Source organism: Acipenser ruthenus, chromosome 10 (genome assembly GCF_902713425.1).
Source record: "Acipenser ruthenus chromosome 10, fAciRut3.2 maternal haplotype, whole genome shotgun sequence".
Classification (NCBI taxonomy): Eukaryota; Metazoa; Chordata; class Actinopteri; order Acipenseriformes; family Acipenseridae; genus Acipenser; species Acipenser ruthenus.
Window position 1 is genome coordinate 49,931,590 of NC_081198.1, and position 144,179 is coordinate 50,075,768.

At 38.3% G+C, this 144,179-nt stretch overlaps 3 protein-coding genes across 6 annotated transcripts; 1 reads left to right on the forward strand and 2 right to left on the reverse strand.

The window, feature by feature from the left end:
* The first annotated feature begins 2,590 nt into the window (after positions 1-2,590).
* LOC117412744 (collagen alpha-3(VI) chain-like) lies at positions 2,591-62,499 on the forward strand. Of its 3 annotated transcripts, XM_034021303.3 has the most exons (49): positions 2,591-2,832; positions 13,406-13,519; positions 15,304-15,924; positions 18,708-19,310; positions 21,847-22,446; positions 24,015-24,635; positions 24,925-25,485; positions 25,719-26,324; positions 29,521-30,114; positions 30,512-31,111; positions 31,601-32,191; positions 33,097-33,696; positions 34,039-34,650; positions 35,127-35,735; positions 35,889-36,488; positions 37,289-37,897; positions 38,613-38,962; positions 39,350-39,428; positions 40,047-40,192; positions 40,821-40,913; positions 41,163-41,216; positions 41,492-41,563; positions 42,200-42,226; positions 42,331-42,375; positions 43,052-43,105; positions 43,438-43,500; positions 43,739-43,804; positions 43,928-43,981; positions 45,818-45,853; positions 46,414-46,476; positions 47,616-47,678; positions 47,947-48,009; positions 48,474-48,536; positions 48,718-48,768; positions 49,094-49,129; positions 49,263-49,325; positions 49,584-49,646; positions 49,978-50,010; positions 50,313-50,349; positions 51,198-51,209; positions 51,566-52,059; positions 52,516-52,615; positions 52,758-53,453; positions 53,591-53,693; positions 54,087-54,130; positions 54,246-54,509; positions 55,038-55,103; positions 60,877-61,047; positions 61,713-62,499. In XM_034021303.3, exons 2-49 carry the CDS (start codon positions 13,435-13,437, stop codon positions 61,751-61,753), a joined length of 12,177 nt encoding a protein of 4,058 aa, XP_033877194.3. In that variant the 5' UTR covers positions 2,591-2,832; positions 13,406-13,434; the 3' UTR covers positions 61,754-62,499. The 3 variants fall into 3 exon arrangements, with proteins under 3 accessions (XP_033877194.3, XP_058888496.1, XP_033877227.3); XM_059032513.1 differs by lacking the exons at positions 25,719-26,324; positions 29,521-30,114 and having other exon boundaries at positions 2,595-2,832; XM_034021336.3 differs by lacking the exons at positions 25,719-26,324; positions 29,521-30,114; positions 30,512-31,111 and having other exon boundaries at positions 2,597-2,832.
* A 31,897-nt stretch (positions 62,500-94,396) lies between these two features.
* On the reverse strand, positions 94,397-106,299 carry LOC117412642 (COP9 signalosome complex subunit 8). 2 transcript variants are annotated; one of them, XM_059032515.1, is made up of 7 exons: positions 106,031-106,299; positions 104,194-104,264; positions 102,287-102,335; positions 101,900-102,032; positions 96,398-96,505; positions 96,005-96,067; positions 94,397-95,425 (listed from the first exon to the last, which is right to left on the reverse strand). In XM_059032515.1, exons 1-7 carry the CDS (start codon positions 106,175-106,177, stop codon positions 95,346-95,348), a joined length of 651 nt encoding a protein of 216 aa, XP_058888498.1. In that variant the 5' UTR covers positions 106,178-106,299; the 3' UTR covers positions 94,397-95,345. The 2 variants fall into 2 exon arrangements, with proteins under 2 accessions (XP_058888498.1, XP_033877071.1); XM_034021180.2 differs by having other exon boundaries at positions 106,106-106,261.
* Positions 97,682-101,124, reverse strand: LOC117412633 (E3 ubiquitin-protein ligase TRIM63-like). The gene has a single exon (XM_034021158.3). It carries the CDS (start codon positions 99,135-99,137, stop codon positions 98,079-98,081), a length of 1,059 nt encoding a protein of 352 aa, XP_033877049.3. The 5' UTR covers positions 99,138-101,124; the 3' UTR covers positions 97,682-98,078.
* Positions 106,300-144,179: the final 37,880 nt, after the last annotated feature.

A 144,179-nucleotide genomic window follows, 5' to 3' on the forward strand; every position in this document is an offset into this window, starting at 1 on the left:
TTTCTGATTAATACTGTGTTTATTTAGGTTGACATGAGCTGCCTAACTCACGTTGTAATAATGTTATTCCTTTATTTTATTTTTTTTAGCAAAATCACAGAATTGAATTGTATTGGTATTTTTTAGTTGTTGCTGTTCCATTTCATTTTCAACCCAAACCCATTCAGCACAGAAGTGCAGCTGCTTAAAAAAAAGAAGAATTTAACCATATCATCGATATATTTAATAGGATGTGGAAGTTTCCTCTTAAAAGTAGCAAGGCCCATTATCCCAAATATAACTCCTGTACTGCACTATATCCGGAATGTATTAATAAAGAATGAACACGTTGCAAATGCACATGACTCCAGCTAAGCATGTCCCTTTTTAAAAAGCACTATGCAACAGAAATGCCCACGACTGCACCGATACCTAGATTATATTCAGATTCTGGAACAAATTAAACTTTTTTTCCCTTCTTTCTAGGACTGTACTTATAGGCACACTAGTATGTATCAAGGGTTTAGTATGTGCACCTGAGAAGAGTCATTTTGGCCGGGCCCTCAGCTTCATAAGATCTCGGTATTCATTATGTATAACATAGTTTAAAAAGGGAGTGCCTGTTTTATGCCTATGAGTTAACACCTTTTTGAAGCTGCTGTGAAGGTATCTCAAAGCTGCAATAGGTCTTTTATCAAAACTTGCTTCTTTATGGCTGAAGGAAAGATTTACAATCTTGACAAATATATTTTGAATATATATACTGTATTTTTATTTCCAATGCAGAACAAACAGTTAATTAAAGGGTTAATTTTAAACTGTTGTGTTTTAAATGGACTTTAAATAAAAAAGATAGTGGCAAGTACTGCTTTCAGTTCCTACACAAATCTGTCAGCCACAGTGTCTTATGTATTGATTTATTTATTTTATTTATTCACCTTTATATAGCACATCACATGGACCCCAAGGTGCGTTAGACAAAGTTAAAAATCAATTAATTGTAATAAGACAGTTAAATACAAACTTTGCTAACAGAAAGAAAGCCAGTTCATATAAAAAGAACAATAAAAACAACATAGTAGGAACATTACTAAAATGTGAAATTAGGAAGGACAACAAAAAAAGCAGTTCTATCGCATAATAAAAAACTATGCTAGAAGGCTGGTTTGTAAAAATACATTTTCAGTCTTGATTTAAAGGCATTTAGAGCCCTAGCTTCTCTGACAGAATGAGGCAGAGAGTTCCATAGTGTTGGAGCCTTAAGAAAACACACATGGGACACTTACCAACTGCTGGCCATGACAAGCTTGGATTTTTCACATTCTCAACAATGCTTTGAGTTGTTTATTATCTGTATACCACATTCTTAATTCTGCTGTTGCCCATTTGTTAAAATGTTTGCCAATCCTATGCAATTAAACCATGCTCATTAAACAATTAAGTGCTTAAGCTCTATTTAATTAAAGTGGTTAGTTATTTAAACTAAGCATATTCATAATGTGGTGTTTGTGTATTTTTTCCTGTTGTTATTTATTTTAATTAATTAATGAAGTCAATTGATTATGTACCAGCTGTATAAAGCGAATAATTGGTGTTTTTTTGTAGAGGTGCCACAAGGGATACAAAGGGGGTGATGCTGGGCCCAAGCTATTTGTGATTTGTAACTACAGATTTGGTTGTTGACTATTTTGGAATTTAGAAGTTTATTTTTTTTCTCAGGTAAAAAACCTGAGTTAACCCTTTAAATTGTAATTGAGTTGGATTAGAAACACACACTAGTCCTGCATCCAGACCTTGGTTTCAGAACTCCCCCTGTTTAACTATATTACAGGAATTTGAGCAATCTGCACTGTAGTAAATACAGTACAGTACAATGCAATGCAATATAATACATCCTTAACTTTGCTTGCCTAACCCACACCATAAATGAACCCTGATTTTGCATTGCCAACTAAAGGTAATGGATTTGGCTGATTTGGCTGCTGGATCCACAGGGAATATCAAGGCATACTCCTATTCAAAACCTACTTAAATTGAAAGAAACACGTGACCCCCCCATTTTAGAAGCAGTCCCTCCTCATGCATTGACCTTTTGCATAAAGTACAGTAGAAGTAATGGGTAAAGTGGATATGTGTTTTGGTAAAATTTCATTTGCAATTATATCATACCTTCCCCATGCCTAAATCATGCATTTTCTGCAATGGTAAAGTAAATGACCTGGGAAAAAGCAATACAAAATGTAGTAGGCTATAAAGATAAAAAAAAAAAAATAAAAAAAAAACTAAAAAACTTATCGGTGTATTTAAGAGGAAATCGTGTGTTAAAAGCATAATGCACATGGATTCGTGATTTGCTTTTAAACACAGCCTATGATATTTAAAGGGGAGATAAATAAAAAGTTCCAAACTAATATAAGCTCAGAAGAGTCGGTTTAAGAGAAGGGTGCCGTTCCATTCCAAATGATGACATCATCTTCAAACAGCTTCCAGACCAAACAGAGCTGTGCGCGTCTGGTTTTTATTTAGTGTTTGTCCGTATTTTTCGTTCTTTCTACAAAAAGTGGGAGGAGGATGTAAAGTGGGCGAAGTCCAGAGCTCGCAGAGCTGGTCCAGTGTCTCTACCCCTTGCTGCTGCTGTCACAGCTCCTTGCATGGGCTAGCGGGAAGGGTTATCATCTATATAGTCCTTTCTTCTTGCGCTTGTTTTATTTCAACCACTTCAGTTAGGCTATCAGTTATCACCAGGGGAGCTGCACCACAGAAAAGGACATCATTGGGAGAACAATGACCCAAAGGCATTTGTAAAATAAAACAGTTGCAATTTATTACTGGATTGCTGCAATTTAGCTCAGGGTAAGTCATTTATTTATTGAAATTACATATGGACGCCGATGTAAAAGAGCTAATTAAAGATCATTGAAAGAATTGTCCAAATTCAACTGACTGGTTATTTAACAACAAATAATTTATTAACTAATTGTCAATCAGATTTTAGAACCGCTCATTTGACAACGACATCATTGCTGAAATTAACAAATGATATGCGTTAGGCTATAGAGAAAGAAAATAACTGGTGCGGTCTTTATCGACTTCTCTAGGCCTTTGATTTAGTTAATCATAAAACTTTTTAATAAGTTAATAAATCTTGCAGTTACGGGTACTACACTGTTGTGGTTTTAATCGTATTTATCAGAACGTTCCCAAGCTGTTGTCTTTGACAGAAAGAAATCTGATTTTATGTCTATGACCTCTTGTATGTTTTTTATTTTTATTAATTGAATACCTACTGTCTGCAGAAAAAGTTCTGTACATATACATATCATGTATGCGGATGACACTGTGGTTTATTACAGCTCTGACAATGTCTATGATTTAACTAAAGACACTACAGAATTACTTTTTTGAACTTGAAGATCGGTTTGATAAAAATAGTTGTGTTATTTGGTTCAGAGAAAGTGATACAAAACAATAATTCCAATTGTATTATTGTTACTTGTAACAATACACCTTTTGAGAGCGTTGATACTTTTAAATACTTAGGTGTCAATATCGACACCAACTCTTAAATTTGAAAAACACATAAAATAAATATGTAGTAAAACTGGGAGAAAACGTGGATTGTTGTATGGCCAGCGTCATTGCTTGAAATGTGCTGTCGGACGCAGTTGTAAACGAGCTAATTATAGCTCATATAAAAGAATTAAAAGAAATAAATTAAGAAATATGCTGAGGAGCAGTACGTTTTTTTTCTTTTTTTTTTTTTTTTTTAAGTTTCGCATGCATGCAACTTGAATGCATTGCACCGACAAGGTATTTGTTTATCGCATAAATGTAATTCTAGAATAATATTGTATTCGTTTTTGGATTTTTTTCTTGTGCACTTTGCAGATGTTGCAGGGATTAGTTCTTGAGCGCGCGCTCTTCTGCTGCAGCTTAAACGCAGACGCGAAACAGGTGTGTGAGAAAAACCATAGGCTGTGTCGGGTCTTCTGGGCGCAGTTTCAAGCTGCAAGCACAGCAGAGTACTGCTTAGTACAGTACGGTAAATTGCTGAATACAGTGTCCAAATTGCTGCGCAAAGGTGTAGTCTACCGTATCAAGTCTGTTGAGTCTAAAGGACGGGGGGCCGGTTTACTAAGCTTTTGTTGAAGTAAATAAATCTTTGGCAATAAAACATACAGAAGTAAACACATAGTTTATTGCTAACTTAAAAACAGGAAGCTTTGCGCTGGAGGAAAAAAAAAAAGTGAATTGAATCTGGCTCCTTTTCCATTGCTCCCACATGTCTTGTGATCTGGCAGAAAATTAGAACCTGCAATGTGCTAAAATTGTACTTCTGGTTGAAATCCATTATGTACAGACGAGATATGTTTTTGACGAGTATAAATTATACAGTGCTAGTACCATACGTTTTGCCTTTCTTTGTAATCCGCTGTGAATGAAATATATATATATATATATATATATATATATATATATATATATATATATATATATATATGACCATTCTATTATGTTTATCCAACCCCTATGCACAGTATCTGAAGCGTGAGATACAAGCTGGGTCATTTCAATCAACTCAGTAAAAGGCAAATGTAACAATATGTAACTAGTAGTCTTTCTATGTAATATTTAAAAACACATATTTTACACATAGTGTATCTATGACATAATGATAACATTAAGTACATGATTTTTTTTTTTTTTTTTTTAAAAAGAGACAAAGACAATTGCCAAGCGAAGAGTAGATAATCTTAAACTTTGTTGGGCTCCGACAGTACTTTATTATGCTGTACTATTTTATTTTTGCCGGTTTGCATGACAATATGTTTGCAGAATGCATATTATGTTTGCTGAATGTGTTTTTCAATATGAGGATAAGGTTTTATTTGGTGCTGAAACCCTAAAGTACCAGTGCTGAACCCTGAATTCTGCAATGCGTCTAGAAGGTTGTATTTTGGCATTTCCAGGTTGCTGTTTGGTTTTTGATTTCTTCATTTTGCTATAAAAGATATTTTTATAATTTTTTCAGGTGGAATGTTGAGGGCCCAATCAAGAAAATACTTTTTGTAGTAAAGGGTTAACAGATGGCAATACTTCAGTGCTTGCTGTTTTCTATTTACTACAGAGCAATCTAAACTGAAATGTTATGAATAAACCAGGCTTTTTAAAAGATTTGCACAACATGTACATCAGCTGCCTATAGTGATACACTTGGTAAGATGACTCATTTTGTTTTCAGGAAAGGAAAAGGACAACACTGATTACTGCATGGTTTTATGTGGCTAGTTCTTTCAAAATCCTGCAATGCGGAAATCTTGCATACATATGCTGTAGCTCCTATAGATGTACTGTATATAACATAACTACTAACCCAAGACCTTCAAAAAGCAAGGGTTCAAGAAACTCTTTACATCACTGCTTAGCATTATGTTTGTTCTGCAGTAACATCAGGATTAACATCAGGCTCCACGCCCCACCTTTGATTAAACATTCTTTGCTAGCATCTGGCTAATGTCAGACAGAGCCTTTGAATAAACTTCCCTCTTTTGTTTATCGTTTATCAGTGTTAGACTATATACAGTACTCTCTGTTTTGCTATTTGTCATCCTTCGTACAATGTGAACAGGAGTTGAGAGCTGCACCATAAAAAGGGCAATACTGTTTGGGAGAAAGGTCCCAAAAATGTTAACTATTCCAATTCATTTCTGCATTGCTGCAGTTTCAGGGTAAGCATTCTCCATTGTTCCAAGGCATACGCTGGTAAAACTGCACAGTGTGGGATAGTTTCCTGCAGTTAGATAGTCAATACTAGAAAGGGACAGGAGAGTTTTTGTTTTGTGCATACTGAGTGTTTATTCAAATTCTTTTTGAAAAAAATACTGCACTGAAATGGTATTCTGAAGACATATCTTGCACCGTTATAGAGCGCCTGCCCCATCATTAACATATTCACCGAAGCGATTCTGATGACAGTGCAGTGGGGTCCCAAATAGACAATTGAGCACTGTGTTAAGACCCGCTGAAACCAGGTTTATTTAGTGGTGCAATCAGGAACTTTAACAATTGAACACACTGTAAAAAGCAAAATAGTCCTAAATAACAACTGACTGACACAGAAAGAGGAAATCAAAGAAAGAAAAGTAAAAGAAAAGTATGCCTGTGATGAGTGAGATTTTTCTCTGACGTACTCCATCTCTAAATTCTTGTAGTTCACATGTTGTAGTTCACATTTAGAGGATGCCACAATGATAAATAATTTGTGTTATTTATATATTCATTTAAGATTGAGTAATTTAGTTTGGTATGTAACTATTCACAAACCACCATTTCCAACATCCTTAAATGTACAGTTTGGAGGTACTGTAGAGCTACAACTACGGTACTACAAAAAAAATTCCATAATTAAAAAAATAAATTAAAAACAATTAAAAAATCTATTCAAATAAAGAAAAACAGATTTAAAAAAATGATTTAAATAAAAAAAATCTGATTAAAATCAAATAAATCCGATTTTTAAAAGAAGAAATCAATAAAATTGCCAACCCTGCTTTTATATACTTGTGGTTATGAATGAGATGTGTTCACTTCTTTTAACAATTTGTAACCTTAAGCCTGGAACAGTGACATTGCAATGTGGCATGCATGGATGCATAAAGTACAGTGGCAATGGGGTGAATCAATAGACGAAAAGATTTAAATAAAAAAATCTGATTTATATCAAATAAATCAGATTTTTTTAAAAAAAGAAATCAATAAAATCGCCAACCCTGCTTTTATAAAGTTTATTTTTCACGGAGGCGAGCAAACAGTACCAGAGAAAATGCATGATTAGAGGAATTCACCGAACAATTAATTATAAACAAATTGTGTATTGGGTGGGGAGTTCTATCATAATTTTAAAAGCTTAATAAATGTATAATAAAGTGTTACATACATGGTATACCTGTATAATAACTAACAACTACAAACACATATAACACTTCAGACATATTTATTTATAGCCTACAATCATACATACTAAATTACATACAAAAGTAGATGTCAACATAAGAAAATAAATTCCAACCAATACAGATAGATGGCTATTATACACAAAATAGATATTCCAATTATTGTTTATTTCATTTCCATTTGGCTGCTGCTGGTGAAAGAGACGTCTCGCTGTACGCTAGTAGTTTCCATAAAAGCGAATTATACTTCCATTTTGTTTGAAAACCACTTGCTACTAAAGCTCCCGTTACTATACCATGAGTTTGATACAATAGCACTGCTTTTTTTTTAAATCCTGCCCAGTGTGTCTTGATTAAATTTAGTTTGCTTGTATATTTCCATACTGACCTATAAGAAAATGGGTAACACCTTATATTAAGGTTATTTGTTAATGTTTTATAAATATTTTACAAATATATAATAGATGTTTAATAACTGTGTTATAGAGTGTTAATGAAGCATTATAAATGCAATAGCCATAGACAGAATTACATTTAAACATCCCAAAAAAATGCAGCTTAAAAAAAGTAATGCACTGGTTTATAAAAAAAAAAAAAGCTATTCAGGAGAACATGGTTTAAACTGAATAGCTGGTTTGTTTTGTTATTTTTCTTTGAAGAAAGAACATGCAGTCAAGTCATTTGGTGGTTTGTTGTTTTGTAGTTGTTGAGAGTTTGGTTCCTATTCTAAAGCGTTTGCTGTTTACTTATTATATGAACTTCTGCAGTCTATCTAATTAGGCTAACAGTACTAGTAAGACATGGAAGAATGGCTCAGTTCCTCAAACTGTAAGAATAAGTGTTTTACATTGACACCCTGCTGTCTTTCTAATTAAGTACATGGTAGAACCTGGAGTGGCTTTAACAGCCATAAAAAGTGCCTTTATAGTGATTTGTGTTTGTCGTTTCTTTTGACTCTTGCCTGTGGTAGTGGTAATAGGTAAAGCTGCTGTAATAGAAGAGACCTGCGCAATTGGAGGGACTGCCAGCTGCCATTCTGAAATATCATGTTGATATGAGACATCATTGCTGACAGACTATGACAATACACAGTGACAGCTAAATGCAATGTGCAAGGGATGCAAGAGTCCAGAGCACGTGCAGAATCAGTGAGAAATGCAGTCTTTGAGTTGGTGTCAAGCACTGTATTTAGTGTCCTTTTAATTACAGTAGTGTGTGGTTATTTTTATTGACTAACTTGATATTTACAGGCTTATTCCTATCAACAGGACCATTCTCATCACATACTTTCACCAAGTGACCTATGGGGTCTTAATTACCATGTAAGAAAAGTCTTTCTTCAGTTAGTTTGCACAAAGTTTGTTTTTTCCTGATGTTGCAGCGTGTGTGTGTGTGTGTGTGTGTCTGTGTCTGCTATGGACAAACATCATTTTTATATTATTATATTAATAAAAAAATAACAATACTAAAAAAATCAGGCAATTAGATTACATTTCTGTTAACTTTAAAAAAGAGTTTGTGAAACTGCAACTTCAAATTTGCCTTCATTTTACTGGTATTGTGTTTTATTTTTTAACAGTAATGTGATTTTAATCTAGTTGAGAAAGCACCATTTGCTTGTGCCTGGGAAAGCAATTAAAATGATGGCATCTTTTCCAAATAACATTTTCATGAATCACTTGAGAGAAATCTCTGGTGTCTATCAGTGTTTTTTGATTTGGCCATTGGCTATCTACTGTATGTAAGGTAACTGCCCAGCTCAGCTTATTTTTTGGATACTTCCCATTTCTGAATGTCAGTCTTTTACTGGTATCCTTCTTCTACAGAACAATTCCTGGGAACACACCAGGGCTCAGAGCAGCATACTGTCGAGACTTAACCAAAAGAGATTACAATTTAAGGCTGTGTAAATGATCCATTTGACAGTGTTATAACCTAGATCTGGGGCTGATCCAACAGCTTTTTGAGAGAAGCAATCAGGCAGTGCTCAATGTCATTAGCTCTGTTTAACATCCTCTAGCTCCTGGACTTATAAAGATTCTACTTTTGTAGGTATACTTTTTACTTGTGGGCAACTCAGATTCGTTTTGTGACATACTGTAACTTTCACATGCTCATTAAAATAAAATTAATATGATATTTTCTTTTGAACAAACTGTATTTTTTTCTTTTTCCTGCATACATTGTAGTGGAGTATAATTGTTTGCCTCTGTTGTGAATTTCATAGAACAATGAATTTTGTCTCTTTTATTATATTATTTTGTGAATCAAACAACAGAGGCTTCGGAACCTTGCATAAAGGATTTTTGTTGTTTAAAATGCAAACTTCTAAAAGACCACTAGGTGGAGCTAGATCTCATTAAAGGAAACAACATATATACTGTATATAGAAGACTTGGAAGTTTATTTAAACTTGCCATTTCGGACACCCTTATATGGCAGACCAGAGCAGTCTATTTTTATTTTGCATTCCAGCTATAATGCATATTGTTTTGCATTGCTGCAACACAGCACATTGGTGTATAGTTCAGTGTTTAGACTGTTCAAGTTGACTTGACAGTGTCTGCTTTGTGTTACAATGCACAGAAGGCTAAACCATGGAAGAAAGCAGAAAACAATTAAATTGTGTAAACTGTAATGCAATTCTGAGACACCTCATTTAAGGCATTGCTAACTCCAGACAGCAAGACATTGGTGGTGGGTAGCTGTATCCTAATCAGACTTTCAACCACAGTGCTCCCTGTACATGTAACGATTTGATTGTACACAAATTGACGAAGTCCATGTTGACCGTAAATGGTACAGCACATGTGCTATACTGCACTGTGTAAGGGCTGTTCACTAATTCCCAGTCTTTCAAATGCATGATTTTGTGATGTGTAAGTCAGACACTAAATAAAGTGGGCACTGTACCAGTTAATGCATTTGGTTATCTGATGTGGGCTTCCTTATGGAAAACCTACTGTATTTTTATAGAATTCTGCTCCAATTGAGAAAGGAGGAATTTCACAAATCAAATATTGTCAATAGAAAAAAGGTATATGTGGTGATGCAGTATGTACAAACACAAGCTGTATCCGTGTGCGTGTGTGTGCTTGCTTATTTCATTGAGGTTTATTTCAGGTCACCCTGAAACTGCCTCACATCTATTAACAAGGCTCCATGGAATCAGTGAAGCCTAGTGGGGTAAAGAGTTTATGGACAGTATAAGGATGCCAGAACAGTGTGTAAGGGCTGCTCTGAATTTCCCAAGTGTCATCATTATTTGTGCATGTTAGTTTCATTGTTTTATGGATACCTTCCCAATCTCTGCAGCTTTTACCAATTGGAATTGTGGTTACATTATTGGGTGAAAGGGCATTAGAGGATTGGGTTGGATATTGTGAAGTAACAGAAACACAATGGAATCATGTTCTTATTTAATACATGTCACACAGAGTCATTGGTACAGTAGCTGTTTTGGAAGATGCTTCTTCCCTGCCTGTAGTATTGTACTAGAGTGTGGTGTTTGTATATTTCAAGAGCTTTGTGGTTTTGGCCTACTGTTTTTTTGTTTCATACTACAGTTGTCAGTACTACAGTTCTGTAGTACAGGAGATGGTCAGGTTAAATTACTACAATACAGTAAAACATAATTATCCTTTCTACGCTGCATATTTTCTGAATTTTATGCATTATTACTGCAGTCTCGGCTTATAGGAACACCTCCTAGAGAACACTTCACCTAAGAAAACACCCTTGTGATGAAACAGATTTTTTCCACTGTAAATGCTCCGCCTAAAGGAACAGGAACTTTGCTTAAAAGAACGTCTTTTTAGCACCGATAGCGATTCGTTCATAACTGATACAGTACTGTTTTGTAACCTGATAGCTCATCATCATCAAACTTAAATTCAAATGGTTTATTCAATCTTTTCAAATGTGATTTGTCATTGCGAGAGTGTCTTGAGGCACAGTGTTTGGTTTACTGAATCTTTCCAGAAGCGCCTTCATATCGTCCACTGTCATAGCTTCGTTTTGTATTCCAATTTCCACAAGTGCACCTCATCGCTACAAAATGACATGTAAACAAACAACGAAACGTGCCGCTTCACCATTCTGTTAACTCATTTTGTGCATGTCTTGAATATTGCTCCTGTACAGGGATTCATTATTAATCTAGAACTGCTGCTGCATTTTTTAACATGTGTAGGGGTGCTGTGTTAATTTAGTTTGACAGTTCATTATTATAGTTTGTTTACATACACTTGCCTATTCCTTTCTCTTACTTATTATATTCATTTCATATGTTGATGCACGTGCGTCATGACAAGTAATGAATATTTATTTATTTATTTATTGACTTGATACTGTGTCTGGTGGTCAACTCCGTCTTAAAGAACACTTCGACTAAGAGAACACTTCGCTTGCCCCTGACGGGTGTTCTCTTAGCCGGAGACTACTGTATTATTGATCTATTTTTTTACATTTGCAGTGCAAGCACAAGACACGACAGTGGGTTCTATACAGCTGACATTAACGGTGGGCCCAAATACTGCTGCTGTTTATACAATCACAGTAGTGGGGCCAGCACCAAAGTTATGAACATTAGTAGGTGTGCAGTAGTCGAGAGTACTTAGTGGTTTTTGAGAGCTTTATGAATTTGAGCACCTGCAGTAGCTGGGTCCATCGCTATACTGATAGATTGAATAATCACCAGGCTCTGGGATTACCTGTGCTGCTCCGTTCCGTTGGGTTCTCAGCAAAGCTTTTGGTTTCAGGATGCTTAGTCATCCCATCCAGTAATAAAGAACAGTGTGTTCTGGACAGACAGCTTTATTAAATGGATGTCTGTGCAGCAGATAAGGAACCCTTGAATCTGGAGTCAAAGTCGGCAGCTCAGCAGAATCTGTGACTCATCTGTAGTGGCTAGGGGCACTTTCTTCTTTGATGGGTCATTATGTTGTTGTTTTCTTGCAGACTTTAATGCAAACAGGAAGTCCAGGCACTTCCTTGCCTGCCAGATGCCTGCAATCAATTTAATGCTAAGACAAGCCTAAGCTCAGTGGGTTCTTGACATACTCACTCTTTCAGGGCGGAAGAAATTACTCTGCACACCCCAAGTTCACCCCCAGTTGGTCATTTTTATACAGAAATTCCACCTTAGTTGGTCAAAAAGGTCGAAAAGAGCTAAATAATAGGTAGAGCATGCAAAGTAAAAACCCTTTTAGAGAAATATATTCCTAAAGGGAAAATGGCCTTTAGTAATCAGCTTTGCTCTACTGAAGCAACCCTGCTAATGTTCCCACATTATACTATTTTTTTATATAATATATCATAGAAATACTTCTGTATGTAGATTTTTAACATTAACATCAGACAGACTTTTTAAAACACCACTCTTTACAAAATATTCACTGCAATTGACTGAGCAGTAATAAATAAACAACAGCTTGTGGTTGTTCCTCCCAGTTTGAGGACCCCTGTATTGAATCATTTGTATTTATAGTGTACATTTAAACATGTTTACTGATTGGTTTCCAAGTACTGTATTGGATTTTATGAGACCAGTTTACATTATATAGAGGTGCAGTGCACACAATCAGCTGGGTGTAGTGCAGTAGGTGACTAATGCAACACAAGGAATGCAGAGAACAGTTTTTCCGCTTCAGTCTCTAAAGCTAACACAGGAAAACATGACTACCTTAGCCACCCTGGTATAATCTAGGAATCAAGCAAATCTTTGTATCCAGACAACCCTTAGCGGTAATAAAATAATTAGAAAAAATGGAAAGTGAGAGCACTGCCAAAGGTAAATAATTGCACATGTGGAGTGGTTGTTTTCCCAGGTGGGGTTGCCAGCATGGATGGTGCCAATCCCAGGAAAATACTGTATACTAAATATATTTAATTTAATAATAAAAATAAAAAATAACCTGGCCCTGAGCCACAATGAAAAGGGATTGAGATGCTGCCATGGAATGACTGTAGTCCAATATGTTTACAGGAGAGCTCCCATATCGAAGCTGCCATTGGTATGGATGTGGTACAGAGAATGCAGAAGCAGTAGTATTAGAATGGCATCCGCTTTGACACTGCGTGCATGTTAGGATAGTACAGTGGGTATAAATCTGCTTAGGAATCACACACTAGTTTTATTACGTTCTATAATGTATTTTTCTTATTTAATGACTTATGCATGGGATATATTGCATTTAAATAGAATATAACCATTCATTTTAAAGGCTTTTGTCATGCCCTTTCCTAATCCTGGGGTTTCAATTTCATCACCACGCAGCACTATAATAGACACCACTCATAAACTCGTTTGAACTGGTTTAAAATAGTAGTAATGTAGCTCTGGGATGGTACTACGGTGGTCATTTTAACGCAGTGTTTTCTGTACTTTCTGAATGTAGTATTTGCAGTATCTGTTTTATGACGGAAGTGAACGTACATTTAAATTAACCCTTATTTTCATTTTTTATTCGTAGGTCACTAATACCTGGTGAGTTGATACAAAATGCGGAAACATCGATACTTGCCATTGTGCGCCCTCTTGGGCCTAATACTCTCAGGCTTTCACTCTACCACTGAAGCTCAGACCGGTAAGAGTATTTCATTCTATTTTTGGAGATTATAATCATGGTATCCAGTTTTCTTGAATGGTTGTTTTTTCCTCAGGCACCTTGCGTTAATGTAATTTTTTTTTTTTAAGGGCAAACAGACATCTATCCAGGATAGTGGATATAATCTGTTTTTGTTAGTTCTTAAATGACATAAAACATACTTTTATTCCCCAATTTCAAATATATACAGGATTTTATGTACATATTTTTTTCTGCCATACTGCATTACAAAGGATAACAAAAGCTTGGTTAAGCTGAGGTCTCAAATGTAATGAAGTAGCCTGGCTCTGGTTCAACCTGAAGCAGAGATGTATAGAACAGCTGTCTTACCTCTATTTACAGTACCCTTAGGATAGGTCTTTACTGTATTGTAGGTCTTTCATAGCTATTTGATAAAACAAATAAGTAGAGCTGTTAGCAGGGGTGACGTAGTGTCAAAAGAACAATATTGTGTGTGTGTGTCCGGGTTGGAGGGGAGGAGGGCCAGAGATTCAGGGCAGCTTTTAAAGTGACCATTACAATGGAAGTGGGCTCAGGCAGACAGGAAGTGAAACCAGGTCAGCAATGGAGCTTGACACACAGCAGAGATGGGAGGATCTCTTTTATTCTAAATAGCTTCGGATCTAAATAACGCTCCCAATCTGTTCCACGACGGACCTGTTTTTATTGTATTTAGTGATGTTCTTAAGGGAGTGGCATTGAATATAAAGTTAACCCTTTGTGGTCCATTTATTCAGCGCCTGTCAGGCGTGTCAGGTCCATTTTATTTTCACATGTGCTTTTTATTTTACACGCGCTGTTTAAAAGTAATTTTATTCAAAGTAAAACAGGTTTAAAAGGCGCTGCATATCAACAGGACTGCATTTTCAGCCCCGCCCCACCCCTTGTTCGCTGTATTTATCACATATCTCTTCATAGTCGTGCATAGTGGTAAATCATCTCCTGATCACTCATTTTATCACCAAACTCTAAGTCATTATTTTATTACTATAACATCTCAAAAAGCTCTGCATATGTCTGTGATATTTTTTGAGTGCTAGATGCAGAAGCAGCTATCTTGTTTGTTTATGTCCATGTTATGTCTGTGGTGCAGGGGCTGTGTGTATTGCTCAGATACGTCCCTTTTTTTTTTTTTTGACTTCTCTCGGCTCCTATCGGTCTCACTCGGCCATTGAAAGGTTTTCTCGGCTTTTTCCGGAGAAAAAAACGACTAGAAACCTGTGCTTGACGTCTTTTTGATGATGTCGGGCAGGGGCCAACATCAGACCCGAAAAGGAAAATTGTAATGTCGGACCTGGTCCGACATAGGACCGCAAAGGGTTAAAGAGTGTTTAGATCCGACCGACGCTCTTTAGATTATTAAAATAGACCCCAAGGTCTTTGGTGGAACCAAGGATGTCTTGGGAATCCAGAGTGGTAAAGTATTGAGGGACAGAGCTCAGGGTCTGCAGTGGAACAGAAGGTCTACAGTTGTGTAGATTACAAATCCTGAAATGCAGATATCCCATTAGGAGAGGTACAGTATGTGCCAAATTTGGGGGTCTACTTAGATGATAAAGAATAGGGAATCATGTGGAACATAGCCCAAAGGTGTAGTATAACAGTCTGAACTGACCTGGGAATCACAGACAGTAAATCACTCTGTAATGGTTCCTTTAAAATCCCAAACTGGATTTTTGAGCTCCCTCTAATTCTGAATCTGGAATTGCATTTTTGTTTCGCTTCCTTCGGGGAAAGTCCTCAACTGGTTTTCTCTCTTAAAGATGGCCGACAGGGCGTGGCAGCAGATATAATCTTTCTAGTGGACTCGTCTTGGAGCATTGGAAAGGAAAATTTCCAATACGTGAGGGAATTTCTGTACGATGTGGTAAAGGCTTTAAACAAGGGGGACAATGAATTTAATTTCGCCATCGTCCAGTACAGTGGCTCGCCCAAAACAGAGTTCCAATTAAACACATACGCCAATAAGCAGGACATACTTTTCCACATACGGAGTATGCCATATCGGGGGGGTGGCACAAGAACGGGCCTGGGGCTGGAGTACCTGATTAAGACCCACCTGACTGAGGCGGCTGGCAGCCGGGCCAGCGAAGGTGTCCCGCAGATCATTGTAGTTTTGACGGACGGGCGTTCCCAAGATGATGTTATACCACCGTCGTCAATTCTCAAAATGGCAGACGTTGACATGTTCGCTGTGGGAGTGCAGCATGCTGTGGAATGGGAGCTGAAGGAGATAGCCAGCAAGCCTCTAGAGACTCACATGTACAACGTAGACAATTTTACCGCGCTGCACAGTATAGTAGGGGATTTAGTCACCAGTCTCCATGCAGCCGCAGCTTCCCCTGCACTGGCTGAAGCGCAAGGAGAAATAAAAGATGTTACAGGTAAAGGCTAGCTGTCAGTGCTGTGGCGTTACCATACTAATTTGTTCAAGTCAATTAACTCCAAAACACAATAACTGGAGCAATAATCATCCATTTCCATGTCATTTGTGCTATCATTAACCTCACTGTGTTTTTTGTAATGTTTACCGTCCACATTTATGCATGAGCTTAATTCAAGCTTTAATTTGTGTTCACTTGAAAGGCGATCCTGTGCTAGGCCTCCTACCTACCTTGCTTTTTATTGCAGACCCATTAGTGAGTGAGCATTGAGCCTTGAAGGTATAGTTTATTGATTAGAGAATGGTGCACTTACATTGTGAAAACTTAAAATGTCATTTTTAATATATTTGTTTTATTCATCTGGGCATATCATCAACCTCTTTCCCTTTAAAGGAATTTAGAAAAACTGAACATCTACTCAACTAAATTAAATCACACGCAATTATGTAAAATAACAGCCCGAAATTGTATAGCCCTTTTGTAATTGGGCGATTATTTGCATACAGTTAATATTACAGTAAAATAGGCATCTCACTATATACAGTATATGCATATATCTAGAGAGAGAGAGAGAGAGAGAGAGAGAGAGAGATTTCTATGCCCACCTTCTTATTTATCTAGGCTGCCATTTGCCATCTAAATGCTCCTCTTTTTGCTAGTTCAGCAGTTGTGCAACACTGATCACAAGCAGTTCATCAGGTTCTTTAATATTCTGGGGGGAATTACATTTTCCATTTAAACTGCCCTCACATCACACTAGTTCCAGGGTAACATGGCAGTACTGAAAAAGTGCAAGTCACATTCTCTGTCTCCTTGGTCTGAGGAATAGCAAGGGAAAACAACCCCACCTAATACCTCTTTCTTCTTATATTTCTTCTCATAATATCAAAGCTATTAACAGTCTACTGTTAACCACCGACGGCAGCTCATTTGTGTAAATGTTGTGCATCTTGTGTTTGACCACCAGCTTATTTCATACTGTATTTGTGTATATAAATTGTGCATATTGAATTTTATACAGTGATGAACAATTCAGTCCAACCTTGGTCTGTATCAAAGAGAGAGTAGAGTTTAAAATGCTCTAGTTCTGAATTGTGACTGTGGAGGTTACCCCAAACCCCACTGTCTTATTATTATCATACCCACTCATGTCCTGGATATGTCTTCCTCGAGAATCACAACCAGCATCTTTCTTTATATCTCAGTCGTGCCTCACTTACAGTAGGTTATCACAGTGGCATTGTAGCTCTCAGTTTTAGCATACCATAAAACTTCAATTAAATGCCTCCGTCATTTATTTACATGATTTACCAGCAAACTCTGCGCATATTTGAGACCAGCGATTATTTGAGACCCGTGTTTATATTAGATCACTAGCTTCACATGCTTCATGCGGTCATTGAGAAGCCACTAACACACAACCTTACGGCAACATCGTAACTCAATTTAAACATTCCAGCAACTTTGTTAAAAGGTTGTGTGTCAGTGGGAACTAAGTAACTGTTTTGTTTTATAACAAAATTACATTGTATTGTACAACCTCAAGTATAAAGCGAAAGTATTATTCTAAAGTCTTTTTATATGCACTGGTTAACGAGGATATGGTATGCAAAACGTTGGAAAATGAACAAGCAGAAGTATGTGAATTAGTATTTAAAAACAGAATTAGATCTACCATTATTAATAATAATAATAATAATAATAATAATAATAATAATAATAATAATACAAACTTCTAAAAAGTTTTAAAATGAACAATAAAAGCAATAAGTATCATTATCAAAAATAATTTATTTGGTTTGTATCTGGCCTACTTTCAGCACGCTTAAAATTATCACAATTTTTAATAACGTAATAACTGCATTAAGCGAATATGCATTACATGTAGGTCTACCTCTTCATCTTCCTCGGCTTCAATGGCAATGATAGACCTGGCATTTAATAGAGACCTGGCATTTATTTACAATATTTGCCAGCAGACCCAGCACTTATTGAAGACAGGTGATTATTTGAGACCCGGCAATTATTTGAAGTTTTACTGTACTAGCCCATATTTGTGTTTTCTTGCATTCACAAATACAAACAAAGCCACGTATCCTACGGTGAGCAGCACAGGTATATATTTATTTGGCTAACAAGGTTGGACAGTTGAGTCATGACTGGTAATTTGACCACAATAGTTATTTTTTTAACATGAGTCTGCATTATGTTGAATTTCAGAGGTTGGAAAAAGTTAGTAATATTGGTCCTAACCATACCAACTCCTTAACCTTGGTCAAGTTCATATATACACACACATAGATATATATATATCTCAATTACAAATATTTTTTAAAACATTGTAATTCACACGTGTCACTTTTTGTGTGGTAAACACAATAATTACATTATGTAACTCCAAAAATGATGGGCACCAAGTTGATTCTGCTGTGTGTAGAAGCTGAGCTTGTCAAATCTAAGGCACTAAAGCAGAACATTGTATAAATGTGACTGCTGCGTTTGTTAGGAGCTATGTGGGAATCAAATAAAAAGGGTGTCAGTAACATTGAATGCATTATTCATGCTAAGATCTCTTTTTTTATTACTGGTTTGACCAAAGGATAATGAAGTTGTTGTAATTTTCCACACCTCGAGTCAAACAAAATGCAGAACAAAGAGCTTCATTTAAACATGTTTTATGATTCACTGTGTTTCTTGGTGATTACTTGGCTGCATGGGGTCCTTCATTTTTAACGCTTTCACATATCGCATTTGTTTTTCTGTTTTTTTTTCTCCCCCTAAAGCACAAGAGTCGGCTGACCTTATATTCTTAATTGACGGATCAGATAATGTTGGAGCTGCCAACTTCCCAATCATCCGTGATTTTGTTCTAAATTTCATTGATAACCTCAATGTGGGAGATGATGCAATGAGAGTTGCTGTTGTTCAGTATAGCAATGATCCCAACATTGAGTTCTATTTAAATAGCTACAGCACCAAAACTGAGGTTATGGATGCCGTGAAGGGACTTAGCTTCAAAGGCGGCGCGGAGGCTAATATTGGGGCTGCTCTGGAGGCAGTGGCTCAAAACCTCTTCACAGCAGGCGCAGGCAGCAGAGCAGAGGATGGGGTGCCCCAAACCTTAGTGGTTATCAGCGCTGGGCAATCCAGCGATGATATCAGAGAGGGGCAGTTTGCTCTAAATCAGGCTAGCATTTATACTTTTGGCATTGGGGCTGGGATTGCAGACACCTCGGAGCTTGAGCAGATTGCCACGAACCCCAGCTTTGTGTTTGCAGCTGAAAATTTCGATGACATTGATGACCTGCAAGATCAGTTACTGCCCTTAATTAATGGGGTGGCCCAACGAACCATTGTCATTCAGCCCTCAACCATATTCACAGAAGGTATGTAAATAACAGACTGGGGACTGGTTAAAAGGGCCATTCGTGAAACTTTAACCACCCATCCTGTTTGGAATAACCAAACAGGGTTTCAAATCCAAGCAATCATTCCAGACTGTTTATTTGTTTTCATCTTGTTTCACATGACACTCCAATTTTAGGGGGGGAAGTCTTAGTGCTTTAGTGTACATAGTGTTTGTTAAAGGTTCAAGAATGGTGCCCAGTACTTCTAAAGTCACTCTTTAGGACAGGTGTCATGTAACTGGTTATCTTCTAGCCAAGGATAATCTTTCTGTCTTTATTGAGTCTTTATTGTCAGAAAAAAAATGCTTTGGTTCGTGATCCCTGTTTCCAGTAATCAACAATTATAATTTCCAAAGGCATCACAAAGCTTATTTGTGTTAATGTAGCTCAGGGTTGAAAATTCAGGTTCAGGATCTGTAGAGAAAAAATAACCTGTGCCATTGGTGTTCTTTTGAGAAACACAACAACGCTTATACAAATCACTTTAGGAGTGTTTTTGAGAAGCAATTTGTATTATAGTAGTTTGTACAGTAAACTTGACAAATAATGATCTCAGCTGAAGCAACGAGAATCACACAGCTACAATAGGATGTTAAGCAGAATAGAGAAGCTATTATGGCATATTAAACAGAAAGGCATATCAATATTAGGAAAATGTATAGTGTATAATGTAAAGTATTCTGTTGATGGATAATAGTTGATATATGTTGCACAGTTCATTCATCAGATATATTCTTGGCTAGCCAATGCAATCTCAATACATATAGTCAATTATGAGTTAATTATCTTGGCTATTTAAATCAATATATGAGCCAGGAGATGTTTTGTGGATCAATTCTTTGCCAAGAAGTTTAAAATTGAGACCAGTTGTCATGTCCATGTCAGCCCTTTTCAACTGAAAAAACTACTGCAACACAATAACTAGGAGTATTTATGACTACTTTTTAAAACTTGCTTAAAGCATTACACACCAGTAATTCCACATCTGTTAAGATTTGTGTTCAGTGTCCTCTATGGATTTACGTTGGTGCATAGTACTGACTGTGGGCTTTATCCCAGGGATTATTCACTGGAATTGGTACATTGTAAAGGTAAGTGTTACTAAAACTGACCACAAAACAGAACAGATTACAGCTTTTTGTGTGCACCAGTCTGAAAAAGGTAATGTTTAAAAAAATGTCTTCAGAAAGCCAAATCACTTTTCTTACTAGATATGGGATATGCGTTTATGAGGAAGTCTATGGGTTCCTTATAGTGTCAAAATTAAATGATATACCAGTGTTTGTTAGAATTAAGGATAGCAGTTACCATTAGTATTTCATTTACTTTTCTGAAGCCAAGAAAAACAAGTTTCAAGTTTCTTGAATAGTATTGCATTCAACTTAAATTCTATGCCTACATTACTGACAAAAGTTAAGACTTTCCCAGTCTGCCAGATAAAACACATACTTGCATCAGCGGCTGCAAAGATTATGAGCAGCAACACTTAGTAAGTAGTTTCTTGAAACACAAAAATCATTCTGTGGTTTTCAAAGTTCAAAACTGAGTAGAGGATGTCTGTACAATACAACAAACAATTCTGCACTATACCATAGCCTGAATCACAACCTAAAATGTAAATTTTCAGAAGCAATTTCTTAAGTCCAATACAAATCCAATCCAAGAATCATATTGGCTTCATGATACTTAAAAAAGAGCATATTTTGCAGCCCTCTGATGCAATATCGAAGTGTTTTACAGGAGCAAACTGCTGAAACGGCTAGACCTTAAACAGGCCTCAGGAAGTCAAACTCCCAATGCATCTAGGGATCAGAGCCAAGAAGAGCGCTTGCTGAAATGTTTTGATAATTGTGGTGCTTAGGCTTCACTATTAATAATACCACAAAGTAATATGTTATTATATAGTAGTTATAAATTCCTTTCCACTGGAAAGTCATGAATGTGAATGTGAACAAGAAAGCAATAATATACGACAGGGTGTTCCAGCATGGTCCAATATCCACACCCCTGTGGGTGTTGTTCCACACGAGGCAAAGCCAAGTGCTATTAAGGCGTGCAGATTTTGGACCATAACTAAAAACCCTGACGTCTGATATTGCCCTTTCTAAAATGGAACACCCTCTCTACCCAACCCCTGCCAATGTGAATCAGATAGAGTGGTTCTAAAAGTTCCAGGCTGTTCTGGTATTTATAGCCACTGAGAATGCTCCCTCTAGTCTTGGTCATTTTATAATGGATATTATCCTTGCCCATTACTCATTTTTACATCCTAATAGGTGTCACTATGCTCATCAGAGATTATTAGATTATTAAAAGGCAATTCTAAAAAATGTGGCAGCTAAAATATGAACATTTGGAAAAGCAACCAGTTGCCAGTGCCTCTTTTAACTAAGGTTAGAAGTTATTTAAGTGCTTCTTTACATTAGTGAGCATATTTAAAACCTGATACCATAGCCGCTCTCTGTACAGTATACTGCATGTATTCACATATGCGTATTTATATTTTCCTTTTCAGTTTCTCAAGTCAGCAGGAGGGACATTGTCTTCCTTATAGATGGGTCCCAGATTATGGGTAATACCCTTTTTACTGCCATTCGTAACTTTATAGTGGACTTTATCAACAAACTTCCAATTGGACCTGACCAGGTTCAAGTCGCTGTGGCCCAGTACACCAGTGACGTTAGAATTGAGTTAGATCTGAACAGCCATGCAACAAAAGAATTGGCAGCAGCTGCTGTAAAGAAGCTGAAAATAAAAGGAGGCTCACAAGTAGCAAATACAGGAGCTGCCCTGGACTTTGTCAGAACCAACATGTTCATCCCGTCTAAAGGGAGCAGAATACAGCAGAATGTGCCCCAACTTATGATCCTGTTCACTGCCGGAAAGTCCAGCGATTCTATCATCCAGCCAGCTGAAGAGATGAAACGCAGTGGGATCTTAACTTTGGCTGCTGGGGCCAAGAACGCTGACATTAAAGAGCTTTCACAGATAGCGTTAGACGAGAAGTTGGCCTTCATGGTAAAGGATTTCCGTGGGCTGTTCAGGACTCCACAGACTATTATTGCCCCACTGACTACTCTGTCTGGAGTGATTATCACGGAGGAGCCAACAGAAGGTACAGTGCAGTTTTTATGTACATATGTTTTGCCTTTGTTTAAGGTTAGAGATTATGGACTCAATTCTATTCACTTTTTGTTTTGGAGGTAGTGTTTTAAGAATAGAACACAGCTTTTTTGAACAACACATCATTAGGTGTTCTGATTTAAGGGTAAAACACAATAAAGCTAGATTTCTAAATGGATTTTCTTTTTCAAAAAAATATTTTATTTAAATAGACTACATTTCCCAAAACTCAAAAGATCAATCTAATTGGGCTTTTTTCATATTATAAAATATGAGATATCAAATTCAAGTTGGACAATAAATGTGTTTACACGCATAAATACCCACAATTAATACTCCCATGCACATAAAAAAATAAAAATAATATATACTGTATATATATATATATATATATATATATATATATATATATATATATATATATATATATATATATATATATGTGGGTATCTCCCTTAATACATACAAATTAATGAAATTGCCATATCTATCCACCAGGTGGCAATATTATCAAAGGTCAAGCAAACAACCAATCAGTAAATTAAACAATTTTTGTATTACTATAAAAATCCTTGGCTGTTTAAAGTTCTTGTTTAAATTGATAACCTGCCCGAGAAGATCCAAGCTTCTATCACATCCAAACACTGTTAACTTTATGTATTGTTTTACATAATTTTACAAAAGGGTACTATTTTATAATATACTATTTTGCTCTCACCTATATACAAGGTTTGAGATGCACTGTCTCGTTTGCAAGGGTGTCCTGAGGGACAGCAGCCACACACACAATATTTCATACTATACATGAAAAAACAGTTGCAATCACAATATGAAAGCAAATTGAAAATCAGCATTTACAAACGTATGCCATTTTTAAGAAGTGATAACAATTTAAATGTGCATATGGGAATGGGTAGAAAATCCAGAACCGGAAAAACAAACAAAAAACAAAACACATCTATTAATGTTTTATGTGCATGATACATATTTAAATACTATATAGTACACATACATTTAGTCCCTTCAGATCTGTAATCTGTAGACTTGTGTAACTGGAAACATCAAAATAATAATAATAATAATAATAATAATAATAATAATAATAATAATAATAATAATAATAATAATAGTTAATGTTATTCATGTTAAATGCGCTTCATGCTGCAGGATTCTTTGCACATCTATTGGCCATATTCCGCTGTTGTTGTTGCTGTTAACATGGCATCAAGCAAAGGAGCGTTGTGTGGAATTTCTTTACCAAAGCAGGAGAAAACTGAATTTGCAAATTCTGCCAAGGAAATATTTCATCCAAATGAGGAAGCACTGGCACACTTACTTAATGTGCTCTACAAATGACCGTGCCGACCTCTATTAGTTAGTGACTGCCTTAGAGTAAGCTTCACAAATGTATAATAGAAAACAATTACAAAAGCACAGATTGAGTAGAAAGTCAACATTGAATTTATGTTTGAAGAGAATTGCAGCTAACAGAGCATGGTTGTAATTCAGCTGCTATGATTATGGTTTTACTGATTTCTGCTGTGTAATTTCCCTTCACAGTTATAATAACAACAACACAGAATATTCCAAGAGTGGTGCGGGATATTGTTTTCCTCGTTGATGGATCAAGCAATGTTGGAAACGCTAATTTCCCTTATGTGCGTGACTTCATCACAAATGTCGTGAATAACCTCAATGTTCAACCGGATAAAGTTAGAATTGGCCTGTTGCAGTACAGCGGTGATCAGCGCACAGAGTTTTATTTAAGGACCCACACCACAAAGGATCAAGTGTTAGCCAACATAGCTCAGCTCAGGCTTAAAGGTGGAGCGGTTTTAAACACTGGTGCTGCTCTGGAGTATGCCCTTGCCAACCACTTCACGAGAGAAGCGGGGTCCCGGAGTGCTGATGGTGTAGCACAAGCCTTAGTGCTTATAACAGCAGGAAAGTCTCAGGACGAGGTCAGAAGAATTGCTGATAAAGTAGCCAGAGCAGGTGTTGTGACATTTGCTGTCGGAGTGGGCCGTGCAGACCAAGAGTTTCTGCAGCCAATTGCCTTTGCCCCTTCTCTTGCTTACTACACAAGCGCCTTTACTGATCTGACAGGCATTGTGGAAGAGCTGATGAATCCTTTGCAGACAGTGGTGGGTGAAGTTGAGACGACTGTGGTTATAGACGAAGGTGAGTTTCTTTTGTTCCCTGTGTGAAAAGGAAACTGTTATTTATCATGTCAATGCTGTATGCTTAAGAGAGCACTTTTAAGTGGATTTGCAGCATTTATTATAGTGAGCCCCCTGAATCTTGCTAATGCCAATATATAAAATCACTTCCAAAGCTTTCTGTCTGACTATATATCCGATTTGTTAGCAATCTTTATTCAGTTGAAATGTACTAAATCCCAAATCTAACCCGTTTAGTTTAATAAAGAAGAAAAGCACACAATGTCTTAACTGTCTTTTCTCTTTTGAAGGTGTCAAAAAAGATGTTGTATTCCTGATTGACGGCTCTGACGATGTAGGAGGGGATTTTTCCTATATCCGTGACTTCATTTCACGAGTAATCCAAACTCTTAACGTTGGAATCGACAAGGTGCGCATTTCTGTGGTCCAGTACAGTGACAGTGCATCTCCCAGTTTCTACCTGAACTCCTTCACAACAAAAGAACAGGTCCTAAACGCTGTCAGTGGCCTCTCACTTATAGGCGGAACATCCTTAAACACCGGTGCAGCACTTAGTTTCCTAAAAGACACTATCTTTACACCCACTTACGGAAGCAGAATTTCAGAAAACGTCCCACAGTTCCTCATTGCTGTGTCTGCAAGAAGGTCGGAAGACAGTGTCCAAGAGCCAGCAAGAGCCCTTAAGTCAGCTGGGGTTGTGCCTTTCACCATTGGAGTCAAGAATGCTGACACCAGAGAGATAAGAGAAATTGCACACAATCCTTCTTTCGCATTCACCATCAGTGACTTCAGCCAGCTTAACTCAGTCCAGAAGCAACTTGAAAACTATGTGATCACTCTGACCACGACAGGTAAGCTTCATTTTATTTTACTGGTTGCACACACTTTTTCTTCTCTTCAGAAAAGTGATGGCTGTTTCTTCTTAAACCTTTCATCGAAAGTTAGTTGTAGTCATCAAACTTATGATTGGTTTCAACAGTAGTAACAAAAAGAAAATTAGTAACGTAACTACCGTGTATCTTTACTTTTTTTTATGTTGTAAATGATGTTGCCCTGACCTGCTTTTATTTATTACATATCATAGTTGTTACTGAAGCCATCAAAAGAGATGTTGTGTTTCTGCTTGATGGTTCTGATGACACTAGAAATGGATTCACAGCAATCCGTGAGTTTGTTCAAAGAGTAGTGGAGAACCTTGATGTGGAGGAAAACAGAGATCAAGTCGCTGTGGTCCAGTACAGTAACAAGCCTATAGCTAATTTCTATCTTAATACATACTCAACCAAGGAGGATGTCCTTAATACAATCAGAGGACTGAGACATAAAGGTGGAAGACCCCTCAACACTGGAGCAGCTCTCCAGTTCGTTAAGGACAATGTCTTTACTGCTTCTTCTGGTAGCAGACGTCTTGAGGGTGTGCCCCAGGTTTTAATTCTGCTGACTGGTGGAAGGTCCAAAGATGATGTTGGGGCTTCAGCAACTGCTCTTAAAGGGCTTGGGGTTGTGCCTTTTAGTATTGGAACAAGAAATGCAGATACCAGGGAGTTGCAAACAATTTCTTTCACCCCTGATTTTATTTACCCAATCCCTGGATTTAGTGACCTGCAAACTATCCAGCAACAGCTGCTGTCCTCAGTTAAAAGCATATCTAAAAGTGAAAGTATACAGCCTGAAACTCCAACGCTTATAGGTAAGAAATCTAACATGACTTTTACAGAAGTGAAGTATGTGACACAACATACCAATTTTAAACCTAGATTAATCTCACTGCATAGCTTGGTTTGCTGAGGCTTGATCTTGCAGCTATTGTTGATTTGAGCAATCTTGCTTTTATCCGGAAATCATGCTGCAATGAACAAAAACAGAAATGGATTATTTATTGTGTTCATTACACCTGGTTTTAAGCTTGCATTATTTTGGCTACACACTTTGGCTTTTCACGTGTATCTTCTGTTCTCCAGTACTGAGTCTGTAAATACAATGTGTTCCCATGAAATCTGAGTCAACATATGACTTCCAATCTGTTCTGCTCTTCCTTGAGTCAATGATATCAAATCATTGTTTACTGATGTTGAACGCGGCTCTTGAAACCGTAACCTTACTGTCGGCTTTCATATTATGTTCTTTCATACACTTGCTTTTTTTTGGTCTTCACTTAAAATCAAATGTATGTGGTAAAGTACAGTATATTAAGAGATACAATTATGGCTATGCTTCCTGGCCCCTCTCTAATAGATACTGACCAGTAGAGAGAGGGTCTCTGGATCTTCTCTAATAGAAGTTGTTTCTTAGGTGCACTTTGGCGTTTTTCACTTGAAACGGTATACAAACCTGACGCTTTGCCCTAAAACTTACATTAAATGTTCCATGTCTACAGAATTGTCTTACTTAGTTAATAATAATGCATCTGACTTAATTTATTATTCCCCATGAGATGATATGTACAGTGATCCTGTTGCAGCTCTTTTGGGAATAGGATCTGCTACATTCTTTGCTGTAGCATATTATGTTTCTTATGATTAGATTAAAAAAAAAAAACATTATGATTTAGCACCTGATAACTTTATTAGTTGAAATCTAATAAATCATTGAAAGATGTTGCATATTTCGTCCTCACTTTTGTCTATTAATTATCCTAGTTGAAGGCATCAAAAAGGATGTCGTATTTCTGCTTGATGGTTCGAATGATGCTAGGAATGGATTGCCAGCAATCCGTGAATTTATTCGAAGAACGGTGGAAAACCTTGATGTTGAAGAAGACAAAGTGCGCGTTGCTGTTATTCAGTACAGTAATGACCCAGCTGCGCATTTCTTTCTTAATACATACAAAACCAAGAAAGATGTTGTTAATGCAGTAAGAGGCCTGAGACATAAAGGTGGAAGACCCCTCAACACTGGTGCAGCACTCCAGTTCGTTAAAGACAATGTCTTCAATTCTTCTTCGGGTAGCAGACGCCTTGATGGTGTTCCCCAGATTTTAATTGTTCTCACATGTGGAAGGTCCAGAGATGATGTTAGCAGTCCATCAACTGCAGTAAAGGGACTTGGGGTTATTCCTTTTGGTATTGGAATGAAAAATGCAGAAGAAAATGAACTGCAGACTATTGCTCATGCACCTACGTTGGTTTTTAATCTCCCTATCTATGGTGAACTTTTATCTGTGCAGCCACAGATTTTGTCCTTTCTTAAATCAAAAATGGAAATCAAACCTCCAACTGTTGTGGGTAAGGAAACCTGCATGGTTTTTAAGGCACACACTGACACACCGGCTGTGAAAGTGCAAATGTGTAACCTTGCTGAGATCCACACAACTCTACTAACATGAACAAAAAAATAAATCACATTTATTATTTTGTTCTTCTAAGGAGCTCTTGAGTGTGGATTTGTCTTGCTATGTAGTTTAGACTTTCTTACTTGGTTGGTTCTTCCAGTTATGAGATGTTCTCCACTACTTGGTTCACAAGTCCTCAGGGGAATGCTTGTGACGACCAATCTCTGTTGTTGCTCTTTCTTGAGCCAATGATTTTACATCATTGTACTTCATGTTTTGTTCATATCAACAACTTCTACACTTTTGTCAGCTTCGCAGTTCTTGTCAGCTCCTCTAAATGCTGGTTCTTTTGTTGAGATCTTGTGCTTCCTTCTGGGGCAGTAAGTGTGACTATTATTATTATTATTATTATTATTATTATTATTATTATTTATTTCTTAGCAGACGCCCTTATCCAGGTCGACTTACAATTGTTACAAGATATCACATTATTTTACATACAATTACCCATTTATACAGTTGGGTTTTTACTGGAGCAATCTAGGTAAAGTATCTTGCTCCCAAACTCTTTGTCATTACTTCTTAAGCCTGTGATTTTAGATGATTGTACTTTACGGTCCTCTAATGCTTCATACTTCTGTGTTCTTTGTTGACCTTGTTTGGATGTTTTTATGGTGTCCGATATACCAGAGCTAGAAGTGAGGATGTTTATAGAACTATAGGTGAAGGCCTATATAACACCATGCTTGGCAACATGAGTCGTAGATTTAAATTATAGATTAAAATTAATTCAGTTTATATCATCACAAAAACATTTCATATTTTTTCTCTGATATTCAGATTGAAATGCTTTGCCTTCCTGCTTTGCTTTTCTAGAATGTGAGAACGCTTTCTTTCAGAAATACGCTATCCAGTTGCTAATTGTTTGGGTTTTTCTGAAATAGGCATGACATCTACAATATCGATTAACCAGATAAAAAAATAGGTCCACTACAACGCTTTGTTTCTGCTGCTATTTATAGTTGTGCTGATTCATTCTGCCAAGGTGAATTCCTGTTAAGCGGTTGGCAGCTAATTTACATTTGCCCTGACCTGACTCACACTATTTTGGCGAATTACTGTATTCACCGACAATGTGTGTTTGGCTAACAATCTATCATTGTTTATGATAAAAATCTGAGTTAAACGCACAGACTACTGCCTTTGGCTATTATTCAATGCATTATAGTGTAAGTGTACCTATGATCTTGTATTTTAAGTCTTTACATAGTCTAGTATATAATTGATTTTGGGATTCTTACAGTTTGTACTTGTATTAATGATATAATTGAAAACAGTACTTGTATTATTGATAAAGTCAAAAACAGATACACAGTATATTAAAAAATGTGCACGACAACATGCAACTTATCAACACATTCTGTAGTGGTAGTGCTCTTGTCATACTATGTCCTGTATTGTCGAAAGTGTATATTATTAGGGTGAACCATAGAGTACATTTCTTTAATGTATTATACAGCAAGTGTTTCATCGTCACTCAGCACAATTGCTAAATATGATGTCCCCATCAATGTTATTCAGTTGTATTAACCGGTTTATTTAATATCTATCCTAGTTGAAACTGATGCTGTGAGAAGGGATGTTGTGTTTCTGCTCGATGGTTCTGATGACACTAGAAATGGATTCCCAGCAATCCGATTATTTGTTCAAAGAGTAGTGGAGAACCTTGATGTGGAAGCAAACAAAGATCGAGTTGCTGTGGTGCAGTACAGCAATGATGCAGCAGCAACTTTCTACCTGAACACATATTCAACCAAGGATGATGTCCTGAATACCGTCAGAGGCCTGAGACATAAAGGTGGAAGACCCCTCAACACTGGAGCAGCTCTCCAGTTCGTTAAGGACAATGTCTTCACTGCTTCTTCTGGTAGCAGACGTCTTGAGGGTGTGCCCCAGGTTTTAATTCTGCTGACTGGTGGAAGGTCCAGAGATGATGTAAGGGGTCCAGCAACTGCTGTAAAAGGGTTTGGGGTTGTTCCTTTTGGTATTGGAACAAGAAACGCAGATACTCTTGAATTACAAGCAATCTCTTACGACCCTAGTTACGCTTTGTCTGTCACTGGTTTTGGTGACCTTTTAAACATCCAGCAGCAGCTCTTATTATCTGTGAAAAGAGTTACTCAACCAAGAGAACCACCAACAGTCTTGGGTAAGGATGGGTGGTTTAATGAACTGGGTAGATACTGAAGGTCTACAACTACTTCAAAGTGAAAAAGCAACAATTAAAAAATTCCGAAGAGAATTGGATCCTTTTTCTTTAGTAGAAGTTGCATTTTTCTGTGGTTCTGTACAGCTGTACCAGCATCAAGTTTCATTTCTAGGAAAATTATAGTTTAGTTTTTGAAAGCAAAATTCTACAGTTAGTTGGCGCAACTGTGTTTCATAGCTGTAAACTTTCATACAGACTTAAAATAATTAAAAGTAAGATTATTATTATTATTATTATTATTATTATTATTATTATTATTATTATTATTATTATTATTATACTAGTTATACTTATCTATCTGTCTTCTAAAAAACACCTGTTTTAATATACTTAATAGTTGAATCTGGAGCTGCCCAAAGAGATGTTGTGTTTCTGCTTGATGGTTCTGATGATACTAGAAATGGATTCCCAGCAATCCGTGATTTTGTTCGAAGAGTAGTGGAGAACATGGATGTGCAGGAAAACAAAGATCGAGTTGCTGTGGTGCAGTACAGCAATGATGCAGCAGCAACTTTCTTCCTGAACACATATTCAACCAAGGAAGATGTCCTTAATACCATCAGAGACCTGAGACATAAAGGTGGAAGACCCCTCAACACTGGAGCAGCTCTCCAGTTTGTTAAGAACAATGTCTTTACTGCTTCTTCTGGTAGCAGACGTCTTGAGGGTGTTCCACAGGTCTTAATTCTGCTGACTGGTGGAAGGTCCAGAGATGATGTTGGGACTTCAGCAACTGCTCTAAAAGGGCTTGGGGTTGTGCCTTTTGGTATCGGTGCAAGAAATGCAGATACCAGGGAGTTGCAAACAATTTCATACAACCCTTCTTTTGCTCTTTCTGTTTCTGACTTCTCTGACCTTCCAAATATCCAGCAGCAACTTCTATCCTCTCTGACAAAAGCTGCCAGAGAGAGAACAACAGAGAAACCAACAGTCGTAGGTAAGGAGCAGGTTGTTTAAAGTGAAAACAGGGACTTAATCGTGTAGTGCCATTATATATGTGCTAGTACCTCTTTGATAAGGGTTTCTAGTATCTGATGCATGTTTACATAAAAGTGAAAAATGGATGATAAATAATTCACAATACACTACCATTGCCAAGTAATTCTGAATATTAGTTTTTATTTGTTTTTCAACATAAAACAAACTCTGAACATTTGCGATCTCATTGGGAATTTGGATGATTTAGACAAAGCATTTCTCCAGCACTTTGTTTCTTTCCATTGTCTTCCACTCAGGAAACAATGATAAGTGTCACTCGATGATTATTCTCCAACCGAAGTATTTTTTCTTAATTAACACCTTTATTTAATGTTATTTATAGTTGAAACCGATTCTGGCCAAAGAGATGTTGTGTTTCTGCTTGATGGTTCTGATGAAAATTTTCTTAATTAACACCTTTATTTAATGTTATTTATATTTTAAACAGATTCTGCCCAAAGAGATGTTGTGTTTCTGCTTGATGGTTCTGATGACACTAGAAATGGATTCCCAGCAATCCGTGATTTTGTTCGAAGAGTAGTGGAGAACCTTGATGTGGAGGAAAACAAAGATCGAGTTGCTGTGGTCCAGTACAGCAGTGATGCAGCAGCAACTTTCTACCTGAATACATATTCAACCAAGGATGATGTCCTTAATACCATCAGAGGCCTGACACATAAAGGTGGAAGACCCCTCAACACTGGAGCAGCTCTCCAGTTTGTTATGGACAATGTCTTCACTCCTTCTTCTGGTAGCAGACGTCTTGAGGGTGTTCCACAGGTCTTAATTCTGCTGACTGGTGGACGTTCCAGAGATGACGTTGGGACTTCAGCAACTGCTCTAAAAGGGCATGGGGTTGTGCCTTTTGGTATCGGAACAAGAAATGCAGATACCAGGGAGTTGCAAACAATTTCATACAACCCTTCTTTTGCTCTTTCTGTTTCTGACTTCTCTGACCTTCCAAATATCCAGCAGCAACTTGTATCCTCTGTTACAAGAGTTGCCAGAGAGAGAACAACAGAGACACCAACAGTCGTAGGTAAGGAAACGGCAACTGAAATTGAAAACAGGAATTTCAATGTTTTGGGCCATTAGCATTTATGCAAGTACCTGTTTGATAAGGGTTTCTGGTATCTGATGCATGTTTACATGAAGTGAAGAGTGAATTACAAATAATTCACATTGCACTGCCATGACAAAGCATTGCCGAATATTTTTTCAACATGAAAACATTTCTGTTCTCATTGGGACTTGATTATTTAGACCAAGCTTTTCTCCAGCACTTTGTTTCTTTCCATTGTCTTCCAGTCAGGAAACAATATGGAATGTTAGACCTTACAACCGACTATCATAACTGCTCTCCCAGAGACATCTTTTTGGATTGTTCTCTAAGTTTCCTTAGTGTCTAGTGTTGCATTTTATATTCTGTTCCCAAGTGAACAGACAAGATCCACCTCATTTGATCTTGTCTTCTTTTCCAGACTGTACTAAATCTGCTGTCTTGGCATCTTCTAATTTGACAGTTTAAATAGGGCTTCTTATTCTCAGTATTTTATGCATGGGCGTAGACTGGTCAGGTATTTCTCAGATACATGGCTGTTGGCTTACAAATCAAAATATTAAATGCTTTTTTTTTGTATTCGTTTTTTTTTTCTTCTTGAGTATGTTATATACTATGTGGTAAAGAGGCATCAGACAAAGTATAAGGCAAGTGTATATTTTACTTTATCCTTTTATTTACCATTCTGATATAGTACTGCCTCACTTGTTTGTGAAATAAAAGAACACATTTGCATTTTGATATAAACCTTTAAAAAAGATGTATTTGCATTTCATTGTTGTTAAGGTAATTGCACTAGCTAACTTCACATATAGCATCAATCCTAACTCCACATGGACTTTTTTCCTCTTATGTTAACACCTGTGTTTATTATACCCTCATAGATGACAAAGAAGGTGCCCAAAGAGATGTTGTGTTTCTACTTGATGGTTCTGATGATACTAGAAATGGATTCCAAGCAATCCGTGATTTTGTTCGAAGAGTAGTGGAGAACATGGATGTGAAGGAAAATAAAGATCGCGTTGCTGTGGTGCAGTACAGTAATGACCCAGAAGCAAATTTCTATCTAAATACATATTCAACCAAGGATGATGTCCTTAATACCATCAGAGGCCTGACACATAAAGGTGGAAGACCCCTCAACACTGGAGCAGCTCTCCAGTTCGTTAAGGACAATGTCTTTACTGCTTCTTCTGGTAGCAGACGTCTTGAGGGTGCTCACCAGTTTTTAATTCTGCTGACTGGTGGACGTTCAAGAGATGACGTTGGGGCTTCAGCAACTGCTCTTAAAGGGCTTGGGGTTGTGCCTTTTGGTATCGGAACAAGAAATGCAGACACCAGGGAGTTGCAAACAATTGCATATGATCCTAGTTACGCTTTCTCTGCCCGTGACTTCCGTGACCTTCAAAGTATTGAACAAGAATTTATGTCCTCTGTTACAAGAGTTTCACGGCAGAGACCAGCAGAACCGCCTACAGTCATAGGTAAGGGAGAATGAATTAGGGATTCAGGCAGAAAGTAAACTTCAAAAAAGTAGTTTATGTGGAAATTGTGTACTGTTGTTTATCTTTTATTATGTTCTTAACTGTGCCAGACTTCATAGTTATCCTTAGCTATCCTATATTTTCTTTCTGTACAGAATTTGATCCCCAGTGCTTACAATGACAACACATTCCAAGGTATTTTTGAGCACCACAAATAAACATAATCATTCCATTACAACCCTCTCCCCCCTCCCTTTTTAACGCAATGATTGTGTCTTGAGCAATGCAGGAATGTTTGTGTTACAGTACTGTCGATTTAAAAAAAATGTTTATGTTTTGCAGTTGAAATGGAAGGTGCAAAAAAGGATGTCATCTTCCTGATCGATGGCTCTGATGATGTTGGACGCGACTTCCCCACAATTCAAGAGTTTGTCCGAAGAGTCGTGGAAAATCTTAATGTTGCCGAGAATAAGATCCGTGTAGCTGTGGTCCAGTACAGTGACACTCCCAATGCTGATCTGTACCTGAATTCACATACAACCAAACAAGGGGTTCTTAATGCTGTGAAGGGACTGAGACACAAAGGTGGAAGGCCACTTAATACTGGAGCAGCGCTTACTTTTGTCAAGAATAATGTAATTTCCCCTTCATCTGGTAGCAGAATCCGTGAAGGTGTTCCCCAGTTTTTAATTGTTGTGACAGGAGGACCATCACGTGATGATGTACGCGGTCCAGCAACAACTCTTAAACAAGCTGGGGTTGTACCCTTTGGTATAGGAACAAAAAATGCTGATTCCAATGAGCTGCAAATTATTTCCTATAATTCTCGGTTTGTTTATCCAGTTAATGAATTCCGTGACATCTACAATGTCCAACAACAACTAATATCATCCTTGACAGAATTGTCTAAAGAAGAAATTGATCGTGAAGCTCCGACTTATCCAGTTGTTGAAGGTAAGAGAAAATGTGAATGAAGCTCTGCATCATAGTCAGCTGTCATGATGGAACCCATAACAGTAGCATGCCCTGGGTTCATTTAAATACAGGAAATAGTATACAATATTATACAATGAGAATGATATGACTGACCAAGCAGAATTAAATGTTCGGGACACTGAAGCATAAAGGAGAATATTTTACATATGGTTGTGGATTGTCTGACATGGAAGTACTTTGTCTGAATGGATATACTGTATATATGAGGTTTAACAAAATACAAATACTTTATACAGGATGTTATGACATTCTATGGTCAGTTGTTTTTTTATTGATACATGACACACACACATACACACTAATACTCAGTCATTTTTTTACTTATATAGATAGATAGATAGATAGATAGATAGATAGATAGATAGATAGATAGATAATAATTAGATGTCCTACTTACAGCCTCATGTAATGATTGTTATTGCATTGCATTACAGCTTTCCAAGACAGTGACAAGAGGGACATTGTGTTTTTAGTTGATGGCACATCTGCAGTGAGAAATGATTTAGGTAGCATCCGCGACCTGATTACTAGAGTGGTAAATCAGTTGGATGTTGGTTTGGACAAAGTGCGAATCTCTGTGGTGCAATACAGTGATGATGCCAAGGTGGAGTTCCTACTCAACGAACACTCCACCAAAGAAGAGGTTCTCAGTGCAGTCAAGAGAATCAGAAACAAAGGTGGGAACAAGTTGAACACCGGCAAGGCGCTAGAGTATGTTTCCAGAAACATCTTCCAGAGGTTTGCAGGCAGTAGGATAGAAGAAAGCGTCCCTCAGTTCCTGATTCTCCTCACTGGGGGAAGGTCTGCAGATGATGTTTTCGATCCTGCCGAAAGGTTAAAGAAGAACTACGTGGCACCTTTTACGATTGGAGCGAAGAATGCTGATGAAGAGGAGTTAAAGCTGATATCTCTCTCTCCTGAATACTCTTACACTGTAAACGAGTTCCGTGATCTGACCAACATTGATCAGCAGCTGCTGATATCTGTAAAGACATTAAGTGACACTGATATCAGACAGAAGATCCCTCCGGTTACAACTGAAGGTAAGTGAAATGAAGGTGTAAATGTACTGTGTATCTAGAGGTAATTCACAAGCCCTAAACATGTAGTTGTGGATGATTAAGCAGCATGTATCGATGAAAATGTGGAATTGCTCCTTGAAAGGAAAATCTCCCTCTCTCTTTTCATTTGAACAGTGATTTCTAATCTTGGGAAAAAGGACATCATTTTCCTTATCGATGGATCTGACAGTGTTGGGAGGGACGGCATTGTGCATATTCGAGACTTCATGATCCAGGTCCTCCAGCAGCTTGATATTGGTCCTAACCAGATACAAGTTGCCGTGGTACAGTATAGCCATACCCAGAAAACAGAATTCTCTCTGAACACCCATTCTAACAAGAGAGCTGTGATAAATGCAGTGAGAAGACTTCGCCAAATGGGTGGCTCCGTTGTCAATCTGGCTGAGGCAATAGACTATGTTGTGAGAAAGGAACTGAAGGCAGCAAATGGAGCAAGAATGGATGCCTCACAGCACTTAGTGGTACTCACTGGAGGGAGATCCCAAACTGACGTGAGCAAATATGGTGACCTGTTAAGAAGAACAAATGTCAACTGTATAGGAATTGGCGCCAAGAATGCAGATGGAAGACAACTGGCTGAAATTGCCACCTCCAGTGAAGATGTTCTTCAAGTAAGCGACTTCCTAAACCTTCCTGGAATTCAGGACAAGTTCATTGCAAGACTGAGCGGAACAGCGCTGCCAGGACCTACTGAGCCTACTGACTCTGGATATGGTAAGAAGTTATGCCAAAGTAAATAAGTTAAGACAACCTTGGCATGGCATATTTAATGCAGCAAAAATACAGTATAAGGTATAAAATATATGATAAACTTAAGGTGTACTGTTCCATTCAGCTATACGGGTGTAGTAATTAACTTACAACTCTGTACCCTTAAGTGCTTCAGTGAAATAAAGAATTAGTCGTGTATATATATATATATATATATATATATATATATATATATATATATATATATATATATATATATATATACATATATATATATATATATATATATATATATATATATATATATATATATATATATTCTTTGTCCAAATATGTTTTCTTTCTTTGAAACATCATTGAAAGTACATAATGAGCAGTCCTTTCCCATGTTGGCATATATTTCCCAATGCTCTGTAGACAGTGTGTGTTAAATGTAGTCCAAACTGGAAATTAACTTTCCCTGTCCAGCAAAGAGCGGACCAACATGGACAGGAGGGCAGCTTGTTTTTATAGCGTTGTGCTTTCAGAGATGATAATACATTACGAATTGAAAGTTCAACTGCACAATAATAAGGTAGTGAGGGAAGAAAATTATGTTAAAACCTACGTGGAAGGTCTCCCACCTTTGACGATATTGAGAAGCAACCAATGGAAGTGTTCATTGTACTGAGTCAACAACAGCCACCATCTGCTGTGGGGCTGCTTGGTTTCTGTTGCAGTATAGATTTAATTTCTTTCTTTCTCTCTAAATTCTCTGAAATGTTATACTGAAATGATTTTACTCTTTTTTCCCACCCCTGCAGGTGACCTGAAGCCAAAAGTTGCAGATATTGTGTTTTTAGTGGACGGCTCCAATAATTTCAACAAGGCCGACTTTGATCATATAATGCAATTCATTATTGGCTTGGTTGACATCTTTGACGTCAAGGACTCCATACAGATTGCCTTGGCACAGTACACCAAGGACGTAACCGATGAGTTTTTCTTTAACACTTACACGTCCAAAGATGACATTGTAGCAGCAATCGAGAATACGAATTACAGAGGGGGAGGGAGGGGGATCAACACAGGGGCTGCCATTAAGCACATTCAGGACAGGCATTTCATAAAGGCTGCAGGGAGCAGGGCGCATGAAGGCATCCCACAAATTGCTTTGATTGTGACAGGCGGGAAGTCCCAAGACGATGGGGGTGCGGCAGCACTGGCCCTTAGAGGAACTGGTGTGCGGATTTATGCAGTCGGAGTCGGAGATACTCTCAGTGAAATCAACAAGCTGGCAAGTGAAAAAACAACAGTCTTTAGGGCCTCAACAGCCCAAGGGCTCTCAGAGCTGAGTGAACAGCTCCTGGTGATACTTGCTGATGAAATGAAGGGGATACAAATCTGCACTGGAGCGCCAGAGATTACAAAAGGTGAAATCTGGATATTTGTAATACAGACATACAAAAACAAACTTAAATTGTGTTCTATAGTGTGGTAGTATTCCCTCTGTACATGGCATCACAAAGGGATCATTTACAGGTATAACCCTAACACAAGAAGTTAATGAGAACGATTAACAGCAAAACAATAAGAGACCATTGTTATTCTACTGTGGAATTTTTTGTTGGTTATTACCCTATTGATGTGGTTATATTTAATGTTTTTAGGATAAAATCCTGATACTTGAGGTCTGGGCAAGTTAATGGCCACAGCGATTTGCTCAATAGCATGTCACTGACTCTAAAACATACCAGTCAGTAGAGGAAGCAGTTGGTTAGAGATATTATCTGATATTATCTCAATCCTTTCAATGCATTCTTTCTTGTCATTTACCAACCAGATGCTTCCCTAATGTCTGACATACTTTGCTGCCAGTGATATGCTCTGGCACTCACACTGTTTCTTTAATAATCCCACATACAGTATAAGATCTAAATATCAAATGGAAGTGCATAAGAGGTAGCTATAAACCCATAAGGTTACTGTATTACAGTACATTACCTGATTTTTAATAATATTCAGATTTTTACCATGTAGTGGAAGGGCAGGGGTTTCTGCCTTTTGAACACTGACAGCAGGTATTAATTTTAGCAACCACAAATCCATTCCTCCATCTAAATATTCAAATGATTTTGTTTTTAACAGATTGTAGACTTGAGGTCTTGGTAGGATTTGATGTCTCCAATGTGGGTGCCGGGCAGAACATTTTTGCAGTCCAGAGAGGACTTGAGTCCAAGATGGAGGCAATCTTCCAGAGGATTTCACAGATGAGGGTGACCAGCTGCTCTGGCTCCCAGGTCCCCTCTGTGCGGGTTGGTCTTCTGGCACTAACCTCAGCTGGACAGCAGGTCGGTTTCGATTTCTCCGAGTACAAGCAAGGGCTGTACGAGCAGTTCAGAGCACTGCGTACTCGCGGACCATACATTCTGTCTACAAAGACTGTGGATGCATACAGGGACAAGTTCGTAGCCAGCGGCACACCGGGAGCTGTCAAGGTAAGCTTGAAAAACTTGATGTATAAAATGTATTATCCTTTCCATATTAGATATTACTAACACATCATGTTTTGACAACAATTAAATGTATAAGAGGTATTTTAAACATATAACACTCTAACTGTGGACTCTAAACTATTAACTTATTGAGGCATAATCACCTGGATTGTTTAAGACCCAACTTAACAAAGTTCTGAGATCAATCACCTACTGTACTAGGAACAGGACAAGCTTACTAAATGGGCCTCATTTACTTATGATAGTGCTCCCCAATTTGGTTCATTCATCAACAGTTCTGGAAAGAAGAAGATCCTTTAGCCAGAAGTTAGTAATTAAATATTGTGCAGTTTCAAATTAAGGGTTAATTATTTTCACCCTTTCTGTTAGGTGGTAATCCACCTCACCGATGGCCTGGAGGATGGGTTTGCTGCAATGAAAGCACGTGTGGAAGCGCTTCGTTCAGCAGGTGACTGGCCTTCTCATTTTGTTCATTGTTTAGCCAAGTATGTAAACTGATAAGCAAGCACTAAACATGAGTGTAAAGGATGCACACAAAAAAGGAAACAATGTTGATGTTTATTGGCCTGTTATAGAGGTGCCAAAATGTGAAGTTTATTTAGCAGTTTATTGCTTGGGCCCAGTGTATTCCTTGCATATACACACAGGCTTGTTTCTACCCGCTACTGGGATTGATCCGATGGTGATTTGGAACCATTCCCGTTCATTTCTATCTGCAGCAGAATAATATTGATATGGTTTGAACTGGAACTCTGAAAAACTTTTGCAATATGGACTGAGAGAATTCTATCTGGCCCAGTCACTCTGATGGAGTAAGTAATATAGGAAAGCTCTATAGTCAAATGACTCCCAGTGACATATGACATTCTGAGTTGATATAATGGAGAGCACTGCACTGGCCTTTAGAGGAACTGCCGTCAAGACTATATCCATGTGGCAGATGGAAATGCAGATTAAATTAGTTGCAAGAGACTAATAAAGATACATGTCCTCAGCTGCATGAGGGAGTCATTGTGGGCCATTGCACTTCAAATCGCATGTTATGTGTCTGTGCTTAATTTAAAAGATGTGAGTGCCTTCATCCTGGTCGGCCTGGAGCGGGTGTCTGATTTTGAAAACGCAGTGCTGCTGGAGTTTGGTCGTGGATTCAGATACTCCAGACCTCTCCGGATAAACCTGCTGGATTTAGACTATGAGCTGTCAGAGGAACTGGTGAGCCACCACTGTCTGTTTTCAGAACTGATTGCGTTTGAAGTTCAGTAAAGTTTATAAACACGTCAGATTATTGTTATGCATTTTATTTCCTTTTGTTATCAATAACATCTGTGCAAAAGTTATTTTCATTGTTTGCTTCTTGTTGTTTTTTTGTTAGTTGTTTATTTGTTTTTACTTTAATTAAGGACAGTTTGGTGGCTTCATAGCTTCATGGCACTTTATTACTTCTGAAAGTAGCTTGCCCATTAGAGTAAGACTGCCATACTGCATGAGAAGTGATTGCATACAGTAAAGAGCAACACTGCATTAATGTAAAAAATATGCAGAGAATAAAAAAGATCATTGCTGGTAAGGTTGTTAGCACTAACAGGATTCTAAGTCTTGGTTATCACTCCTTTAGCCACATAGTTTGTATATTGCATTACAGTGTCCTCATTTAACTGAGGTTCCCATAGCTTTTATTTTCCTCACATCTTAGAGATTTTAACCCCACCACCCCTTCATGGTTTTAGGGTTCCTCTTTGAGATGTCCTGTCAGGTCCAAACCTACCTCGTCGAAATTATACGTGACATTTTATGTTGGCCTATAACTATAAACTCCTTTATTTACTCCTGTTCCGAAAAGGACAACGTTGCTGAACGTGAATGCTGCGGAGTGCCGTGTAAGTGCACCGGTCAAAGAGGAGACAGAGGCCCGCCAGGAATCCCTGGAACAAAGGTAGCAAATGAAACATAATGCTCACCATTTTTGCTATTTTAACTTTATTTTTGTTTAAATGTCATGCCCATAATATTACACTACATATGCTCCGGTTGTTTAATAATGCCTTTTACAGTAATTTACTTGGTAGTTGTTTTTGTTGAGTAGCATTAGACATGTTTTGTTGAGTTTTGCTTTACCAATACATTTCTTTAACACATTTGATGAAACCTAACTTCTTCCTCTGTTTTTGTTCTTGGATCACAGGGTATGCCAGGAGGAATAGGATACGCAGGTCACCCAGGTGATGAAGGAGGACCGGTAAGTAGAACCAAGAAGCAATACAACTATGGAACCAGCTGCTTGTTGAAGCTTATTTCCTGCACAAAGTGGCATTTTAGCATTCTGAATGTTTTGTGTCAGTGCTTTATTTCATGCTAATGTTAAAGGCTTTTTCTTTAGCAAATTATATAAAAAATTTTGATAAAGAACAAAATCAATTAATTGATTACTGGTAATGTAAAATGAAAGGACCTGACACATGGTCAGCAGATTGAGATATTTATGTCAATGCATTCTTTCTTCTTGTGTGACAGGGCGAGAGGGGTCCTCCAGGCGTGAATGGAACCCAAGGCTTCCAAGGGTGCCCAGGACAGAGAGGCGTTAAGGTAAGATGAACATTACCTAATTTCTCTGTATAACCATCATGTGCAATCATTTAAATGCACTAAACGGATTGAACAGTTACACGTAACAAAAAGCTGCCGCCATTGATGTGTTTTTTTTATCCAGTATATTCTAAAAGGCACATAACCAGCCTAGCAACTGCTTACTCTCCCGCCGGACTAAAAATTAGACTTTGCAGTCTCTGATTTAATATCTTGTTTCAGCTGTAAAAAAAAAAATATATATATATATATATATATATATATATACATATGATACAAATAACAATGTAGTAAATGTCATCACAAATACATTTATAGATTTAAATAGAAATAAGTGAGTGTAGTTACCATGGCATCAAAAACCTATAAATAACTTTTGGTTTTCAAACAGTTTCTCTTGACAAAGGTATGTTAAACATACCGAAATGCTGGAAAGCTGGCTCTTTTTGGGCAATATATATATATATATATATATATATATATATATTTACATGAAGTAAGCAATTCCGTAAACAGTTTTATGCCAAGTGGAATAAATGAATTAAAAATAAGCCATCTGTTCTGAACAGTCAGTCCAGTTTTGTAACTAACGTTATTTGTATAAACAGCTTGTTTTTGTTTTGCTTTGGATTGTAGGGTTCTCGAGGATACTCAGGAGAGAAGGTCAGTACAAATCCCCATCATAACAACCAGTTTAAATAATATTGCTTTTTTTCATTTGAATAAGCATGTCTATATATGTTTGTAATTGTTTTGTTTTATTTCAGGGTGAAATTGGAGAAATTGGTTTAGATGGAATAGATGGAGAAGAGGTAATGTTTCACTCTGTTGTTATGATTCATCTACCATTTCGCATATACACCTGATTACTATTTCCAAAAAGGGACACTTCCTCAACTCCATTTATCTCTAAAATAAAACTTAGTCGTGATTTTGTTTTTTATTTTTTAATTTTTGCAGGCTGGTGATGGTTTCTTGTAATAATATAGAAAAAAGGTGTCATTGCTTCAGAACTCCACACTTAATCTGCTCTATGCACAGTTCAGTAGATATTAGAGGTTCTTTAAATTGTTTTACCTCATGGCTTTCAGGGATATTTATTTACATGTGCCATTTATATTCTATTACTGTGCTTTGGAATTTGTCTACATTCATTTGTCTCTGTACTTCTGTGCTGCTTCTGCCAACCTGTCATGCCTGTAAGCAAGATGTTACAGTGGTAGCCTAGAAAGCCATTGCATAAGGCACAAGGAGGCTAGATGACCCGAATCACACCGCATTCAAAGGCGGTAAGGTCTGCACTGATTTAAAATGAGAAAGATGAATACAGTGTGACAGACTTCTTCATTCCAAAATACATCAGTGTCTCAGACATAAACCCAGATAGTTCAACTGGGGCACGATTCTGCATTGAGTGCAACCCACGGAAATTCATTTTGTGACTAATTACAAATTCTCTCCGTGATAAGTAATTCTCTTTTGTTTCAGGGGACCCGAGGGGTGGCAGGTCCTCCGGGAGATAGAGGAAACCCTGGAAGACAGGTGAGAAATATATTTCTAATGATTAGCCTCACTGCCTAACCACGCCTTCGTTGGCTGTAAATATTGGAAATGTACACTTGGTAAATCCTTATTTTTTTTGGCACTGCATTACAGACCAGCTTTATCCTTAATTCATGGACTTTAACAAACTTTTTCTTTTATTCAATAAAGCGATACATCTTTAGAGGGACCACCAACCCCTATGCATGATTTTACAGCATGGTGTGTTTAAAAGGTGCAACAAAAGATAACCAGATGGCTTTGGCTCCAATAAAATTTATGCCGCACCATTTTGATCTTTCAAAAAGTCAAATGTGTTTGTTGTTTTATAGGGTCCAAAGGGCATCAAGGGAGAAAGAGGAGACAGAGGGGACACAGGTCTGCGAGGTGACCCTGTAAGTGCATTGAATACAAACTGTTAAAACCATTTGCCATCTTGTTAAAACCAGCAATACCTTTTCTAAAGGGGCTGTATACAGTGTGTGTCAACAAGACTGGAATTTTCAGAGGACTGGAACAACATGTCCAGGAAGTACATACTGTAGCACTCACCCATACCGGATCCAGACATTGAATTGAAAAAAAGTGTGCCCAGACTTACAGGCAGAATCATCTATTGGCTTTGTTTTTTAGGGTACTTCTGGAATAGACAACACTCAGAGAGGACCAAGAGGAGAGAAAGGAGATATGGGACCGATGGTAATGTGTAACTATCTTGATATCCTACTCGGACACTTAAGCACCATGTAATCACACATACAGCGTTGATTCATTTAAAATGATTATAAAAGAATAAAATACTACGGCTTTACTGTTTTTTAGGGAGATCCTGGTGAGGATGGTGGCAAGGGAACACCTGGAGTAGCAGGAAAGAAGGTAAGTTTACCTGTTCACCTGTACGACACAGCTGTGTGCGTTTTGTATATTATGTTCTCAGTCTGACTATACAGTGCTGTACAAAAGTCTTAGACATTTTGCACATTTGGGGAGAACCATTGGGTAAATGCGATGGAGTAGCTACTACAAATGTATACTTCCTCATATGTATAGTTTACTTTGAGTTGTAGTGATCACAAGTTTTTTAAAGATTATGATCAATGTGAATTAAAGATTGCTAAATGACAAGCTTGGTTTCTTCTCACCCAAACTAAGCTGTATTAATAACAGTCAAAGTTATTATAATAGTGGAAATCACTCGTGGAGGCTTTGAGTAAATTGTTGATGCTCATAACATTGATATATATTGTAACTCCTGAATGTGTCTAAGACTTTTGCACAGCACTTTATATTAACCCTTTGCAGTCCATTTATTAAGTGCGTGTCAGGCGCATCAGGTCCAATTTATTTTCACACGCACAGTTAATTTTAGACGCGCTGTTTAAAAGTATTTTTTTTCCACAGTCAAACGGGTTTAAAAGGCCCTGCATATCAACAAAGCACTCACTAGGCATCTCCAGCCCCGCCCCACCCTTTCGTTCGCTATAGCTTTCACATATGCTAAGAAATAAATAATAATAATAATAATAATAATAATAATAATAATAATAGTCGTACTTACCGATCAATCATCTCCTGATCACTCGTTTTATCACCAAACGCCTCAACAATGCGATCCAAGTCATTATTTTATTACTATAACATCTCAAAAAAACTCTGCAAATGTCTGTGATGTTCTCTGAGTGCTGATGCACTAGCAGCCAGCTTGTTTCCTTATGGCCGCCGTTATCTGATGCCAGGGGCAAGTATGACTATTCATGAGATATGCCCTTATTTTTATTTTATTTTTTTCGGCTTGTCTCGGCTCCTGTCGCTCCCACTCAGCCATTGAATGGTTTTCTCGGCATTTTCCGGAGAAAAAACGACTAGAAACCCATTTTTTGTGTCTTTTTGATGATGTCGGACAGGGTCCGACATTGGACCGGATAGGAATAATTGCAATGTCGGACCAGGTCCGACATAGGACCGCAAAGGGTTAAACCCCATTCAACCTACAGTTATATACATGTGGCTTTCAGGAATATTGGAAGCATGCTGTTTCTACTGTTCGTTCCATGGTAGAATATGATTTTTAGAAGGCTAGGCTCTGTTGGTGCCAGCATGCTGAAAGCTTGGATAGATCCCAGCAGCTCTGTACTATTCCTGGACCTGGACCCATTTCCACTGGGCTGCAGATCATAATGACCTGCAATAATCAAGAGAATTAGCAAACAAAAATATGCAAATTCAGAAGGATTAGGTTTGAAATCCCGTCTCATTTATTATTCCCAATGGCATCTAATCAACCATTCCCTTGGAGCACTAGAAAGTCACGGTCATGATTGTAAAAGGTTGTATTTTCAGTCTTCGCTAACCTCAAGCAGCTGTTTAGTTTCTTTTGTTTTCTATAGTACAGTAGTACAGAATATGGGAGAAAAAAGCAGCATATAAAGTATTTGAGCTGCTTCCAATACTTTAATAATTTGAGATGGCTTCATTGGTTTATTAGAACCCACATAGAACTTGAAAAAAAAAAAAATTAAGTTTACTATAAATTAAAAAAAAAAAAATTTCAGAACAAGCAGTACAAACTGACCAATATGACCTGAGCAGTGTAACCTGCTTGATGGCTCTGAGATGTTTAAAACCAGTTTAATATATCAGTAAGTGAAACAGAGTTAAATACAAAGAAGAAATCTGAGTGCATTGTTAAATTTGTTGTTTTATGTTATGCAGGGATCCTTTGGAAGACGAGGACCTCCTGGACCACAAGTAAGCACTGAAGTAGCAAGAGATACATTAAATGGGTTATAGCTATAGAAACCTGTATGTGTATGTACTTTCAAGGTAAGAGATCAATTACATGGGTTATAGTTCTAGAATCCTGTTTTTGTATGTACTTTCAAGGTAAGAGATAGATTACATGGGTTATAGCTATAGAATCCTGTATTTGTATGTACTTTCAAGGTAAGAGATAGATTACATGGGTTATAGCTATAGAATCCTGTATTTGTATGTAACTTGCAAGGTGCCCAACACCTTTATGTTGAATTTGTGGAAAATAATAATATAGTTGCCCTGATCCTGAACTGGAGGAAACATACACTACACTATAAGGCAGCTAAAGTTCAGAGATATCTGTCCAGTGCTATTCTCTCTGTTTATCTTTAAAGCCAGCAGTTTAAGAAATCCTTACTGCTGCTAAAATATTGACAAATGCCAAGGGAAACAAAATTGCTTTATCCTCTGTCTATTGCTTTTCACTGTACTCAAAGGCCCAACAAATGCACACACAGAACTGCACAAGGTCTCACTCATCTCTTCATTTTTAGGGCAGCAAAGGTACCCCAGGACCCCGGGGTTCCGCAGGAGATCAAGGAACGAGAGGCTCACAGGTACGTCTGTGTAAACAATTCTGATTTCCCCCGTGCTACTGGCAAGAAACCTTCTTGACATGCAGTGAACGTGAAGAAGGATGTTGATATGGGTTAAATGTTGTCATTATCTATTATATATATATATATATATATATATATATATATATATATATATATGTATAATATATATATATATATGTATGTAGTAGTCACCAATTGTTTTTATCATCTTCTCCCCAATTTGGAATAGCCAATTATTTTTAGGCTCAGCTCACCGCTACCACTCCCGACTCAGGAGCGGCGAAGATGAACACATGCTGTCCTCCAAAGTGTGTGCCGTCAGCCGACCGCTTCTTTTACACACTGCAGGCCCACCATGCAGCCACCTCAGAGCTACAGCGTTGGAAGACATCGCAGCTCTGGGCAGCTTACAGGCAAGCCCACAGGCGCCCGGCCAGACCACAGGGGTCGCTGGTACGCGTTGAGCCGAGGACACCCTGGCCGACCTAAGCACCCCCCCCCCCCCCTGCCCCCAGCCCCCCCGGGGGGCGCTCAGCCAATTGTGCGCTGCCCTCTGGGAGCTCCCATCCACGGTCGGCAGTGGAATAGCCAGTTTGAGTCCAGGCGCATCATGCACTCCACGTGGAGCGCCTTTACTGGATGCGCCACTCGGGAGCCCTAATGTTGTCATTGTCTTGGAACAGTTTCTTATTTCTGATAAACAAAGGGGAAAAGACATGGAACCTCCCTTTCCTGTTTCAAAATGTACATTAGCTTCCATTGTCATTTAAAAAATTAAATTTGCGAGGACCCCTGTTGAATATGTTGGAGCCTCCATCATGAAAGAATATACTATATAAACAAGCATTTAAAACATTATTGTATCTAATGTGTCAAGTGAAATGCATTGAGCAGTCGGGAGTTTCAGAATACAGCAACTGCACACCTATATAAACACTTTATATTTAAAGAATTTTTAATTCAGACCATTGTGGAATTAATTTTTAGAAGGATCAGGATACATTAAATACACAGTATATGAAATGAAAAGGTATCACTTTTAAAACATTTCTTCACTTTGTAACCAGCATCAAATACAATTCTACGTTCAGGGTGTTGCATTGTATTTTATTGATATATTTTATTTTCCTATTTAGGGCCCAATAGGGCCTACTGGAGCCCCTGGAATCAGAGGAGAGAGTGGCAACCCAGGACCAAGGGTAAGGAGTTACTATCCACTGCATTTCTCATGTACTGTGCCTGTACTGTATCAGATCATAAGAACATTTACGAACGAGGGGAGGCCATGAGGTCCATCACTTATTAGATGAGCCACTATTGGTGTATTTTATCTTTCTATACATATTATACGAATATTCAGTGGAGTTCAGGCTTATTGTGGCAAACTGTTGCTGATGGCTTTATTGCTCACTGGAAGTCACTATTTTAACTTCTTCTAACTTGTTTTGTTTCTGTTTTGTTCATCAGGGACCAGGAGGACCTGTGGGACTGGCTGGAGACCGTGGCAGGCCTGGCCCTGCTGGAAGAAAGGTAATAGAGTGACGGCATGAACAGCATTCACACTTACTACCTGACCCCATTCTAGGAGCCTTTACAAGCCATTGCCCACGTTTGTAAACATTGCAAGCTGCTTTTGGCAGAAAGCAACTAACACCAATGTGTTTCACACAGTGACATACTCCACTGTCAGCATTGTAAATCTGCAGACAAGCAGCTGTCTTTTTATGACCTCCACCAAGTGGTGTTTGTTTTACTGTCTATTATAGAACAACCAGGTACAGTGAGAAGTTCTCAGAGGAGATGCTGGGATTCAGCCCATGGTTCTGGAAATGCAATGTAATAGTTATGCAGTTCTCTGGAAAGACAGCGTGTTTAGTGATATGTTTAGTTCAGTTTCATCCTGAGCTGCTCCCTCTGTTAACATGAATACCACATTTTGCATGGAGTGATTCTCAGGTGGATTGGTTGGATTCTAATCTTGTTATGTGCTGCAGGGTGAGCCAGGTGATCCAGGGGACAAGGGAGTCACCGGGCCTGTGGGTCCTCGCGGAGAATCAGTAAGTATCAGTTTCATAATCTCACTGTGTTTTTGTTTTGTTTTTTCTTTTGTTTTGTAGCACAGTCAATCTCAGTTTGTAAAGATTGGGTATTTTCAAATGCTGCTGATGCACTTTACTAGTCTAAAGGAAGAACCTTCTTGTGTGTTCATATAAATAATAACGAATTTGTATCTAACAGGGTGAAGATGGTCGAGATGGTTTTGGAACGCCTGGTCCCAAAGGAAAAAAAGTAAAAAAAAAAACATATATATATTTTTTAAATTGCCTGCTATTTGCAAGAACATTATTTTTTATTTATCCATATCACACACAGTACTAGTATTGCGTTATTATTTCTCAAGTGGTTATTACAGTGTAATAATACCATGGCTAAGAATTTACCTCACAAACTTGTTTGCAGTCTCAGTTTTTAGGAACTACTTTCTGAATAGTGTTCCATCTATGTACAAAATATCCATATGCAAGCTCCATATATAAATAGATTGTCATCTAGAAGCACAATAAAAGTTCCTCTTCATATAATTTGATGATTTTTTTAATTGATTTCATTCCAGGGTGACCCAGGATTCCCTGGATATCCGGGTCCAAAGGTAGAAATAACACTTTTAATATGTTATATCCATTTGCTGTTCACATAATACGATGTTGAATTACAGCGTTACATTGCATTTGCAGTGCACAACGATAAGCTGTGATTGTTTAACATGAAGCTGTCTTCAACAGGGAGAGGCTGGCGATTCTGGATCCAGAGGGGGACCTGGTCCGAAAGGAAACCGCGGTCAAAGGGTGAGTGCTGTGTGTGATTGATGACCCTGCCACTGTCCCCAGGCAGCTGTCGGAACATATATTTGATACAGAAGTTTAAATAAGCACTGACTGATATTAATGCAGGTCTTGTGTCAGCTCTTACTTCACATGGTTCTGATAATAACCGGAAGCTGTGAGGCCCTCAGCAATGCATGGTATGTAATAGCAAACATAAACCTGTACTGCATTGTACATGCATATGGTTTGCTCACAACCAGCTGTCTTGTTGCATTGCAGGGAAATGCAGGGAACCCTGGTGACCCTGGACAAAAAGGAGAGGGTGGATTCCCAGGACCATACGTAAGCATTTAGGTTACGCTGTTTAACTATGTGTCTACCAACTGTGTCATTTGCTGTTTCTAAAAAAAAAAAAAGGTTTTGCAAAAGCACATTGGTAAAAATGTAAAAAGCAAAAACACAGGTAATGTTTTAGATTAAGGATGTGTAACAGGTCGTTCAAAATGCATCTATAAATAAATGAGTTACAAAGCATAACATACTGAAAATAGCAGGCAGTAGCAATACAGAGTCATACAATATGCAATTAAGGCATTCTAATTAACGTTATAATTACTTTTAAATGGCATGAATCGTTCCACTGTAATGTGTCTGTGAATCTCTACGGTTACAGGGCCAGAAAGGACCAAGAGGGCCAGGTGTTGTGGTATGGAATTGATCTTTGTTTTCTGTTACTACTCATCCCATCTTCTGCAGTATTTTAAAAAAAGGACTGAAAACTGCACAGAGATAGAATAAGTGTAGGTGTATGTTGATAAAACAAAAATAAAATATTAATAGTCCATGTCATTTACCTGTTTCTGTAGGATGTTACACACAAGTGCACAACGTCTTTAGTATACATACAAACACCATTGAAACTGAGTTATCCACTACTGTACATTAAGAATAAGTCACCAGAAAGAGTTACTAATAACTTATTATTTTGTAATTGTCATTCTACTTCAGCAATGTGACCTTGTCAGGAACATTAAAGAAAATTGCCGTAAGTATACTTTAATTATAAATCCATTTCTAACCCATACTTGTAAACAACCACAAGACTACCGTTGTCTTAAAGTTGCTTGATATATCATTCCAGTTGGGTAATAGTTGTGCCCATGAACATTTGGTTCAAACTAGCAAAAACTATGATTTCGGTTTCCAAGTTTATTGGCCTGCCATCACTCTGTGAATATTTTCACAACTGTAATTCATGGCTCCCAGAGAGGTATCAGATTTGTTTATTTTCTTTAACATCATTAGCGAGTATCAAATAAGTATTAAAGTGTAAAGTAATATAAGTAATCACCCAAACAAAAGGAGACTGTTTATAAGAGCAATAATATACCACTTCTGGTCTTTAACAAAGTACAGTTTTAAGCGATCACATTTTTGCTGCAATTTAATAAATATATATATGTTGTAATCCATTCAAAAATGAATATAAATGTTGACTGTGCTGCCAACATTCATTTTTTTCACTTTCAAATGACATATTTTGGAATAATTTAAAGCATATTCAGTTGGCCGCTGCTAGCAATATGGATTTAATTCCTGTACCAGTTAACAATGTCTGTCCCATTCTAGAGCAAGCAAAGGGATTGTCTGGGATTATTGTCTGGTGCTACTGAGTTCCATGCTTTCTTTAAGAGCTCTTCGAGGTTCATGCTGGTTGATATCTCTGCAGTTTAGAAGTGGTCTTATTTTTTGTCATCAATACATGCATTCTCTAGTACATGTTTTAGTATTATTGAAGCAATTTACTGTGGATCCCGTACAACTGTATTGGTCTTTTAACGTTGCCTTTCAAATGACTAAAACTGTTCTTTCCCCTTGTTTTCCTCTTCACAGCTTGCTGCTATGGTAAGTTGTTCCAAATTATGTTTGAATATTTCAGATATATTGTGCATTGAGCAGTAAACCCATGTATGTGTGCTGCCCTTTTGCCTTTCGACTGAGAAACTAGCTGAACAAGCCAAACTGTACTAAAACATTCAGTCTTATGGGTTCCTCCTATGAACCTTGCAACATTTTAGGAAAGGACTCACCATTTTATTTTAACAGGCCACACTACAATAAATATCCTAACTGTGAATCACACCTATAGCCGATTGCCTCCCAGCTAATTATACAGCATTCTGCAGAAAACTTGTTAGTGGTAATGTTTTATATTATTTTCTTTAAAGTGTATTTTGTTAAAAATGTGTGTGTATTTTCAGGTGCACAGGAGTGCCCTTTGTACCCAACCGAGCTGGCATTCGCCATCGATAATTCCCAAGGTGTTACTAGGGAGGTGTTCAACCGTATGAAGCGCAGCATTCTGAACATCGTGCGCAATCTCACCATCGCCGAGAGCAACTGCCCGCGGGGGGCGCGGGTCGCCATAGTGACCTACAACAACGAGGTGATGACGGAGATTCGCTTCTCTGACAATCACAAGAAGAAGACCCTGATCCAGCAGATCGAGGGCCTGCAGCACCTGCAGACCAGCAAGGAGCGCAGCCTGGAGAGCGCCATGAACTTTGTGGCCAGGAACACCTTCAAGAGGGTACGCAGTGGCTTCCTCATGAGGAAAGTGGCCATCTTCTTCAGCAACGGGCCCACCAAGAGCTCTCCCACGCTCAGCGCTGCCACCATGAAGCTCTACGAAGCAGGGATCTCCTCTGTCTTCCTCACCAACCGGGATGATGGGGTGCTGAACCGAGCTGTGCAGGTGGGTGGAGCTCCCCATTCATTCCCCAAACAGCACCGTGCGCTGGATTCTCACAGCTGTTTTCACTGAAACATCATTAGCAGGATTGTTCAGATATTAAAGATGCACCAATACCAGATATTTCATTTAGGGGCCTGTGAGGAGCCCGATTCTTTTTCATTTTTTTTGTATTCCCATTCAGACAAAAATAACGCAAATAAAGAAAAAAATGTCCCTGTACTGTACATTTAAACCACATGTTAAAAAATCTTTAAACATATATATATTTTTCCTTCCATGGGTAAATTATGTCAAATTCCTGCCAAAAGGATACTGAAGTTGCCAACGGCAAAAATATGAATATGTTTATTGGCCTAAATCACAGTTTCTGATTGAATGTCATGCTAAACTACTTACTGGAAGTGTGCCCACGCTTCTTAAATGCTTTTAATGCTGTTATTCATTTCTGTCTCACAGATCAACGGCACTGGACTGGCACAAGTTCTTGTGCTTCCTTCTGGACCAGCACAATTCAACCAAACCATCAAAAAAGTTATTAACTGTCATGTCTGTTTAGGTAAGTCTTTTCTCTTTGCTTACATAACATTATCTGTTTCTGAAATACTGACAGTTATGTGATACTTGAATGGGGTTCGTTCCAAACATTAATATATGTTTTTGGCAAAGCCTTGCGATTTAAAAACAAAATACCCTTCCAGATTTCTGCAGCCCTGATTCCACCTGTGACTTCATACTCCCTCAAACCACGAGAGATAGAAGGTCCCCCACAACAGACGTCGACATCGATATCGCCTTCCTTATGGACAGCTCCGAGAGCACCAGTCCGAGACAGTTTGTGGAGATGAAACGGTATGTCTCCCACATCGTAGAACAGCTGGAAATTGCATCGGACCCCAAAACATCTGAGCACCACGCCCGAGTATCTGTTGTCCAGCATGCCCCCTACGAATATAAACAGAACAGAATCCTGCCGCCAGCCAAGGTGGACATCGGACTGACGGATTACGGATCAAAAGAGGACATCAGGAACTTCCTTCAGAACAAAATGCCCCAGCTGGAAGGGGTGCGGGCCCTGGGCAGTGCCATAAAGTACACCATCGAGCATGTCTTCGAGGCGGTGCCACATCCCCGCAACCTGAAGGTGATTGTGCTGATGGTGACGGGAGAAGTGATGGAGGATGAGGCTGAGAGACTGCAGAAGATCGTGGTCGATGCCAAGTGCAAAGGCTTCTTCATTGTGGTGCTGGGCATCGGCAGCAAAGTGAGCATCCAGGACCTCTCAGTCTTGGCCAGTGAACCCACCGATGTCTTCTTTAAGAGAGTCGAGAGGTCATCTCACTTTTACGAAGAGCGTATGCAGCGATTTGGCCGTCTGCTCCCTAAACTTGTTAGTGGTAAGTATGACAGTCCATAGAGTGAGTCCAGAGCCCTTTGAACATATGCTTTAAATATATAGGATCTTGGAATAGATTGTGGTCCCATTAAGTCTCCTAAAATTTTTATTTTTTGCATTCATTGTTTCTTTATACAGCTGAAAACGCCTTCTACCTGCCTCCAGAGATCAGCAAGAACTGTGACTGGTTCCAAAGTGACCAGCCCTGGATGGGACCTTTCAGACACTCACAGAAGCATGCGTAAGTGTAACCATGCAACTCATTTACAGACGCTAAACAGGGGAAACTACCATAACAGCATGTGTCCTGTGACAGCCTTCTACTATTCTGATGACAAAGAATGATCCAGGTAAATAAGCAAGACAGTGATAATTAAAAAAAAAAAAAAAAAAAAAAAAAACTTTTATTTGATGTCAAAGCATTTTTAGTCTGACATAGGGGCATTTTTTTTTTTATCATTTTAAGGAATTTAAAATATTTTAGGAGCTGCAAAATCATATCATTTTCTCAATTTTTTTTTTTTTTTTAATTCAGCCTTTTTCCTGGCAGGTTATGTTAACAGGTTAATTCATCAAAGTCAAAATATTACTGATTTTTTTTTTTGGTTGTTTTATTTGTTTTGTTTTTTTGTAGAAAGGGCAAGGAAAACCAATCAGTTCCAGTGAATAAACACAAAGGTATGTCAGTATTCAAAATAAATTAGAATAACCTGCCACCACCCATTACCTTAAAGTGCAGTATGTCAATAGATTTATATTTATCGTAACATGTACTGCTTTTTGCTTCATCTAGAAGTGGAGGCTGGCGAAATACAAGCTGTTAACATCAGTTCAACCAGCCTGGTCTTGCACTGGGTCAGCCCAGATAGTAAGCAGGATTACCATTATGAAGTAATCGTAAAGAAACTGGGAGACCACTCCCCCGTGCTGAGAAAGAATGTGACGGGCAGCGAGCTGTTCATCGAAGGACTGGACAGCAGCCAGCGGTATCACGTAGTCATCACTGGATACCTCAGGACCCACGTCAAAGTCACATACAAGGGGATCATCACCACCAGTGAGTTTCATTGCTTTCTATCTGGAAATGCTGGGGTGCCATCCCTAGAATTGCATGGGTAACTTTCATCAGGCTTGTTTTACAGGCTGTTTGACAGAGGATAATTTGTGGATGGAATGGGATGTGATTCTGCATGCAGGGGCCGGCGTTTGGTGCTCTAAAATGACTTGGACATTCCAGAATTCTCACAAGCCCTGAAGCCGTTTGCACCTCTTTTGAAGTGCGAGGTTCTGCAGCAGCCTTGCTTTAATAATAGATCGTTGATAATCAACCCGGTTAGGAACACCCATTTTTAAAACCATGATAAAAACATTGCAAAGTGTAGGAAAGCATAATAAAAGCGCATCAAGAGCACACAGGCAAGCATGGTCATTTGGAACTATGAGTATGTATGTAAATATAAACTTGGTTAACTGCACATATACCTACCCTGGTAAATCTATATTAGGGAAACCATTGACGACCTCAACCTGTTCACATGAAATGTAAGGTGTCCACTCATTTTACATTGTATTTTGTATCTTTCAGAAAAAGCTGAGAAGAAAGCTGCTGAGGCCACTTTAATTGACGACCCGCTGGAGAAGCCAGAAACAGGTCAGTGCCTACAATGCAGCCTATGAACCACGGGCTGAGGCACAGTTAGAGCTGCTTCTTTTTTTAAATGCATTATAACCAGAGAACATTACGCTGACAGCCAAATACAGACTGATAGTATTAAAGACATGAAACTACTGCAAGACGTATCTGTGGGGCTGTATATTATATATTATGGCTAAATTTAAGGTTACTTGATTCTAATGAGATTGATGTTGAGCAAATATTTTAATTATAAATATTTATCAGTAATGTATATGTTTCTCTACAATGGAAACCATATTGGATATCTAATCTCAGTCAATCAATCAATCTTTATTTTATATAACGCCTTTTATAGTGGACCACCATCACAAAGTGCTTTACAAGATACAGTAACAAAAAAATAAAAAATGCAAAATACATGAAATACAGGGCTAGGATGTAAAAAGAATTCTAAAACATGAGAAAAAAAACACAACAGCTAATAACAAATATCAGGCTTAAAGCAAGAGGCAAGGAAAGTAAGACAGAGCAAGTGAGTCTTGAGAGTTTAAAGCGAGCGACGGTGGGAGCATCACGCACCAAAGCTGGGAGAGAGTTCCAAAGAGTTGGAGCCATACAGCTAAACAAGCATTCCAAGTGTTGTGCACTTTTGCTTGGGGATAACAAGCAGGCCAGATTCGGAGGACCTCAGCTTGCGGGCAGGGACATAGCAGGTCAGCAGGTTGAAGAGGTACCCAGGACCTGTGTAATGAAGGGCATTGTAGGTGAGCAGGAGAGTTTTGAAAATAATCCTGAACTTTACAGGTAGCCAGTGCATCTGGGCAAGACGTGGGGTAATGTGTTCACATTTTTTACATCTGGTAAGGATCCTGGCAGCGGCATTCTGAACTAGCTGCAGTCGGTTTATGGTGCATGCCGGGAGACCACCATAGAGAGAGTTGCAGTAGTTGAGTCAAGAGGAGACAAATGCATGACAAAGTATCTCCGCATCCGGGAGGGAAAGGTAGGGACGGACTTTGGAGATGTTTCGAAGATGGTAAAAGGAAGGTTTGACCACGGAGACCATGTGGGCATCAAAGGAGAGGTTGCTGTCAAGAAGTACACCAAGGCTTCGTACTGTGGGGGAAGGCAGCAGCAGACAGTTTCTGAGGTTCAGGGAAGCTATATTGAGATTCTTAAGTTGAGTTTTAGATCCTACTAGAAGGAGTTCAGATTTGCAAGTGTTGAGCTGAAGAAAATTGGCAGACATCCAGGCCTTGATGTCTTGAATGCAAGCCGAGGGCCAGACCATGGCAGAGGGTCTTCCAGTGTTGAGTTTTAAGTAGAGCTGGGTGTCATCAGCATACGAGCGAAATATGAGGCTGTGTTAGTGGATGAGGTGACCCAAGGGAAACATATGGATGTTGAAGAGAAGAGGCCCAAGAACAGACCCTTGAGGGACACCACAAGTGACTGGGTTTGCAACACCACTGCATCCAGCATAGAAAACAGACAGCATGCATCCGAATAGGTAAGAGAACAACCAGGAGAGACAGGTTCCAGAAATCCCAGCATACTTGTAAAGGTGGTCAAGAAGAATGCCATGATCTATGGTGTGAAAAGCAGCTGTTAGGTCAAGGAGGACAAGCACAGGGGGAGCAGCAGCATCAGCATTAAGGCTGGTTCACACTGGGCAAACGATTAACACTATCACTGCGAACAGTACGCAGGTGGTAGTTCACAATGAGTGATCATCTCGCTGCATAGTTCATTCTGATTGGTCAAAAAAAAAACGTTTGCACCTCTTTTGAAGTGCGAGGTTCTGCAACAGCCCTGTTTAAATAATAGATCATAATCAACCCGGTTAGGAACACCCATTTTTAAAACCATGATAAAAACATTGCAAAGTGTAGGAAAGCATAATCATTTGCCCAGTGTGAACCAGCCTTTAAGCAGGAGATCATTTACAATCCGGAGCAGAGCAGTTTCAGTACAGTAATGCGGCCGGAAGCCAGACTGCAGAGATTCCAGGAGATTGTTATCCATGAGATATTTCATCAGCTGACTGGCTACAGCCCTTTCGAGAGTTTTGGAGAGAAAAGGACATTGGAGATGGGATATATACTATATGGTATATATACTATATATTGTATGACCATGACCCCACCCCCACACACAGGGAAAGAAAATGTATTTGTGAAATCTTGAACATATTAAGGCTTATGTCCCTGTGAAATAGTTAAGATCCTCCTTATTTCTCTCAAAAAGAAATGCGGGACTGATTAAGCTGTTTTAGCAGTGTAGTTTTGTTTTTGCTAATACCCCACTTTCTGAAAATTCTGGACTGTACACTAGACTGTGATTGGCAATTACCGCAGCTAAAAAAAACACCACATTTTAACCCTTTCTCTTCTGTCCTCCCAGTGGGACCTGGCAGACTTAATAGTAATTGGTTGCTATAAACTGTATAGAGTAACATACTTAAGTGTAGTATATAGATACAGTTATATGCGGGCTTCTTGTTTAGCACTTACCGGGAAAGGAGACATAACTACGGTTTTAAAATCAATTGTACCTCTTAAAAGCACTGGCAGCAGTATCACAAATTGGTTGCCTGTCTTTCAAAGCTAAAGGTTGTAGGGATGCAGACTTATTTTATTATTAAATATAATTGGTAACACTTTACATTAAGTGTCTCTAATTAATGTGCATTTACATAATAGTTACTTTGTAAATACATGCGAACTCACACAGAATTAGTGTTATTATGCATAGTTACAATGTACTTAGTGTGTAAAGCTTTTTGCACGATATAACCCTAACCCTTTTCTGATACAATTGTGTACATACATGTAGCATGCAAAAAGATTTACACATGAAGTACATTGTAACTGTGCAAAGAGTATCAGGCTAAATGGTTCTTTGACAACAAAACCGGGATCTGCACCCAGTTCTGGTATGGTGGGTGCAGAGGGAATGCCAATAAATTTGAGTCTGAAACCCAGTGCATTACCCAGTGCTTAAAACCATGTAAGTACTAAAAAGTGGCTGTACAACGTCATTGCAACAATATTTTAACCAAATGTACAAGCATGCTGTAGTTTTCAAGTTTTACAGAATTATGCCTGCTTTACAAAACAATAAACATTTTCTTCTATAGCCTCAGAGAGCAGAATGCAACAGCCTCAGCTAGAATAAAAATCATTCCCAGGTAAATACAAGCAGCTGGCTTGAGCAAGATAAACTAAAGGGAGGGGACATATCTTTCTTTCTTATTGCTTTGGAAACATATCAAACTCCTACATGGTTAATGCAACAGCTGCCTACACAATGCTCCCACTATAGTTAAAGTTGCTAGGCGATTCCATGTTTGTTGCGTTGTGAAGTTAATTGGCATGAGTTTTACAGTTTGTAGACTTTAATTGTTTTCATTGAAGGGTTTGGTGTCTCCTTTGAAAGTCTGGCTAAAGCCAAACCCAAGTAGGACAGAGGGACTGGAACCAGATCATTTTCCAAATACACAAACCTGAACTTTAAATTACATGGTTTTGAACACTCATCAATATAGTCACTGATCACCAAAGGTTATTGTTGCCAGACCAAAATCTGGCATTACTGCATTGCTAGCTTTGAAGATGAGAGACATCCTGCTGTGAAAGCTGCTTCTAAAAGACCACCATATCTGGTACCAATCAAGAAAGAATTAAACCCCCCCCCCACACACACACACAATTAATTCCACTCTTCCATTCATACTTTAAACAGAACTGAGATGTATGAAACCCTATTGAGTCATTCTTATTTTTAGAAGCCGTACAATGGGAAGCCAGTTTGAAGCCAGTTTTGCGAATGAAAACGAAGTTGTTAAATCTTCCACATGTCTTTTCCAAGTCATCATCATGCATGGCATAGTGCGCCATATGTGAAACAGTTGTTTGGTAATTTTGTTTTGATTGGTAACAGGTTAAGTTAAACAGTTTAAAGTGGAAAATAAGTAATCTGGTGAGCATATTCTCAGTGTTTCCACATTTTAAAGGAATCAGTGAGTTACTATTTAAAATGTGGATCTTATTTTTTGCATGTAAATCTTATTCTGGAATCTTATTCTGCATGTAAAACTTTCAGTTATGAAGTCATTAGTTCCAATCAGAACATGGAGCATGACGGAGTCTGGCCTGCAGGTATGGTTTGAATAGTGTGTTTGAACTATTTGAGCACATTTAAGGAAGTTTAACAAACCTAGAGAATAATGTTACTTTCATAATAAATAATGTAAAAATATAATGTAAATGAGACAATTCAATATCTATTATCTCTGTCTCTCCCTGTGAAAGAAATAATAAAAACAATTGCTCATTGAATTTACAGCAGCTCGTGGGAGAGTTCCAGCCATTTCCCAAAAGGTTTTCTTCAAACATGGCTGAGAATTCAGAGCACAGAGTAATGTGTTACAGTGCAGGTCCGGTTCCAATTCAAACCAAGAATGATACATTTCAAAGAAAAGTGGGCTAAGGACATTCAATTATATCCCTGCCAAAATAAACCAAGTCTGGCCAAGACAAAAAATATGTTTTTATTTGTGCTTGGGATAAAGCATAGTGCTCTGGACAGTGCACAGCATTTATCCAATGTAGATTTAAGTTTCTGTAAAACTTTCCCTGTAATAATATATGATCAGATTGCGGTGTTATAGGCAGTTTAGGTAAACTAATACTCTGATAGACTTAATGTTAGAGATTATCACTATTAATAGAACAGCATATCTACGTTCACATTCGCCACAGCCTGGAGAGGTATCAGTGTTATACTAACCTGGTTACTACAACACGTCTGGTTGCTCTCAGAAAATCCATGCTGTAAAGCATAAGGTAGGAACCACACTGAAGTATAACTGAACCAGATTAGAGAGGAAACCTTGCTGGCCTCATGTTAACTTTGACTTGCATTTGAAAATAAACCGTGATTGCATGGAAATGCTTTGTGGAATTTGTTTTGTTAAAAAAATAAATAAACTGGACAAAAAAAGAGTGTTAAGCTGGGTAAAACAATCTGTGTGGTTACAGTGCCTGTAAAAGTTATGAACTCGATCATTTCAAGTGTGTTAACGTATCTTATTCTACATATTTTTTTTTTCCCCTTATTTCACAATTTGGCTCCGGCACCATTACATATATGGAAAATATTGCAATAAAGTAATGTGAAGCAGTATTAATTTATAACTGGCCCTTGAAAAGTGTGCCACTGAGATTAACAATCGTGGAACATTTTACACTGTGCTGATTCACTTTATTGAAAGGTGGCTCAAATAACATTTCAGCTACAAAATTGATAATTTATTTGGGTTTTAAAATGTAATTTTTTCTAATTCACCTATTTACTTCCTCTGCAAAAAGAATGAATTAGGAAAAGATAAATGCATATTGGGGGTGAACCATACTGTATCTTGAATACAATAATATTATTGCAATAATATTGATGCTGTTTGTTTTTTTGTTTTTGTTTTTTCTTGTAATGTTTTTTTTTTTCTTAATTAGAAACTCTCAGCATTGAAAATTATGTAATTGTGGGCTTAAATGTATTGATATCCCCTTCGGTCACAACTTTTTAAAATAGATGCATAGATAGGAAACTTAGCATGGTACAATTGTACACACAGTGACTGAAGGGGATAGACAATGCATTTGCTTGCAATGACACATAAAGACAGCTATAGCTGCAGTGAGAGTGAGTGGGATGAGCAGAGTGGGATATTACTCCAGAAAGCTTCTCTATGTGTATAGTAATATGTTTACACTGTGTTATTTTATAGTGGGGTATGTTTGCCAGCTGCAGAAGGAGGAAGGCTCATGTACGAAATTCGTCCTGAAGTGGTACTTTGATGCCCAGACATCGAGCTGCACGCGGTTCTGGTATGGAGGATGCGGAGGAAATGAAAACAGGTTCGAAACCCAGGCAGAGTGTGAGGAGGCCTGTGCTTCCGGTAAGACATCCCTGCATTGTTCAAAGATAAAAGAGAGAAAACATGTGGTTTTAATTAGAAAAACTAAGATAAAAAAAAACTAGATTGAAAAAATAGAACAATGAAAATAGTCTAGAACAGAAGCATTGGAATTTTAAAAAGGGCAAAAAGAAAAAGCAGTTTGGATTGTAAAATAACAACACTAAGATAAAAAAAAAGCTATTTTGTAAAAATGCGTACAATATTGTGCCCAAACTTTAGAAATATAGGGCTTTACTCACACAACTTTAGGAATGTTTTGTTAAAGCTTATTTTGATTAATTAAAATCGGTTCATAAAACCCCTTTTTAGAGAGGGTTCAGTCTCATTTTAAAAAGCACCTAAGAGCACGTTTTTAAAATGCTAGCCAGCTCAGAAGTTCGAATACCGTCGGCACCGCTTTATCTGGACGCCTCGGGGGAAGCAAAGATATCCTGAATAAGCAGGCTGTATCCAATTTAAGCAGCAATTCCTGTATTGCCAAGTTGTCACCATTAAAATGTCAGTACAGAGTTCCAGAGTGTCTGCAACTGGCGGTTAGGGAGTGTGTGTGGAAGAGGGAAGTTCTTTTACAGGTTGGGACTGAGTGTGAAAAAACGGTGGCAGGGCGGGCCATTGCTATAGTAACAGGGTCCTCTTTTTTTCAGTGACGGTTAATCCTGGAGTCATGGCAGCGATTGGAACCTAAGTGAAAAGTAATGAAAACCAACATTTACCTCTGAAGAGAACCCGGAGATAACCACAGCCAACTAGAAGCTAAGGGAATGCTGAACCTTGCACTGTACCTGCAGATGCTTTTGATACGAAGACTCTTGAAGTAGTTTTTTTCTTTTTCTTTTTAAGAAAAAACATTGCTGCATGATTTGGCGTACTGGTGCTAATGTGTTTGATGATCAGGTGCTGAATTTGTCTGGAATGCAATTTACACATTTACACTTCTCTTACGTCTTTTTATTTTCCAATCATGGACGACGTTTTTATGCTTTGAAATCTTTTTTTATGAATATCTTGGTCAAACGGGAATCAAAAAAGCAAAGTTTATTCAATAGGGCAAAGATTCTCTTTCTCATTGCACACATACACAGTCCAATTATTTTTAATGCATAGGATGGTATATATTTGACACATTTTGGGCCAGTACTGGCCCAAAGACATCACAATTAAGATTTTCTTTCTAGCTGTTCATTATATCATACTGTGTTAGTGTTTACAATATTCTGTGTTAACTGAAAAGATAAGTATATGATGACGATAATGACAATCACCCTCAGCTCAGTATTGAGAAATACAAAAATATATATAGATAATGCACTTCCAGGAAACAAAACCTCAAACACAAAAGTTCCAGCTCTTAAATATGGAATGTAATTGTCAACATTGTGTACGGTTTTGATCATTTTTGACAGAAAATAAAAAGTAGACTTTCTTATAAAATTCTGAGTGCTGATGTAATTGTTTTATATATATATATATATATATATATATATATATATATATATATATATATATATATATATATATATATGTATATATATATATATATATATATATATATATATATATATATATATATACTGTATTCCTTACGTTAACTATTTGATAAGCTGCTAATTCACAGAAGCTGCTACTGTATATTGACCTCACAAACTTAAATACCCCAAGCCTGCATTGTTATTGATATACCTATATAGTTCAGTCAGGAAACTCATGTGTTATTTATTAAAGCTTAGACTAGACGACACGACTACATTATATATATATTTTTACACTACATTCATTTGACCTTTGGCCTCACCTTTCAAGGTACCCCTGCCCATAAATTAGCTTGCAGGGTAGCTGCCCTTCCTATTAGACAAAGCCAAAAAGCAGATGGAGGCTGGGGAGGAAGAGGCAAACTCTGGTGCACAGAGGAGACATAATGGATTGAGCTAAGATATACATCCTTTCCTTACCGATCATGGGACGTATTGTTTGTCGAAGGATGAATAAGATACTAGCTATTCGAGTGACGATTTCATCTATTTAATTGATCTTGATCGTTGCATGTCATACGTCTGTGGTGACATAAATAAGAACAAGGATTCAAAGAGAATTCAGGTACTGGACATCTGGACTTGAAGTCAGCTCCAACCACTAAAACGCAGGCTTCCTTTTATATGATGGAATGAATATAAAATTAAAACCTTTTTTATTAACTGTAGCTGGAAATTATTTAAAATTAGGGCTTCTGATTTTTCGGTTTTAACTGAAGAAAACCCGATAAAATACCCCCAATACAAAAAAAAAAATGAATAGGTGGATAGCCAATAAACACCTTTAAAAAAATAAAACCTACTACAAAAATAATAATAAATACATTTCCCAGTGCTACTGGGCAATGTCCCGCCTTCCTGACTGTATCTATCATTGATTCATTCTGAATACTTTAAACCCGCCCCAACTACTGAGTGACAGCACATTCCTACATTTCTATTGGAGACTCCGCTTGCGAGATTTAAAACAAGATTACAATCAGGATGGAGGCTTGTTAGCGGGATTTAAAGCTCTATTACAGTTAAGATACAGAGAATTTAAAACAGACTTGTGGCGAAATGTACAAAAATGCCTACAGACAAAAACCCCAGAAGAATGTTCCTGAGACCAGAGGGATTTCGTTGTGGAAGACAGCAAAGGAAAGAAGTTACAACTTAAGTGTGCAAGTACTGTCCAGTTACTATACATATTTTGACAAAAAAAACGCTCAAGCATTTTGGAACGTAACCGAAAACATTAATTTCATACAGTATATCAAAAACAAAAGCCCCCCCCCCAAAAAAACAATTGACATAAAACTTGAAAATAACTAAAAATAATCACCGAAAAATACAATTAATAAAACATGAAAAACAGAAGCCCTATTTATAATGCACCAGCAATTTATAATCCTAGCAATAATGTGCTACTAAAAAAAAAAAAGATTGTTCATTCTTGGATGTGAACTGTGTTGAAGAAGAGATAAATGTTTTTTTTTTAGATGTCTGATTCATCCAGTAGAGAAAGCTTCAAGTCCTTTTAAGGAAGTGTTATTTTTATCCTGGAAAATGTCAGCAATGACTGTTCCAGGAGCAAGAACACATGGAACCCATCTCAGTTCAGCTGCGTGAAAGAGCTGCTGGCGTGGCAGGAGCAGGAAGGGGGAGAGCGAAAAGCTTTGCATAAAAAGATAGTACAGCTAGACGAGGCAGACGAGAAAACCCCCTTGATAACAGTTTTTTATTTTATTTTTTTTAACTATTGCATAAGTGTTTATGATTTCCAACAGCAGCCTGCAGTAATCAATAGGAACCGATTTTATAGAAGAGCCTTGCCCCACTGGCTCAGAGTGGCCCCCACTGCCCCTGCACAGCTGTTGCTTTATTTATCAGTGCCTGTTCAAACTCTATTATCAGGTCTAGGGAGATGCTGTAGATAAGGCTGGGTTTTATCCAACATGTGACCTTTACCCATGAGAAACTCCATCAGGACTACCAGTAGCCCAGTTTCCGCTGATTTATGAGCTGAGGGGGAGTGTCAGCCCCATTCTGTCAAAGACAGTGCTGGCCGATCCAATGCAGATGTTAATTCGCTATCTCCTGTTTAACAGAATCACTTAGACCTCCAACTCAATGGAAAATAGCAAGGAAAAAACAAAGCCAGCTCATAAAAAATGTTGGGATCTGGCATCCAAGGGAGCCCAAGACTCGACTTGTGTTACATTAGCTACCATGGCAACGAGACCAAAACATAAGAAATCATCATTCAGTGTGACCCCTTCCACATGTGTTCAACAAAAATGAATGAGACTTTTAATTTATCATTGAACAATAGCAATTTGTTTGAACAGATTAATAATATTAATCTAAAGACTACATGCTGGTGTTCTCTAAAAGCAGAGGATTTGGGTAGAACAGTATTCATTTGCTTTTCTGTATATGTCTTCTTGTTTTTCCTCCACATGCAGCAGGGCATTCCAAACACAGCAGTGGTCCTTCATCTCACTTACAGTAAGAAATATTGCCTGACCAGCTCCTCCTCATAGCTATCCTTAGTTTAACTGCACTCAGCAGAGATCCTCATTTGAACCTTATCCTAGCAATTGTACACTATACAGTGGCTCTCAAAAGTATTCCCCCCCCCCCCTTGGACTTTTCCACATTTTATTGTGTGACAACATGGAATCAAAATGGATTTAATTAGGAGTTTTTGCCACTGATCAACACAAAAAAGTCCATAATGTCAAAGCGAAAAATAACATCTACAAATTGTTCTAAATTAATTACAAATACAAAACAGAAAATAATTGATATTAAGCGTATCTAATTGCACCATAACTAAACTGTTACTGCACAGTAATTACCAGTACAGGTACTTGCTTCTGATCATCCTTGGGATGTCTTTACATGATCAGGCACTATATAAAGGTAAGATGTCATGATGTACACAACAGTTTTTCTTTTTTGTTTGACTTTGCAAGCTTACATGCTAGTTTAAAATAGTTTCTACAAGCTTGCATCCCTCCTTTTTCTCTGCAAAAGAACTGCACAGTATTTTATAATGGGATAACATTAACCTCCCAATGCTAAGCATCAATGTGTCCCAGACACAGCAGGCATGCTTGTAAAAGCATTAGCTTGGGTTGCAATCACTTCTGCAAGAATGCATTACCTCATGGAGTAAATCAAACCTGCCAGGTATCCCAGCAGATTTATGAGTAGGACTGCTGAGAGACTGAAAACAATCACCCCCACCGATTATAAACCTTCACTTTTGTAGTGTTAGCGGTAAGCCAAAACTGTTGCATTTCAGCCATGACGCTTTATTAAGCCATCATTAAGAAGTTGACATCTACTGGACATGGCCAGGTTACAAAATAAAGTCGATACTTGAATCCAAGAAGCAAGAGACAGCTAGGTGACAGACAGGTGCTCAGTTAAACATAACTGCATTTGCTGGTACCCTTGTAAGATACAAGGAGAAATAAAATCCTCCAGCTGTACTGCCTGGCACAGTCACATGATAAAAAAAGTAGACTAATGCCAAAAGAACAGGCGGTTTTTCTGCCTCCTGCTCAACCTAAGATATGTGCTTCGACTGTCTTTTCTGTTTGATAGTATCGTCTGCTTCGAGATGTACAGTGCAGGGTCTAGACTAGCGCAGAACTTAGTCTGACACCAGGTAGTGTGCATATGCTGGCCCTTTACTGTGGAATGCATCACTGTACCACTTGAACTATGGCTGGTTTCAAACTTGAACTCACATAACGGAAACTTGCTCAACCATTGCACTGCACCGCTCTGCTCTTTTTTCAACTGCAATTACTTGTAAACTTACAACTATTTTCCGTGCTTGTCTGAAGTAATTAAATGAATGAATTTCAGTAGATAATTACACTCAGTAAATATTAATGATATCTTTCAACCAACAAGTCCTTTGTCTTTTGTTAAAAAATGAAATAAACATATTTTAGTTGTCATGGTTATTTATCATTAGCTTTGCCAGCTCTGAGTTAAATTGACATAGACTAGGAGTTGGAACAGGTCCAATCCTGCTACTAAAGATTTGAGAGGCTTGTAGTCAGATTAGCTGTATTTCATCCACAGGGTCCCATCTGAAGGGTAATGTTTTTTTAGCATCCTAACAACTACACCTTTAACTTTGCTATCCTGTATTAACTTTCTTTTTAGGGGTTTCAAAATAAACAACAGCAGAAGAAAAACAATAATACAGGAACTACATCACTCAATCACAGAGGTCCTGAAATACATTATTTTGTAGTCATTTAAATCTTTTGTATATGCTGAAAAACTGCTACTGAATATAACACTGGGAAACCACTGGGGATGAAACCACCGGTCCTGTGATTGTTTAAATTGTGCGTCAGCAGAACATACACAGTAGATCCACATGATCTATAGTGGGACTCACACCCAACAATGAAGAATGAGTTAGTCTGAAATGTGTTCTGTTTTGTAGACGCCAAGGTGTTTGAAACAAGTGTGTAATGGAATACGCTACTACATGTAATTAAGTGTGTCCCATGTGTGATTATGAGCTGTTATTGTTGGGAAGACATTTGTTTAGCCAGGACTCTCCAGTAGAGGTTACAGCAGTGTAATATTTATATGAATGAACACACTTTGTGAAATTTTGCATACTAGCATGGACAGGTCATTTATATAAAAATTTTACTGGGTTCCATTAATATAATTCTTGGGGTGGGAACCAGGGCTGCAAGAAGAAGGGAGTGTTTTGCAACTTAGGAGGCTCTGCATTTAGAGCAGGGGACAGAGAGAGAAAAGGACGGGCCGGACTCCAATCAAGAGTGCCTTCTATGGAGTCGGGTCTGGTCCTATCGGCCCCCGTGCTTCGAGAGTCCTCTGACTTCTCGGAGAGTCATTATAGGCTCGGCCACATGACTGGGTCCCAGTTAGCATCCCTTTTTTTGATGCTCAAAGGACGGAACGGCTCATGCGAAGCCTTGATGTAAGGAAGAAAAGAGAATCTGAAAGAACACAAATAATCGTTAGTTACGGGACTCGAGCACTAAGAGTATGAAGGCCACGTCCCAGGAGGATGAAGGAGGTTGTAAGACAGAGCCTTCTTTCATGAGGCAAGATAAAGCACATGAGCTGTGAAAGAATAGTGTGGCCGGTGGTCCCTTCTGACTGCATGAAGAACCTGTGGAGTTATGGAAACTCTAGGTCGGGGAAGTGAGAATCACTACACCCCCAAAAAAACGGACCACCAGCTCCCTACTGAACCCGCACCTGTGAAGACAAACAAAGGCAGCGTGCCAATGTATAACATAAAAGCAGAAGAGACCAACAATGACAAACAAAATAACTAAAATAGATGGCTAGTGGAACAAGCTATGTGTCGGCCATCTGCTCGGCGGCGAGGAAAAACCCCTTCTATTAGGGGAAAACCATTGGTGGTCCTGGTGTAGAAGGAGCCCCCACTCCGGGCATGCTAGCTATAGACTGATGTGCTGCAGTGATATCAGATGGCAGCAATCGGATGTAGGAGTTGACTGCTGAAGAGGACCAACCCCCCATGGTCTTGATCAGGTGATGGCTGATGCAGGCTCTGGCTGATGAAAAGGCTGCACCAGTCCTAAAGGAGTGTGTGGTGTGGAATTGGAGAGAAAGACCTGCTCTGATGACAAGAGCAGTGAGGTGAGAAGAGAACCAGTGTCTGGTAATGATGCATTTGGAGCAATTATAGGAAGTCTGGAAATAGTTCTTGGTGATTCCTCAGAGAGTCAGACTGCTGGGATGGCTGCATTATTGTAGATGCTTGGAAGATGGCGAGCTTGAATGATGAAATTGTGGGAAACTAATATCCAGTTGAAGAGAGAGCTGCTGGAACTTCATTCGTTGATTGTTCCAGTGTTGCAGCAAGGTTTACTTTAGGTGTAGGTGTACTTTATGTAACAGCCCTCAGACTGCACCTGTTTGTGTATTACACATGCTAGGAATGCAATGCATGAAAAAGTATCTAATAAACCTTATATCATATGTCATGGGGCATTTGTCCCATCCTTGTGGTTATAGAAGAAAAGGAATATGGACCAAGGCATTTCACAGGTGGTGTATATAATGACTTGGTGTAAGTACACATGCATTTACTAAGTAACTACTATATAAATACACAGTAATTCGAGATACTTAATGTAAAGTGTTACCAATCTCTTTTTAAACATACCTGAATCATATGAATTAAGTCATCCATCTTTCACGTGGATTTCATACTCAGCTGTCGTCATCATATACCAGGTAAAGCTGATGTTCTCAAGGTTTGGGGTCTTGGCCACCAATGCTAGGAACATCAGATAAGGAATTAGTAAGACCTGATTTTAGTTTGCTCTTGCTGCAAGTTGTAGCAGGGGCATGCTGATTTGGAGTTATCTACTGGTAAGCAGGTTTTAAAAGGAGCTGAAGCCTGTGTCACTACCACAACTGAAGCTGTATTTGGGGCACAATAAATGTTAATCAATGAAAGAAAGGCATAAACAGACGCCAAGGAATTCTAGTATATTTTAGTGTAAGTTTGAATATGATAGTAGGACAGCTTCAGGTTTCAATACAGAAAGAGAGAAGACCTTGTCCTGTTGTTGCTTCTCATGAGGCTATAGTTTAATCTGAGTTAAAATGGAAATAAATAAATTTAGGTCAGGCATGTGATTTGTACATGAATTGTCTTGGAAATCATATGTATAATCATTTTTAATAACATTTTCAGGGAAAATTGCCAAAAACAACAAATCATTAACTGGTCAGGGCTAAACTGATTTTGTCCAAGGATTTTAGATACCATGTTGTTATGAAATGCTCTCTAGTATTAAAAATAAATTATACAGATTCGTACATGTTGGAAAATAAGGTTGTGAACCAGTAAAACAGACTACAACAGCTCCACTAAATGAGAAACTGACATAACATATTACAATTTGAATAGGATGTCAATGCATTACACATTATTTACGAGCATTCCAACAGAGTATGATATGGAATGACCAAATTAAGAAAAAGTAAAGTATAAATTATTATTATTTATTTCTTGGCAGACGTCCTTATTCAGGGCAACTTACAATTGTTACAAGATATCACATTATTTTTACATACAATTACCCATTTATACAATTGGGTTTTTGCTGAAGCAATCTAGGTAAAGTACCTTGCTCAAGGGTACAGCAGCAGTGTCCCCCACTGGGGATTGAACCCACGACCCTCCGGTCAAGAGTCCAGAACCCTAACCACTACTCCACACTGCTGCCCTATGTGTCATAGTGTTATATACATTCTTTTCATGAACTGGTCCTTGGTGGTACTGTATGTGAATGTGAGAACAATCTATTAATCACATGGCATACTATAATATTGATGTATAAACACAATAACAGCACATTCCTCTCTTCATACTTTTCGGCATTACAAATGTAACCTACTGTATATGCCACCTTTCTCTCAGCAATCTAAACAATGAGAAACTTACCACTTTGACTCGTAGTACCTTTGTAGCTGTCAATCTGTTCACCACTGGGATCCACAATTGCAGTAATAATATAAGTTCCTGGGTACTTTGACAGCAGTTTAAAAAGCACTGGGAGATCAATTTCACCTGAAAAATAACACAAATGCAATACATTATAATGTATGCTATTTAGTAGAGTCACACAGTCATGTATACCTTGTTAATAAAACATACAGTGTGCAGTGATTCAACATCTAAAGGGTTATGTGGTTTATTGCCCCTTGAGCACTGAATATGTTGTTCCTGAGATTTATTTTTTCTAACACAAAAATATATATATATTTTTTTTTCAACATGGAAAAAAGTTATTCATCTGATAAAATACATTAAAAAACACATCAGATACATTCATCAAAAAAAACTATTGCCACAATATATAATAGGAGGCTGTGTGGTCCAGTGGTTAAAGAAAAGGGCTTGTAACCAGGAGGTCCTCAGTTCAAATCCCACCTCAGTCACTGACTCACTGTGTGACCCTGAGCAAGTCACTTAACCTTGTGCTCCGTCTTTCGGGTGAGACGTAGTTGTAAGTGACTCTGCAGCTGATGCATAGTTCACACACCCTAGTCTCTGTAAGTCGCCTTGGATAAAGGCATCTGCTAAATAAACAAATAATAATAATAATAATATGTCCTGCAGAAACAGCTCATTGGAAACAATCAACCAACACTGAACTCACTTCCACAGCATAACAGCTGTGCGTTGTTTTGAAAATGGAATGGTTCTTTTTTATTAATAGTGTACCAAGAGCACATACATGCCCTGTATTGGACTGAAAAGCAATCAAACATCAGACTGTACTGACATATTACATCAACAGCTAAACCATGTTTAAAGTGAGAAAAATACAGGAGAACAGAAATATTGTCAGATAAATATAGGTTCATGGTTTTCAAAATGGCTAATAGTTCAAATCTAATATTAATGTTCCACAAAAGATAAGGTCTACATCTTATTGTGTTGGCCAATAATCTAGACAATAATAGAATCTGGAATAGAATGTTTAAAGGACAGCAGTACTAAGGTTGTGATCTGAACTTTAAGAGGCGGCAACTGTCTGCCCGCTATACAACTGTGGCAAATGTGAGTTTGTGCATCAAACATTTCTATACAAAACCATACTTTCATAAGGGAGAGAAATTATGCTTTCAAACATATATTTTATATTTTATATTATAAAATATATTATATTTTATATTTTATATTTTCAAATATTTATTTTTCTACCTCAATACAAAAACATAGTGTTTTAAAAGCCGGTTGGAAGCGAATTTTCCTCTCATCCGGGGCCCTGACATTTGTACTGCTGTACCATACTGAAAGATTATGGCCTGAATTTCAGAACTGTAACGGAAATGATCCAGCCAGCTGTGTTGTGTTTGATACTGTGCGGTCACACAGCTCCACAGACAGCCCCCATGTTTCCCACAACACTGTGGTAAGACACACTACCTCACATTTTTAACTCTACTGATGCATACTTTTGGTCCTGCCATGCTCTATTTTCCAACTTTAAATACAAGTTTCAGTATATTGTTTTGTATATTAACTTTCTCCTTTAGTCTTCAAAGTGTGTTGTCTAGACTTACAGAGCGGAAAACTTTTCATAACTGAAAAAAGCCAAAGAAGTCTAATTGTAAAATGTTAATCACCAAACTCTACACATCCATGCACCTTTGTGTTTCAAACCTTTGAATTGGCGGACAGTGAACTTTCTGAAGTGATTGCAGTGCTTGTCCTCTGTGATAAAACAAATGGTCTTGCGCTTATTTCCTCCAATGTGGACGCTGGATTGTGGCAAACAAATTGACCGAGCATGCAATGAAAGAAATGTTTTACTGTAAGAAGAGACTCAGATTTGAAAACTGAGGTGGAATGGAGCTGCTACTGCAATTGTAAAGGGGCTCTATCTTTACCCATGTCTGGGCCACATTTCTACAGTTCATTATATGATATTTCAATGGAATTTCTGTTTGAACTGCAGAGAAACCCTTCCTGTTTCTTGGAAAGAGAAGATGCAACTAAAATCAAATAGAAATGCATTGTCCCCAGTTCCTCAATTACCAGAGAGTTTTTCCAATTGCAAGATTTGAGGGGCCTCCTATCTTTTCTAAATAGTCTTTGAAGGACCAGAAAATGGGACTGCTGTTTCCTGTTACGGGGAAAAATGCCAAACAATGGGTGATACAGTACGAATGACAGATCAGTTCTCATCAAAATTACTGTACAGTAAATAATGTTACTGTTATTAATTCATCTGATCCGATGAAGTCTCAGGAGAAACACTCTCATTTAAAAAAAGCTGTTTTAAAAAAACATAATTTCCTTCTTTATTCACTAAAGGAATTTATATGTAATTCACACTGCACACTAAAGAAGTAACATGTAGCAATACAAATTAAATAACATTTTATTCAACTTGATGAAACGACTCATTACCATCTTATCCAGTATCAAAATAATTTACATTTCTGGTAGGATCACTTTTTGAAAATGTTGGCACGGCAGATTGCTATCCAGAACTGTTTTTTTTTGTTTGTTTGTTTTTTGTTTTTGATTTCCCTGTTTTGTTTATATAAAAACAATAATATCCAGGCACATAGTCATGATTTGTAGTCAGTGTTCACAAGTATAGTACATATAAACAATAGATTCTTTTTATAAATGAAACATGCAGTATGCGTTTTTCTGGCTTAATTTCCAAGGTTATCTTTATTGTCAGTCATCACGTTATGTTCATAAACACATTAAAAGAATAGGCTCTTTCTACAAAATGAAACAAAGTGTTTTTTTTGGCTGTATTTTGCTTTGCGGCTCAGACTGCAATTAATGCTACTTTTGGAGTCAGTGCAACATTTGTTTTATGATTGTGAAAGTTAGAGTATATGAAGGTTAATGAACAATGACAGTGATAACAGCCAAGATTTATGAAAAGTATGGGGCCATGCTTCAGCAGATGCCATTTTAGATTAACTGCCAGCCTGCAAAACCCACTCTTACGCACACTTTCACATTCAACCCTTTCCCACAGTAAAGAAATTACTGTGAACAAATTTACTAATGTACATCCTGGGTTAAATCTTCTTACCCTTTTTTATTCTATAAACCTTAACTACAGTGAGGCACTGCGTTTCTGTATGATATGTGACCATTGATCAGACAGGTTCACCAATGCACAGCAATCCTCCGCACTTTGGTTGATCCCCGGAGCCAGCATCGCAGCCGTTGTGTGTGCTGATGCGCCAGGGAGGCAAAATAAGCTGATCCCTGGAGCCAGCATTACACTTCAGCCATTAACACCAGACAGAAGGATATCTACATCATCATATGGAAGGAAACGTAAATGGATGGAGACACATATGGATCACATTAGTTTACTGTAAAGCTACGTCTTAGTTGGTGCATATCTTGGCGAGAGCCGAGTTCAAATCAGCATGAAGTTTTAACATCTACTCTCGTGTAATGGAAATCAGACAATCGACTGTCCCTCCCATTTAGTCCTAGACTTCCCTGAGCAGAGACCGAATTTACTAAATTAGGGCTTAATCTACAAGTAGAGGTATTGGTTAGCTAAACTACCTCTAAACACACTCAGTAGGCTGGATTTCAGTGGTCTGTTCATCCATCTGTTCAGGTTAGCACAACATCGAGACAGAATGCAATGCTTCCAGAAAACTGTCACGGGTGGTAATCTACAACCAAACATATTGACTTTACTTGTCACCTCCTTAATTGAGTAAAAGAAAACAACTGGTTCTTGTTGAAAATTCACAGAGTTGCTGTCTATGATGAGCATAGGGACTGATTCCCATCACTGTAAATTGCTTTTGAACTTCTAGCAGAATGTTAAAATGAGTTTTAATCAGCTGTGATTGAATACAAATTAAGAAAGGTTAAGAAACCATATATAATATTAGCAAAATAGCACAAAATAGTGGACTAATTTTAGCTTTATATTTACCATATTTACTCGACCAACAAATATTCACCAAACAGTTCATTCTTAAGATATCTTGGATTACTCGACAGCATTGGCAATACGAAAAGAAATACTAGTGAATTACAGTAAGCACACTTATAATAAAATAATATATAACCTGAATTTTATTCCACAAAATACTGGAATTTAGCACCATTGGACAAAAAATTTTTCAGGAATTTCCTTTTCCTGAAAACTCCAATGAAATTTGATTCTACACACATGTTTTTATTTATTTATTGCCTGTAGGAGAAGCAGCCCTAAATCAATGACACATTTATCTGTTTTAAATTAGAAACACTCCACTAGTAAAAGCAAGAAGTCCCAGATCAGCAGATCAGTACAAATTTGATAGTAGTTGAGCTGTAATGCCCTCTACAAATACAGATACATGGCTTCTCAAATTCTTCTGCCATTTTATACCTCTTATCTATGGTATCTAATTTGTCTTCACTTTTTCTAGCATGTCTCAGACTTTTAGCCACCCAAAGATGGAAAAGACAGCATGTAGGACTGTGATACGAAACAAAGACCTACTATACTACACACCCCCTTCCCTAATTCTTATTCACTTCTATCTGAATAACACATGCAGCTGTATGTAAATGATTCATCCTGCATGTTTCCATTATGTTTCCACAGAAACCATGAAATGCCGTCCTAATGGGGTTTACATTGAAGCAGACTGTTGTAATTAAGAGTTCATTTATTTAGCGACTGAGTCTAAATGGAAAATGTGTCCAGATTGATCTTTTTATGTTATACAAATTCCCTGGAAGTGATCCAGTGGAGCAAACCCACTGCCCAATTGAAAAGGAGGAGGAGACTGCATCCCAGAATATTCTGGGTTTTGAAGGGAAACTAGGAACAACACGCAGCATAGTCAAACAGTGTCCCCTAGAGATTTGCTGTGGGAAAATCCTTCACCTATAGACTCCTGTGATTATAGATTTGATGAAAGCCTTTGACTTACAGCCACACACAACATACACATAAAGACATTGATACAGTTTGTCTATCTACTATTGTTCACAGGTTACCAGATAAAAGGTGTCAACTCACTTTGTTGCTAGGATAGTTCCCCAGGGATTCATTGAACAGTTTATTACAACATTTAAAAAAACATGCAGAACATCCAGAACATCTTTGGCTGTAAGATGTATGTGCACTCAACTAACTGTTGACATCTAGGAGCTTCAAAAAGGAACAGAACATTCATTCCAAGTCAGAGCAGCCAATCAGGGTTTGATAGCATTGGCAAACCAGAGGATAAGGGCATGAGGTTCAGTCTGGAGGCTGGTCTAAGATAAGTAATTAGAGGCTGCCTCAGGGAAGATACATTCTTTGGCAAAGGAAAAATCATGTCAGATGGGGAAGTGTTGGTTGATGAGAATCCCAGCATCACTAGCTGAAAATTGGCCATGTTAACTGCGATCCCAAATTGTTCTTTCACCTACATCTTACCTACATCAAATGAGGTCCAGTTAATATATTGTTGCTTTGTTACACCATGTATCTGTACAGTATAACCAAACAGGGAATTCAAGTTAATAAAGGGGTAAAAGCCACTTCTCACTGAGTTATGTAGAAAATACTATATTCTTCATAGATTAACAATTGAAACCAGGTGGGTTTATTGGTAACTCAATAAACCCACCATTTAAGCTAAACCTTTAGTGTACCAAAGTGATGAGTTCCAGCTGGCACAGTGTGGCAATGTGCCCCGTCCCTGTGTGCATTTGTGTATATGCGTGCGTATAATGTTGGTGTATAGATTGGTATACGGGATATAAACGGGTCTGTGTTTCACGTGTGTAAAAAGTGTATATTTGTATTTAGGCACGGGATTGCACATCACGCACGTGCATTTAAAATGTAATATGTGAGCACGGGGTTGCACAGAATTAATTCACGTGCTGGGATTCAAGTGAATAATTAATTAGTAATTGAATCCCAGCACAACAGTATATATAGAGACACGTAGCACTCAGTCAGGGTTGGTGTTCGGTGAGTGGAGAACGAGTGTGGAGAAGGAGAGTTAAAATAAGAACGGAAGAACGTAAATATAAAGTAAATAGTGTTTTCACTCACCGTGTTTGTTCGTCCCTGTTTGTTAGTGTCTGTCCGTTTTGTCTACCTGTTTATTTTGGCGTGAAGTGCCGTGTCCCGTGTTTTGTGCTGTTTTCAACCCTTTTATTTGTTAATAAACGCTGAGTGCAGCCATTGCACTCAGCTCATCATCAACCACTGTCTTTGTTTTGAATTCCTGTCTGGTCTGACGCCACCCACTCTGGCCGTCTTTGTGACACACAGAGAAACCTTTTTATAAATAGGATTTAAACTGGGATTCCATTTGTGTTGAGCCCCTAATGTCTAAATAACATCAGCCACAGTTAATTTGATTGGGTTTGTTTCCCCCTTTCATCCCCCATGCATCAACAGCATTGCCATTAACAGTGATTTTCCTGCAAGGAAAGGATTGATGTTTCTTTGCTTTCTTATGTTTTAATTTAGGATATACAGATGCTTCAAGTACAGAACTGTAGGTAATAAAAAATGAAATAGTTTTAACAGGTATCTAATCACATCCTATACAGTATGCCACTAAGCCATATTGCAGCCAGAACAGTTTTTAAATCTAGGAGACAAAAATGATTTTAACAACTGGATTCGCTCGTTAAAAAAATAAAAATAAAACTCAAGTGTATGAATCTGGCACACCGTCATATTGTTAAATTAAAAAAGCAGATGTGATACTTTGGGTGTATTTCATTTTTCATTTTTTTATGTCCTTTAATCACATCAGACATTTTTGCCCTGTTTTTTCAGGAATTCTCCCAGCATGACCCCACCTCATTCAAGTCACTCTTTCCTCAGCTCAGCTGTGGTCACTAATAGGAGATGTACTATTTTGGATGGATTTTGTGCCCATGTTCATGATCAGAAGCACAAAGAGACATGCAGTACACGGTGTCTCCACAGTTGTGAGTGTGTAGCTCCAATTAAGAGCCCTGCTAGATATTAAAGAGTTCATGTTGCATTTTGATTTGCATTGCTGGAACATATTCTGAAGCTGGAACTTCTGATTCAGAAAGCTGATTAAAACCATGCCATACAAGCTCGAAGCTTTCAAATTGGCTGGTGTTCTGAGGCCAGCTTCAAGACTATCATTCTGTCTACTGTATATGTTTCCTCAGTGTGGGTCTTCAGCATTCCGGGTGGGAATTATGGTATTACGGTTTTCATACTGTACATAAAATGGGCCACAGCTCACAAGGGACCAATCTTAGACCACCAGATTAATTTTACAGTTTAAGAATTTAGATCTTGAATGTAATGGAAATATCCCACCCACTCCATTTCAACCCACGTTTGGCTACAACTTTTTTTTTTAATGGGGTAATTTGAATGAAACACGGAGGGTGTATGGTAAACGCTACAGGACACCCAGGAAATCATGTGTATTTCTCCATTGTCATATTCCAGTCCCATTGTTGGGTGTACAAGTGTCCAAATGCCCCATTGTCGAATGATATTCAATGATAATGCAGGAGCAGTACAACAGCAATGCAGTGGTAACATCTTATTTAATATTTTGAGATACCAATATTATTCAATACACACTGGTACGCCATTGCAGAATCACAGTACCATATTAGCACCAGTGAGCTGTAGTGTCAGGTATTGTGTTGCCATTGCTGGTGATTATGTGGTCAGTGATTTTGCATCGTTTTCCTCTAGGACCAGTCCAAGAATAGCAATTCCTTTAAAGAACAGAATAAGCTGTCCTGCATCTCCTTAACCAACCTCCAAGTGAGCCTACTGTATACTTTATCATCATCATTTACATGCATTCCCCCGTCACATAAGGATGTATTTTTGATGTATCTGCTGTATATTTTACTGAAAACCAATAAAGTGCAAGAGGATCCCTCTGCCGCTCTTTAAGAATGTGGAGGCTTCATTGAAACTACAGTATGTGCAGTATGTATGATCACAAGGTGCTGTTCTGTGCCAGTGGGCCACTTGCACCCGGAACAAAGCTAGCTTTATTTCCCACAGAAAAATCAGGGTTATACATTGTTGTTTTTGCTGTGCAAATCACAAAAGTTATTAGTATTTTCAAACATAAACACTCGCTTTTTTATCTTTTTCTGTTTGTTTGTCAGTGCCACCATTAAATAATGAATTCTAGGAGCCTTCCAGTCTCATTGGGTGTCTCATTTGGCCTGTACTCGTTCCGGTTGTTGCCAACATATTCTTCAGTTATAAGCAAAGTGCCACCTTGTGTTGTATTGTGGTTGATAACTGGGTTATTACTATAGTGTGTTCCATTTATCATTTCTTGTGTCTTCTTGAAAAACTTTTTAGAATTCCAGTACTTCGTGCTGTTAAATAATGTTGATTCAGACATCTTTTTAAGTTCATTGTGCCTTGCTGTCAGCACGTCTTTCATTGCTTATTTCCAGAGCTCCACTCATCTTTGTGATGTTTCTGAATTCCAAGAACCTGCTGCATTGTTCCCTAGGGGTTCAATGCTGTTTTTTTATACTCGATAACAAAGTGAGTAGCATGCTTTTCAACTAATATGTTGAAAGGCAAGGAAGTCTATACCCAGTAAAAAAAAATAGGAAAATAGTTATTTGGATAAAAAAAAAAAATAATCTAATAAAGCATAACCGTTCAAAATTCCTTTGGGACCTAGAAATGGATTTTCCTTGGCTCTGTTTTACATTCCCATTGGATTAGGAGAAGCTGGAAAAGAAGGTATGTCTACTTTAAAAAAAAAAAAAAAAAAAACATCTGTGAAAACAGATAACCCCAGAACACAGGTCATAAAGGACTTGAGAGGTCCCTAGACATGCAATGCACCTTGAGTGAACCAATTTAGGAGACAAGTGGTGAATCAGACAAGCACAATGCACAGCAAACATGCATTCCATAGCATAATGTTTATGGGGCCATAAGGCCGGCTCAGCTTTCAGATTCAGCGTCCATGGTTTAAAAAGTAAACAGATGGTCTAACCCTCAGCTCCACCATACTTCTTATTCTTCTTTGTCAGATGTAAAGGTCTGCATCTTCAAAATAATGAAGAATTCTTAAATTGTTTGTGTCGGAGAAAAAAGGATGCTATAATTAAGACACAATGTTCTTTTTCTTTGACCACAAGGATGCCTAAATTCAAGACATTTTTTATTACTAACAGCTTGGGAGTCAAAACAGACTCTTGGCTGTTCTCATGCAAAATCATGTCATGTCTTGAAGGCTTTTCCAACACACGGAGACAGGCTTGCACAGGCCACAGGCTTCAAAAACCCTTGAAGTTCTAAATTGCCCTGACTCTTTTCAATTACATTTTCACCATTTTCAGCATTACTGTCCATTTTTAAATGCTAATGCATAGTGACAAGCATCAAGCGCTTCCTGTCACATGGATTTAATCAGCGAAGCAGGGGAAGAGGCTTTTACGACAGATGTTTGAAGTTCACGGCGGGCAACAAACCTTTGAAGGCACCTGTTTAAAACTTCAGAGTCACTTCTCCTGTACATTACAATACCTGGCGGTCCTGAGGGACCAGTACGTTCACTAGTTAATGGAAGTTTATCTGATACTAATTTCAGATACTTCAGCCATTCTTCGGTTTTTAACAGTTCAAAGAAGACAGAGGAAGAAAAAGCTTTATGTAAACCATTTCATGTCTGCATTCCAGATCATCACTGCTGGTTTCGATTTTATTGAAATTAGAAACAGCTCTACCACAATATAAATTACATCGCTCTACACTGTGCTGTTTAATTGCAGCTCAGTTCTAACCCCAAAGTGGGCCTAAAACATCACTGGAGGGGGTGACAGAAGGGTTGAGTATTAACCAGGCATGAACTACGTTATGTGGTAGGAAATAATACTACAGCAAATCACTTGAAAACATGTGCTGACATTTCAGAATTAACAGGCTACTCCCTGGGCACTTGCAGGTTTTCACCTGAAGTATTTTGTAGCATTACACCAAGATCTAATCAACTTACTGTCAAAATGATGACAGTAAGTCTTACCTCATATGTATTACCATTAATTTGTAAGTCTTTTTTCCTATTTAAAAAGACAAACACAGGGCTCCCGAGTGGCACATCCGGTAAAAGGCATTGCGTGTGGAGTGCAGGATGCGCCCCATAGCCTGGATGTCACCGGTTCAAGTCCAGGCTATTCCACTGCCCACCGTGGACGGGAGCTCTCAGGGGGCGGCGCACAATTGGCCGAGCGGCACCTGGTGGGGAGAGCTTAGGTTGACCAGGGTGTACTCGGATCACTGCGCACCAGCGACCGCTGTAGACTGATCGGGCGCCTGCAGGCTTGCCTGTAAGCTGCCCAGAGCTGCGTTATCCTCCGACGCTGTGGCTCTGGGTTGGCTGCATGGCGGGCCTGTAGAGTGAAAAGAAGCGGTCGGCTTGCGGCACAAGCTTCAGAGAACAGCGTGTGTTCATCTTCGCCGCTCCCAAGTCAGTGCAGGAGTGGTAGTGGTGAGCTAAGCCTAAATACAATTGGACATTCCAAATTAGGAACAAAACGGGGTAAAATTAATTGGTGACTGCTAAATTGAATAAATAAATAAATAAATAAAAGACAAACACATTATGATTTATGATAGTATTTTTTCCAAGCTACTAATGAACTTAATCTAATGATCAATCTTTTAATGATGCATTCAATTTACAGAGGTCATATTAAGTAACACAGAGTCTGAAAACAAGTGAGTATTTGGAAAAACAACCATTGCAGCACACTGATTTTGAGGGTTCTGGGAGTCTGAGTTCTTTAAAAACTCCACGAGGCTTTTTAATGTCTCTATGTACCTTCTATCATAAGTAGCTTTAAATATATGAATTGACCATAGTGTGCATTTTCTATATAAGAAACAGTGAAACAAGTGACATAATAATTCACATTAGGAAGGATTTACTGAATGATTCTGTTAGCTCTATGTATTTTTTCTATATGGTATAAATGGACAGAACAAGATGTACATGTAATTTTTCTTTATCATTTGTACTACTGGCTTGACACAAAGTTCCACATACTAGCTTATCAATGAACAATATTTGTCCAGGAAGCATGGGGTTGTCTAAGAAAAAAATAGGATGTGTATGAACCCGAAACCTGAATCCTGAGCTTTAAGCTTGAGAACTTTTAAACCTTTTTTTACTTGTTCTGGGTATAATGTCTTCAATGGATTAACATAGAAATACAGCCCCTTCCAGCAGACCCTCACTGTAATATTGAATTGCCTGTTATTATGATTTATTATTGTGATTGTTATTTTACTGGCGATAGAGCCGTGGGTTTATTATGTATTGTACATGCTGTTGATCAAGTGTGTTTGATATATGACGGTGTATTATTGTAATTAGATTAGGGTGCTTCCATTAATGAAGTTACCGTAGTTATACATGTGGAACAAGTGTTTTGTTATTGCTGTATGTTCGGTAATCTTCCACTACAAGGAATAATGCTCATTTTCAGTCTTTACTGGTAATAGTTAATAACAATCGTTTGTAAACCAAAACAGTATGCATGCAGGTTAAACAAATACGTATAAATGAGAAGAGACATGTTTAGCGTAAAAAATACGAATGTTTTATTGTAAAAGTATAAATGTTAAATAAGAGTATTTTTGTATAAAATCATTCAAGGTGCAAATGTTTATTGAATAATTAATCCTGTAAGGAGTAGGCGGGGTTGGGGATTATATAATGCTGTGTCTTTCCTTAGCAGAGGGAGAGATGATTAATAGGTCAGTCATGATCTTGTCTGTTGTATGTCAGTTATTGATGATACAACCTGCTAGTCATTAATCATTGGCAATTTGTGTGCAGTATCCCGTGCAAAAGAACAAAATGAACCTTTATACCTGTGAACGCGACCAGTGACTGTTTTCCTGCGTTTTAAATACCTCCGGGTCCTGGTAAGGTGAAGTGATTGAGGGTGGGGGTAAGCTTGCACCTTTCACCCCGTTACATCTTGATTGTGCAGTCACACATAACGTTTGAAAAATCATATCCTCTATTAAAACTGAAAGGTGTGAACTTGCAGGGCGACACAATGAATACAAAATGATCGATTCTGGGAGGCACTATTATTGCAGTAAAAAAGGCATATATTGCAACTGTACTGCTTGTATGAAGTGGGTTTGATACAACTGCTGCAGCTGCTTGGGTTCTGGCTCCAGTTGTAATGTTTCATTGGTCCCGCAGGGGGTCTATAAAGAAGTAGAAAACAGGATGACAGCAACTAAAAGTTTTAATGTAGGTTTTAACTAACGCCTCCAGGTTTGGAAACAGGAAAGAGAACATCTGAGTAATAATGTTGAAAAATCTCTTGAGTGTGTGTTTCTAGAGTAGGACAAAAAAAACAAACTCTTAACTGCTTCTGCATATTTATCACAAGCTCCTCAGGCAATTTGTAGTTTAATGAGTAGAACAGTATACCAAAATGTTATCTTCCTGATGTTAAGGCACGTTGGGGATTTCCTTTAACTGAAAGAAACCTGTTCAATAATTTCCATAGAGGGCTCCAATAGGCTCTCCAGTCCAAGGTAATCAGCAGATGTGATTTTTAATTGAGCCAGTAGCCCCTGGATATGTATTGTAGTGATTAGTCAGCTCTAGACTAGGAGTTCTGTTCAGCTCTAGACTAGGAGTTCTATATAACCAAGAAAAGAATGCTCTGTTTTGTGACATTAAACAACCCTGTCACTTTAGACCGATAAGTTCCCATGTCATGGCTACAGTAAGAATGATTATGATTATGATTAAACCTGTTTAGACTGTTCCATTAGCATTTCTGAGCTCACCACAGAACTAAATTGGAATTGGTACGTGCTTGTTCAGACCTCATCCTGGACTGCATTTATAGTTGAGGAATGCTTGTTTGTAAACACATTGCAAGAGGGTGGAGAAAACTGGAACTGTGCCAACTGCCTTGCTTTCTGTCTTAGAATGTCTGCAACAATACTCTGGTGACCTGGGATCTTTTTCTTAGTTTTTTGTAAAAGAATTAAAAAAAATAATTTTAATGAAATGTCTCAAGGGGAGGGGAATGAATGTTCATGTGGTGAAAATCTACTAAATTGGCCTAAAACCTGCAAGTTGTCATGAAGGCAGTCACTATTGAATATAAGTGTAGTTCCTGGAATGGTCTCTTTCCACTGTACATTTTATTGTATAAGAAGGGGTCCATTAATCACCCCTGGAGGGGAAATATCAGATTGAAGAATTCTGCAGTGGTCCTTATAAAGACTGAGCCCACTTTTCATAAAATGTTGTGAGATTATTTCTCTTCGCCTCTCCACTTTGCTATCTCCCTTCCAGTGGGTCAATGGTCTTCCATCACCCGGCCTTGGTTGACCATGTCAGAGGATGCACCTCAGCTGAAGGCCGGACCCAAAAGCGAGTTCCTGGGCCAAACTACCTAATCAATGTTCATTTAGATCTGCCACTTTTAGTGTTCCTAGATCATTAACACAGCATGGTATACTTTTACCATGCTGCACCATGTGCTTAGCAAAATGTAATAAAGCATAGTTGACACTTTATAAAACTACAGTACTGAGCAACATTTATTTTGAAGTCTTACTTTGTTTTCTCAAACTGCTACTGCAATAATTATTCATTTGTAGTATTAACACTGCTAAAAGCTAAAATATTAATTACCCCATTCTGTAGAAGGCACCAAACCTTTAATATGGCAGCTCTGAACGTCCGTAGGGAACATTTAATATCCACGAGTGGTTGTTAATGCTAGGACAAAAAGCACCTTTGATTTCATCACTGGAAGAAATAGAGTACAGCAATTTTACACATCATTTTCATATAAAATGGGATAACTGGCACAGAACACAGTAAATCCTTGAGTTTTAAAAGAAAATAATGAAGCAGCATATCAGTCTTGTGCAGAATGCACATTTATTTGAGATATTTAGATAAAGTCAGATGTTCGCATGTGCATAGCACACGTATTGACATTGATGAATCATTTTGGTATATTTATACAGTATGGAAAAGAAAGATTTAAACTTAAATTAAACAGATGAAATTCAGGGAATTGCACAGCTGTATACCAATTTATATCAAGCTCTGTATCTGCTTAGCAATGCAGTGTAATTTTTCATTGGGTTTCAATGAATGCAAGTTAGATTCCAGATTTTTTTTTTTTTAAATCAGTCTGTGGCGTTATATAAATTTTTTTGAAAGGTTTTTGAATGACTTTTAGTTTTTGCTGGAACTACAGTACATTAATTGCCAATGAGAATTTTCAATGATTTTGAAACTGGGCCATAAAAAAAAAAGTGAAAAAGATTAGTGTGCGCACAGGTGTGCTTAACGTCAGTTCGTTTTGCCACTTGGCCAGTGACACATATTATTGTCACTTTTATATTATTGTCACATTTATATTATTGTCACATTTTCCCCAAGTAGCTTTCCAGTGGTGTAATATTAGCCTGGTTTTGGCAAAAGGGCAGCAGTGTGGAGTAGTAGTTAGGGCTCTGGACTCTTGACCGGAGGGTTGTGGGTTCAATCCCCAGTGGGGGACACTGCTGCTGTACCCTTGAGCAAGGTACTTTACCTAGATTGCTCCAGTAAAAACCCAACTGTATAAATGGGTAATTGTATGTAAAAATAATGTGATATCTGTATAATGTGAAATAATGTATAATGTGATATCTTGTAACAATTGTAAATCGCCCTGGATAAGGGCATCTGCTCAGAAATAAATAATAATAATAATAAAAGGAGAGACAGAAAAACGACTTCAACCAAGGGTGACTTGAGCTTTCAAAAAATGTATTAAAACATCCATAAAATCACCATGGTGATTTCTGAAAAGGAGACCTCTTTCTGTCAATTTCTTTGGGATTCTTTATTATTTTGGCTCAGTGCAGTCGGCAGTAAAAAAGAATTATTTCACACCATGATCTTTAAAAAATATTTGAAACTGTGAGCTCACATAGAAGCATAAGCCTTTCATCTCAGATTTTATATTAATAACGACTCGTGTGTTTTTGTTAATTAATTAATGTATTTACTTTAGGTTTTTTTTATGTTTTTATAACCACATTATGGCAACAGATAACAGATATTATATCATATGTTTAACAAGTTCAGTTCAAAGCATTGGACTATATTTTCAAAGTGTTTACTCTAGGCTTTAGTTAACTCATATGTTTTGAAGGAGAGTATTTTATGTATTCCATGACACAAAACTGAGATGCAGACAGCTACCATGCGTATAAAAGGCCTAGTAGTACTTAACTTATTTGGCTCAGCATTTTTTTTGTTTTTTCCTCCAAAAAAATAGGAGTTAATTAACAACTGGAGTAAACACTCTGAAAATATAGCCCAATGCATTTTGTTTTAAAACGTGATGATTTGGTAGACTTTAGAAATTGCACAAATCAACATGACATAGTTAAAACCATTTAAATCTGACAATGACATATACAGGTTTTATACGCTACAATTGGGACAGCACTGGGACACATAAGGTCCCTTTAAAACATATATTTCCAGTATTAGTGGTGTCATTGTGGGAAGCATCCGTTTTACCATGATGTTAAATAAAATATCAAAATGATATATATATATATATACATTAACTTCATTTTGATATTTTATTCAACATCATGGTAAAACGGATGCTTCCCACAACCCAGAGTGAGTGACTCGAGCATCTATATATACAGTTGTGCGGGATTCAATTACTAATTAATTATTCACTTGAATCACAGCACGTGAACTAATTTGTGCAACCCCGTGCTCACATACTATTAAATACTTTAAATGCACGTGAAGTGTTTGTGCAAACCCCGTGTCTAAATGCAACTATATATTTTAAATCACTCATGCTACACAGACCCAATTATATCCTGTGCACCACTATATCTACATAACAGACGACATGAAACACAAAGATACACACAGGGGCGGGCACACTGCAACAAACACATTGCATTGCTATTGTTGATCCTAAAATAATAAACCAGTGCAACTAATATAAACAGCTGAGGAGCTGTGATATGGCGTCTGTTATTAAGATAAATCATAAATTGTGCACTAAACAGCCTCTTCTTGACAGGGAGGGAATTTCCTTCCGCCCACACCACCCCTTTTTGAGTGTCTTTTGACCAGTCAGTGTTTTAGATTACTTTCTTTTCAGCAGTTCCACATAAACAAATCTGAAATTACGTTTCCCATGTGACTATTAAATCTAATTTCACTAAAATTTTCCGCTGATAGATTCGGTTTTTAAAATGATGGTCCCTGGAGCTGATAGCTAGAGTTTGCCAGTATAGCTGCTTCATACACACACTGCTCTCAGGGCTGGCCCGGCACTCTGTAGTGGAGACCAGTCAGCACCAGAATGCCATTCCCGATCCCAGCCTTAGGGAACTCCTTAAACTGGTGTCTGGACTAGGGGATTCAGAGAAGATAGGAAATGGTTCAAAGTGAATCAAAATAACCTAGGATCGGCCACTAGTTAACAATGCACAGTTTAAATCTTTCCATCTTGAAAATCACTACCCATATTTTCAAAGCCAAAGATTTCTGATTGGATGTATCTTATCTGGTTAACTATTCACATATCTTCTATTATGGAGTTATGAAATTATATGTATTATAACAATAAGAATGTTATACAAATTATTTAAAATGAGTCTTGCCATAAAGTGTTATATTATTTCTAATAACAATATATAACCGTTCATAGCATAATTAACAACATGTTTATAGATTGTATATAACAGAGCCATATGTTGACCAATGTCCAATTGAAAAGCACTAGATCCCCACATAGTGGCTGAGTTGAAAGATTTTCTTCTCACACACACACTATGGTAAGAAACCTGGCATGGTTCAAAGGTCTGTGCAATGTGAGTCTTTATTGAAAATGTACTCACAGATTTGAGCGTGCACATGGTCACCCTATGTTTGTACATTCAAAGCAAAGCCCCATAAATCGAGTCCTGGAAATGGTAATTGCATCCATCCCTTCAGCTCCCTCATTATTTCAAAAAATCAATAAGAAATGGCAAAGGTTTGGAAGGCAGTTTCCAATTCGTGAGACGTGATAAAACAAAGAAAAACATGAAATAAATGAGAAAACAATACCCCAAAAACAACTGTAAACATTACAAATAGGCAAAGGCTCTATTTAAATACCCGTTTTTTTCTCTTATAGTTTTTTTCTTATATGTGCGTGCGTGCATGTGTGTGCGTGTGCGTGTGCGTGTGTGTGTGCTTGTGTTTAAACTGGCTCAGTTCCTTTAACCAGACGTCCTCTAAGACAGACCATTACATTTTACCATCTCAAATAAAAAAATAAAAAATAAAACTAGCCTTTTCATCAACCTCCTCCAGCTCCACTGTATTTACAGCTGTGGGAGGAAATCTCATCAACCAAGACCTTTCCCAAACAGATGAGCTCATCCAGGACCTCCATACTGGAATCTCAGGGGCTCAGAGAATATGGTCAGGACGTGAATATATATATATAGAACAGGCATGATGTACTTCTTTGAATAATCTTTGCAGCTGGAATCAAGTGCATTCCAGTGGGGTAGTGTATATTACACATTAATAGTGTTTGGAGATTGTTGAGCACTTTCAATGTAACCAGGCTTTGTGTAGGATCTATGCTCTAATTATCTATTATTGTGTCACTCTTAAGATCAATTCCACCTTCATCGACCGTGGACACTAGGAATATCAAACAGGTGACAGCGGTCGCCACCCTAGAACTGCACTTCAATATCGAGTGACATCAACATTCACTCTCTATGACCAGCGCTGTTTCAGTACAACATACAGCTATGTGAAGGTATGCCACACTGAAGTGGCTTTAGAGGTGTATTGCTAACTTTCAAAGTTCATCTGAAAATGTAATTATTTAATTATCTACAGAACTTCAAAAGTAAACTGTTAAAATGATATTGTCCGAGATGACTATTACATTGTACTGTAATAATATATTAATCACGTTTTGACATCTTTGTCTCAAAACATACTGTCAACACAGTCAACAAAACAAACCTAGGCAGTATGATTCTAGAACATTCTGGGCTGTCCATCAAGGCAGAGGTTCTTAAGAGCATTTCTGTGGCTGTTTTGATGAGTACACATCAGATTTGTAACATGCACAGAAACTCATTTCACACGGATTCCATTTGAGTAACTTACCACACGCTCCTACAAACAATGGATTATTGAATTTAAAACACAATAACAAGCAGCAGATACAATGAGGACGCTGTGGTTTTCCATCCCAAACAAACAATTTCAAAGGGAATATTATAACTACAATGGGCACAATTCTCTATTAGAAGAGACATGCAAATACTGGTCTGACCAGATACCAACGCAATGTTGTTTTTTTTAACTACATACTGTCAAAAACAACCACAATATGTTTCTTTTCTGGCCATTTGGCAACTTTGTTAAAACATATAGTAGCCAAAAGGAACTTTTAGGCCTCCCTGTCAGCAGTTGCATTGAAATAAATGTTTAGAAATCCGACAGTATAGTTAAATTTAATAGGAACACAATAAATCAGCTGTTTAATCCCAATATGTGTTATGTGTGTCAGTAATCATTCCAACAAACAGATTGCTACAGTACAGATTTGTTTTAGCTCCCATTTCAATCCCACTTTCACTAAGGTTTGGCTTTGTGGAGTCTATGACAGGGTAGTTTGCAATGCTTTGTTAATTTAACCAGGGAAATCGGATTTTGGCCAAGTGCAAGCCTACTCCATAGACCAGGGAGTAGCGTCAGAGTCTGAGCCACCCTGAGGCAAATCTTCACTTTGTTACAGAAAAGGCAGATTTTTTTTTAAAAAAACCATCAAAAATAATGTTATTGTTTAATGATACAAATATTTTAAAGTATATAGATTTTTTTTTTTATATAGAAGTTCTATATAGTTGTGCCAGCTGGACCAGGAGCAGTCTGGTATCCACTCTCTTATCTCCTTATCCAGAGATTCTTTGACCAAACCGTAAGCCTTTTCAAATACAATACTGTTAATCATTATTGCCCTCTAGTGTTCAAATGGGAGACTGGAGCATTCCACAGGTTGTCTATTCATCTGGAGAAAGGTCATCCATGAACAATCACAGCAAGTAAAGATTCAGGTCATTTTCACAGGAATTCCCAGTAAATCTGTCCTTTTGGAGATGTAACATGCCATGCCAAGGAGGATCAATAGCCAAGGCCATCAGGAATATACAGACACAAGAGCGCTAATGGAAGCGGTTTGGTCTAGTGGTTAAGGAAAGAAGCTCAAGGGATTTGGGATTTAATTCCCAGTTTAGCAAATGACTCACTTGGTGACTTTTGGAAATTCTTCCTAGCTGTAAAACTGGCCAAAAAGAGAATGCCAAAAAGAGATACTGGTATTGCCTTTCTTGTGGTTTTAAATATATGTATATGAACTGTTCCCATGTTGTTCAGTTTTCCTGATTGGAGTCATCATTTCTTAGTATTAGATGCAATCTCAAAGTTGGCAAACCTAAAATTAATTATCGGGGTAAGGTAAAAAGACTTGCAGCATGATGCACAGAAAGGCCGTCATGAAGTCTTTAAAATAATTCTTAAACCTGGTCCATACCACACACAACACCTGTCTTTTGACAATGATGATATCAAATGGAAATGACACATCATTCACAACAAGTCCTCTTCCTGTGTGTTTAGTTTTTTTTGGTAATAATTTGGAAAAGAAAAACTCTAACACATAACACCCAATGCGTGTTTCAGACATTTGGATCCAGTTGTTAAGGCTTGTTACTATCAGTTTGTAATAGCCATTATGTAGCACAGGGGTGGGCTGGACTGCAGGAATGTTATCTAATCAAGACGCACCCTGTTATGCCTCATGGGAATTCAAACACATATAAACAGACAGAGGAAGTAACTCCTTACAGCCATAGACCACTGATGCACTGAACATGTGCTGGATGTTACTGTTCAGCAAAAAAAACAATTGGGTTCAGAAAAAAAAACATAAAAAACAGATACAAAAAAATCAGTTGATCAACAGACACAGGTGACAGCAACCTCTCCTTTGATGCCGACATGGTCTCCGTGGTCAAACCTTCCTTCTACCATCTCCAAAGTCCGTCCCTACCTTTCCCTCCCGAATGCGGAGATACTTTGTCATGCATTTGTCTCCTCTTGACTCGACTACTGCAACTCTCTATATGGTGGTCTCCCGGCACGCACCATAAACCGACTGCAGCTAGTTCAGAATGCCGCTGCCAAACTCTCCTGCTCACCTACAATGCCCTTCATCACACAGGTCCTGAGTACCTCCTCAACTTGCTGACCCGCTATGTCCCTGCCTGCAAGCTGAGGTCCTCTGACTCGACTGCTTGTTATCCCCAAGCAAAAGTGCACCACACTTGGAGAACGCTTGTTTAGCTTCATGGCTCCGACTCTTTGGAACTCTCTCCTAGCTTTGGCGTGTGAGGCTCCCACCGTCGCTCTCTTGCTTTCCATGCTCTTTAAGCCTGATATCTGATATTAGCTGCTGTGTTGCTGCTACTATTTAATGTATTATGCTATTATCATGTATTGTGCATGTTTCACTGTATTTAATGTATTATGCATTGTTTTTTACTGTATATCATGTATTATGCATTTCTCTATATTTAAGCATTCAAAATTCTAAAAGGTATTGACAATGTCGACCCAGGGGACTTTTTCGATCTGAAAAAAGAAACAAGGACCAGGGGTCAAAAAATGGAGATTAGATAAAGGGGCATTCAGAACAGAAAATAGGAGGCACTTTTTTACACAGAGAATTGTGAGGGTCTGGAACCAACTCCCCAGTAATGTTGTTGAAGCTGACACCCTGGGATCCTTCAAGAAGCTGCTTGATGAGATTCTGGGATCAATAAGCTACTAACAACCAAACAAGCAAGATGGGCTGAATGGCCTCCTCTCGTTTGTAAACTTTCTTATGTTCTTATGTTCTAAACTATTATGGATTTTCTTGTTGTTACTGTATCTTGTAAAGCACTTTGTGATGGTGGTCCACTATGAATGGCGCTATATAATATAAAGATTGATTGATTGATAACAAAAAAGACGTACCAAACTAAAAGGTCAATGGTGGCTCCAACAAGAAAGCACAACTGGACGTTCGAACACGACAACGATCCAAAGCAAACATCAAAATCTACTTCAGAATGGTTAAAGAAGAATAAAATTAAGGTTCTGGAATGGCCTAGTCAAAGTCCCAATCTAAATCCGATTGAGAATGTGTTGAAGAAGGCTGTGCACAAGAGAAGTCCTCGGAATTTGAATGAACTGGAACAATTTTGCGTTGAAGAATGATCAAAAATCACTAAAGGATCATGCCAAAAGCTCATTGACAAATATCCTAATTGTTTAAAAGTGGTTATTACTGCTAAAGGTTTCTCAACTAGCTATTAATTTCATTTTCTTGTCAGTCTATGAATACTTTTGAATTATTATTTTTGGAGTTTTGCAAAAAAATTGCTGAAATAAATAACTGTAGACATCTATTTCTTGTAACTTTTTTTTCTCATCCACAAAAGCAAAACTTTTGCTTCAAAAGATTTTTCATATAATTATTTGTTTTCGAGAAATTTCTAGAAATTATAAATTTCCGTTGAGGTATGTAAACTTTTGACTACAGCTCTGTGTGTGTGTGTGTGTGTGTGTGTGTGTGTGTGTGTGTGTGTGTATATATGGTAATTAGAAAGTAATCAATGATATGGTGTGTTGATGTGGTTAACTTACTTTCTAATCACACAGTATTTTTAATTATGTAATTGTAGCTGATACAAAACGTTTGGCCATAGCTGTATGATAAGGAAGATGTCATACCTTACAAGCTGTTCTTCATAATTGACAATGGAATTGGCCTAAACTTGACTGCAGTTTTATATAGTTCTACCCATCATACCAGGGTCTGGCACTGTGGATCACCTCAACTGGCACCTGGAGCTGTGGGGACTGAGCATTCCAGAAGGGTTCTAAAATTAGCCATCTGAGACCAGCAAGCTGGCAGTCTGTCCAAGGGAAAGGCTAAATTTGATTAAACAAAAAGTTGCTGTAGGAACCAGTTAGTCATTCAGTCCCATGGCTGTTTCTAAAAAAGATTGGCACTGCCAACAGAATGCAGTGATCCTCAAGAAATCCAGCAAGCCATGTCCCAGAGCCTTATAACACTGACCAAAAATGGCAAAGTTCATCACTCAAAGTTCTGCTCCATATCACTGTTTTAGAAAGAAATTTTAATGAAAAAATCTGTTTCTTAACAACATAGCAGGATGAACCATTGCACTTGCACACACACAAAAATGAAATCAAGCATCTGAATTGAACTCTGAACAGTTTATTCATTCTCGATCTGAATGCACTATTCTCTGTTTCCCAATATAATTGTTTTATAAAAGCGAAAAGGAACCACGTTTACTGCACCCATGACAATTCTGCTACACAACCCAAAATATGGAATAAGGGCATAGTGCCATAAAGTTGTACAATACTTAAGGCAGCAGATACTTTCTGGACACTAGCTTTTTTCCACAAAAAGCTATAAAACTAAATTACAATCCAATGCCTACACAGAAAGTTACAAAATAAATCAATAAATAAATTCACAGAAATAGGCTTCCTCTGCTCCTTCTTAATAAGCCAGATCCACTCTACAGGAATAGGCTGCTACACTTTGGTTGCTTATAAAACACGGATCTCAATAATGTGTCTCACAGCACAGTGAAGGCTCCACTGTTATGACGGTCATAACAGCATTCCCACCTATAATGATTAGGCATTAAAGGAAGTCTTCACTCAATTGCACAACACCATGCCATAAGATTTTGATCAGTCAATGTAGTTCAAAGCATGCTTTTAATTCAGCTGGCTGGAATGTATTTTTGCATTTTAGCACAATCTGCAGTGTGAATGTATGGGTTTCTTGTACCATGCTATAATATCTTTTCAATCCACTACATTAGCTAGCCTGGTAAAATAACAGTGCATTACTGACTTCCAGCCACTTCTTTTGTCTTCTTTGCACTAATGGACATGAATATGCTTAACTTGTGTTCATATTACATGGCAACAGACAGCCTGTTTTTGTACCCAGTCATCAGTCCTTAAACTATTCACTTATTACATCTGCAGCTGTTTTTCTTTTTCATTGCAGTTTAATTGTAATTGCAGTTATATTTAATCTTTCAACTAGCTGTCCAGTGTCAACACAGTATACATTGTACCCACATATGGGACTTTACTAATAGGTTGTTTCACATGTTTCACTTCAATATTAGAATTCTGGTCAATGGCAATAACTCCAGTGCTGTTTACTTGGCATAGGTTGCTGTAGACATATGATCCTTGGTACCTCGTAATAGATTTAGAGTGTGTAAATATATCTGACTGACTAGCAAGTTGAGCTGGTGATACAGCATGCAAGTACATGTGCCCGATAGCTGACCTTTATTAAAGCTATAGTTATTTATTTATTTTTTTTAATTAAATACTGGGCAAGAATCTCACTTTATTAGTTTTTTATAACACATCGTTATTAGCACTTCTTAATATAACTATATTAAAAAAAAAAAAACACAGCCCATGGAGGAAAGCTGCTGATTCCACGCCAGTACTTTAGGAAACAGCTGTCACCCCAGGAGCAGCAAGACCATTGCTGCCCTTGAAACAAGCTGACCCAGGGTACTGGCTCAATCCAATTCTGAAAGAACATGTGTACCATGTCCACATGGAACAACGTAAACAGTGCTATCCTATTACCTTGCATCCCAGTCCCCACAGCCTTCACCCAGTTTTTGATTTTTGATTTGTTACTTTTGGTACTGTTCTTAACTCAGTCACACTGCAGTCCTACCCTAAACAACCACCCTGGCTCTGCGGGCTCAGGCTTCTCCAGAGAGGCGATCCTGTAGATGATGTTGAATCATGTGGTGGTTTTGTGATCAGGTGAAATGCTACTCTAATTCCCTATCATTTCTAAAGGTTCTAACACTTTTGCTTTGGTGCCAATTATTAAAATGTTAGAAACTGCATAAGCATTCTTTGAGGGGGGAAAAATAATGCTGAGAGCAAAAGTGATATATTATTAAATCAAAGTACATATTACTAACACACTGCCATGAGCCCTATCTATTGCCCAGAAGCAGTATGCCATTATGATACCCGACTTGTCTTTTTCAGCACACACACACTAATAATAAGACAATAACACAACATGTATATATATTTTGAAACCAGAAGAGAATTGTATTTGCATTGAATTGGATTTTACTTTCTGCAGTGCATTTTCTCTACTCACAAATAAACAAACAATAAATGTACAACATTTACATTAATATAGATAACACAGGGCTAGATGGTGCATCTCCAGTGATGTTATTGTTATTTAAGGAGTCAGTGTGAACTGCAGTGGAATTCTGAACCAGCAAGGTGTGAACCTGCTACAGTTAAACCACAAGGTTACAAAAAGTAAGTGCACTGCGTACGTAAAGCAAGTGCTTTAGAAAGCCTTACTGAAAATGCACCCTTTGACTTTTCAAACTGTTTAACCTATTTGCATTGAAAATTAGCCTTTCGTGGCTTTACTTTTTTAAATGTGACATCTGACCAGGAATTTTGTAATTTTTTTGGAGGTAAACTGAAATACTGCTCAGCTGTTCTACCATATAACATGTTTTCTAAGTAGAGGGGCGGAAATGCACATTCTGTTGTAAGCATCAGTCAACTGGAAGCCAATTAGAAGGAAGCTCTTTACTGTAAGTGCTGCATTATTCTGTTGCAGTGAAGCTTAGATTGCTAGTTTGCTACAGAACGATATTGCATACTAAACAGGGTGAAGAATGACATTGGCAAGGGGCAGATAGCAATCAAAAGCATTTCAGGTAAAATGGGTTCATATTGTGAAAGGACACATTACGTATACTGAAAACAGCATCACTGGCATGTCTCATTCCAGGTTTATTTGTTTTTGTCTTGCAGTTCTTCCCGTAGACGATCCTGCTAACAGAGCCTGGGTGAACAATTCATGGCATGAAAACCTATAAACACTATTCAAGCTGATTTGCAGTCAAAGATATTGGAGCACAACCAATCAGACAAGGGGGTTCCGTGGCTTTAAGGTTCAGAATAAACGGCTCCTGCTAACCGGGACGTCTCCAGGCTGGGATTTTATCAGTTCTCAAGGAAAGCCACGTAGTCAGTGAGTCTGGCCAACTGCTGCTCGTTAGGAACCATGGAAACTGGGGGAGGATCTGTGCAGCAAAAGAACAAAACCTTCATTAAAAAATGTAACTGATTTACTAATTGTCATCTCTTTGTTCATTAAAAGAGTAAGAACAAAACATGAATGAAGATGGATAAGGACAACCAAGTTCTTTGAAACATAGGAATCTTATCCGTTAACGTCATTGAGTGTAATAGTATGATTCTAATACACGTCTATCAATGCTGGAATGAAACCTATGTTTAACAATATGTATTCACCCTCCATTCTTATACTAAAATCATATTGAGAGATGCAAGGCAGAGGTACGAGTGTGCATGAAAGTTTTATATTCAGTTTTAGATGTGTGTGTGTTTTTCTATTGCACAAGAGGAATGAAACCTCAAGATTGAAATTTACCCAATATGGTGCAAAGCTAAAAATACAATGAAAGTGAATAGAACTATATCTAGCCCAAACATAACACCCCCCCTTTCCAAACTAAATGGGCAGAAACAGACATCAAAAACAAGTCACTACTGTCAACTTTAAAACAGATAGCCGCTAACAGTAAACATCTGTTTTGTCAAACAGAGGCTGTGTACCAGAGTGCAACAGTGCCACCTACCTGGCTTTCTGGGCATTACCATCCTGGTGTTTGGGTCTGCCTGCCAGCCTTGATTTACAACCCCTGGGAAATCGAAAGGTAAGAGAGAATAATTGTCATTTTTTTATATTTATAATAAATAAATAAAATAAATAAAATGTGTAAGTTCTCCCATAAAAAAGTCACTTAATTTTCAAGGCGACTGCTTTTTCAAAGCTGCTTAAAATTGTGGCTTCTCCCAAGGCACCTCTCACCATATACATTCGAGTCAAGAGAAAGAAAGAGACCCTTTCCATACATCATATAACTACTAACTTCAGCAGGCTGTCACATTATGGATGTGCTGTATAAATTACAGATTTCTTAATGCATTGTCACACAATGTCTTTTTTTTTTTTTTTTTTTTTATGTTACCTTTTACAGCTTCCTCTACTGAATATCCAACAAAAGCAGCAAAATCGTCAGCTGTGATCGAGGTGTAAGCCTGAGCTACGAGTCCGAAGGCTCTCCTCCGTGTCGCTTCTGCACAGACAGAAGAAAACAAATGCAACTGAGTACCCCCTCCCCCCTGTACTGGAGCTGAAACAGTTAGGGTGGAAGTAATAACAAAAACAAAAATTATAATGTTGATAGCATAAAATGGCCATAACTTAATGGTTTCTTTCATGTCATGTTTATTTTTCTCAGGTTAATGTATTTGCAATTAAGCCCCTTTGTCTGCAACTGTTATTAGTGATTCTAATAAAGTGATATAATGACATCAGCCAGAGCTGGAAACACAAGCCTTTAAAATGACTGCTTATTGAATCCAGATGCTGCTTGGTGTGGTTTGTATTAGAACAGGTTACATCCATTTCATTCCTTCTGCAGGATCTTGTCACCCTCATGTAGTTAAACAATGGTACAAACTACTGTATTCACTTTGGTAAGAGGCATGCAAGCTCGTGCTCATAGTTTCCTATGTGCAGCATACAATCACAATACAACTGAGACTCAGAAGGGTCCTTTTACTTGCATTATACATAGGGCTTGAAGTTTGAGGTTTTAAACGATAACTGAAAAAACACCCCCGAAGGCACATTTAGAAGATTCCGTTTTTATTTTTAAAAACCGATGAACTGCACCACAGTATGCAGAGCAGTCACTTTCAAATAAGGCTTGAATGTCAGAGGTGGAAATGGAACACACGTTCCAGTGCAGCCGGGTTCTATTCTTGGGTTGTGTATGTTCTTTAGTTGCGGGTGACCTCTACTTAAAATGATTCAATTGATCTTAACAAATGCCATTTTACATCATTGAAATAGGTCCCATTGGATACCAAGATTATGAAGTGTCAACCTCTGTTTTATTTTTGGATTTGAAAATGTTCCAAGCATTTATATTGTGATCATTTGAAACAGATAAGCAATGGTAGTCTTATTTCAATCCTTGAATTTATGACAGGAGCAATTTAATTAAATACAATTCTGTAATGCAGAATTTCACCTCAAAAGATGATTTCTTTTTTTCCTATTTCTGATGCATGTATCTCAGTGAAGGAAAACAAATCATTGAAATAATTTTTAAGCACATTTTATTTCATGTTAAAATCAACAACCAAAATTATTCAAGTATTTCAAGTGTTCAAATCATTTCAACTAACCGAAGAGCTAAAACAAACATCCTACTATTGAAACTGTAATTTAAACTATCTTGATGCAATGAAAAAAAAAAAACTTTAAAATATGTAAACTAATACAAGTGTACCATGTTAGAATACAAACTTACAGTATGACAAATGTTTAGATTTTAAAAAAAGTCCCATTGAATCAAATACAAAAATATAAAAAAGGTGCAAAATGGTTCATTTTGTAGCAGCATAAAGTTTTACATCCTTCAGAGGGAGAAAATAAATCATGGTTTTACTTTGAGTTTCACAGCCCCCACCCCCTTTCAGTTTAATGTCTTACATTATTCTTTGCAGACAGTAAAATCCTGAGTTGTTTGTTGACCCCCAACACCTTTTCCTTCTCGATTTGTTTCGGTCATCCTCAATCAGGCCACTCTTCTTAACCGCACTGTAGGCATTCCCTTACTGCTAACTGTCCATGCATTATTATTCCTCCTCCTCCTCCTCCTCCTCCTCCTCCTCCTCCTCCTCCACCACCTCCTCTTCTGCCTCTTCAAGCTCCTCAACATCCTCTGTTCCGAAATCCATATTGGTGAGAATGGCCTCGACATGCTCTGTAATGAGGGTGAAGTGATCCATATTCTCAAAACCTGGCTCAGTCTTCTGAACCACGGAGAGTTTTGCAGCATCTCTTGTCTTTGTAATTAGATCTTTGCTGTTCATCAGGAATTCGGCCACGCCGGGCTGGTCCATGGTTTGGATAGCTGTCTCCATCAGCTGGGAGTTTCCCTGCAGCTGGTCCTTGTACTGCTGGACCAGAGTGCGCACATAGCCCGTCTTCTCCTCCTGCTCTTGGCTGATCTTGTTCAGCAGCTCCGCTTTTTTCTCTTCTAGGATGGCATAGAGCATGTCAAATTTCTCCGCCAGGGACTGCTTGCGCGACTGGCTGTTCTCTGTGATGGTCTTGCATACATCTTCAAGTTGATTCATAACTGCCTGGACATAACTGTTTCCGGTGACCAGCATGTCAATGCAATTGCTGAGCTCTGTCTTCTTAGTCTGATAGATGTTCTGCAGAGTGGACACCTCGCAGTCCTTGTGTACCCCAAACACTTTGCACATGGAACAAGTGGGGACCTGACAGGTAATGCAGTAGATGTTGATCTTCTCTTCCTCATGCTCTTCGCACGTGGGCTCATCACTCTCCTTACTCTTCAGGAGTGGGCTGGTGTTGCTCACCAGCTGCTGCTTGTAGAGGTCAATGATGTTCTCCACCAGCAGGTTCCTCTGCAGCCCGTGAACCCCATGGCGGTCCATGACCACCTCAAATCGGCAGGTGGGGCAGCGGAATATCCCACCGGAGTAGCGATAAGAGTTGTGAGCTTCGTAGAGGTCGTTGGCACAGCTCCTGCATAAGTTGTGCTGGCAAGGTAAGATAACCACCGGCTTGCTGAACATTTCTAAGCAAATAGGGCAGCTCAGCTGCTTCTCTAAGTTCTCCATAGGACTTGAAGGTCTGATAATATTACTGGTTTTGAAATCCATTTTAAGGTTTGTTGACCAAGATTTGCTGCTCACCTAAATACTAAAATGCTGTGCCCAACTCCTTTTTTTTCCCTCTTTTCAACAGCAGTTTGTTTTCCCCTTCTCAGACAGGTTCCGAATCTGCTTCAGTAGCTGTGAATTAGCTTGTGTCTGTGTCGAGGGTTATTTTGATCTGCCTGACACTTGGCTGTAAGCCTCTATTTATATCGTTCCTGATGCTCACTGTCATACGATCCCCTGCCATTCCTCTGGGCCTGTTTGTGAGCCTGGATTCTGAGAAATCATGTCCTGGCTGTCACATGCAAGTATGAGCAAGACCCAGACACCCCCTCCCCACAACAGCAGGGCTATTGAGTAAGGGCTAGCTCTTCTTAATTCAACAAATGTACACTGCACTGTGACAGGGACAGCCTGTTCAACTTGCTGGTTTCATCATAACATGTGAGACAGCCACACCAATAAGATATACAATCAGCTGCTCTGTAAACATCACTCTGGGAGCAATGTTTTGAGGTATTTATTTTCAGTACTTTCCATGGTGGGAGGCTGAAATAATTTCCTACAACTGATGACTGGCACTTGTTCTTCTCTCTCCAATTCGTATTTATTTTTCTTTTAATATATGGTTTGATTTATTTCAAAAACTAAACAAAAATTATTCCAATAAATAAATGGAATTGATATTTGTTTTGATAATACATCACTGGCCCTGTCTATCTATATGATCTATTATTATTATTATTATTATTATTATTATTATTATTATTATTATTATTATTTATTTCTTAGCAGACACCCTTATCCAGGGAAACTTACAATTATCCAGGGCGACTTACAACCTGGCCTATGTTACAATAAACTCAATTTAAACTTAGTAGAACTTAAGTTATCACAAAACCAAAATGCACACTTTAGGGCTCCCGAGTGGCGCATCCAGTAAAGGCGCTCCTCGCAGGATGTGCCCTATAGCCTGGAGATCGCTGGTTCGAATCCAGGCTATGTCACAGCTGACCGTGACCGAGAGTTCCTAGGGGGCGGCGCACAATTGGCTGAGCGCTGCCCGGGTAGGGAGGGCTTAGGTCGGCAGGGGAATCCACGGCTCACCGCGCATCAGCGACCCCTGTGGCCGATAGGGCGCCTGTGGCTCTGCAGCGGAGCCGCCAGATCTGTGTTGTCCTCCGGCACTATAGGTCTGGTAGCATTGCTGTGGATCTGCAGTGCGAAAAATGACGGCTTGGAAGGAGCACGTTTCAGAGGACGCGTGTTTCAGCCTCCGTTTCCTGAGTCGGCGGGGGGGTTGCGAGCGGTGAGCCGGGGATACAGATAATAATTGGGCATGCTAAATTGGGGTGAAAACCGGGGTAAAAATAATTGGCGACGACTAAATTAAAAAAAAAAAATAAAAAAATAAAATGCACACTTTAAAAACACATAACCAGTGAAAGTAATTGTGCTTTCAGTACAATATTGTGTTCTGTTGCTATAGTTTTATAAATGTTCTCAGTATAGCACAAACAAAGTCCCATGTGAATACACCCCCCACTATCCCAAAGATCTCGTTACAAACAGTGCTTGTGCAATATGATTATGCAGTTACAGTTGTATATTTGTTGTTATGCAAGCCTGTTCAAAATAACTTCTGGTACACAGACAGGACTATCAACAAGCTACTGGGTATTTATTTCTTATCCTTTCTAAACAAGCCTGGATGAGGTTAACACTAGATATAGAGCTATCAATGCTCTGTGGTTCTGAGTAAGTAAAAGCAGAACTGAATGCTTTCTTAGTCCAGAGGTAAGTCATCCTAAAGATACATTTTTTTCTCCTCTTTTTCAGGAAAGATTGCAAAAATTGCACTGTCTGAAGTGCATCTGTAAATATAAGTCTGCAGGTGTATAAATGTATACAGAAGGAATTAAAGGATATACAAGTATACAATTTATGTGACTGTTACTATAACTAGAAATTGGTACTATATTGTAATCATTCTTACCTTGAACCAAACAGGTTTTCAACTAGTGTGGAAATTGAGAAAAAAAAAAGTTATATTTACCAAAACAATTATGAAATATTGCCTTATGTTGATTCAAGGGCATTAAAAGTGCAATATTTCACAGCACGCAATTGTGTATGCAAGATGGAATCACGAAGCATGATATGTAAGAGTTGCTGTCAATAGTATCTACTGAAAAACTGGGTATTTCAGCTTAAAAAATGATTATAAATTACAACAGAAAGAAATGATTTCAAACAGCAATCATGCATATGACTGACAGAGAATATTTATTACTTGTGGAAGAATATGCATGTTTGCACGTGGAAATGAAAGAAGAATGCTGAACTTATTTAACCTGTAACGTTCCCACTGAAAACTGCATTATCGACAATCAGTCGCTGAGGAAGGTCTGATGTTGATTGCTCTCACCGATTCCCAGCATAAGCAAGTTCTGTATTAGTACTTATTTCCAAAATAAAAAACATAAGAACCAGACTGACAGAGTTGTCCTAGTATACGACTATGCAATCAAATGAGAATCCCTCCAATGGCACAGACGCTTTTAGCCAACATTACATGTATATTTATTAACCTTGATAACAAACACACATTTATTGTGGCTAAAAAAGTGAAATGTACAGGCATACATTTTGGAGAGAAGCATTTGAAGGGCTTTCATAGATGATATCCTGTGATAAAATGGGGTCAAGATCACGACTGCTAAAAAAACAAATAATAACAACGGCTGACACTGAACTGCTTGTACCTTGGAGTGCCTCCATGACAGGCTGAATGCACTCAGACCACTGATGAGCTGCAATGGCTGTGTATATTCCCGGGAAATCTCGCTGCCAGATCCGCTGCCCTACTGCCCAGATAGCCGCCAGCTCCATGTTAGACTACAGAGAAAGAAAACAGCTTTTAAGTTAAACAATCACTGCACTTATAAGTAGGATTTCAATTTGGAAAATGTCTATCAGTGTATGGCGCACTCAACAATAGTGGCTGCTTGGGTAACATGCTGCACTGTGCTCAGGGTCTTCTTAAGAGCCACTGATTTTTACTTGATTAGTTTTATTTATTAACACAAAGCGCACCACAACAGAGTGCAACACAAATACGATCAAGTGTTTAACATCCAGTAAATACTTACAGTTTTAACAGCTTGAGGAATTCTTTTCCAAAGGTACCGACCATTATTCCTTAAACAAAAAAAAAAAAACAACAATTATAATTTAAATAACTGAATGAACAAAATAATGGCTGGTATATTAGAACGAAATAACCTTTAGCTGATTCATGTTTCAGTAATTACTCAATCTATGCTGTTGACAGGCTTTAACCTTTTTTTTTTGTCCATCATTGGATTTCAGTTTTAAATAAAATAATCATTTTAAAATCCCTCTTTCAGTGTTGGCAGTTGAAAAATAAACTTATTTTACAGTACTGTGAACCAACTATGTGATAAAACTTGTGGCCACACAGTCAGACTTATGGTAGCCTGCAAAGCCTATGAACAATTAAAATGGTGTTACTTTGTTTCATATTTTGTCAACAGCACTGTCAGTATGTCATCAACAAACAAGGCAAGCTGTGCCTGGAAGGAGGTCTTCAAAATACAGCCTGCTGGCCACTCTGTTTGTCAGAGACATTTTATCCTGACGTATCTGTCTGATATGACTTCTGAAGAAAAAGATTCTGTGATTTAGACCCCATTCACACTACTGTGCTGGCCCAGGGCTGCCGCATATTTAGGTCTGCAACCTTGTTCATGTTAGAGGTTTTATACGGGACTGAAAAGCAGGCCTAAAATGTAGCAAATTGCTTTTTTAATTTTATGGAACGATGGACTGCACTCAGAATGGAAGTATATACAGTAATCCTTGATTTGTAGCAGATGTTTCTTAATAATATATTTTTTTTTCAATAAAGTACAGTATAATTTTTACAGTATATATGTATATATTAAAAAGAAACATATATTATTGACTAGTTTGACTTAAAGTTATGGTGTGTAATGGGGCGACGGTCCGAGCTTACCCCCACCCACAATCAATTCTCTCAAAAACACTGAGGTATTTAGAACGTAGGAAACAGCAATTGCTAGTGTTCACTGGTATAAATATTTATTTTCGTAATGGATACTTCACTCAGATTGCAAATGACTAACAGGTTGTACATACAATGACATTCACAAGAGCAGCTCACGACTGACCACCTTCCCATGTGTTCTACACCTTCCTTGCCAAACTTGTTGACCCAATCTTTAAGGGCGATTGTTACTGTTTTCGGCATCTTTGAACAGCTCTGGATACTGACTGAAGTAAACTGAAGCTTCATTCAACACTGAACTTGAATACCGGAAGCAGTTTTATTAGACAGGTATGTTTACGTAAATTTAAAGCAAAGTTGCCTGTGTCAATGTTGATATGGTATGTGTATTGATATGGTTATTATCAAACAAACAAACAAAAAAGCCTTGCTTGTTTCTTGCCCCTCCCAAATGTAAGACAAAAAAATCGCAGGACATCATAGAAAATCTGTGTTTTTCCATGCTATCATAGAAAATGTTTCCTTGTTATTCCAGAGCAAACTGATTCCTGTGATCCCTGCTACTGAGCTACATAATCAAACTGGTAATGTGATATGAAAAGGCGACCCTAAGTCTGCTTTGCGTTAATATAAATGTAAAGGCCAGCCCTGGTCCTGGATTGCAGGCCCTGAGCCACGTGGAAATGGTGGCCTAAATCTAGGCCGGCCCTGGGCCGCCTTAAATCGCAAGTGTGAATTAGGAAAATGCAACAAACTTTATGTATACGGGTCACGTAAAAACAACTCCACTTAAACACTGTGCAGGTAGACCGCTCTGGCAGTGGAAGAAAGACCCACTCCACTCAGAACAGCAGCTGAAGATACGCATGTCTCTGTATTTGCCAGTATAAGGCACTGACACTAATTACATGGTTATCAAGGGCAGAGTAGTTGTTCTCACCCTGTGGCCCCCTACTACTGAGTAGTAACTAACTATATCACCAGTTAGAATGCATATGTTAAACTTACATGTCATTGTGCAGGAGATACAAAGCGAGCAGCTGGCCATACACCTGAGGGGTTGCTATTCCACCAGGAGCCTAAAGAAAACAAACACATTTTGTATTTACCACACAATTTTATCTAAAGGAAAGCGCTTGTTTTGTGATATTTTCTTTTGTGTTAATTTCTTTCTATTTCCAGTATGAAATAAAAAAAAAGGCTGCTGCCAGCAGTTTAACACATGTTGAGAGAAAAATAATGGAGTATATACTAAGCATCAAAAGAAACTTTATCAATTATATTTGAGCATCAAAAGAAACTTATCACTTATATTATTATTATTATTATTATTATTATTATTTATTTATTTCTTAGCAGATGCCCTTATCCAGGGCGACTTACAATTGTTACAAGATATCACATTATTTTTACATACAATTACATTCTTTTTTACACATTATTTTTTACACATTAAAATACAATTACCCATTTATACAGTTGGGTTTTTTACTGGAGCAATCTAGGTAAAGTACCTTGCTCAAGGGTACAGCAGCAGTGTCCCCCACCTGGGATTGAACCCAGGTGATCAAAAAATGTTGTTTTAGAGCAGGTTCAGTGACTTTTTATTGTGCCAATTAACAACTGACATCATGAAGATGTTGCAGAATGATCTGTCGATCTTGGGCAGGTGTTGCGACTCTTGGTCTCCCAGTTTGTGGCCTGTCATTGACAGAGTGTGTCTGGTTATACCGTCTCGCCAGGTTTGAAATTGCTGACTGTGAGCACCCAAGACGGCGAGCCACAGTACGCTGCTCTAGTCCAGCTTCCAACATGCCGATCGCACGAAGGCGCTGCTCTCTTGACAGATGTGGCATATTGTTTTTTTTTCTGTGATTTTCTTCATTGCTTTTATTCAAGCTTGCAATTCAACAGCTGAAATCACTCCATATCCAGCGTCCAATTAACTGTCTCACTAATTAGGTGATTAAGTGCACATGCTTCAGTCATAGTCACTCAAGCGTGTCATGGTCAAGGATGAATCATCCAGCAATTAAAAAGAAACCAAAAACATTGTCAATGTCCATCATTTATATACCTTATTTTTTTCAAAAATAAATGTGCTAATAGTGATAAGTTTATTTTGATACTCGGTATATTTAAAATGTGCAGATACTGGCAGTGGGAAATGTGTTAGTAAAAACCCTACTGGTAGTAACCTCAGCTTCCTCAGTACCTTCACTAGGAACAAACCCTTTGACTCATGCAAAAGTATGTTTAAACTTTAAATTTACAGCAATTGTTTTCCCGAGTGCTTACCAGCAGTGTGTGGTGTAGCAATCATTGCAAACCTCTTTTGCACGAGTAAGGTATGGGGACGAAATAACTAAAGGAAGGGGGCGGTCCCTTTTGACTGCTGCTAAGCTACCTTTATTGAGGAGTGACTACATGAAAATGAAACAGGATTGCATTACTGCCTATAGGGGCTAGGGATTGTCCAGTGCTATTACAGGTAACCAAAACGAAGTTACTGTGTAATAAATGTTGCAAAAATAAACCTGCGTTAATAAGCCAAATCACACATGCAATAATACATACTCGGCTAGCTCAATTCTAGAGATTAGTAATACTACTAGAATAAACGCTTAGCTGCAGTTTGAAAGCTGTTTCAGTTTAAATTTGGTCTAAATTAAATCACTTTAATAATACCGTACCGTACACCTCTAATCTAAGTGACTTTACGTTAAACTTCATAATCATGCGTAATAACCTAATAACAATAATATTTGGGTGTCATGATTACAGCAGTAATGTCACAGTTGTCTATCACAACTCGCACGGGTTACAATGGTCGCGCATTACTTACTACTTGTCGGAAATAGATCCTTTTTTTCTTCTTTTTAAATGGCTGCAAACTCTGACTTGTTATGTGTATAATTACCTCCAACTCCTGTGTCTCGCACTGCTCCAGGAGTTTGTTGTAATTCTCGTCCATTAAGACTGCCTCTGGCATGTTGTCGATCTGCAGGAAAAAACCAGCACCTGATTCTTCCTCTTCCGGGGAAACCGGGGTCACGCTGCTCCGACCGTTTGTTTCGGCTCTAAGCTTTATCCTGCCCTCTGCTGGCGTGGAGGCTTATTATTATATTGTATTATTGATGAAGCAAGAAACTCTTCCCATTCTCCTAAGTACAGTATGTATACAGTTTACAACTTTACACCACAAATACCAGGTATGTATAGTATGTGTTTAAGTGTTCACAGTGTCATTATACTCAGTAATATTCAGAACTCTAAGCTGGGTTAACTTAACTATAACCATAAACCGTCTGATCCATAATAAACCTGAATTTAGTCATTGGTCGCTCTTCCTCAATTGTAGCCTCCTGCGATGTTCGTATCACCAATGACGTATTTAAGATATCCAGAAAATAAAATACAGCAAATGAACACTAGATGTCGCTATAAGCAAAATATTCTGGTTGAGGTCAATTTGACATGCTCAACACATTTGAAACGTGAAAAATCTCTCTCTCACACACGCACACACACACACAATATATATATATATGTTTAACAAAAGTACTTTGATGGCCTAGCTATGTATTATTAGCTTTTTTAAGTGTAGGTAACATTAAAAATTGAATTCATATTCGGTAAACAACTGTATTACATTTAAAATGCCTCCCTTTAAAACAGTAGCTTAATTATCAAAAGAAAAACATGAGTAATTTATATGAGTTCATGATGAAAACTAAGAAAGATCAGCCATCTGTGAGCTACCCTGTTATATGATGGCCATGGTTTAGATGGCATCCCAATGAACCTGCACATGATCCCTGGGGGCTCTGTACAGCAACGCCTGTTTATTATTTCATTTATCAGAACTGACAGGATGGGCCGGATCCTGCCCCAGCAAACTTCATCAGAGTCTGTTCCTGAAGGAAACGCGGGACAGCCCATCCCTGACATGGGGCAGCAGGGTCCAGGATCCACAAAGGCTGCAGGAAAGCGCTTCTCTGAGACGTCACGGCAGAATAATGCTCTTGATGGTTATAGAAGCTGCTGCTGCACTTAAATGACATTAGCAGTGAATTACACAAGAGGTTATCTTGGAGGCTATGTTGTTGTTAGCACACCAGTTTTATATAGTTTGGTAACCACCCTGATAAACGTGTATATAGTTAAAGCACAGCAAAGTGTAATACAGTATAGTGAAAGCAAGGTAAAGCTTAGCCAAGCATTCAAACCCAGAAGGAATGGTAAAGCATATTAAAAAAGGGCAACCCATTTTAACCTGTGGTAAATGCATGGCATAACCCTTTGAATGCATGCAGTGGCATGCTGAATATCTATTGAGTTGGTTATGAAGCTGGAATGGTATGAACTGAAACAGCATCTCGCTCCTGGTTATCAAGGCGGTTCTGGTCCTGTGCACCTGGGTGGACGTCGGCTTTATTTCACAGGCAAACATCAGTCTTCTTCATTTCCTGTAGACTTTGATCCTGTTCAGAACTGTGCTTTAATAACACAGGAAATGGAAAGTCAGTGTCTGTGATGTGATGTATTGTATTTCTGTGATGTCATGTTGTGACGGGGTACTCCCCCTCACCTGTGCATATTATAATTTATATTTTGTATTTGTTTTTTATTGTGATTTATATTTTATATATGACGGCAAAAAGCTGGTGTTATTATGTATTATTATTTGTCAGTGTAATAAATGACCCCTACTGGCCAAATAGGCACATTGTATGTGTGCATAAAGACATGACTACAAACCCCGCTAGGGGGATTCCCCTTAAACAAAACTGTAGTGTGTCTGCCTTTAGTGCTGAGGGTCAGTGGTTCAAATCTGGACCACGGTGAATGTAAAATTAATAAATAAATAAACAGAAAGCCATTACAGCAGGACGAGCGAGGTGCCGTCCGCCGTTATTTGTTATTGTTTTGTGTATTTTAAATACCTCGTAGGGATGCATGACAGTCAGCCACTGATTGCTTAACTGGCTGACAGTCACGCAAAGTATGGAACTCGTGCACACTATGGCCGAGGGCTAATAAGATAATTAATAACTAGTTAACCTCCTCTGCCATAATATTAAAGACCGGCAGTTTGACTGCACAGGTGGAGAGTGTTCATGACTGGAGAATGGGAGGAGAGAGAGAGAGAGAGAGAGAGAGAGAGAGAGAGAGAGAGAGAGGTACAGCTATAAAATAACAATTGCTACTCGTGCTGGAAGTACTCGCACGATACTTGTTGTTTCAGTATTGTTTGTTTTGGGCAACATGCCGTTTTGTGTCAGTGTTTTGTTTAAATCGTTTATTTGTTTGTATAATAAAAGGCTGAGTGCCATAGCATCTTAGTTTCGCCCTGCAGTTGCCTGTCAGGTAGAAGTACAGCCGAGTGGTTAGGGTTAGGGTTAGGGTTAGGGGGTTAGGGTTTATCACATAATTGCAAAAAGAGGTCGTTAGCTCGCTGACTTCCGCTCTTGAGTTCCTGGGTGAAAAAGGAAGTTGGCTTGGTAGTGGGATCAGAGAACGCCCACTGAATCTTCAGGTCTCCTGAGCCATGTGGGGAATTACTGCGGTGAGGAGAAAAACGATTGGTAATTCCAAATAGGGAGAAAATCGGGGGAATCATTATAATTGAACACACAAAATGAAAAAAAGATAACCAAAGTGTGCCAGCCGCACAGTCGTTTTTGCAGAAAACCTGGATTTTCACTGCACTGTTGTTTTAGAAGGAAAATCTGTGCATCAGATGCATCTGTACAGGACCTGCCTCCTTCCCTTATTCCCTTTATTAGAACCATCTTAGTAATGACTTTTGCCTGTACTTTATCTACCAGTTAGGTACCGTTGTGACCGACTAACACAAACAAAAACAGCCTGTAGCGCTGGCTTGGTCTGGGAGGGCTTCCCGTTTTGATTTCCCAGGGGAGTGTGCTGTTGATGTTGCAGTTTCCAGGGTCGAAGGGGTTAATCCTTATCTAACTGGACTCGGAGCCTCTGACCACAGGTCATGTGATTGGTCAGTTTGAAATTCTCTTTCCCTCTTCAGATTGCTGTTTTGGTTAATGCAATCAGCCAATTTCTATCTGCTATGTTGTGTTATTTATTTGATTTATTTACTTAGTTTAATATATTGTTTACTCAGGGCAGCCTGGCTGAGATGCCACATCTTGTTTTTCAGTGGGGTCCTGTGTATAGACCTTGTCTATAGCTGTGTAGGACCAGGGCAGAGGGATAAGAAAGGTCCATATGGTCCCCCGCACACCATCAAAGACTGAGATGGGACTGGATACCAAGAAGCCAACTTTACAGTGATGTAAAGCATTTAATGCTACCTGATCTCCTAAAATAATAACGTAACTTTTAATTCCTGTTGAAAATTTACAAAGATTTTCCTTCATTGAAATGTGTTGTAAGACCAATGAGGTAGATCTCTAAGGCTTTGTATAAAATGCAATAACCATCTGTGTTTTTAGGAGCAAGGCGTACGCCACAGAGGAAATATCTGTAATTTGCCAAGATATCTTGTCAAAGGATTACTTATGTTGTTTCTGACTAGCATCAGCAATGGGACTGGACACAAGAATGTATTAAATAAACTTTCAAAAATGTTTTGCTCTGGCCCAGCATCTGCCTCCAGTTATGGACTCTGCAGAGTGTTTTCACCAGCTCCGTGAGTCAGCAAATCCAATGTTTTTTTGTTGTGTTTTTTCTTACAGAGATCGGAGCATGGTGCCTTTGAACGCTCCACATTAATGTAGTCAGACCTGCTTGTTAGCTTCATTTTTGACACCCATGCCAGGAGCTGTGGCATGGCTTTCTAAATTTGGAGATCTACTTGTTAACCCCTATCAATATTTTACCCCAAGCAAATATTTTAAGGTGATAAGTGATGGTGCTGTTTTTAACTCTAGTGGTTGTTTTGTTTGAGTGTATATAAAGTTACCAAGGCATGCCATTGCTATGAATTGGACACTGTGTTAGGTTATGTGTGTGTATAAGAATTACAAGAAAGGGGATTTACATAACTGCTTTCATATACAAATTCCTTGTTGGCAACTATTTTAATTTTTTTTTAAAGGGAAGCTGAAACCTGTTTGTCTGATGCTTTAGAGTGAATTAAAAATAGTTCAAGCACTTGATCTAGGATTTGAAAACTACAGTATGAAATTAATTTAATGTAAATCAAATATGAAGTCAAGTTGAAATTATTTAAACAGCATCATTCAAATAGCATGCACTTGTCTTGACAATATTTGAAAGTAGTTAAGTTCAAAAGTGACTGTGGATTAGCACATTTACCATGAGGAGTGAAGATACATTACTGCCCTGCTCTTGTGGCTGAGCTGAATCCAATATTTCAGGCTGATGTTGTGAGTTTTTTCCAATGTGAGGTCAAACCTGGCTAGTTGGCTACTGGAGTGGTATCTTAATACATCAACCAGCATGATTTCATTCAGTCATAATCGAGTCAAGTCAAGGATCAAAACCCAGAACCTCCCCATCGTAAAGGAAAAGTGCCATATATTCAATACTGTCTCTCCTCCTCGGTTCTGAAACCAGGTTTGTTAAGAGAAAAATGAAATTTGGCTGTGAAACATGTTATTTGCTTCACATGAGATCACAAAAACATACAAAATATTTGGCACCCTGAAATAGTGAACATTCAGTATTCTGAACCATCCGTCCCCGAGGTCTCTCTGGCTGACGGAAGCACAGGCATTTCAAATTAAAAATGTTCAGTGTACTGAACAAAAGGACAGAGGAGACTATACAATCCACCTGATAGTTGCTTAATTCTTTTTTTTTTTTTAAGGAAAACTGAGAGACACGTTGCCAGCAGATGTTAATTTTGTGGTTTATTTCCCAGCTCTGTGCTCTTTGCAGTCATCTTGAACTACAAAGGAAGCTAGTCGGGCTTGACCCACACCAGTCTCCACTCTGACCCTCCCTTAATCTAATTGTTAACCAACCAAGAATCCATCTTTGGCTTTAGTTTGAGCTGCTGGACAGCCTTGGACTGTGGGAAATCCTGGCAGTCGGTAAAATAGCCCTTTTTTCTAGTTTTTCACATAATTGCTGAATTGATGAAAACGCTGTCGTCCTGGGAACTATTATATCAGACATTTCAAACCACACAGTGCCTGTGCTTCCACCTAAGACTGAACTGATTTCTGTCAATGCCTAGTCTGTAATTGTATATCAGACCAAAAAAAGAAAAAACAACCAACATTTCATATCGTACAAAAACAAATAATAAATATATGCTACAGAGTCTGATCTCTAATCTCTAATGAAAGTATGGAGAGTTTTATGAAGATCTATCTTCATTTATTATGTTTCATTTCTTCTTGATCAAGTGGAACAAAAAGAACAAGAACAAGGAGAAGATAAAAAAGAAGATTGTTTATACTTATTTCTCCGTACAATATCAAGCAATTTCAGTGGTATTCAAAACAGTTGGGATAGCTATGGCTATTGCATAGTTTTCCCATTTGGATTCTGTTTAACCCTGTTTAGAGAGTCAGTACAGAACCAAGTCATTATTTATAGACTCTTGACTTCCTATGCTAGAGAACCTTGATTGGCATTGTCCATTTTACTATGACATTTCACATGCAGCATCCCAACACATGTATAAATTTGCCAATCCGACAGACTAAAATGTCAATTTAAACCTATCTCAGATTGAACTATGGGTGGCAGCAACATGCATGAGAATTTGAAGAGTGGAGGTCATTGTTCTCTCCCATGGTCCTGGATTTGGACCAGTACCCTAATTCTGGAGCCCTTTGCCCACGCTATGGGACCACAGAGGCATTACCATTGTTTGTGCTTCTAAAAGCAGAGGGTCTCAGAAACGCTGCCAATTTAATGCCACGTTGATGGAGTTTGATAGCAGCCTGGCACCTTGCCCTGCCTTCAGGCTTTCCTTCTACTCCCAGACACAGTTCTTAATTTAGTCTGAAAAAAATCCTGAAGAAAAAATACAATTCCAGTTCAATAACAGGTCACGTTATGGAAAAACAGGTAATTAACAATGCTGTGTAATTTATCATGGGCAAACACCTGGGAAATGTCATGGTGCTTCTTAAGGTGATAAGGGATGGTGCTGTTTCCAACTCCATTGGACACAGTGTTTGTTTTGTTTGAGTGTATATAAAGTTATCTGCAGTGCGATCGCAATCCTACTTGTTTAAGTCTCAAAACATTTTCATTCATACAATCCACAAGATATATGGGCAATAACCCTAATATGTTTTTTTTTTTCTTTTGCCCTGCTTATGGTTCTATTTCCCAGGGTTCTTATAAATGGAAGCTGAGTAAAAGTAAGTTTAGAACAGAAGGTAGAGTAGGATGCATGTGTTTTTATTCAAAAAGATATAAATTATGTTCTACTTAACTTTAGTTAAATCAGCAGTTTGACCCCCTCTTTATGTAGTTCGATAATCAAGCTGTTCCACCAACATGTGTGCAATGAAGCGATGTAGCAATGTCACTTGCAACAGTGATTCTATGAAGACAACACACAATACCATATGTGACACTTTTACCTGCAGGGGTCATCCAAGGAGGGCCTATTTCCGTTTTGAATGTCTAAAGTGTTCAAGCATGCTAAGTGTCTGGTACCCACAGAAGATGCTTAAACACATTTTTGGCACCCGGGTACAGTTTCCTGTAATCTTGCAGCCATGTTTACTGACTGAAAGCACACATACGTTTAACAGGAACACCTGAATGATTGCTGTCTTTATGGTCAGAAGCTATCATAACCGCTTCATAGCTATTTCATAGCCAATACGGATGGTAGGAAACAAATCTGTTTATATTTCAACCAGTAATGACATGTCATGGTGCAATTATTTAATGTCAGAATGTTAGTCCAGCAAAGCAATTTTCGATCACTTTGTAACTGTATCTTCCGCTTGCTATTATTTCTTGATGTTGTAAATGTTCCATTTGTTTATACGTTGCTGCAGACGCCTGCTCCCCTGACATTTCAGCCAGATTTTTTATGATGTGTTATAAATGGGATTACTTTATCCAGGAGTATTACATGAAAGTTATATAAAGGATTGCTTTAACACTATATGGTTTGTCCTGTATGAAACCTACTAATATGGTGATTATTTGCAGTAAATGGCACTTTTTGGATTAAAGTCTAGGTTTTTATACAAATTAGTAAACTTTACAATTACTGATCTCCACAGCAATCGACAAAAGATTTAAAAGCATACATTTTACATTTTAATTTATTAAAGTTAATAAAGAAACAACCTGCAATATAATAAATGTAATAGCAAACATAGTTGCATTTAAAACCATGATACCTGGTACTAAAACTAGGTTAAAAAAAACGTTATGTTTGCAATCCATGTGATCAGGTAGTCCAGCACTTCCTTGGTCAGTCCCCACCACTTCAATGTCTTCATTACTGTTATTAACCAGCCAGCTCCTTCCTCGATTGACTGACATGTTTTGTAGTAGTACAAGATGTCACGTTTTAAAATAAAATCCATGTTTTCTCATTTAGTTGCTTTCCATTGCAATCGTGATATTTTCGAGGGAGTAGTGACCTGGACCTGTTAAAGTGGATATGATTGTTCATTTAATGAATTGTGGGATTGTTTTCTTCTCTGGTTTATTCTTAGACCAACATTCAATTCAGTACAGTTCCTGGAATTATAGGCATGTTTCAGAACTGAATGTGATGTTTTGCCAAGGAATCGCAATAACTCTCACGAAAATAAATCCTGTTCAGTTTAAATACAGGTCAGATATACGCTGTATAATATAGCCTTGCTTTATAATACCATAAGCAATGCACAATAATTCAATGTGACAATGGAAAAGAGTGTTGTGATAGCCCCAGACCGTGACGCTGCCTTCGGAATCTTAGCAATGTAATTGTAATTTCACTCATTGTTGTACAACAGTGGGACTTAACCAGGTGAAACAAAACACATCTACAGCTGTCTTTTCATGTTCCAATCACAATCTAGTGCAGCTGCTTCTTTAAATAGTGCCTGGTCCTTGTTGAATATATAATCTGAGCAAATTAGGTTTGACAAGACAAATCCTTCCTGCCTAAACAACGAATCCAGTTGTGGGGATCTAGAATGCAGTGTGATGTTTCATTCAGCTCTGAGGGTGCTTGTTATGCACCATACTTATCTGATTGGAAATAAAAACCTCAGGACAAAACAGGAACAGTGATTTAGTTAAATACAGACAGCCCGCAACCTGCTGCCAACTTGCTAAACCACACAGTGGTAAACAGGAGACTGGGACTGGATGTGGTATCCAGGTGCAATATTATTAGCATTTCATTATTTGAATAAAAACAAGTGCAATGTAGTTTTATTTCAGTAATACCAATTTGAAATGTTAATACTTTAAATTAATCTCACAATCAAATACCTCTGCATTTCCATATGGTCATGAACCAGCTCTTTGTAATGGTGTAATGTGCTCCCCCCGTTGAATTGCGTATGGTGTATCAATATCATTGGGTTAATCCACTGCCATGCCTGAGAAGAAGCGTACAGTCCAGCAAACCTACACATTGAAAATCATTACTGTCAGTGCCATCAACTTCCAACACAACTCATAGCATTAATGTACACATGGGGAGACTGTATAAGCACATTAGGATCACAGTTATTCTCTGTCAGTATTTTGACATTTGGGCTAAAGTATTACTTAAGCTTCCACATGGGAAAGCATACTGTCAGCAGAATAACATTCCCCATGAAGAATAATGTACATATGGAGTGACACTGGGGTGAGGCTGTGCAGCGAACCCAATAGCAACATACTGTCGACACTGAAAGTCCTTCATTGGTACTTGACTGAGCTTGACAGTGGTGATTTTAACATGTGTACGCATTGGGGAGTGAACTCTGTTAATGCATTTACCATAGCAAAAACAACTGCCCTTACTGTACATATGGTGCACTTGGGGGAATTCACCGGTTATACTTAGATGTACTGTATGTGTGACATGTGTACTAACATATTACAAATCATGTGCATACAGTGTTACATATGTCATATCAGCGGTCACAAGAAACTCTTCAAGAATTCTATTGGCTTTGTTAACATGTGGAACATCTAAAATGTTTCATCCGTATTGATAATCTTCACAACCAAGTTATTTATTTCTGCTTTTAAAATCAAGAGTAATAGTCAATAACCTTAATTATTAGAGAGATAGCCAATGCCCCCGACACACACAATTCAACTCACTCATTTACTGCAAGGCTGATAATTGGCCCCATGAAATGAAAACCATGATTAAGAACTGAAGGTAGAGAAATCCCACAAGATGAGAATGGTCACCTCCGGGAAATCAAGTGAACAAAAGCAGGATGGCAAGCTCTTCACAACTTAATCACAAGCGACGGGTTCGTTCGGAGATTGAGAGCAGCGCATGGGAATTTGGAAAGTTTTTTTTTTTTTTTTTTTGTGAGGCATAGGAATGAGAGAGACGCTTACAGGATAAAGAGGCCAATCTAAGTAATGGACACCATTTAAAATTATTAATTAGGATATAAATCTGAAGAATCTATAGAGTACTACAGCACATGATGGACAGGACCTGCCACTGAAAGAGAGACTACAACACGGATTCTGATCCCATCAGATCTCACAAGCTAATGAGAGTCTGGGCTGGATGGGAGACCGTCAAAGAATAGCAAGTGTTGGTGGCTCAGTAAGGAGTCAGAACTCCACCTTCACCTCAGGGCAGCGTTCTGATTCCGATCATTCAGATGTCAATATCTCTTTACTCAAAGGTCCCCAAAGCCAAACTCTGGCCTGACTTTAATTAACCCTAACCCTACAGAAATAAGACCAGGACTCCTGGAGGATCCCTGTATAGATGTTTTTGTCTACATGCACAGATAACGTTGAATCATGCTATGATTTGTTTGTTTTTTTTTGTTTGTTTTTTTTAATTTGTAGGAAATGTGACTATTTTACGATGTGCCAGCTTGAATATAGTCACTCTGCCTTAGAAACAGCATTAAGATTCAGACCTTGTGGATAGTTAATTGGGGGTCTTTTTTTTTAAATGACATGTGGTTCAAATATGCTCCTGGAAAATGTTCTGCATTAAACAACAACTCTTTATTTTCATCTGACTGTTTAAAAAAAGACCAAAAATAAACATGGCTGTGACATTTATAGAGTTATTTACAATGTATTACATTTTTTATCCCATTTTGAAACTGAGGGTTTTTGAAGGTACTGTACATTACAGTCTCCAGACGTGCTCCATTTGTGTCTAGCTCAGGCATTAACTATAACTATAACGCTGTCAGAAAGCTTTCACATTGAATTTTGCTGTGTACATGACGGACTGTCAGGCAAGTTTCCCTAAGGAAACATACTGCCGAATGCAACAGATGTTTCTGTAACAAGGCAAAGGTGCACACAAGCTCCTTAACCACTGTACAAAAGAGCCAGGCTCCTTTGCACAATCACTTTTGGTGCCTTTAGTCTAATTTCATCAGCAGAGGTATGTTACACTTAGTGAGCTTTATAATTCCAATTATCAAGGTCTGGCAAATTTGTCTTGAGGATCTGAATGCTTAATGATTGACTGCATCTAAACTACTGATTCATCCCTTAATGATTACTGTACCTTTAAGAAGTACTGCTAGCTCTTTACCCCAACCTGCTGTCTGGTACTGTTCTCTCTCATTTATAGAGACAGCAGAAGAGGGGAGCATAGGGTGAAGAGCTGTGCAGATGTGCCTTTGGGAAAATGTGAGTAATATATATGATTTGTTATGCTTCATACAAAACAAGCACAAAAGAATATATTGTACTGACCATAACCTGTCCTGTAGCTCTGTCAGCAACACTCCACCTTTTATTCCAGATTGTGGTCTTCGCCATTATTTTTCATGCATGTGGTGAGGAAACTGCTGGCTGCACTACTAGCTTTTTGAAAATGATGCAGCACAATCCAGGAAACTTCTACCAGCAACCCACAGATTCAACCACAATGAAACCAGCCTTTAGAAAAATTAAATGAGGTGCCCCAGATACATCAACAGCATGGAGAACTTGGAAATAAAAACTGACAGTGGGCATTAGACTCATCAGCAATACTGCTATACATAGACTAGTATGGTTTCCTTGTCATCATTTAGTGACATGTAGGGCACGATTGCGGTCCTGAAAATAAACACACACTTGTAGGTTTTGATTGATTGAGGAAAAAACACATAGTATCCAAACCTTGTGTAAAGATACACAGACAAACAGAGCCCAGAACAGCACTGCAAAGGAAAGGAAAAAGCCTGATACATGCTTATGCACCAGCAGTATGAACAAATTATATAAAGAATAAATAGGAGGGTCTGACTAGCTACTAGTTTCGATACAGTAAATAGGAATAAAAAATTGGTGTAGATTCTATTTATCCCAATGAATGAATGAATTGGTGATCAATTTGATTCTGCCATAAAAAGGAGTGGAAACCTCTGGGAGACAAGACTGAGAGCAGTTTTTCCTTCCAGAATATGTAACATGATGGTTTTAAGGATTTGTATAATTAAACTGTTTTTTCTTTTTCAGTAACACTCTGTTAATCGAATGTATCTTAGAAAATTGCCTTGTATTTAAAAGAATAACACTGAATATTCCAAAACAAAAAGAAGAGACAAAGAATTTCCCAAGGAATCCTGGAAGAAGAAGAAGAAGAAGAAGAAGAAGAAGAAGAAGAAGAAGAAGAAGAAGAAGAAAAAGAAGAAGAAGAAGAAGAAGAAGATGCCTGTTTCCTTTGTAGAAATACTAACTGGTATAGTAGTAGTATAAAATAACCTGTTTTTTTAAGCATTTTTTATTAGCTTGCCCAATTATTTGCTTCCATGTGTTTTTGTCCATGTTATCATATAGAGGTGTGTGGTCCAGTGGTTAAAGAAAAGGGGCTTGTAACCAGGAGGTCCCCTGTTCAAATCCTGGCTCAGCCACTGACTCAATGTGTGATCATGAGCAAGTCACTTAACCTCCTTGTGCTCCGTCTTTTGGGTGAGACGTTGTTGTAAGTGACTCTGCAGCTGATGCATTGTTCACACACCATAGTCTCTGTAAGTCGCCTTGGATAAAGGCGTCTGCTAAATAAACACATAATAATCATAATCATAAGTCTGCCCCCTTAGTCTAGTCCAGTCAGGTTTACTAAGGAAGTTGATTCTGATTAAATAAGCAACGCACCAAAAACCAGACTAAACAAAATCTATTTCCCTAAAAGCTGTTTAGTATACCGTTCACTTTCTAGAGGTGAGAAGTTGAAGGTATCTGGCTAGTGTTATACAAATTTTAATGAAAACAGCTTTCGGAGATCTGCGGTGGATTGCTGTCAGTACAAATTAGGGTTGCACCCCAGTAGTGTTCTGCTATGATGGGGTATTGATTAATGTAATGGTATTTAGAGGTCAGAAATAATATATTTACTCTTTCAAATTAGGAACATGTGCACTTCCCTGTTCAATGTGTTTAATTTTTGGCTTTCTGTTTCTCTGTAATGGAAACCAACATGGAAAAACCTTTGTGGACTGCGGTTCATGTTTACTTACAAGTAGGCTGATGCCAACTTCATGGAATTTAATTACCATATCCATGGTGGGGATCTGCTCTATCACTGAGAGGTCTCTTTGTCGCCCCAATATTTTCCATATTCTGCCAGAAACTTTAGACTCTTTGGTCATTGCTCAGCAACAAGTCAGCATTTTAATGTAGATGCATTCTAAGTAGTTTGTTACCCCTCCCCCACAACATAGAAGACTTGAGACATCACATGGAGCAACCCAAAGCTTGTGATTTTCAGTTCTCTTCCAGTTGTATGGAAGCAAAATTCTTGTCCTGTTAATCCAATTTGTCTTCAATCTAACCAATAGCTGTGTCAATGGAACAGAGGGGATAATGCATTTATCAGTAGAGATTTCTTCCAGAGCTACAATACCCTTGAAGTTAGTCTACAGCCCTTGGGTTATTGTGTCATACATTATGTGTGGCCTGTTAGTGTCTTATCAGATGACCTCTGCTTTAACAGTAAAGGAATTGGCTGAAATTGAATTAGAATCTCTGTGAGGGTTGTTTTCTTCAAGAGATAAGTACTAGCTTACATGAAGTATATATTGAATTATTGAACTGTGGTTTCACAATTAGAAGATGTGGTGACTAGGTTGGGATTAGTAGGTGAGCTTTTTTCCCCAAAGATAGGAGCAAATTCTAGCCTTGGGTCTTGTTGTGTGAAATTGCAAACGACTATGAAACACAAGTAAATTATCTTCATTTTCACTTTCGTGTATTCTTTTGTGCGAAACTTTCACTGGGTTAACTAAGGAATTGAAATCCATATTCATCCTCTAATTAGTTTCAGTATCATTTTCAATGTGACTGCTGTAATCTTTGTTTGATATCTTATCTACATCTAAAGGCATCACTTGCATTAATAAATAAACATGCCATTTCATTGTTATTCAATGTATTTGTGAGAGGTACCAATAGCCGATTGAGTGAGAAAGCTGGCTACAATAACATTGTCATGATCTCATCACAGCAGTATCCAAGTGAATTTTAGCCAAATTAACTAACACTTGTGATAACATTCTCTCACTGTGTGTCTTTTTTCAGTTACTGGATATTTTAATCCACAGATACTCCGTTAGGAATTATCAAAAGTGTCCACTCCTGTTCTCATGCAGTGAAACACCCAAGTGTAACAATGAGGGAGGAAAGTGTCTGTCAATATATATTCAATCTACTCTCTCTTGTTTCCGTTACAAAACACAGCTTGCTCAAACAGCTGTTTCTACATGTTGCCTGTTCATTAATAATTTGGAATGACTTGGCAGATCCATTATATTGGTCAACTGTATAGTCATGACTATCACCTACATTCCTTCCCTCCTTTTATCTAGCCACCTATCCTCATATTATTATTATTTATTTTTTAGCAGACACCCTTATCCAGGGCAACTTACAATTCATCACATTATTTTTACATACAATTATCCATTATACAGTTGGGTTTTTACTGGAGCAATCTAGGTAAAGTACCTTCCTCAAGGGTACAGCAGCAGTGTCCCCACCTGGGATTGAACGCACAACCTTCCAGTCAAGAGTCCAGAGCTCTAACCACTACTCCACACTGCTGCCTCATATCCATGTGTTTTATCTGGGATTACAATGTCACTTCCCAACCTGGATTTCATGTTGATGGATTGCTTGATAAAAGCAGAGGAACTATTTACATAATACAGTACGACCAGTAGTGAAATGCAGTGAAAGTGCAATAATGGTTACCAACTATAGTGGTGTGGTTGGGATTGCCTTGTACAGCAACAGCTATTTGGCTGCACAACTCTATAATTATATTGCTTTCTATAATGGTGTGGTTTATGGTTGCCACTAGCCACCTCATGAGGTCCAAAAAAAGGAATACTTGTGTAGGCTGACATCAATGAGATCAGGATTTTTTGCAATCCTGTTTATTGAATCTTGACATTCTTGAAAGTAAAAACTGACAGCTTAATAGGCAAATTCAGCCAATATGCAAGCCACAGGGATACACAACTTAAAGGCAAAAACATATTATCTATCTAGATAGCATATAAAAGGGATGACACTTCATGTCACTGTGGTGTCTAAGGAAAGATTTGACATTGACATCAAAGGATTGGAATTTTTAGAAGAATTGGCTGAGTTCGTATGAATATATCTTAAAGAGACAGTGTGAGGTGGAACAAAAAAGAAAAAAAGAAAAGAAACTTACTAAAGCTTAGAAGTCATGCAGACAGTTAAAAGAATGAAAAAAATAGGATGACAGTAAAAATAAAAGTAATTAAATGGGAGTTTTGACTATTAAAAGGTTAGCATTGCCGACTTCCTTGAAATTAAACCGTCTTCTTAAGAGACTAGAAGGCGCTGTGATTGGGTTTTCCTGTTCAAGGGCTTGCTGTTCCATTTGAGGGGGGGGGGGGGCTCTGTTAAGACCAAGGGTCAAGAGAAGGGCAATATCTCTGCAATAAACTTATTGCATTGGAGACCACCCGTCCCGTTGATGTCTTTTTAGAGGGAAAACTTAATTAGTAGGGAGGGAGAAAACAGCCGTGGAGTGGGGTTAATACAATATAAGGGAGGGACAGGAATAACACAGCTAGGTTAAGCATTCTTCAAGATGTAGGCTTCACAAACATTAGGTAAGTAAAGTATATTTGGCACAATTCCTTTTTAAATGCTTTCCAACTGGAAGTGGCCTCTAGCGCTGAACAGGGTCCCTGCTGGGTCTAGGTTTGGGAGGTTTTTGCAGTTGATCATTACACACTGCCAGATGAAAATTAAATTGTCTCGGTTGGGGGTATGGAAGTGGGAAATGAAACCTTTCACCTCTAAGTCGCCAGCAAGCTGGCCAGTGTTTTGAGTTTCATTTCTGGGAGGTTTGCTCTCTTGCATACCAACATTTGACAACTTTTGTTGTTCATCTTCATAGGGTTGCGGTTCTGTGTTTTTCTAACAACCCCCACTGTGGCAATTCTTCATGCATTAGGGGTCTTCTTCAGCACTTCAACCATGATTTTCTCATTCCCAATGAAAAACGCTGATTGTTCCACTTGTTGGTGTCTCACATTGCAACAATAGAAATAGATGCCCAAGCAATATATACTGGATAAGCTGGGAGACCTCTCTCCATTAATGCTAATGCAACCCTGGCTGCTTGTCTAACTTTTTTGCTTCTATAACTCCACATGCTTTAGTTAGAGATCAGTGAGTCCTTAATCTCACTATTAAATCATGATATACTGAGTATCTGTGGGTGGGCAGAGTACCACACATGAGAGGCATTAACCAGTTTCTGAATAAAGGGGTGTATGTGTGTCAACAAAGTGAATCCTAGTCTATGACTAGAGGGTAGGAGATCAGGATTACACTGTGGTTTTATATTGTCAATATGAACCTGAAGACATGGCTTTATCATGAAACACAGGGATCTGGTTTCGACTGGAAACTCATTTTTGGTTGCTCACAGATAAAAGTGCTGACTAGGTCGTCACAAACACCTTATCATACACCACTCATTTTTACTGAAACTGAAGTAAACACATCCTGAGACAGACAGAGAGAGAGTTCAATGTGGGGTCATGCAAGATTAATAACTACCTTTGAGATGATGATAAGAGCTGTCTACTTAGTTAAAGTTAACAGTCTTAAAACGGAAAATTTAAAAATGGCTTTCTATGTTTGTTTTATAGCAATTTTTCATTTTATTTCGTTCTATATTTGCATTTCGTTTTATATGTTGCATTTCATTTTATTTTGTGCTATTTCTTCTTTTGCGAGAAATACGGGGCTCTAGCCATAAGTATCTGCAATCCAGAGCATTACCCAGAAAACACGTCTTCATCAGTTCTTGACAGTGACCGTCAAAGCACTCTTTGGGGTTTGTTAATGTGACAGCACTAGAAACCTGTAAGGTGTGCTGATGGCAGTGAGACTGCATTTAAATTTCGGACAAACTGGGTGGACACTACTGTACATATTGCCTTGCCAGAAAAAATATACGTTGCACCTGGAGGCTGAAATTACAATATCTACACAGCACTGCAGCAGGTTCTCTACAGTTCATTATGATTCAGAAGTACAGGTTGCAAGCAGGGAGCAGGTGTTACAAGTTCAAACATCAACGTTTTATGCTGAAGTCAGTATTATTAACTCACCAGCCGCTATGAGGAGAACCATTACATTATCCCCCTGCTTAATCAAAGCTCATTATTGAGCATAAACACAAGAGCGAATTAACCTAGGCTCAGGGACCAACTTTACAGAACCATGTTTCTAGCAAGCCAGCAGGCATACTTTACTATAGTTTATAATGCAAAGAACACAGATATGTAATTACCTGTTTCAACCACAGGGGTCAGAATTCTTTCCCATAGAGTGCTACTGTAATGAACTGGCATCTCAGCCCATTAGATTGAATGGAAAGGCAAGGGCTGGATGCAAACCGCAAACCATACATCTTACCGTCAAACAAGAACAAGCTCTGTAGTTGAGAGGTACGCTTATGTTTGAGATCGCTCAGGAATTGGTGCAAACCAACATAGTGTTGTACTTCATGATACTTAAAAGTGAAAAAAATGGATTGACTCTGTAGTCGTTGTAATAAATGACCCCTACTGGCCTAATAGGCACATTGTATGTGGGCATAAAGGTATGACTACAAACACCAGCAGGAGTAATTCCCTGTTAGCGAAACTGTAGAGCGTCTGCCTTTAGTGCCAAGCATCAAAAGTTCACATCCACACCAGGGATTATGTAGAAATAATTAATAATAAATAAAGCATTACATCATGTTCTATGCTGATGTCAGTATAACTAACCCATCAGACACTTTGAGAGCCCTGCCAATAAATACGCATTAGCATTGGAGATTAAACTGGTTATGTGTTGCTTCTTGCTAGTAGTATACTGTTACAAGACTTCTCATTAGCACCCATTGGATGAGCAGAAAATTACAAAAATAAATATTCTAGTACAGTACAGTCGTAAATTCAGGATCAAAGGCAGGAAAGAAAATGAAGTTTTTAAAAAAAATACCTCTGTTATTTCAGAAATGTTTTAAATCCATAAGCTATCTTTTGTGTCTTTGAAGCACTATCATCAGGGAGAGATGCTCCCTGTTCTTGATATTCTCAGAGGGCTGGGTTTATTTCCCTTCCTTTTTTCATTGTGGCTTTTCTTTCAGGTTCACCAGTACTGTAATTAAAGCAGCCTGGCATTCCTCAGGGAGACTGGGAGTATTGAATAACTGTCTTTGAACAAGGATATCGTAAATCATGGCAGAACAATTGCAGCCTTATACTGGGGAGTAAACATCACTGGTTCTCATAATTGTGTAACACAGTACCTGAAATATATTTGCATAAAACTGAGAGTTGATCAGATTAAAGCCAAATGCAATCCGAAATGTCTACAAGAGGCAAGGCAGTTATCGTGTTCACTATGTAGAGTTTGCCAGACAGACGGACAGACAGACACGATCAGTGAATAAAGGTCCCTAAAAAATAGTAACTTTCCTTCAGCCCTAAGGCGTTCAGTATGCAGTCTGTGATTACAATGGAAGGAATCTAGATTGAATTCACTTTCAAATGGCACCAATGTGTGTGAAGTATGTTCCTGTTCAGGTTCCAAAACAATTATAACCATATTTTAACATCCCCCAGGAACACTACTTTGCATGAGCTATTGTAAGAAGAAACCTCAAAAACACAACACATGTGTTTACATCAATAATACAATAATATTAAATTACAATACCCTTTTTTCTTATGTGGTGCTTTTTGTTTTTGTTAGCAAATGTCATCACATTCATTCAGACCTCAGAGGGAGGTTGAAAGGGGAGAGGGGACATATCAGATTTCAGGGCAGAAAACAGCACACAACACAACTAAATCCAGGCTGTGTATCATTAAAAATAAATGCATGTTGTGACAAGCTGAATTCAATAACCTATTAGCTGTGAAAATAGTATTTATAATACATGGATTAGCATCAAGTATCAATGGTGATACTTAAAAAAGAATAACGCCACATTTGCAATAAGTAATCATATTGAAATGTATTTTCCTAAAAGGTTTTTCGGTCAGCTAAAAGACATTTAAATAGTAAAAGTACTTTTGTGTGCTCCTTGATCTTTAACTTATATTTCTCTCGATGGATGCTACCAAACCCTTATAAGTAATATTAAAGTTCACGGGCAGCTATTCAAAATCATACGCACATGTTTCACAATTACCACCCCCTGCCTGCTTAAGATTTAAGAAGCAATTTTAAAAAATATTTTAAAAAACAGGCATCAGAGTCATGGCTCTCATGGTGGGTCAGAGATCAAGAATAACAGACGACTCCTATAAAAGTGAACATTAAATGTTATTGCTCTTTCCAAACACATCCTCAAATTGCCCAGTTAAATTGACTTGATATTCCTGAAATAAATACCCTGGACCTTCACCCTGATCCTCAGTTTTAATGAACTCTCCTCTCCTGTTTTAAGTAAATTAAGTAAATGGAAATTACTTGTGTGGAATCCTACTCCCCTTCCTCAGCTAATGGAATCATTATTAATTGTAGCTGGGGTGAGATTGCTTGAAGGTGATTGTCTATTATTTTTATACAGAGTGTTCATGAATTGTATGGTACATAAATATGACCTGTAACAATACTTATAATTTGCTGAAAATATACAACAGTGCTCTGCAACTGAATATCTGTCAAGAGAAGCCTTGTGGCTATCTGATTCTATTACTATTATGTTATTTTATTGTATGGTGCTATATCTGAATAAGGGCACAAACTACTGCTTCTAAACTTGTTTATTGCAGCGTTCTTACTAACCATTTAGAACATGGCATCTGCCACAAAACTCTCAAACAACCATACTTACTGCAAATTGTATCCTACTAATGGTAAGCACAAGAAACACTCCACATTGCCTGATAACTCATACGTTAGCAATCATAGGAATAGTCATTGCTCTTAAAGGTACAACAATTTTTAGAGCTAAATGCACAATGACTATGCATGCAATATAACACATGCACATTCATGTGATAGACATATATCCAGCAAATAGGATTTGTTAATGAATAATTGATTCCAGGAAAGTTCATGACTTTCCAGATCCTAGTTTTGACTGGTAATTAGTAACATGGTTTAGAACACATCTAGACTTTGTACATAAGGAAACAAACTGAAATGCAGACACGTCATACATTTGTAAATTAGTGCCCTCTTATTAAAACCTGTCTCAGTTCGTGTCTGTTGTTTCGTTGCTATATGTGGCTCATTGTTTGGTGGTTTTGTTCAGTGCAAGCTGATATGGGGGGCGGTGAGGTGGTTTCAGGGGGCTACAGCACATACAGGGATATTGTCTCCTAAATGACCCAGACACCTGATGAAGCAATATTCACCATGTTGGGGCCTCGAAATTAATATGCTGTAATTTGAAATTAAACCATTACTATCTTGACGTCACCTCTATTATCATGAATTAATAATCTTCATTTCCAATGGATTTCTGCATTTCTAAAAGCATGAACCATTATTCAACATTCCTTGAGTGGGGGTCAGGATGCCTTATGTAATGGAGGGACATACAGTATGTCCAAACACTACAGTACATACAGTTTCAAATGCACTTTGTTTGGTTGAGGGTGGAGATCCATTGTTGACATGATACAGTGGATATTTTTGGTAGGATTGTGGGATATGAATGCATATAAATTAATAATCCAATGTTGAACAATGCAAACCAGATTCTGTCCCCCTTGTCAATTCTCTGAGCCTACTCTAATAAGCACATACAAACACAACAGTGTCTTATCCTGGAACTAAGCGGGTGACCCTTTAAGAGTCCTTTCTATGTTAATTAAAGCTCCTGATTTATCTATTTTAGGGTCTTTGTGGAGCAAAAGACAGTGAAATATATTAAATACAGTAATGGTGAATTGCATAACTGGACATAATTACGTTGTCTCTTTGTGTCTGCTGGAAACTTGAGCCCCACTTTAAACATTTAAAGATAATTCAGAGTGTCTGGCATTCTTTTGTTCGGTCGGTATTCTTGACAAGAAGGGTTTAATTGGTAATCTACCTTGCTGTTCCTATGTCTTTCTACTTCCTCCACAGTATCCCACTCAAACAAAGTCATATCATTCTGTCTTGATTTACAAAGTTTATAGCTTTGCAAAAAAGAACTCTTTTTCTTATCCATACTTTCCACTAGAATGCGTTCCCTTGTGGGTTTTTATCTGGTATAACGGAATGCCTTGGTATTTGAATGAATGTGATGGTTGGTAGACTGAGTTTTGATTAGTGAATGGATACTGTTTCCTTCTTGCTTTAAGTTGTGTGTTGGAGAGAGCATGGTTTAGTTTGCAAGGGGAATTACAAACTGTTAAAATGGAAATTGAGTGTAGGACACTGATCTCCCTAGACAGTCTGTTGTGTCTAGAGAATGAGGCTGACCCGAGAACCCAAAAACAATATAATATTTGACATAACCTTGATACTATCATACATGGCTCAGAGGAAGCTCAAGAGCTTCAATCTGATAAGCCTGACATCTACCCAGAGGGAAGCCTTAGGTGAAGCACATGCTCATTTGTTGCACCAGCTGTAATTTGGTTTTAATCTTTTTCTTTCCGCCTTTTGTGAGTCTCAGGAAAAATGCTGTAAAGCAATATACTGTAACTCTCTTTGGATTTATATCAGGACATTTTAATGTTTGTGGAAGAGAAATCCAGTATGGAGAGAATGCTGTTGGCTTTAATGGGGCTCCTGGATTAGTCAGAGACGAGAATATAGAGGTTTGGTGAAGAGAGGTATGTTAAAGCATGATTAAAAGACCTATGTAAAGTACAAGAATAGTAACAGTGAAAGTACCATGGTCAACTTGCAGATGGGTTAAGCATGATTAGCATATTTCTAGAGTTAGTGATGACAAAGTGCAACAAGAAGACTTTCTTTATGGTACACCATAACACATGTGCCTCTCTCCTGCAGCTGTATGACACACAGTACCCCCCAGTAACATTTCCCAGAAATTGGTTGTGCTTCGATATGAACTCTGGCTGAAGATCCTAAAAAATAATTCCTTCAATTGATTCTGTTCACTGAATGAGCAGAATCAGACACATCACTGCAATCCTCTCAAATTACATAAAGTGGAATGTGTTACAGAGCACACACCATGCCTTGTGCAAGGCCAACAGACTAAATAAACCATTATAAGTAAGGTGGGTGGAAAGTCATGTTGAAGAAGACACATCGTGAAGAAGTTATGCAGCCCAACCTTAAACTATAGCGTGTTTTTCTCATCAATTTGAATTATTCTTATTATTAATTAAAGGTAAATAAAATGATATATTATTATCAGATATCCGTTGTGCAAATCTCATATATTGTGTGCACCTTTACCCTACGGTATGGTTACGCCATCAACCATGATGAATTATGCATTTTTATTGGCAGCGGAGAAAGTTAGAAACCGGAAGACAGTCACGGGTCAATTCAAAAAGCTTCCTTCCCACTGCGTGCCGGCCACAGATCACTGTTTCCCCTGGCCTTTTCTGTCTTCCACATGGAAAGGTAAACATCACATCAGCTTTACTGCCTTCCTTTACTTCCCTTTTAGAATTCCAGAGCAATTATTTCCAGCCTTAATTTGTCTGATAGAATAGCGCATATGGGAATAATCTGTGACTGGAAAATGTCCTTCCACAAGTGGCTAAAATCACATTCAGAATTAAAAGGAAATCAGAAAAAAAGATTTACACCAGTAGCTATTTTTAGAATTTAATTGCTTTTAACAGTGGGATTCCTAATTACTGTCACTGTTTGAAAAATGAAGTACAGAAGGTTCAGTCAGGAAACTCATGCGATGCATTATTTATTAAAGCTTAGACTAGACAACACTACTACGTTATACATATTTTCACATTACATTCTTTGGCCTTTGGCCTTTGGCTTCGCCTTTTGAGGTACCCCATGATAGTTGCCCCCCCCCCCCCCCCCCCCCCCCCCCGTTAGAAGTAGCCAAAAAGCAGGTGAAGGCTGGGCAGGAGAAGGCTGGGCAGGTGGAGGCTGGGCAGGAGGAGGCTGGGCAGGTGGAGGCTGGGCAGGAGGAGGCTGGGCAGGTGGAGGCTGGGCAGGAGAAGGCTGGGCAGGTGGAGGCTGGGCAGGAGAAGGCTGGGCAGGAGAAGGCTGGACAGGTGGAGGCTGGGCAGTAGAAGACGAACTCTGACGCACAGCGGAGACGTAATGAATTGAGACATTTAGAAATTTTGTTTATCGAAGGACAAATAACATACTAGCTATTCGATTGACAATTTGACCTGGTATTGGAAGCATCTAAAATATGCTTGATGTTTACAGGATTTGATCTAAGGTTAAAGTGAGTTCCCTGCCTGAACCACCACTTTGCTTCATTTCCAAAAAGCAAACACCCAGCAGGGAATGCTAGTCTCTTTAGTCTACTTCTGTCTGTAAAACATATAAAAAGAAAAACTCTTTTACTACAGTTTAGTTTTCTAGTCACCACATCCCTTGGCTCTGCTCAGGCTATACTGTACTTATCTAGGGATGTGCTGCCCTTCCATTCACAGTTCAAAGTTCCAGGAGGCGTCTCTTTGCCAAGACAGTTGAGATGCTCTCAGCCTTTACAGCCTGACTGCATCAGCCTCTGTAGCCTTGTCTAAATCCCCTCTCTGCCAGCTCTTATTCACAATTTTAATTGGCTGGGTTTATGTTCCACACAGTAGGTAAAAAACAAATGGAGTATATGGATTCTGATTTTGCTTGTCTTTCACACAATGGCAAGTGGATATTTACTCAGCAAGGCAATTTCATTTAATTTTAAGTTGGGTCCAAAGGGAAGAAGTCTCAAATGACAATCACTGCTGCTACAATAAGGAGTCACTTGGCAGGGGGCTAGTGACAACACCACAATTCTATATTTTGGGACACAGTAACATGTTACTCATTGACGTAAATTATTACAACCCAAAATATTATTACAACCCAAATATTCAATTTGTTCTCAAGTTAACATGGTACTCAACTGACAACATTAACATCACAACTTCTGGTAATTTATCAATTTACAAATAAGCTCAGGGCAGATGTCAGTAGTTTGTATTGTGCACAGATCTAAAAAATGAGTTACTAAAGCATGTTTACAAGAGTATTCTGAAAAGGCATGACATTAGCAACGGAACTGAACAGCATACAGTGTGCAGCAGACATAGCTGAGGTTGGTGGAGTGGGAGTTGTTCCAATAGCAATAACAATTACCAGGGCAGGGATTCCATGGAAAATGAAACTGAATTTATTACTATAATGATTGAGGAAACAAAGAAGACAAATAAGAGTTTCCAACCGTTTAACAAGTTTTCAAACACCCAAATAAAGTGGAAAAACCCATGCAGTGTATGGATAGTGTTTGTTGTTGCCATGGTAGATACACAAATAACTCAGTTGATTTCCTTATTGTGCAAGATGCCCTCTTTCTGATTTTCCAGGGGCCGGTACAGGGGGAAAGTGTCTGTGCTTGAATGGGATTTCAAACAGAAACAACCCTAACAAAAGTTAACAACAGATAAGTGTATTTGAGCCTAGGGATCGTTTTTTTTTAAACATCAATTTCATGAATGAGAAACGTTGACTAGAATTGGATTTTGGTGCCATCATCCCTGATGTATGTATTTATTTACAGTACACAATGATGACATTTAATATTACAGTGATAACGAGTAGTCCTAGAGTCATTATGGTACAATAAGCTTTTAGGGCTTCAACTCTTAGGAAAGTACTGCTTGACAACATGAAGACATGATGCTAGTGTGCTGTTTGTGCTCATTGACACTGCTATGAGTGTCATCTAACAGATGGATTCCGCTACGCCATTCATATCAGTGATGTTTTGCCATTGGAAGATAAAGGCTGAAAGTTGCTGACTGAAGATGGTCTGATACAGGCTGCTGAAGGCTGCATAAAAAGTGAAGTAGCGTTGAATGAGCAACCTTCAAATCATACTGATTCCTAAGAAAACTCTTTCAAACATGAAAGAACATCTGGGGTTGTCTCACTTTCACATTTGAGTTGAAACCACATCTCCATGAAGTTACAGTATTTAGATCTGACTTCATTTATCAGGAGCAGTCAGATTCAGTTAACACAACTGCAGTCATGCATACTTGCAAGACAAGTTATTATTTTTATTATTATTTATTTCTTAGCAGACGCCCTTATCCAGGGCGACTTACAATCGTAAGCAAAAACATTTCAAGCGTTACAATACAAGTAATACAATAAGAGCAAGAAATACAATAACTTTAGTTCAAGTAAAGTACAAGTTTGACAAACCACAATTCAATAATACAGCAGGTAATAGTGATAGTTACATCAGGATATGTTTAAATAGTGATAGTTACATCAGGATGTGATTAAATACAAAGTACTACAGGTTAAAAACTTGGCAGATTACAGTATTCTGAAGTACAGGATTAAATGCAGTAAAATAGGGGCTGATAAGAGCAAAATAAAGCACATTTACATGAAGGGTGATAGTGTCCCAGGATACAAACAGAGGAGTTCTGCAGGTGCTCTTTGAAGAGGTGAGTCTTAAGGAGGCGCCGGAATGTGGTCAGGGACTGGGCAGTCCGGACATCTGTAGGAAGGTCATTCCACCACTGCGGAGCAAGGGTGGAGAAGGAGCGGGCTTTGGAGGCAGGGGAGCGTAGCGGTGGTAGAGCTAGTCTTCTAGTGCAGGCGGAGCGGAGAGGTCGAGTGGGGGTGTAGGGAGAGATGAGGGTCTGGAGGTAGCTGGGTGCAGACTGGTCAAGGCATCTGTAGGCTAGTACAAGAGTCTTGAACTGGATGTGAGCGGTGATCGGGAGCCAGTGGAGCGAGCGGAGTAGTGGAGTAGCGTGGGCGAAGCGAGGCAGAGAGAACACTAGGCGGGCAGCAGAGTTCTGGATGAGCTGGAGCGGACGGGTGGCAGACGCAGGGAGGCCAGCCAGGAGGGAGTTGCAGTAGTCTAGGCGGGAGAGTACCAGGGCCTGGACCAGGAGCTGGGTAGCATAGTTGGTGAGGAAGGGTCGGATTCTTCGGATGTCGGATTTAAGTTAAGCTGCTGTAAGCTTTAAAGTGAAATAAAGGCAGCTTAAGCACATTAAGTGTAAACATGTTTTTTATTGTTTATCCATTGTTGTAATAGAGCTAAAGAAAAATGTTCTACGAGGTAGCATTGGCAGTTACTGGGCAATTTGAAATGGTTTGCATCACTGATAATTGGACATGGGGAACACAGCACTGGAGTGTTGCGTGAGGTAGTATATGTTCTAGATAGCCACTAGTGATAGCTGCAAACACTGATAGCTAGTGACACAATAAGTGTAATACAAATCTGCGCAGTTGACTCATGCAATTCTCATGTTTCACATGCCTTGGTCATTTGCCAGTTGGAACTAGTGTTATCATTTTGCCTGTTTTTTTTTTGTTTTTTTTAGTACAGTAAAGAATTCCTCCCTCTTATCACACAGGTCTGACTTGGAATGAAATGTACCCTAGTTCATAACTTCTAGTGCAATCTGTTCCATCTAAGAATAGCTGATGTAATTAGTGAAAGTAGGATGGAAAACAACATTTTGAGCATAAAAAATAACAAGCTTTTGATAAAGCAGATTGCTTTATGTATTTAATGCCAGACCAAATCTATCAGAAGCTTTTGGCTTGCAGCAGCTGATGGAGTATTTTTGTGACAGCTATTTAAACTTTAGACTCTCAGACAAGGGAATACATCATTTAAATCAATCTCCTAATGAGGACTTGAATACAAGACAGTACAACTTACTTTTATATAGCGCTCTTCATGCAAGCATCCCAGAGTGCTTTACAATAAAAACAATAAAATAAAAAGGATGCTAGTATTTCTGATATAATTTGGAGTAGAGTTCCAAAGGCAGGGAGCAGAACTACTAAGTATGTGATTTCTCAACTTGGTAAGTTTATTTCTGTTGGCTGTTGTTAGCATTGCTATGATGAATGGAGGGTAGACCTTAGACATGTTTATAGAATTGATGTATAGAAACTTTTTTGTAAATTGATTTCAGACCTCTCTGGAAGGGACTGTAGAAAATACTGTTAGTTTTGCGGTTATTAACAACAAGGGTGGATGACAGATGTATGAGGTAAGCTAAACTAAACAGCTTGAAATTTTTGCTCAGTATAAATTTACTACCAGCAGAGCAAGGGGTTGCAAAGAAATTCACTGCCCCTTCTCTTGAGGTCAAGAATGTTCAGTTAATAATAATCAAACAGGATTAATCCATTGATTTTCAGCTTCTCAGTTCTTGTTACATCCTGACCCCACTTCATCGGAGTAGATCAAAATGATTATATAAAATGTTACAAGATTATTAATTAGGAATAACCATCAACCAGCGCCCCTAGACAGATACTGGCACTACAGCACCCAACGTTATTTGGAGACATTGGCGGCGTTTACATGCACAAGTCATGACAGTTTTCTTCACAACGTGTTTGCCGTACTTTTCAGGAAATGCAGTTATGATTTAGGAAAAAAAAAATCATCCTTACCAATAACAGATTACCCAATTCATAGTGATTTAGGGTAGGGGATATTTAAATGTCCGTGTCTTCTTACTAAGTAGGAAAAGAACGACTCTGAATACTGTGAGGAGAGCTTCATGCGTTGCCATGAAGATAAAAACATTTACCAAGAGAAATGAATTCACATGTTGTCACTCACATTCTGAATTCCGCCCCACAGAAGCTACTTGTTTGTCTGGTTACCTTTCCAACACACACACACACTAAATACCAGTTTTACTACCTAGAATTTATATTTGTGTGTGTGTGTGTGTGTGTGTGTGTGTGTGCGCGCGCGCGTGTGGAACATCTAAAAGTTACATTTCATTAACACTAGAGCCGGCTTTTACAATGCATCAGTTCCTTCGTTTTGTACAAGAAATGCACCTGGGGAAAATATCAGTAGGAGAGATTTTATCTTGAAGCTAGCCACAGCGCTTCAGCAGAAACATTTCGATCAGAAAACTGCAAAGCTACAGGCTGCAGCAGCTCAACCTGGATTCTGTGCTGCGAGTGACACACACGCAAGCGAAATCATATTTTACTTTCGTTTTAGATTTAAAACTACTTTTGTTTTTACAGTTTTGTATGTACATCAACCAATCATTATTTTATATAGCGCCTTTCATAGTGGACCACCATCACGAAGCTCTTTACACGATCAGTAACAAAGTCGCCCTTAAAGTCGCGCTGCCTAAAGGACACCCGTTTGCTGTTTCACGATGTATTCGTGTGACAATGTCACACAGTCATGACTGTAGAGTCGATTTTCACATGCATGTAAACCAAGCCGTTGGGATAAATTCACAAAGCTATTTACTCCACAGCACATTTTTTTCCAGAACGGAGAAACGCACACAAGGGGTGGAAAGGTGCATTTTTCAATGTTAAGCACCACTCTGGTACCATTTGCTTGAAAGACTAATAATAATAAACAGTCAGTGGTGTCTAGAAGATGTATCAAATCAAAGCTGTTCCATTCATTGTATTTATTATTACTGAACTAGAGACACCCTATACATTTGGCCAAGGAAGGCATATATTAAATAAATAAATATTATCAGGAAATCACACACACACACACACACACACACACACACACACACACACACACAGTGATGTGTATTTAGCAAGACTCTCCTGGGACTTTCTCATCTTGGAGCTCTTTATACAAGGCCAAACCATAGACTAACATGCCGTAATTCAATGACATCCCTCCTTTGGAAGACCCCAGACTCATAATTAACCTCTTGTGTTTGTTTTCTTGACACAAGCTACACTTGGAAGTGGTTTAAGTGCTGGGGTCATGGTGGGTCTGTAGATCCCTATGCCCTTGCAAGCCTACAAGGGACACACAGATTATACACAAGGAGCCTATTAGAGGAATGGGCCACTCACAATACAAGCAGCCTCTAAGTGGCGTACAAACCCACAAGAACCTTTGCCAGCCAAGGAATGGATCTGTAAGACATTATTTACACGCATATGTGTCAGACCCATGTACCCATCGCGGGTTTAATACACATAAGCAAAGGATCTATACTTTTATTTATGATGAATTATATTTTATGGCACAAACCTTGATTTTGTATTTAAAATCATATGATAATATATGAGTGACTTATATTTAAAACACCTCCATATGCTGCACAGTATGGGTATGGCACAGCCTGGTTTACAGTTTCTAAGAAAAATAAGGTGTAGTGTGTCAGGGCAACTTCACTGATGTGATTCAGGTTTGACTATACCAGGTTGTACTATTGCACTTATAAATGATAAATTAACTATACAAAAAAAATCATACATATTATGGTAGATCAAAGGTTAGGAAACAGATGTCAAAAATTCAGATAGTTATTTCTTTAAGTCACTTTTTTAAAGAAACCACTTACTGCTGATAGACACAGCATTCTTTAATTTCAATTTAAAATTGAAAAATTACATGAAAATGTAACAAAGTTCTGGAAAAGTTTAAATAATTGCTTCAATTATTAGTAGACTTTGCCCTTCACAAACAAGTAACCATGCTTTGCTTGTTAACGGCTCTTGTCAGTAACACTGTATTATAAACTGTAAGTCTATGTGACAAGGCTTATGCAATGATTTACAGGGTGGAAAGGCAAACATATGTGCTCAAATTAAAAAAAATGTTTTTAATGGAAAACCAAGATATTTTTATTGGAATGCTTTGTCTAACAAATATTTTTTTACTTGATTACAATCTTGGATCACAGTGACATGTTGGGTTGTGTTGCTTTGGTTTTGACTGTGCGAAGAAAGACCAGGTTGGTATCTCTGCTTCACCTACTGTCCTAAGGTCCCCTCAGTATCGCATGACAAGGCAAACATTTCAAGATTAATCTCAAAGTAGACACAAAGCATGTACTGCAATGATAGCGATTACATTCCCTAGATGTATTTGTTTGAGGTAAATACTGGTGTATAAATATCTAACCTGCCAATGGAGGCTTGATAGATACAATTCTGCTCATGCTCACACGATTAAGCCATCTGTTCATTTAGATTTAGTTTTTAGTCACATGACTTAGCTGACTGTTTTCAGATCAGATTTCAGGTGGTGTGACTGAGTGTACCCTTTGGGGAGATATATACCTACCGCACCCTCTGTGCCAGTCTCATGACAGTGCCATCCCCAGTCCTTACTGACTGATGAAATGCCTTTCAAAAAATTTAAACCTATTTCAATTATATTATTGAGTTGATAATCCTGAAGAACAGGTTTCATGTGACCAGTTTAAACTGGCTTTTTTATAGTTTATAAATAGGTTACTATATATTACCTAACCATCATGTGTTAATATGTTGGAAAGTTAATAAACTAAGAAAAGCTCCCCTTAAAATAAAGCACAACTCGGGTTTCCTTTGTGCAGACCATCCTAATGCCATGTCCAGCAGCTGAGAATTTGTGTGATCAATGTGTGAGCTACTTTCTCAATTAGAACTGCAGTAATCCTTTCTCTGAAAGAAAGTAAGTAATCATCAGCCTGTTTAGCTACAAAGGAAATAGCCACCTGCTCGGAGTTCCTGTCAAAACAAACAGGGCTGGCTGGACCACCACCAGAGAACCCTGCATTTTTCAAAAGGATAACTTCACTTGCCACAGGGTTCTCTGTCAATGCCAGTTCTGAGTGGTAAGCTTTGCTTTCATTTTGCATGAGGAATTGGTTACTGTGTTGAAGAACATCATGTGTGAACTAGATATCGAGTCTGGGAACACTTCCAAAACCTGGTCAAGCATTCTCAGATTGATGCTGTTGCTATGTCATATTCCCATGCCCATAAGTTTGTCAGACATTTACGTCATGTGCTGTTTGTTAGCCACATTATCAGCACTCATGGGTGCATAGAATTTACTTTCTAAATTCACCAACAAATGTTTGCTTATGGCTTTGCTTAATGGTCTTACCAGTGTTACTCTTCTATGTACTGGAGTTTGTGGATTATTGAATTACATCAGCAGACAAGACCCAAGAGACTCAATCTCAGTGGTCAAGCATATGAATCATCCACACATTCACCTGCGTAACCTGGACTCTTGCACACTCCTACACTATGTGGCAGAAACAGTAACAGTAAAGTTAATAACGTATTGAGGAACACTGAGCAGCAGCAGTTCAGCTAATCTTCCCAATCCCTTGGTCTGAGTTACTTAGCTTATGGCTTGGACTGCTGCCAATTTAGGTGACTTAGCATGTGTAAAAATACATAATAGATTCCTGAAGTTGAATATCCTGCTGCCTTTATTTATTCTATGATTTCATATTTATTATTCATGCTTCCAGCTCTCTTTGGGAGGATTAGATACCAATGTCTCCTCTTGGACATAACAGACATATTGAAGTCTAAATAGAGTAAATGCCCTTTAAGAGTTACATTATTACTCTGTATAAGTCAACACAGTGCCCTGTTGTATTCAACCCAGATCTTCAATGCTTCAATTGAACGGTTTCCCATTGTGTTTCAATCAGTCCTAATTGTTTATTTTCATTAAATTAACTGAGACATTTTACATCATGTCCAAGGCTGCTTGTTAGAATAATTATTTATCTTTGGTGATAACACTGACAGTAAACATGATTGTGTTTATCCAAGCGTTTTATGAACAATAGAACCCCAGAGCTTTAATAAAACAATCTGAGAATAAAATTGGTCTTTGTACACATTTACTATGGTACATGAGTCAGTCAGCTTTCCTGGAAATGTATGTCCTATAAAAAAAGAGAGCAGAATAAAATACGGAGGTAATTGTGAATTGTAAAAGCGTAAATATAAGTGTTATCTGCTCACCGTGTTTGTTTGTCTGTCTAGTCTGTTTTGTTCGTCTATTTATTTTGGCCTCAAGTGCCGTGCCCTGTGTTTTGTCTGTTCAAACCTTTTATTTTCTGTTCTGTTTATTAAATGCTGAGCGAAAGCATTCGCTCAGCTTCACCAAACCACACCTCTCTGTCTGTTTATTTCCTGCTTCTGGTCTGACGCCACCCACTCCGGCCGTCTTTGTGACAGTGACCCAGCAAAGACATGTAAAGAAAAGGGTGACACAGCAAAGACATGTAAAGGGAATGGATGCTTTGGGAAGAACCCTGTACACTATTCTTAGGCAGTGGGAATATGGAGAACAAGAAGAGGCCATTTTGTAATTGGCAATAGCTGCTGTAAGTATTTCTATTTCACAGGGAATGCCTGTGTCAGACCTGAAGATGCAGAGTGTAGATAAACCAGCAAAAAGTCATCAAAGGGGACAGAGGAGAACGGAACTCGATTGCATCACAGCTTGGATTACATCACAGCTCCTGAAGGGTCATTTTTATTGTGCTGCCAAGAAAAATGAGCTCAGGACTCCCAGTGTGCTGCTCTGGTTAGTTTGCAAATCCCTGAGCTGACATCATGTCAGCTGTTCACTGGCACCCACACCCTGCTTGCCAATACCATTGGAAAGCTGTGCCCCCACTAATGTTAGTGAACTGGGGTTGTCTTAGTAGAAAAGTAGAAATGTTCAACAGCAACAGTTACAACTGTTAACATGAATAACAATTTAAAGTAACATGAAGCCAGCTAACCTTTGAAGATGTATATCATTTTTAAATGTCGTTTAGCCTGGAGGGATTTTGCTGTTCCTAATAATGTAAGATTAATCATATGCAAAGTATTTGTGTGCCCTCAAAGAACAATCAGCACTGGTTAGAAATTGTATTCCATAGCTATAGTCAGCATTTTGAAATAACAAGCTGACTCAATTAACCCCCCTCTTTAAATATTAAAATTAATACATAAATACCAGTCACAGAAGAAACAATCCCTACAAACTGTTGTTCTTTAGACTTAATGCTGTCAATTTTGCAGCCAAGGAATTTTAAGCTTTTCCAGATGGATCATGCATGGCAAGCCTTGATGCTTTCAATTAGGCAAACAAACAGGATTAATAGAAAGACAATCGAATTACACATTTCAAAGAGCTACGTTAACCGGTCTCTCAGTCACTTCAGAGGGAAACGTGACATCTTGTAAGAAACTCAATTACCCATCTCAGAGAGGACAGTGTTCATAAAGGCCAGTACTGAGTTGCTCTGACTTTATTAGGCCAGCATCAGACACCTCTGGTCTGAAGCCTGGTTCTCATATATAATATAATCCACCCACAAGGAGTGCTGTTGTTACTTGATGGACCAACGGTGTAAAGGTGCTTGACTCCTGGTGTGACTGAGATGCTGATATCGATCTAGTGCTGTCAGGGGTGGATTGCTGCAACAATCTAAAACTACAGTGGAGATAAATGTGCAGAGCCCCATATTGCATTATGGAATAGAAGAGGGTCCCCCATTTTCCAGTGCATGACCAAGTCATTGAGTCTGTCTCTTATGAATCTACAATATGTAAATCTATCAGCAGCAGATTGATTCCAAACCAGTTCCCATTGAGACCCCCCCCCCCCCCCCCTCCCCCTCCCCCCAGTTAGGATTGTGGGCAGACAGAAATTGATCTCTTCCATTCGCACTAGAAGGACACATGAGGCAGGTTTTAAACACTGGACTACTGAAAACACATGTAGGCAAAACGGTTGGCTGCAAATAAATGATATTATCAGGGAAATATTGGATGTAAGTGAATTACTGCCATTTATAAATGACAGCAATATAAAACAATCTCTTACCTTTTGATACAGCAGAGCCCTGGGTTTATATTGAAAAGAGATTAAATAGTTTCATGATCCAGAGGGAAACATGGCAGTGATACAGACTTGAAGATATTTTGTGGTACGTGGTGTCTTTCTATATTGGTACGTGACTTTCAGCACTTTTTTATATGTGAAAGTGAAAGGCCACATTGGGGTGTCTGTGAGCTCATCATTAACCACACAGACCATGAGGAAGAAAACACTGAGACACTGATCCTCAAAAGAGGAAAAAACAGGAACTAGTGGGAATCAATCCATAGAGGGTAATGGCACATTTGAATTATGTAGCTAGTCTTGGTGTTAGAAATAGATCATGACTGGAGTTAGTAATCGTAAATGACATCTGTGTTTCAGTTACAACCCAGAGCTTATTGAACAAGCACAAAATAGTATACTGTATATTTAATTCAAAATGTACTTGGGGTTCTTGTGCTTGTGACTCTGCAAGCATAAAGCGTTTTGACTGTCAGCACCCACATGTCACAGAGGAAATAATGTTTTACAATCCTTGCTGCACAGAAGCAGGCAAACCAAGACACACAGATGCCAACACTATTGGCACTGGGCGCTACTTGAATTGGAGATGGTGGCCACATATTAGATAAGTCGCAGTAATGCTATGCCTCTTTTAAACTGTTTTCTTCTTTTTACAGATCAGCTTCTTACTTTTTGCCAACTCAGTCTGGTGTGCAGTGTTGAAAAAGTGTGTGGGTTACACATCACCAGAGACAAAACATCACGTACCACTGATCACTAAAGATGACCCCTCTTTAATACTCTGTTAGTGCGTAAACATGGAATACAATCACTGAATAACATGTGACAATACCAGTAACACTGCTATAAAACAATAGAGCCTAGATGTGAAACCTCTCACACCCTTACAAATTGCTATTTCCTCCAAACTGATAAGCAGATATGATCACACTATAAACCTGACACTATAACCTTTGTTAATGGTGTGATGTGTCAGTTTTATTAGAGTAAATTGAGTATAGTCTGTCTTTTATGTAGAATCTGACTTAATCTTAATTTAAGGAAGAATTTCAGAAGTACATTTTAAAATAAGCAAATACAACATCAATTACAGAAGTGAAGGGGAGCACCGAGAATGCAAAAAAAAGGGAAGGAAAGAGCAGAGAGGAAATCAGAAAGAAGAGATTATCTAAGAGCAGTCTGAGTACAGCCCAACAGACCTTGAAACAGGTTGAGAGGGGAAGGCTTTGTAAACGCACCTGCGAAACATTTAAAATAAATGCACAGTGGTAATTGCGCATTCCCATTGATATACTGTACTATGAATTGTCATGCTTATACTAAGATATACTGTGGTTTACTATCTTTATAATAACATGGAATGACCCAGGCAGAACCATTAGCGTACCAGATACCAGCTATGGCAACACAATAGATCTGGAACAAAAATATTGCACAGTGGTCCACAGCGGGTAGTGGTTTATACCAATGTGATACCATCCATTATGGTATTGTAAAATATGAAAATGTTACCACTGTGGTACCACCAATAGCTCACACCATGCTAGCTCATTTGGTAAGGGAATACACTAAGGGACTACTTTAAACCACATGCACATGCCCTAACCATACCCATACCTGTAAAGAAAAGAATCATGCAGATTTTATGACATCCTGCTGTTCTCAATAACCAAAAAGGGGTGGGTTTTTTTCAGTGGATGTTCTGGACTAGCCAAACAAAACTATATAAGGATTTGTTTATCGGTGTGATCATTTTTTGTTAACATTTTTTCACTTTTCACAGTGCTCACGAATAGCTTGCAGTAATCTGGGACAGAACTTTACTTGAATCTCTTTCTAGTATTTAGAGATATAAGATAAACAGTAATGTGTGCTCCAAGTGCAGATTTCCCCTCTTAGCAGTGGAATGAGCTAATTGGTGAGATCTAGGGCAGAGGTGCGCTTTGTTACATATGATGTATACTGTAAGAAAAAAAAGCCTATTCACTCCAAGGAAGTTTGTGTTCAACACAGTTGTTTACAGCTATGTTCAGTAGACTGGCTTTTCCTCAGCAAACTTGGCAATAAGATTATTAAACCTGCATCATAAACAGCAGTGTTACTAGAGAGAAGCATGGAAAACAGAAAGGATAAGGAGGAGGTTTATATTATAGGGTAGGGTGAGATAGTCTAACAGCTGATCTGTATTTGATACTACTGTATCACATTTCACCCTGACTGCGAACATCTCTTGGAAACATTTTACCGAGCCTGTAAGCGTGGTGAGTGTTCATGAGTGTTTGCAAGAAACAATAATCTCATACACAGATTCTAAACCGTGCAACTGGGCTTCCAATTGGCTTTGATTTTACATCAAATTGTTGACCTTTTTTGGCAGCAAATAACAGGCTTTTTTCTTTTATCCATACCGAATGAATTTGTCACTTGAGAGAAAGTAAAACAAAAAGGCCAGTGAAACTGGGCTAATCTATCGTAATTAGTGAGTGGGCTCTCATGTAACGGTTTGTTTTTGTGTATAAGCAGGGAAGAGTGATCAGGCACTCCAGCACAATGCATGTGCTGTTTAATAGCTGACATTACCAAGTAACCACCAGAACAGCATCTGCAAGGTATTTATTTGTTATGCAGTTTACACTGCAGTCTTAGTAACTAGGATCCAGGTTGTGCACAGTGATTTGAAATGTAGTTATTCAATAAAAAACAGATTTTTTATTTTTTTATAAATAACCTGTTTTAAAAAAGTGTTAAATTAGCACTGTTATTTTGCAGCTTACCATAAGGGATGTTTATACATGTTGCATGTTGTTAATTTACCTGTGATCGTTGCTTTACAGCATTCACTCCCCTTTCATCGGTACAAAACTCATTTGCACACACTTTACAGATACAGATATAGGGAGGTCCCCGCCCCACCCCCCCCCCCCCCCCACCACCGATACGCCCTGCACCTGCCCCTCATAAAGATTACAGTGTCACACTCTTTATAATGTAATTCAAGTGTAATTATGTATGAACTAACACATCATTTCCTATTGAATTGGTGTTGATTGTACAAGAAGTACTGTGTTGATCGATGCCTTGTGTGTGTGTGTGTTTTAATTCTGAAATGGAGCTCCTGTGCTTTTTTAACAATAGGCAATGGAGTTTCCTCAGGTCAGGAACAAACGCCTCTGGTGTGCATTGTATGTAAGTCAGTTTATTTGTTATCAAAGATCTATCGAGGATAACATTTCTTCAGGGAAATACACTGGCACTCTGCTCTCTTAGAGTTGCTAGCATTTGTGAATTATTTGTGAATAACATGATGGTTATGACAGTAATGTAGACAGAGACTGCAATTTCGTTTGAATGGAATTTCCTTAAATTTTTATATATATATATATATATATATATATATTGTTGTTGTTTGTATGTAAACAGATTGATTTGGCAAATGCCATTCCACTGCTGCATCCTCCAAGGCTGGGACTGATGGAAGTGATCCATCCTCCTTTTAAATGCATGGCTCCTTGCACTCTGTTTGACATAACAAGACCTCTCTAGCAAGCATGCATGATGCTACAGGTTAACACTGGAAACACACGTTGTTTGTCACCCAGCTTAATTTGCTTTTGATAATACATTTACATGTTAGAATTTAGAGAGGTAAATGTAGAGAAACACTCTATCACGATATATTCCAAGAGATGGGGATAGGCAGCTATTTCAAATTGTACTGTAGAACCTGTAAAAAGTTTTAGGTCAGATTGGTCATCAACTACTGGATAGAAATGAGAAAACTGAATTCTAATCCAGTTAGTTTCCTCCCCCGAGCTAGCCAGGCAGTATTGCATATTGATGACTGTCTATAGGGCGCCCAGAAGAACACGGTCTGTCACATACTTGAACTCTCCATACCCTTTTAAAGTGTATATTCATATTCTCCATTGACATATAATCAGAATCAGTCCCGACACATAAATACCAACCACTGCTGGTCTGTAGGCAAACGCAATGTCCTTGTGTTGTGCTGTCTTACTGTTTCAGCAATTCCAGTACTAGTTGACTGATAAAAACAAAACACATTGCATGCCTGATACTTACCAGTATTTTCAAGTTACTGTTTGATACAATTCCAACTTTTGTTTCACTTTCATTGCATCTGGTTAAAGAGACTTCTGGGGTGTGTGTGTATTTGTAAGTTTTTTCTAAGCACCTGCATGACTGTAGTACAGTCAGGGTTTTTTGACATTCGAACTGACAGAAACAGATTGATGGATATAGCATAGAAAGATAAGGCTATGACTGCGGTGCAGTAAAATGCCCACTGCAGTCTCCCATTAGAATAAAAAAAAATCAGAAACTTCTTATAAAGGCAGTTTCAGCATGTGCCCCTGCTTTGTGGTTTGGGGAGATAACATCAAAATATAATATATCAAGTGAAGCACTGTCCTCTTCATAAATACCAAGATTGTCAGGATATATTCCATATGGTATGGATTGTATATACTGTATGTAATGCTCAAATTAGGGGTTATTATGAGATCATAAACTTATTTGATTTCTAATTATTATTTCTTTTTTCATTTATACTTTACCAGTGCTCCGTTACTCCCTTAGGACAAAGAAAAGAACAAGCAAAGGA

Bases quoted from the DNA above. Each gene is read 5' to 3' on its own strand.
- LOC117412744 (XM_034021303.3), top strand. From the start codon at position 13,435: ATGCGGAAACATCGATACTTGCCATTGTGCGCCCTCTTGGGCCTAATA. The intron at 39,429-40,046 runs GTGACTGGCCTT...TTAATTTAAAAG, and splicing joins GGAAGCGCTTCGTTCAGCAG to ATGTGAGTGCCTTCATCCTG. The intron at 52,060-52,515 runs GTGGGTGGAGCT...TCTGTCTCACAG, and splicing joins TGCTGAACCGAGCTGTGCAG to ATCAACGGCACTGGACTGGC.
- LOC117412633 (XM_034021158.3), bottom strand. From the start codon at position 99,137: ATGGATTTCAAAACCAGTAATATTATCAGACCTTCAAGTCCTATGGAG.
- LOC117412642 (XM_059032515.1), bottom strand. From the start codon at position 106,177: ATGCCAGAGGCAGTCTTAATGGACGAGAATTACAACAAACTCCTGGAG. The intron at 102,336-104,193 runs GTAAGTTTAACA...TTTTTGTTTAAG, and splicing joins TATCTCCTGCACAATGACAT to GAATAATGGTCGGTACCTTT. The intron at 102,033-102,286 runs GTAAGTATTTAC...CTTTCTCTGTAG, and splicing joins TTCCTCAAGCTGTTAAAACT to TCTAACATGGAGCTGGCGGC.